Below are 144,179 nucleotides of genomic sequence, written 5' to 3'. Positions count from 1 at the left end.
GGGGAATTTTGTGAGATCGAAGAAGGTGATGAGTTTAAGACTAATTGTACTTTTTGATGCTATTGCTTTGTGAGTTTACTCTATTTCCTTCCATACCTTCACCTGATAAAACACAGCCATATCAGTATTCACAATATCCTCCAACCACCACCCTCTCCTCCCTCCCCCGTAGCGAGAATATTCCAGATTTCTATGATCCTTGACTGAAAAACTGCTTCCAGTTTTTCCAAGGAAACTTTGTGAAAGCAGGCTCTATCATTTAAGTTGCAAAACTCCACTATCGTTCTGATCAATCTGCATTGCATCCCCAACCCAGGTACATATATTCTCCCTGAATTCACTAACCGGGATTTGTCAAGTTTGCTGATGACATCACCAACGTGGGACTGATCTCAAACAATGATGAGACAGATTACAGGAATGAGGTAGAGAATCTGGTGAACTGGTGCAGTGACAATAATCTCTCCCTCAATGTCAACAAAATTAAGGAGATTGTCATCAACTTCAGGAAGTGTAGAGGAGAACATGCACCTTAAAATGATGCCCCTTTATGGTTTCAAGTTTTTAGGTGTCCAGATCACCGACAATCCGTCCTGGTCCCCCCATGCTGACACTACAGTTAAGCAAGCCCACCAACACCTCTACTTTCCTCAGAAGACTAAGGAAATTTGGCATGTCAGTTACGATTCTCAGCAACTTTTACAGATGTAATATAGAAAGCATTCTTTCTGAATGTATCACTACTTGGTATGGCTCCTGCTCTGTCCAAGATCGCATGGAACTAAAAAGGTTGTGAGTGCAGCCCAATGCATTGTGCAAAACAGCCACCCATCCATTGACATGGCCTCAAAATAAGGGGAAGCAGATTTAGGAATGAGCTGAGGAGGAACTTCTTCACACAAAGAGTTGTGAATCTGTGGAATTCCCTGCCCAGTGAAACAGTTGAGGCTACCTCATTGAATGTTTTTAAGGCAAGGATAGATAAATTTTTGCACAGTAAAGGAATTAAGGGTTATGGTGAGCAGGCGGGTAAGTGGAGCTGAGTCCACAAAACGATCAGCCACGATCTTATTGAATGGTGCAGCAGGCTTGAGGGCTAGATGGCTCCAAGTTCTTATGTTCTTTATTCTGAGACATGCCCTAGAATCTCCCAGGGGAAACGAGGGGAATCATCCTCTTAGCATTTACTCTGTCAAGCCCCTTTATTTTTGCATGAGATTACCAACTGTTTAACCTTTCCTCATAAGACAATCGCTCACACCAGTGGTCATCCAAGTGATCCTTCTCCGGACTGCCTCCAATTTTCCCAAAAAAATTCTAAGTATCAAATTTGCTTAAAAACTGGAGTAAATCCTGTTGTTTTTTTCCAGTGGGAGTTTCAAGATCAATCTCCTACACTCTGTGTGCTGCAGAGTAGACGAGTGTGATTCATGCTGAAAACCAGTGGGCAGGGCCTATTCCCACTGGAGAAACCGGCAGCATAGCGTGAGCAGGCCACTGTGCATGCGCTGATCTGTAAGCGCCAAAATCAGTGCAAGGACACTGCCGATCGCTGGCCAGATCAATTGCTGGTCACCCGAGACACATACATCGCTGACCCTCCCACCACCACAGCATGATCAGTGCCCCTCCAAACATTCCCAGGCCAACGCAGCCATGACCGTGCCCCAATACCCCGATCTCTTGTCCCCAACCCCCTCACCCGCAATGTCAAACCCACCCCCGCAGCCTCAATCTTCCAACTACTCTCCCAACAATGCAGGACATCCCCACTGCAGTCCTGAACCCGCCCTCCCCCGCATCCCACCCCCACCTTCAGCTCCGATCTGCTGGCAGACTGAACCCCTTCCCCCCCACCCCCACCCCCACCATGATGGCCAGCCTTGATTGCTGGTCTCCTCTCCCCTCCTCTCCCATCCCACCTCGCTGGCTATCATTGAATACGACCTCCATTTCTGTCCTGCCCGCCATTATCTATTTTATCTCCATTGTCTCATTTTGGCTCCATATTTCATTTTCTACTCCATTACCAAGCAAATCCTTCATTATTGATGGTGAAGTCCAATATCCCAATCTACCTCCAGTCCCCAGTTTAAACTCCATTATCCAGATCGATCTCCAATATCAATTTTATCCATCATTATTCAGTTTGTCCTCCATTAGCATGCCTGACTTCCAGAGACTGTTTTGCTCTCCAATATCCTTATCTGCCTCTATTATCTAGTTTGCCTTCAATAATTCAGTTTTACCTCCACAATTCATTTACTTCTTCATTATTTATCCTATCCTGCTTTCACTCTCTATTGTACACTACGTTCTCAATTGTACTGTTTGTCCTCCATTATTCAAGTTAACCTTGTTATCCATTTGACCTCCTGTCTTTTCCCATCCATTGTCCATCTTGCCCTTTATTATCCAGTTTATATCATTTTGACCTCTATTATCCAGTTTATATCATTTTGCCCTCTATTATCCAGTTTGTATTATTTTGCCCTCTATTATCCAATTTGACCTCTCCCATCTGATACCCTCCAGTGTCAAAATGCCAGTTGAAGCCACTGTCCAAATTCATTTGTGAAGATGGTTAGTTAGTAGAGTGTTACTAGAGAATGGAGCAAGACCCCAATACAAATACATTTCTACAGCAGAGGGAGACAGAAATCAGAAAATAAATAATATTGAACAGTGTTGTTACGTGAATCTTTGCAATAATCCATGTAAAATTTGAAATGTTATTATTATCTCTTGATAAAACAGGAAATCCATGTCAGAATGGAGGGAGCTGGGATGGAGACGAATGTCACTGCCCAGATAACTACGATGGGGACTTTTGCCAGTTTCTGGAAGATGACATTGAAGTTGGTAAGTTTAAGAGTAATTTTGCTTTTTGATGCTATTGCTTTGTGAGTTTATTTCCCATGATACCTTTACCTGATAAAACACAGCTGTATCAGTTTTCACAATATCCTCCAGCCCGCCCCAGCCCCCACCGCCACACCACTACCCTCTCACCTCCCCCCCACCCCCTCCATAGTGAGAATATTCCAGATTTCTATGATCCTTGACTGAAAAACTGCTTCCAGCTTTGCTTCTAAATTTTAAGCTGATGTACTGTCATATTCAGGGTTGTCCAACAGAGTAGATTATTTCTCTATACCTATCCTCTGATATCTTTCTGACATTAGAAACAGCTCAATTAGATCACCTCTCAATTTTCTTTACTCCATGGGCTGCAACGAAAGTTTGTGAAACCACACTCCATGGACTGTTTTGCTCTCCAATATCCTTATCTGTCTCTGTTATATAGTTTGCCTTCAATAATTCAGTTTTACCTCCACAATTCATTTTCTTCTTCATTCTTTATCCTATCCTGCTTTCACTCTCTATTCTTAATTGGTCGTTTGTCCTCCATTATTCAGGTTAACCTTGTTATCCATTTGACGTCCTGTCGTTTCCCATCCATCGTCCATCTTGACCTCCATTATCTCATTTATATCATTTTGACCTCTATTATCCAGCTTGTATCATCTTGACCTCTATTATCCAGTTTGACTGATACCATTTCATACCCTCCAGTGTCAAAATGCTAGTTGAAGCCACTGTCCAAGTTCATTTCTGAAGAATGGTTACTTAGTAGAGTGTTAGGAGACAATGATGAGAGTGGCCGCTGAGCAAGGCCCCGGCACAGGGAGTCAGAAATCGGAAAATAAAAAAAATTGAACATCGTTGTTTCATCAACCGTTTCAATAACCTGTGTATAATTTGAAATGTTATTATTATCACTTGATAAAACAGGAAATCCATGTCAGAATGGAGGGAGCTGGGATGGAAAGGAATGTCACTGCCCGGATAACTACGATGGGGAATTCTGTGAGAACGAAAAAGGTGATGAGTTTAAGACTAATTGTACTTTTTGATGCTATTGCTTTCTGAGTTTACTCTATTTCCCTCTATACCTTTACCTGATAAAACACAGTCATATCAGTTTTCACAATATCCTCCAACCACCACCACCCCCCACCAACACCCTCTCCGTAGCGAGAATATTCCAAATTTCTATGATCCTTGACTGAAAAACTGCTTCCAGGTTTGCCAAGGAAAGTTTGTGAAAGCAGTCTCTATCATTTATGTTGCAAAACTCCACTATCGTTCTGATCAATCTGCATTGCATCCCCAACCCAGGTAAATATAGTCTTCCTGAGTTCACTGACCAGGATTTGTCAAGTTGGCTCATGACATCACCATAGTGGGATTGATCTCAAACAATGACGAGATAGAGTACAGGAATGGGACAGAGAATCTGGTGAACTGGTGCAGTGACAATAATCTCTCCTTCAATGTCAACAAAATGAAGGAGGTTGTCATCAACTTCAGGAAGCGTAGAGGAGAACATGCGCCTGTCTACATCAATGGCAAATAAGTAGAAAGGGTCGAGAGCTTCAAGTTTTTAGGTGTCCAGATCTTCAACAATCTATCCTGGTCCCCCCCCCCCATTACTGACACTACAGTTAAGAAAGCCCACCAACACCTCTACTTTCTCAGAAGACTCAGGAAATTTGACATGTCAGCTACGACTCTCACCAACTTTTACAGATGTACCACAGAAAGCATTATTTCTGGGTGTATCACAGCTTGGTAAAGCTCTTGCTCTGTCCAAGACCGCAAGGAACCAAAAAAGGTCGTGAGTGTAACCCAATCCATTGTGCAAAACAGCCTCCCATCCATTGATTCTGTCTACACTTCCCGCTGCCTCAGCAAAGCAGCCAGCATAATTAAGCACCCCACATGCACCCTGGACATTCTCTCTTCCACCTTCTTCCGTCAGGAAAAAGGATACAAAAGTCTGAGGTTACGTACTAACTGACTGAAGAACAGCTTCTTCCCTGCTGCCATCAGACTTTTGAATGGACCTACCTCATATTAAGTTGATCTTTCTCTACACCCTAGCTATGACTGGAACATTACATTCTGCACTCTCTCGTCTCCTCCTCTATGAACAGTATACTTTGTCCATATAATGTGCAAGAAATAATACTTTGCACTATTTGCTAATACATGTGACAATATATCAAATCAAATCAAAAAGCAATCACAACAATCTTCAGCTACAGTCACTAGGTGAAAATCCTGGAATTCCCTCTCTAACAGCACTAAGCCATAAGACCATAAAAATGAGGAACAGGAGTAGGCCATTTGGTCCGTCAAGCTTGCTCCACTATTCAATAGCATCATGGCTGATCTAACATTCTTCATGTCCACTTTCCAATGCTTTCTCCATAACCCTTGATGTCTGTACTGATTAAGAAATAATCTATCTCAGCCTTAAATATGCACAAGAACTCTGGCCCCCATAGCCTTCTGTGACAATAAGTTCCAAAGACTAGCAACCCTCTGAGAGAAGAAATTCCTCTTTATCTGTCTTAAATTGATGCCCCTTTACGGAATTTTGTCCTTTATTGCTAGAGGGATGGAGTTTAAAATCAGCGAGGTTATGTTGCAGCTGTATAAGGTGCTGGAATACTGTGTACAGTTTTGGTCTCCTTACTTGAGAAAGGATATACTGGCACTGGAGGGGGTGCAGAAGACATTCACTCGGTTGATTCTGAAGTTGAGAGGATTGGCTTATGAAGAGGGACTGAGTAAACTGGGGCTACACTCATTGGAATTCAGAAGAATGCGGGGAGATGTTATAGAAACATATAAGATTATGAAGGGAATAGATAAGATAGAAGCAGGGAAGTTGTTTCCACTGGTGGGCGAAACTAGAAATAGGGGGCATGGCCTCAAAATAAGGGGAAGCAGATTTAGGACTGAGTTGAGGAGGAACTTCTTCACACAAAGGGTTGTGAATCTGTGGAATTCTCTGCCCAGTGAAGCAGTTGAGGCTACCTCATTGAATGTTTTTAAGGCAAGGATAGATAAATTTTTGAACAGCAAAGGAATTAAGGGTTATGGTGAGCAGGCGGGTAGGTGGAGCTGAGTCCACAAAAAAATCAGCCATAATCTTATTGATTGGCGGAGCAGGCTCGAGGGGCCAGATGGCTCCAAGTTCTTATGTTCTTTATTCTGAGACATGCCCTAGACTCTCCCATGAGGGGAATCATTCTCTGAGCATTTACCCTATCAAGCCCCTTTATTTTTTCATGAGATTACCAACCCGTTGAACCTTTCCTCATCAGATAATCCCTCACACAAGCGATCCTTCTCTGAACTGCCTCCAATTCTCCCAAAAAAAAATTCTAAGTATCAAATTTGCTTAAAAACTGGGGTAAATCCCGTTGTTTTTTTCAGCAGGAGTTTCAAGATGAATCTCCTACACTCCGTGTGCTGTAGAGTGGAATAGTATGATCAACGCTGAAAACCAGTGGCAGGGTCTATTCCCACTGGAGAGACCGGCAGCGTAGTGTTGAGCAGGCCACACCCCTGGCCCGCGTGATTTCCTGCCACCCGCCTCTCCTTCGCAATGTCAAACCCACCCCCGCAGCCTCAATCTTCCGACCACTCTCCCAACAATGCAGGGCACCCCCACTGCAGTCCAGAACACCCTTCCACTCCCCCCCCACCCCACCCAACTCACCTTCGGCTCCGATTTGCTGGCAGGCTGAACACCACCCCCCCCAACCCTGATTGCTCCCCCTCCTCTCCCGTCCCCTCCTCGCTGGCTCTTAGAGTCATAAAACCCTACAGTGCAGTAAGAGGCCCTTCGGCCCATCGAGTCTGCACCGACCACAATCCCACCCAGGCCCTATCCCCATATCTCTACATATTTTAATCCCTCTAGCCTAAGCATCTCAGGACACTAAAGGGCAATTTTAGCATGGCCAATCAACCTAACCCGCACATCTTTGGACTGTGGGAGGAAACCGGAGCACCCTGAGTCCACGCAGGCACAGGGAAAATGTGCAAACTCCAAACAGACAGTGACCCGAGCCAGGAATCGAACCCAGGTCCCTGGAGCTGTGAAGCAGCAGTGCTAACCACTGTGCTACCGTGCCGCGATCATCAAATTTGACCCCCATTTCTGTCCTGGCCACCATTATCTATTTTATCTCCATTATCTCGTTTTGCCTCCATATTTCATTTTCTACCAAGCAAGTCCTTCATTATCGATGGTGAACTCCAATATCCCAATTTACCTCCAGTCCCTAGTTTAAACTCCATTATCCAGATCGACCTCCATTATCAATTTTATCCATCATTATTCAGTTTGTCCTCCATTAGCATGCCTGACTTCCAGAGACTGTTTTGCTCTCTAATGTCCTTATATATAGTTATGTAAGTTATATAGTTTGCCTTCACTAATTCAGTTTTACCTCCACAATTCATTTTCTTCTTCATTATTTATCCAGTCCTGCTTTCACTCTTTATCATACACTACATTCTCAATTGTACTGTTTGTCCTCCATTATTCAAGTTAACCTTGATATCCATTTGACCTCCTGTCTTCTCCCATCCATTGTCCATCTTGCCCATTATCCAGTTTATACCATTTTGACCTCCATTATCCAGGTTGTATCAAGTTGACCTCTATTATCCAGTTTGTATTATTTTGCCCTGTATTATCCAATTTGACCTCTCACATTTGATTCTCTCCAGTTTCAAAATGCCAGTTGAAGCCGCTGTTCAAATTCAGTGTTTGGAGAGAATGGAGCAAGGCCCCAATACAAATACATTTCTACAGCAGAGGGAGACAGAAATCAGAAAATAAAAAATATTGAACATTGTTGTTTCATCAACCTTTTCAATAACCCATGTATAATTTGAAATGTTATTATTAGCTCTTCATACAACAGCAATTTCATGTCAGAATGGAGGGACCTGGGATGGAGAGGAATGTCACTGCCCGGATAACTACGATGGGGAATTTTGTGAGATCGAAGAAGGTGATGAGTTTAAGACTAATTGTACTTTTTGATGCTATTGCTTTGTGAGTTTACTCTATTTCCTTCCATACCTTCACCTGATAAAACACAGCCATATCAGTATTCACAATATCCTCCAACCACCACCCTCTCCTCCCTCCCCCTGTAGTGAGAATATTCCAGATTTCTATGATCCTTGACTGAAAAACTGCTTCCAGTTTTTCCAAGGAAACTTTGTGAAAGCAGGCTCTATCATTTAAGTTGCAAAACTCCACTATCGTTCTGATCAATCTGCATTGCATCCCCAACCCAGGTAAATATATTCTCCCTGAATTCACTAACCGGGATTTGTCAAGTTTGCTGATGACATCACCAACGTGGGACTGATCTCAAACAATGATGAGACAGAATACAGGAATGAGATAGAGAATCTGGTGAACTGGTGCAGTGACAATAATCTCTCCCTCAATGTCAACAAAATTAAGGAGATTGTCATCAACTTCAGGAAGTGTAGAGGAGAACATGCACCTTAAAATGATGCCCCTTTACGGTTTCCAGTTTTTAGGTGTCCAGATCACCAACAATCCGTCCTGGTCCCCCCATGCTGACACTACAGTTAAGCAAGCCCACCAACACCTCTACTTTCCTCAGAAGACTAAGGAAATTTGGCATGTCAGTTACGATTCTCACCAACTTTTACAGATGTAACATAGAAAGCATTCTTTCTGAATGTATCACAACTTGGTATGGCTCCTGCTCTGTCCAAGATCGCATGGAACTAAAAAGGTTGTGAGTGCAGCCCAATCCATTGTGCAAAACAGCCACCCATCCATTGACATGGCCTCAAAATAAGGGGAAGCAGATTTAGGAATGAGCTGAGGAGGAACTTCTTCACACAAAGAGTTGTGAATCTGTGGAATTCCCTGCCCAGTGAAACAGTTGAGGCTACCTCATTGAATGTTTTTAAGGCAAGGATAGATAAATTTTTGCACAGTAAAGGAATTAAGGGTTATGGTGAGCAGGCGGGTAAGTGGAGCTGAGTCCACAAAACGATCAGCCACGATCTTATTGAATGGCGCAGCAGGCTTGAGGGCTAGATGGCTCCAAGTTCTTATGTTCTTTATTCTGAGACATGCCCTAGAATCTCCCAGGGGAAACGAGGGGAATCATCCTCTTAGCATTTACTCTGTCAAGCCCCTTTATTTTTGCATGAGATTACCAACTGTTTAACCTTTCCTCATAAGACAATCGCTCACACCAGTGGTCATCCAAGTGATCCTTCTCCGGACTGCCTCCAATTTTCCCAAAAAAATTCTAAGTATCAAATTTGCTTAAAAACTGGAGTAAATCCTGTTGTTTTTTTCCAGTGGGAGTTTCAAGATTAATCTCCTACACTCTGTGTGCTGCAGAGTAGACGAGTGTGATTCATGCTGAAAACCAGTGGGCAGGGCCTATTCCCACTGGAGAAACCGGCAGCATAGCGTGAGCAGGCCACTGTGCATGCGCTGATCTGTAAGCGCCAAAATCAGTGCATGCACAGCAGCCCTTGTGGGCCGGCCTGCCAATCTCTGGCCAGATCAATCGCTGGTCACCCCTGAGACACATACATCGCTGACCCTCCCACCACCACGGCATGATCAGTGCCCCTCCAAACATTCCCAGGCCAACCCAGCCATGACCGTGCCCCCATACCCCGATCTCTTGTCCCCAATCCCCTCACCCGCAATGTCAAACCCACCCCTGCAGCCTCAATCATCCTACTACTCTCCCAACAATGCAGGACATCCCCACTGCAGTCCTGAACCCGCCCTCCCCCGCATCCCACCCCTACCTTCAGCTCCGATCTGCTGGCAGACTGAACCCCCTTCCCCCCCACACCCACCCCCACCATGATGGCCAGCCTTGATTGCTGGTCTCCTCTCCCCTCCTCTCCCATCCCACCTCACTGGCTATCATTGAATACAACCTCCATTTCTGTCCTGCCCGCCATTATCTATTTTATCTCCATGGTCTCGTTTTGGCTCCATATTTCATTTTCTACTCCATTACCAAGCAAGTCCTTCATTATTGATGGTGAAGTCCAATATCCCAATCTACCTCCAGTCCCCAGTTTAAACTCCATTATCCAGATCGATCTCCAATATCAATTTTATCCATCATTATTCAGTTTGTCCTCCATTAGCATGCCTGACTTCCAGAGACTGTTTTGCTCTCCAATATCCTTATCTGCCTCTATTATCTAGTTTGCCTTCAATAATTCAGTTTTACCTCCACAATTCATTTACTTCTTCATTATTTATCCTATCCTGCTTTCACTCTCTATTGTACACTACGTTCTCAATTGTACTGTTTGTCCTCCATTATTCAAGTTAACCTTGTTATCCATTTGACCTCCTGTCCTTTCCCATCCATTGTCCATCTTGCCCTTTATTATCCAGTTTATATCATTTTGACCTCTATTATCCAGTTTGTATAATTTTGACCTCTATTATCCAGTTTGTATTATTTTGCCCTCTATTATCCAATTTGACCTCTCCCATCTGATACCCTCCAGTGTCAAAATGCCAGTTGAAGCCACTGTCTAAATTCATTTGTGAAGATGGTTAGTTAGTAGCGTGTTACTAGAGAATGGAGAAAGACCCCAATACAAATACATTTCTACAGCAGAGGGGGACAGAAATCAGAAAATAAATAATATTGAACAGTGTTGTTATGTGAATCTTTGCAATAATCCATGTAAAATTTGAATATTATTATCTCTTGATAAAACAGGAAATCCATGTCAGAATGGAGGGACCTGGGATGGAGACGAATGTCACTGCCCAAATAACTACGATGGGGACTTTTGCCAGTTTCTGGAAGATGACATTGAAGTTGCTAAGTTTAAGAGTAATTTTGCTTTTTGATGCTATTGCTTTGTGAGTTTATTTCCCATGATACCTTTACCTGATAAAACACAGCTGTATCAGTTTTCACGATATCCTCCAGCATGAGATTACCAACTGTTTAACCTTTCCTCATAAGACAATCGCTCACACCAGTGGTCATCCAAGTGATCCTTCTCCGGACTGCCTCCAATTTTCCCAAAAAAATTCTAAGTATCAAATTTGCTTAAAAACTGGAGTAAATCCTGTTGTTTTTTTCCAGTGGGAGTTTCAAGATTAATCTCCTACACTCTGTGTGCTGCAGAGTAGACGAGTGTGATTCATGCTGAAAACCAGTGGGCAGGGCCTATTCCCACTGGAGAAACCGGCAGCATAGCGTGAGCAGGCCACTGTGCATGCGCTGATCTGTAAGCGCCAAAATCAGTGCATGCACAGCAGCCCTTGTGGGCCGGCCTGCCAATCTCTGGCCAGATCAATCGCTGGTCACCCCTGAGACACATACATCGCTGACCCTCCCACCACCACGGCATGATCAGTGCCCCTCCAAACATTCCCATTTGACTTATATCATCTGATACCCTCCAGTGTCAAAATGCCAGTTGAAGCCACTGTCCAAATTCATTAGTGAAGATGGTTAGTTAGTAGAGTGTTGCGAGAGAATGGAGCAACACCCCAATACAAATACATTTCTACAGCAGAGGGAGACAGGAATATTGAACGTTGTTGTTTCATCAACCTTTTCAATAACCCGTGTATAATTTGAAATGTTATTATTATCTCTTCATACAATAGCAAATCCATGTAAGAATGGAGGGACCTGGGATGGAGAGAAATGTCACTGCCCGGATAACTACGAAGGGAAATTTTGTGAGAACAAAGGTGATGAGTTGAAGACTAATTGTACTTTTTGATTCTATTGCTTTGTGAGTTTACTCTATTTCCCTCCATACCTTTACCTGAGAAAACACAGTCATATCAGTTTTCACAATATCCTCCAACCACCACCCGCTGCCACCCCCCCCACCCCCCCCCACCACCCCCCCGCCCCCCCACCCTCCCCCCCCGCCCCCCCCCACCCTCCCCCCCCCGCCACCCCCCCCCGCCCCCCCCCACCCCACCAACACCCCCTCTCCATAGCGAGAATATTCCAGAATTCTATGATCCTTGACTGAAAAACTGCTTCCAGGTTTGCCAAGGAAAGTTTGTGAAAGCATTTATGTTGCAAAACTCCACTATCGTTCTGATCAATCTGCATTGCATCCCCAACCCAGGTAAATATAGTCTTCCTGAGTTCACTGACCAGGATTTGTCAAGTTTGCTGATGACATCACCATGGTGGGATTGATCTCGCACAATGACAAGATAGAGTACAGGAATGGGACAGAGAATCTGGTGAACTGGTGCAGTGACAATAATCTCTCCTTCAATGTCAACAAAATGAAGGCGATTGTCATCAATTTCAGGAAGCGTAGAGGAAAACATGCACCTGTCCACATCAATGGCAATGAAGTAGAAAGGGTTGAGAGTTTCAAGGTTTTAGTTGTCCAGATCACCAATTGGATCTGCCTCCAATTTTCCTCAAAAAATTCCAAGTGTCAAATTTGTGTAAAAACTGGATTAAATCCCACTGATTTTTTCAGCTGGAGTTTCAAGATGAATCTCCTACACTCCATGTGCTGCAGAGTGGGATTAGTGTGATTCACACTGAAAACCAGTGGGCAGGGCCAATTCCCACTGGAGAGACTGGTAGTGTAGTGCTGAGCAGGCCACTTGCACGCACTGATCTGTAAGTGCCAAAGTCAGGGCATACACATAGCCCTTGTTTACCGGCCTCCTGATTGCTGGGCAGCTCGACCACTGGCTAACGCTGAGACACCTGTATCGCTCACCGTCTCACCCCGATCCCCCTGCCATGGCATGATTGCTGCCCCTCCAAACATGCCCAGACCGACCCAGCCATGACTGTGCCCTCACTCCTCCTGCCCTCCTGATCTCCCACTCCCCGCGGACCCCTACCCTTTCCTCCCTTGCCCCCCACTGTGAAACCCACCCCCACAGCCTCGATCTTCCGACCACTTTCCCAACAGTGCGGGACAACCCCACTGCAGTCTTGAACCTTCCCCCCAGTTCGGCTCTGATCTGCTGGCATGCTGAACCCCCTCCCTCACCCCAGTGGCCAGCCATAATTGCTGGCCTCTTCTCCCCATCCCCTCCCCTCCTCTCCCGTCCCCACCTCACTGGCTATCATTGAATTTGACCTCCATTTCTGTCCTGACACCATTACCTATTTTATCTCCATTATCTCGTTTTGCCTCCATATTTCATTTTCTACTCCATTACCAAGCAAGTCCTTCATTATCCATGGTGAACTCAAATATCCCAATTTACCTCCAGTTCCCAGTTTAAACTCCATTATCCACATCGACCTCCAATATCAATTTTATCCATCATTATTCAGTTTGTCCTCCATTAGCATGCCTGACTCCCAGAGACTGTTTTGCTCGCCAATATCCTAATCTGCCTCTATTATCTAGTTTGCCTTCAATAATTCAGTTTTACCTCCAGAATTCATTTTCTCCTTCATTCTTTATCCTATCCTGCTTTCACTCTCTATTGTACACTATATTCTCAATTGTACTGTTTGACCTCGACTATTCAAGTTAACCTTCTTATCCATTTGACCTCCTGTCATTTCCCATCCATTCTCTATCTTGCCCTCTATTATCCAGTTTAAGTCATTTTGATTTCTATTATCCAGTTTGTATCAACTTGCCCTCTATTATCCAATTTGACTTATATCATCTAATACCCTCCAGTGTCAAAATGCCAGTTGAAGCCACTGTCCAAATTCATTTGTGAAGAATGGTTAGTTAGTAGAGTGTTGCTAGAGAATGGAGCAAGACCCCAATACAAATACATTTCTACAGCAGAGGGAGACAGGAATATTGAACGTTGTTGTTTCATCAACCTTTTCAATAACCCGTGTATAATTTGAAATGTTATTATTATCTCTTCATACAATAGCAAATCCATGTCAGAATGGAGGGACCAAGGACGGAGAGGAATGTCACTGCCCGGATAACTACGAAGGGAAATTTTGTGAGAACAAAGGTGATGAGTTGAAGACTAATTGTACTTTTTGATGCTATTGCTTTGTGAGTTTACTCTATTTCCCTCCATACCTTTACCTGAGAAAACACAGTCATATCAGTTTTCACAATATCCTCCAATCACCACCCGCCCCCCCCACCAACACCCCCTCTCCATAGCGAGAATATTCCAGATTTCTATGATCCTTGACTGAAAAACTGCTTCCAGGTTTGCCAAGGAAAGTTTGTGAAAGCAGTCTCTATCATTTATGTTCCAAAACTCCACTATTGTTCTGATCAATCTGCATTGCATCCCCAACCCAGGTAAATATAGTCTTCCTGAGTTCACTGACCAGGATTTGTCAAGTTTGCTGATGACATCACCATAGTGGGATTGATCTCGCACAATGACAAGATACAGTACAGGAATGGGACAGAGAATCTGGTGAACTGGTGCAGTGACAATAATCTCTCCCTCAATGTCAACAAAATGAAGGAGATTGTCATAAATTTCAAGAAGCGTAGAGGAGAACATGCACCTGTCCACATCAATGACAATGAAGTAGAAAGGGTTGAGAGTTTCAAGGTTTTAGTTGTCCAGATCACCAATTGGATCTGCCTCCAATTTTCCTCAAAAAATTCCAAGTGTCAAATTTGTGTAAAAACTAGATTAAATCCCACTGTTTTTTTCAGCTGGAGTTTCAAGATGAATCTCCTACACTCCGTGTGCTGCAGAGTGGGATAGTCTGATTCACACTGAAAACCAGTGGGCAGGGCCAATTCCCACTGGAGAGACTGGTAGCGTAGTGCTGAGCAGCCCCTTGCACACACCGATCTGTAAGTGCCAAAGTCAGGGCATACACATAGCCCTTGTTTACCGGCCTCCTGATTGCTGGGCAGCTCGACCACTGGCTAACGCTGAGACACCTGTATCGCTGACCGTCTCACCCCGATCCCCCCCCGCCATGACATGATCACTGCCCCTCCAAACATGCCCAGACCGACCCAGCCATGACTGTGCCCTCACTCCTCCTGCCCTCTTGATCTCCCACTCCCCGCGGACCCCTACCTTTTCCTCCCTTGCCCCCCCACTGTGAAACCCACCCCCACAGCCTCGACCTTCCGACCACTTTCCCAACAGTGCGGGACAACCCCACTGCAGTCCTGAACCTTCCCCCCAGTTCGGCTCTGATCTGCTGGCATGCTGAACCCCCTCCCTCACCCCAGTGGCCAGCCATGATTGCTGGCCTCTTCTCCCCATCCCCTCCCCTCCTCTCCAGTCCCCACCTCACTGGCTATCATTGAATTTGACCTCCATTTCTGTCCTGCCACCTTTACCTATTTTATCTCCATTATCTCGTTTTGAACATAAGAACATAAGAAATAGGAGCAAGAGTAGGCCATCTAGCCCTTCGAGCCTGCCCCACCATTCAATAAGATCATGGCTGATCTGTCGCTGCTCAGTTCCACTTTCCCGCCCTCTCCCCATAACCCTTAATCCCCTCTCTTATCAAAAACCCATCAACCTGCTTCTTAAAAATATTTAGCGAGGCAGCCTCCACCACTTCAACGGGCAGAGAATTCCAGAGATTCACCACCCTTTGAGTGAAGAAGTTCCTCCTCAACTCCGTTCTAAACCACCCCCCTTTTATCTTGAGGCTGTGCCCCCTCGTCCTACTGTCTTTTTTGGGTGGGAAGAGTCTCTCCACCTCTATCCTATCCATCCCATTCATCATCTTATACGTCTCAATGAGATCTCCCCTCATTCTTCTAAACTCTAACGAGTACAAGCCTAGTTTATTCAGCCTTTCCTCATAGCTCAACCCCCTCAACTCCGGTATCAGCCTAGTAAACCTCCTCTGCACTCCCTCCAAGGCCAAAATATCTTTGCGCAGGTGCGGCGCCCAAAACTGCACACAGTACTCCAGCTGCGGCCTCACCAATGCCCTATACAGCTGCAGCAAGACCTCCCTACTTTTATATTCAATCCCCCTCGCTATGAAGGCCAGCATCCCATTCGCCTTCCTGACCACCTGCTGCACCTGCAAGCTGGGTTTTTGCGACTCATGCACAAGGACCCCGAGGTCCCTCTGCACCGTCGCCTGCTGCAGTTTTTCGCCCCGTAAGTAATAGTCCTTCCTACCATTCTTCCTACCAAAGTCGACCACCTCACACTTGCCAACATTAAATTCCATTTGCCATTTCCTGGCCCATTCGCCCAGCCTATCTAGATCCTTCTGCAGACTCTCCACACCCTCCGCACAATTTGCCGTTCCCCCAATCTTGGTGTCATCAGCAAATTTCGACACCCTACACTCGGTTCCCTCCTCCAGATCATCTATATAAATGGTAAAAAGCTGAGGCCCCAGCACCGACCCCTGGGGCACTCCACTAGTCACCATCCGCCAATCCGAATAGCACCCGTTGACCCCCACTCTCTGCCTCCTATTTGACAACCAATCCTCTATCCACGCTAACACCCTACCCCCAACTCCATGTCCCTCGACCTTCTGCAATAACCTCTTGTGAGGTACTTTGTCAAACGCCTTCTGAAAATCTAGAAAGACCACATCCACCGGCTCTCCTCTATCCACCGCCCTAGACACATCCTCATAGAACTCCAGTAAATTTGTCAGACATGACTTCATATTTCATTTTCTACTCCATTACCAAGCAAGTCCTTCATTATCGATGGTGAACTCAAATATCCCAATTTACCTCCAGTCCCCAGTTTAAACTCCATTATCCACATCGACCTCCAATATCAATTTTATCCATCATTATTCAGTTTGTCCTCCATTAGCATGCCTGACTCTCAGAGACTGTTTTGCTCTCCAATATCCTAATCTGCCTCTATTATCTAGTTTGCCTTCAATAATTCAGTTTTACCTCCAGAATTCATTTTCTTCTTCATTCTTTATCCTATCCTGCTTTCACTCTCTATTGTACACTATATTCTCAATTGTACTATTTGTCCTCCACTATTCAAGTTAACCATCTTATCCATTTGACCTCCTGCCGTTTCCCATCCATTCTCTATCTTGCCCTCTATTATCCAGTTTAAGTCATTTTGATTTCTATTATCCAGTTTGTATCAACTTGCCCTCTATTATCCAATTTGACTTATATCATCTGATACCCTCCAGTGTCAAAATGCCAGTTGAAGCCACTGTCCAAATTCATTTGTGAAGAATGGTTAGTTAGTAGAGTGTTGCTAGAGAATGGAGCAAGACCCCAATACAAATACATTTCTACAGCAGAGGGAGACAGGAATATTGATCGTTGTTGTTTCATGAACCTTTTCAATAACCCATGTATAATTTGAAATGTTATTATTATCTCCTCATACAATAGCAAATCCATGTCAGAATGGAGGGACCTGGGATGGAGAGGAATGTCACTGCCCGGATAACTACGAAGGGAAACTTTGTGAGAACAAAGGTGATGAGTTGAAGACTAATTGTACTTTTTGATGCTATTGCTTTGTGAGTTTACTCTATTTCCCTCCATACCTTTACCTGATAAAACACAGTCATATCAATATTCACAATATCCTCCAACCACCACCCGCCCCCCCACCAACACCCTCTCCATAGTGAGAATATTCCAGATTTCTATGATCCTTAACTGAAAAACTGCATTGCATCCCCAACCCAGGTAAATATATTCTTCCTGAGTTCACTGACCAGGATTTGTCAAGTTGGCTGATGACATCACCATAGAGGGACTGATCGCAAACAATGACGAGATAGAGTACAGGAATGGGACAGAGAATCTGGTGAACTGGTGCAGTGACAATAATCTCTCCTTCAATGTCAACAAAATGAAGGAGATTGTCATCAATTTCAGGAAGTGTAGAGGAGAACATGCACCTGTCCACATCAATGGCAATGAAGTCGAAAGGGTTGAGAGTTTCAAGATTTTATTGTCCAGATCACCAACTGGATCTGCCTCCAATTTTCCTCAAAAAATTCCAAGTGTCAAATTTGTGTAAAAACTGGATTAAATCCCACTGTTTTTTTCAGCTGGAGTTTCAAGATGAATCTCCTACACTCCGTGTGCTGCAGAGTGGGATAGTCTGATTCACACTGAAAACCAGTGGGCAGGGCCAATTCCCACTGGAGAGACTGGTAGCGTAGTGCTGAGCAGGCCCCTTGCACGCACTGATCTGTAAGTGCCAAAGTCAGGGCATCCACATAGCCCTTGTTTACCGGCCTCCTGATTGCTGGGCAGCTCGACCACTGGCTAACGCTGAGACACCTGTATCGCTGACCGTCTCACCCCGATCCCCCTGCCATGGCATGATCGCTGCCCCTCCAAACATGCCCAGACCGACCCAGCCATGACTGTGCCCTCACTCCTCCTGCCCTCCTGATCTCCCACTCCCCACGGACCCCTACCCTTTCCTCCCTTGCCCCCCACTGTGAAACCCACCCCCACAGCCTCGACCTTCCGACCACTTTCCCAACAGTGCGGGACAACCCCACTGCAGTCCTGAACCTTCCCCCGAGTTCGGCTCTGATCTGCTGGCATGCTGAACCCCCTCCCTCACCCCAGTGGCCAGCCATGATTGCTGGCCTCTTCTCCCCATCCCCTCCCCTCCTCTCCCGTCCCCACCTCACTGGCTATCATTGAATTTGACCTCCATTTCTGTCCTGCCACCATTACCTATTTTATCTCCATTATCTCGTTTTGCCTCCATATTTCATTTTCTACTCCATTACCAAGCAAGTCCTTCATTATCGATGGTGAACTCAAATATCCCAATTTACCTCCAGTCCCCAGTTTAAACTCCATTATCCACATCGACCTCCAATATCAATTTTATCCATCATTATTCAGTTTGTCCTCCATTAGCATGCCTGACTCCCAGAGACTGTTTTGCTCTCCAATATCCTTATCTGCCTCTATTATCTAGTTTGCCTTCAATAATTCAGTTTTACCTCCAGAATTCATTTTCTCCTTCATTCTTTATCCTATCCTGCTTTCACTCTCTATTGTACACTATATTTTCAATTGTACTATTTGTCCTCCACTATTCAAGTTAACCTTCTTATCCATTTGACCTCCTGCCGTTTCCCATCCATTCTCTATCTTGCCCTCTATTATCCAGTTTGTATCAGCTTGCCCTCTATTATCCAATCTGACTTATATCATCTGATATCCTCCAGTGTCAAAATGCCAGTTGAAGCCACTGTCCAAATTCATTAGTGAAGATGGTTAGTTAGTAGAGTGTTACTAGAGAACGGAGCAAGGCCCCAATACAAATACATTTCTACAGCAGAGGGAGACAGGAATATTGAACGTTGTTGTTTCGTGAACCTTTTCAATAACCCGTGTATAATTTGAAATGTTATTATTATCTCTTCATACAACAGCAATGCCATGTCAGAATGGCGGGACCTGGGATGGAGACGAATGTCATTGCCCGGATAACTATGATGGGGAATTTTGTGAGATCGAAGAAGGTGACGAGTTTAAGACTAATTGTACTTTTTGATGCTATTGCTTTGTGAGTTTACTCTATTTCCCTCCATACCTTTACCAGATAAAACACAGTCATATCAGTTTTCACAATATCCTCCAACCACCACCCGCCCCTCACCAACACCCCCTTCCATAGTGAGAATATTCCAGATTTCTGTGATCCTTGACTGAAAAACTGCTTCCAGGTTTGCCAAGGAAAGTTTGTGAAAGCAGTCTCTATCATTTATGTTCCAAAACTCCACTATCGTTCTGATCAATCTGCATTGCATCCCCAACCCGGGTAAATATAGTCTTCCTGAGTTCACGGACCAGGATTTGTCAAGTTTGCTGATGACATCACCATAGTGGGACTATCTCAAACAATGACGAGATAGAGTACAGGAATGGGACAGAGAATCTGGTGAACTGGTTCAGTGACAATAATCTCTCCCTCAATGTCAACAAAATGAAGGAGATTGTCATCAATTTCTGGAAGTGGGGAGGAGAACATGCGCCTGTCCTCATCAATGGCAATGAAGTAGAAAGGGTCGAGAGTTTCAAGTTTTTAGTTGTCCAGATCACCAACAATCTGTCCTGGTCCCCCCATGCTGACACTATAGTTAAGAAAGCCCACCAACACCTCTACTTTCTCAGTAAATTCACAAAATTTGGCAAGTCAGTTATGACTCTCACCACCTTTTACAGATGCACCATAGAAAGCATTCTTTCTGGATGTATCACAGCTTGGTACGGCTCCTGCTCTGTCCGAGATCGCAAGGAACTACAAAAGGTCGTGAGTGTAGCCCAATCCATCACACAAACCAGTCTCCCATCCATTGACTCTGTCTACACTTGCTGCTGCCTCAGCAAAGCAGCCAGCATAATTAAGGACCCCGTGCACCCCAGACATTCTCTCTTCCACCTTCTTCCGTCGGGAAAAAGGTACAAAAGTCTGACGTCACATACCAACCAAGTCAAAAACAGCTACTTCCCTGCTGCCATCCGACTTTTGAATGGACCTACATTATATTAAGCTGATCTTTCTCTACACCCTAGCTAAGACTGTAACATTACATTCTGCACTCTCTCATCTCCTTCTCTATGAACAGTATACTTTGTCTGTATAGTGCACAAGAAATAATACTTTTCACTGTATGCTAATACATGTGACAATAAATCAAATCAAATCAAATCAAAAAGCAATCACAACAATCTTCAGCTACTGTCACTTGGTGAAAATCCTGGAATTCCCTCTCTAACGGCACTAAACCATAAGACCATAAGAATGAGGAACAGGAGTAAGCCATTTGGCCCGTCAAGCTTGGTCCACTATTCAATATGGCTGATCTAACATTCTTCACGTCCACTTTCCAATGCTTTCTCCGTAACCCTTGATGTCCGTACTGATCAAGAATCAATCTATCTCAGCCTTAAATATGCACAAGAATTCTGCTCCCCACAGCCTTTTGTGGCAAGAAATTCCAAAGACTAGCAGCCCTCTGAGAGAAGAAATTACTCCTCATCTGTCTTAAAATGATGCCCCTTTATGGAATTTTATTGCTAGAGGGATGGAGTTTAAAAACAGCGAGGTTATGTTGCAGCTGTATAAGGTGCTGGTGAGGCCACACCTGGAGTACTATGGACAGTTCTGGTCTCCTGACTTGAGAAAGGATATACTGACATTGGAGGGGGTGCAGAAGACATTCACTCGGTCGATTCCGAAGTTGAGAGGATTGGCTTGAAGAGAGACTGGGTAAACTGGGGCTACACTCATTGGAATTCAGAAGAATGCGGGGAGATGTTATAGAAACATATAAGATTATGAAGGGAATAGATAAGATAGAAGCAGGGAAGTTGTTTCCACTGGCAGGTGAAACTAGAACTAAGGGGCATGGCCTCAAAACAAGGGGGAGCAGATTTAGGACTGTGTTGAGGAGGAACTTCTTCACACAAAGGGTTGTGAATCCGTGGAATTCCCTGCCCAGTGAAGCAGTTGAGGCTACCTCATTGAATGTTTTTAAGGCAAGGATACATAAATTTTTGCACAGTAAACTAATTAAGGGTTATGGTGAGCGGGCAGGTAAGTGGAGCTGAGTCCAGAAAAGGATCAGCCTTGATCTCATTCAATGGCGCAGCAGGCTTGAGGGCCAGTTGGCTCCAAGTTCTTATGTTCTTTATTCTGAGACATGCCCTAGCCTCTCCCACGAGAGGAATCATCCTCTGAGCATTTACCCTATCAAGCCCCTTTATTTTCTCATGAGACTACCAACCTGTTTAATCTTTCCTCAGAAGACAATCCCGTACACCAGTGGTCATCCAAGTGATCCTTGGCTGGACTGCCCAATTTTCCCAAAAAAATTCTAAGTTTCAAATTTGCTTAAAAACTGGTAAATCCTGTTGTTTTTTTCAGCGGGAGTTTCAAGATGAATCTCCTACACTCTGTGTGCTGCAGAGTGGGATAGTGTGATTCACGCTGAAAACCAGTGGGCAGGGCCTATTACCACTGGACAAACCGGCAGCATAGCGTGAGCAGGCCGCTGTGCATCGCTGATCTGTAAGCGCCAAAATCAGTGCATGCACAATACCTGCCGATCGCTGGCCAGATCAATCGCTGGCCAACCCTGAGATACGTACATCGCTGACCCTCCCACCAACCCACACCTCCCCCCGCAACCCTACCCCCCGCCACCACAATGGCATGATCAGTGCCCCTCCAAACATTCCCAGGCCAACCCAGCCATGACCGTGCCCCACACCCTGTGATCTCCTGCTCCCACCCCCTCACCCGCAATGTCAAACCCACCCCCGCAGCAAATCTTCCAACTACTCTCCCAACAATGCAGGACACCCCCACTGCAGTCCTGAACCCGCTTCCACCCACCCACACCCCCCACCTCCCAACCCCACCTTCAGCTCCGATCTGCTGGCAGGCTGAACACCTCCCCTTCCCCACACCGATGGCCAGCCCTGATTGCTCCCCCTGCTCTCCCCTCCTCTCCCATCCCCACCTCACTGGCTATCATCGAATTTGACCTCCATTTCTGTCCTGGCCACCATTATCTATTTTATCTCCATTATCTAGTTTTGTCTCCATATTTCATTTTCCACTCCATTACCAAGCAATTCCTTCATTATTGATGGTGAACTCCAATATCCCAATTTACCTCCAGTCCCCAGTTTAAACTCCTTTATCCAGATCGATCTCCATTATCAATTTTATCCATCATTATTCAGTTTGTCCTCCATTAGCATTACAGACTTCCAGAGACTGTTTTGCCCTCTAACATCCTTATTTGTCTCTATTTACAATAATTCAGTTTTACCTCCACAATTCATTTTCTTCTTCATTATTCATCCTATCCTGCTTTCACTCTTTATTGTACACTATATTCTCAACTGTACTGTTTGTCGTCCCATTTTTCAAGTTAACCTTGTTATCCATTTGACCTCCTGCCGTTTCCCATCCATTGTCCATCTTGCCCTCTATTATCCAGTTTGTATTATTTTGCCCTCTATTATCCAGTTTGACTTATATCATCTGATACCCTCTAGTGTCAAAATGCCAGCTGAAGCCACTGTCCAAATTCATTTGTGAAGAATGGTTAGTTAGTAGTGTTTGGAGAGAATGGAGCAAGACCCCAATATAAATACATTTCTACAGCAGAGGGAGACAGAAATCAGAAAATAAATAATATTGAACAGTGTTGTTACGTGAATCTTTGCAATAATCCATGTAAAATTTGAAATGTTATTATTATCTCTTGATAAAACAGGAAATCCATGTCAGAATGGAGGGACCTGGGATGGAGACGAATGTCACTGCCCAGATAACTACGATGGGGACTTTTGCCAGTTTCTGGAAGATGACATTGAAGTTGGTAAGTTTAAGAGTAATTTTGCTTTTTGATGCTATTGCTTTGTGAGTTTATTTCCCATGATACCTTTACCTGATAAAACACAGCTGTATCAGTTTTCACAATATCCTCCAGCCCGCCCCACCCCCCACCACCACACCACTACCCTCTCACCTCCCCCCCACCCCCTCCATAGTGAGAATATTCCAGATTTCTATGATCCTTGACTGAAAATCTGCTTCCAGTTTTGCTTCTAAATTTTAAGCTGATGTACTGTCATATTCAGGGTTGTCCAACAGAGTAGATTATTTCTCTATACCTATCCTCTGATATCTTTCTGACATTAGAAACACCTCAATTAGATCACCTCTCAACTTTCTTTACTCCATGGGCTACAAGGAAAGTTTGTGAAACCACACTCCATCATTTAAGCTGCAAAACTCCAGAATCATTCTGATCAATCAACATTGCACCCCCAACCAGTTAAATATATTCTTCCTGAGTTCACTGACCGGGATTTTTCACAGACTCTAGAATCAGGATTTAAATCGTTGAGGCATAACTTTCCCTTGTTTGCAGTCCAGCTGCACACATCTTTAAGCTTCTTCATCTTCAGGCACTCCACAAGGTCCACTGCAGCAATTCATTAAAGTTCCTTGGACAGCATCTTCGAAACCCATGACCCCTACCACCCAGAAAGATAAGTGCAGTATGTGCCTGTGAGCACCACCTGGAAGTTTCCCTCCGAGCCACACATCATTCTGACTTGGCACGATGTCATTGTGCCTTCACTGTCACTGGGTCATGATCCTAAATCCCCCTCCAACAGTACTGTGAGTGCGCCTACATCATATGGACAGCAACGGTTCAAGAAGATAGTTCATCATTACCTTCTCATGGGCAATTAGGGATGTACAATGAATGCTGTCCCAGGCAGAAGTACCCATATCCCATGAAAGAATACAATTTAAAAAGATACCTGTCCAGTCACAGAAATCCTCCATATATATATATACCCTTAGTACACCCTTAAAATTACAGGAAAAATTTACACCCATTTCATAATCAGTAACAGCTTTCCAAGAAACTCCTTTAATTGGCCGGCAGTTTGATTGCTCTGTTGAAGAAGTTACAGTTTACCCTGTGGTGCTCTGACTCCCCCTCGAGGGTATGTCTTTGGTAAGTTGTCTCCATTTTCATGTTACATTATACCACCAATTCTTCTAATTTATCATGTATCAGAAAACACAGAAGGAGGCCATTTGGCCCGTTTTGCATGTGCTGGCTCTTTGAGAGAGCTAACCAATTAATCTCAGTCTCCCGTGCCCATGTCCCTGAACTTTTCTCTTTTTCAACAAAAAAGCCAATTTTATTTTTAAAAGTTATGATTAAAACTGCTTCCTTTTCACTTTCAGACGGTGCAATCCAGATTATAATAACGCTCCAAATTAAAAAAAAACTCTTCTTTCCCTTGGTTCTTCTCTTAAGTCTCTCTCCACTGGTTATTGACCCTTTCCCATCTTTACTAGCAAAACTTAAAAATTTTGTTCACCTCTATTAAATCTTTCTATAACCTTCTCTGGTCTAAAAAGATTAATCCTGGTTTTTCTGGTCTATTCACTTAATTAAAGCCCCTAATCTCTGGTATCATTCTGACCTCTACCAGTTAATTAACAGTGATACTTTTTGTCTGTTTGTGCACTTCCAACTTTCTCCAACATTTTTACAAAGATCCCTTTACATTCCATCTCTTGTTGCTCCCCTCTTGCCAACTTGGGACGGAGCATCTCTGAGTTTAGTTAAGTGAGGGTTAAATGTGTACTTTGAAGAAGACAGTGTACAGTCAAGACTACATTTCCAGAAACTAAAGTTGGGTTGATATTACTCAGCAGCTTATATTGCTGAATAAAATATAGAGTTGGGTCCTTGCACATGAGGAACCCAAAATATTCCCCTTCAGGTTTAACAATAACATAAAAGACAGGAAAACTTGGAATCCATCAGCAATGCCTTTGCAAGCTCAGACATACCAATGTGTTTTACAAGTGCTTTGAAGGTGTAATTATTCAGGAACAGGAGTAGGACCAGGGCATGCTTTCACAAACAGTAATAGGATGAATGGTCAAATCACCTGTTACACCTGTTGACTGAAGGGTAAATTTTACTAGAACACTGGAAGAACTCATTGTTCTTCTCCAGATACTCCCTTGGTATGGTTTGCACCAGTGGTGAGCAAACTGTGGACCATTACAGTTCTGAGTGCGGCCCACCAGACATTTTACTGTTCATGCGCAGTGTTCCACTGATTTCCGTCCATGCCACTTTATTCCTACCAGTACGTTTGAAGTAATGTGCATGTAAAGTAAAGGCACCTGAAGCAAGGCGAATGCTGATTTCTCATAATATTCACTGTGAGAGTGCCTGCTCTCTCTGTGTAAATGTTTATTTAGCTTCTAACCATTACACGGAAATGTTTATTTAGCTTCTAACCATTTGAAGTTGATGACAGTTCTATAAATGTATAAATGATTAAGCATTTTCGAGAACTTGTGAAATATTCAATGTGAATTTAATGTATTCAATCTTATACAAGGATCACAGATAGTGAACAAGCCCAATTTCAATTCTGCGGCTCATTGAGATGAAGGGAGGCCCACTCACTAGACAAGATTGCCCAGCACTGATTTACATCCATTAGGAAGGCAAATGGGGCCAAAGTTTAGTACATCATCTTAAAGAAGGCACCTCTGACAATGCAACATTCCCTCAGACCTGGAATGAGTGTTAGCCATAATTATGAGCACTTGTCTTTGGAGTGGGACTTGAAACTACAACTTCAGACTCAGAGGTGAGGGTATAATTACTGAACCATGGTTGATGCTGTCAATAGCATACAGAGATCCAGCTGAGTTTTGTCCATTTAATTACATTTCATCGAACTTCCAGAACACAAGGCAGTGTGCTGCACCTCTGCAGTCCTATCAATCTGATCAGAAAAACATCCAGAGGAAAACAAACTGAGCTTTTGGTAAATTCAAACATCCATAAAAAAATCTTCCTAATCGAGTGCTGTAGCATGGAGAGACAGGGGAACTAAGTATGTATCAAAATTACTTCATCCCTCCAACCAACAAGTTACAAAAACATGTTCAAGTTACATTACTGTGTGGACTTCCAGAATAAGTCATGGATTAAGTCTCCGTTCTGTCTGTTTTAAAGTCAGAACTTGTTTAAAAACATCGAAGCTGACAGAGGCCATTGGGCCCATCATGGTTATGCTCACTCTTCGTAGGATATAACCATTCCCCTACTCTTTACCTGATAGCCCAGCATTTAAAAAAAATCAACCACATTACAAATTACTATATTATCAGGTTCTATAAGTCTGTCTGCCATTGCATTCCAAGTCAATGTCTAAATAATTCTCCGGATCACCCGCCTCAGGTAAGGTTTTGGATAAAAGCAAATTACTGTGAATGCTGGAATCTGAAACCAAAAGAGGAAATGCTGGAAAATCTCAGCAGGACTGGCAGCATCTCTCAGGAGAAAAAAGCTGATGTTTCGAGTCCAGATCACCTTTGACAGAGCTTTGAGATTTTCCAGCATTTTCTCTTCTGGTTTCAAGTAAGGTTTTGCCTGATTAACGATGAATAAAAATGTATTGTGATGCTTTACAGAAACAGTTGAAGCTACTGTCGATGTTTCTGTTCGAATAATGAGTAAAACGTATACTGACGAGCTGAACAACACCGCATCTGACGAATACAAAAATTTTTCACGTGAATTTAAACAACAGGTTGGTCCCCAGAACTGCACATGATATTCCAACTGTGATCTTGCATCAATTCCACATTACTTCCTGTTTTCACATGCATTGCCCGTATGTATATAAAGAACAAAGAACAACGCAGCACGGGAAACAGGCCCTTTGGCCCAACAAGCCCGCGCCGCCATCTTAACAATGTGTTTTTCCTCCTCCACCCTTGACCCGTGTCCATGCTTATGGTACCCCCATTGGAAACCAGATTAAGGGGAGAATAATTTAGGGACAATTTGTTACATAAAACCCATACACTTCCTCCCTTGTAATGGATATTTCTTTCAACTGGCCTGCAGCTTCCTCCAAGACAGTACAAGACACCAAGCCCCTCTCCTTCGTGAATACCGATGCAAAGTATTTGTTCAGGATCTCCCCCATTCCCTCAGACTCTAAGCGCAGTTCCCCTCCTCTGTCCTTAAGAGGGCTGATTTTCCCTCTAACCACCCTTTTGTTCCAAATATAAGAGTAAAATGCCTTTGGATTTTCCTTTATCCGATCTGCCAAAGCCATTTCATGTCCCCTTTTCGCCCTTCTAACTCCCCTTTTGAGCTCCATCCTACTCTCTCTATATTCCTCCAGTGCTCTCTCCGTTCCCAGTTGCTTAGACCTAACATGTGCCTCTCTCTTCTTCCTGACTCAATATCCCCTGTAATCCACGGCTCTCTAATCCTATCTTTCCCATCCTTCCTCTTATCGGCACATGATTTTCCTGCAACCTTTTCAGTTTTCCCTTGAAAGCCTCCCACTTGCCGACCGTGGAGTTACCCGCAAACAATCTCTCCCAATCAGTATCCATCAGCTCCTGCCTAATCTGGCTACAGCTCGCCTTCCCCCAGTTTAGCACCCTACCCTTTGGACAGCACTCATCTTTTTCCATTATTATCCTAAAGTAGACAGATTTGTGGTCACTGTCAGCCACATGTTCACCCACTGCAACCTCAATCACCTGACCCGGCTCATTACCCAAAACTAAATCCAGTATAGCCCCCTCCCTCGTCGGGCTAGTTACGTACTACTCCAAGGACCCTTCCTTGGCACCTTCCAATCCACTCCAGGAAGATTAAAATCTCCCACTACAACAACCCTATTCTTTCTGCACCTATCTAAAATGTCTTTACATATGCTTTCTTCCACTGCCCTTGGGCTGTTGGGTGGCCAAGGGTACACCCCTAGCACAGTAATCACTCCCTTCCTATTCCTCAATTCGACCCACAGCGACTCAATCCCTAACTCCTCCATATTGTCCTCCCTCTGCACCGCTGTGATGTGCTCCTTAACTAACAACGCCACCCCACCACCTCTCTTCAACCCTCCTCTGTCACACCTAAAACACTTATATCCAGGAATATTCAGCTGCCAGTCCTGACCTTCCTTCAACTACATCTCCGTCACTGCCACCACATCTAAATTCCTCACGAACATCAAGGCTCTAAGCTCATCCGTTTTACCCGTTACACTCCTTGCATTAAAATAGACACAATCCAAACCTCCAGGCCCACTCAGATCCTCCTTCCCCCGATAATTTTCCTCTCAACCAAACCTACCCTGTCACCCAACTCGCTCCCAATCCCAGTGCCTATAAGCTATGAGTCTCATCCCCACCCCCCCTCCCTATTAGTTTAAACCCTGCCGAAACACTCCAGCTAACCTCCCAGCTAAGATATTTGTCCCCCTCCCATTCAAATGTTCCCCATCCCTCCTGTACAGGTGCCCTTCTCTCACAAATACTTCCCAGTGATCGACAAAAGTAAAGCCCTCTGCCTTGCACCAATCCCTCAGCCACGCATTCAGCTGCATGATCTCATTATTCCTAGCCATGCTGTTACTAGGCAGCAGCCCAGAGAATGCCACCCTGGAGGCCCTGCTCTTCAGCTTGGCCCCCAACTCCCTGAATTGCCTACGTACATCCCCCCCCTGCTCTGCCTTCCTACGTCCTTCTCTCCTATGTGTATAATTACTTCAGCCTGGGTCCCTTCACGCTTCAAAATTCCCTCTATCCTCTCTGATATGTCCTGTACCCCTGCCACAGGGAGGCAGACTTCCATCCTGGAGTCACGCTTTTGTCCACAGAACCGCCTATCTATTCCTTTGAACTTCCCATCCCCCACCACTATCTCACTGCCAGCCCCTTTCCTCCCCTCTGAGGCATTCTGGTCCTCCTGTCTTACCTTTTGTACCCCTGTTGATGCCTTTTGGGGGAACCACTGGGGTAGTCTTTGGACCAGGACTATTCTTGTTCTTCCCCTTCCTAACGGTTACCTACCCGTACCGTCCCCCAGGCCCTGGGACCTCCACTTGACCGTGGTTCATATCCATTATTGCCTCGTTCTCCCTGACCAGAAATACAACCACACTTAACCTTTTAAAAGCTTTTTCTGTCTAATTTCCATTGAAGATCTTATAATTTAGCATTGAATGAATTTTCCACCCTCCCCAGCAGTGGAGGCAGCTCACCATTGGCTGCCAGTGAAGTCTTCCAGACCTGCCAATGTCTACAGTGCTTAGCATTGTAGCTCACCTATCCCACTGCGGGGTGTTGCCTTTGGCCAGACTAGAGGATCCCACCAGCGCGAAGGATCTGAAATATCGTCCATTGAACTTTCTCCTTCAACAAGATGTTCATGCTTCACTACATTAAAATGTTAGTTGCCACCAATCCATCTATCCAATAACCTATCTAAGCATATCATTCATTATTATGTTTGAAACTAATTTGCTCCTCTTATATTCTAACATTATTCTTTTTGTGTCTTGCTTCAAATATTTTTCACGAAAAGAAATAGACTTATATTCAAAAAAAAGGTTACTTTTCCCCGACTTGTCTCAAGCCATCTCTCCACCAATGCAACTCCATTTTCGTCAATCTCATTGACTTTAACCAGCACTGAACTCTCTCAGGTTGCCTTCTGAATATCTACAGATACAATATTCAGCCCATTCCCATACACAGTAGTTTTGTGGGGAGGAGGTGAGAAATGTAGTTGTTAACAGTTAAGTGAATCAGGGGCCATGTTCTTCTCGATTTACTCATTCCTCTTAAATGGTCAAATGTGTTGTGGCCTTAAAAATTACTCACAACCAAGATAATGACTTGCACCTTTCTTGAACTTATGCCACCCTCCTGTTCTTTGCCATAATTCCTGTTCCCAAACTGCACCTGCCGTCAGTGTCACTGAGTAAAAATGGGGACAGATGGGATCTTCCCCCCAGAGTTCCCCTAGAAACTCCAGCACACTGTTGTTATGAAAAGAATGGTGTTTCCCTCCAGTCCACAATAAGGATGTTTGTATGTCAGGCATCTGTTTTTCCTTACTCTCACTCCGATTTTCCCAAATTTAAAATAAATTCCAGCAGCAGGCTTTTTGATTTTTGAAAATAAAGAAATCTTTTATTATCACAAACCTGGATGCTTAACATGCAACACTGCAATTATTCACCTCACTCACACTACCACGTATTCAAAAGATATTAAAGCCATAATTATAAAAATGCAATTTATAACTCAATCTCCATGCCAGTACAGACCTGATGTCTTCTCAGTTAAGCTGATAATTTAGTTGGAAGGAGGTCTTTTCGAATCTTGGAGAAGAACCGCCTGCATGTTGGTTCTCAGAGCACTTGTTAGTTGCATTAAGTACATTGGCTCACCTGATGAAGGAGCAGTGCTCCGAAAGCTCGTGATACCAAATAAAACTGTTGGACTTTAACCTGGTGTTGTGACTTCTTATTGACTGTATTGGAAGTCATTCAGTTATGATGGTTCAGCTGTTTCAGATGTTTCTGGTGTTTTCGACCAGAAATCTGTTTGATTTGCTTTGTTCGGGTTGTATTATACTGCAGGCCCTGAAAGTCTGTTTCAGTCTCATGACTGTAAGGAACATGACACAATGAGGGAGGCAGGACGTGGTGGGATTGAGAGCATTGATCAGAATCTCGACATAGATGTAGTTTTCTTTAAGCTTGGAAGGAAATATTAATTCCTCTGATCAATTCTGAGCAGCCATAACATTGTCCTGACTCCTTTTAATAAAATGAAATGTACATTTAAATGCAGCAACATTCACAATGCTCTGTCTTTACTTCTCTTTCAAGATGGACATCATGTACGAAGGCATAGAAGGATATAATGAAGTGGTGATAAGAAGCATAAGGTAACATCCTTTTACTTTGTACCTTATTGAGCTGCTTAAAAATACCTTGAGTGTGATTCTCCCAATTAAAAACTGCTGTCGGCAGGAAAAGCAAAGGGGATGATCTTACCAACTTGTCATGCTGGTCGATTGGCATGGTGAGCCAGTAAGATCGTGCGAGAGACATAAAACCCGGTTCACGTCCCATTTCTCACCTCTCGCATCTTACCAGCCCTGATCTGCCAGCGTAAGCAGCCTCTCACCTTGAAAGTGTGTGGGGCTGATTTAAATATTCATAACCTCATTTTAATGTTCAGTGAGCCCGGGACGCATTCAATTGGGCTCATTTAACTTAACAGGCTCGCCGATGGAGGGCCTCACCAGCAAGGATCACTAACAGACCCCACAACAGGGACCTGACATGATGGCCTCACTGGTGGAAGTGGAGGCCATTGAGGCTACCTAGGTGGTCGGGGGCATGAGTGCCAGTGCCAATTGAGAAATACCAGCCTTCGACTATCAGTCAGTCTGAGATCCTGGCACTGCCCACCAGTTACTAGACAGTGCCAAGGGGTGCAACCCAAGTGCAGGGCAATGCCAAAGTGGAGGGAACAGGGTCTCAAGAGGGCAGGACCCAAAAGGAAGGGAGCATGTGGGGGCTGTGCACACTACATTGAGGATCGCAGGGGAGGGGAGGGGCTTGAACATGGCAGTCGGCCAGAGGGAGAAATGATGTAGGTGATTGGGGGTCCACAATCGGAGGGGCAGAGATAAAGGGATGGGGTGCCATGTTCAGGGGGAAGGGCTTGGAGACATTGAACGGGTTTGATGCCTGGAGGGAATCCTGATTTAGCCCCCTCACCCTCTTCAACGGACCATTGGGAATCCTGGCTGAGGCTGGCAGCCCCAGAAAATAAGCCCCCCCCACTCCACCACCCCCCCCCCGATCACATGATCATAACTGGTATCAGGAAAGAATAAGAAAGAGTTGATAATATCTTGCACCTTTCACTTGATTCCCACGCATAGCATTTATCTTTACATCATCCATACCAGCTCACACAGTATCCACCATGTGAAGACCTCAGAAGCCATGGTGAGATGAAACAAAATAAAGTTCTAAGTATCTGTTCTAGGCTTCACTAGATTTAAAAAAGACTCTCATTGGTAACATTAAATTTCAACAAGTACATAATCCCTTGTTTGAAGACAAGCATTTGTCTTCATAGCTTCATGTCAAAGACAATGACACCAGAATTTTATAAGCTCGCCCACCACAGAATCAGAGCAGGTGAGGGGCGGACAACGAAATGCCCATTGATCTTGGGCGGGAATTTCCAGTCTCACTCAAATAAGGCAGTAAAATCCCACCCCTAATGCCTTTATAACCACTTGGAGCTGTTGATCAAAGTGTGAACTTATAGACACCCCCGTGTGATAATGTTCAATTGTGAAAGCAATCAGACAAACTGATCCCTCCATCAACAATTAGTAAATTGCAAGCACCCCTTTTTTCTCTGCAGGCTGGATAGTTTCTTTCAAAAATTTAAAGGGCTTGGGAATTTAGTTGTCTTGACAGCTCCACAAACCTTATCCATTGTTTACACATATACATGTCAACTCTTAATAGATCCAAAGGCCCTCACAAAGGCCTGCCTTATCTCTCTTATAGGGACCTAACCTCTGCCAAAGGGATACCTGACCTTTCCAAAGAAATCCACCAGGTTCAAAAATTTTCCTCAAATGTTTAAATTCCACAAGACATGTTTTAGAAATCACAGAAATTGCTCCTATTAAAAGGCAGCTCCACTTTTAGGTGTGCTGTGTCCTGAATAAACCATAGATGGTCAAAATACATCCAACCCTGGCAAACATGGTGGATGAGGAGTTCAGGAGTTGGTCTCCCACAATCAGACCTCTGGTGCCAATCTGATGAAAGCGTGGAACTCCTTCTCTCCTTATCAAATTCAAACCCTGAAATTCAAAGTTCAGGATTACATGAGATTTGAAGTTGAGCTAATGTGGGAGATATTATGCTGGGATTGCAGTTCCCCTGATATCAAGAGACTTACGTGCCATTGAAGAAGAACCAGAGCCTCATCCTAGCCAACACTCCACTCGTTACACAATAAAAGCAATACTTTTCGACAGTTACCCTTCATTGTTTGTAAGGCAGGCAGCTAAAATTTCAGTGGTTTTAAAGTGCCTTCCTTTTCCTTCCATAGAAATGGCAGCATCATTGTTGATCATGATGTCATCATCATTCTAACTAAATCAGGAGAATTTTCTGAGAATTATCTTGATGAGACTTCTAAAAAAATTGAAACAAGTCTGAAAAATACAAATGGCACCAACTCAACAGGAGGTAAGAGTTAAACCTGAAACTCCCAAGTGTAGGGGCTAATGATCTTTAAAATACCTGTATAAGGATTTTTTCTATCTAAACTTGTGCTATACATGTTGTGGCTATGTTTCATGGTATAGTGCAGAGGATGCTTTACTGTCTCTAATCTGTGTTGAACTTGTCCAGAGAAAGCATAGTCCAGTGAGTCCTGCATCCTCTCAGTTCACTGTCATTATCTGCAGCAAATGCAGCAGAGGCTGCCATGCCAGGGTGCGACTCCTCAGCTACATTAGGTGATAAGACCAAGCCACAAACCATTGTGTCATCAGACAAATGGCTGCCATTGGTCATCAGACCTGCTCTAGAACTGTTGATAGGATAATACAGAGGGAGTTGTGCTCTGTGTATAATTTGTGTAGTACCATCCCTGTGAGGGTCTGGTGGAAGTGTTGAAGGAGCTCTACTCTGTATCTAACCCCGTGCTGTACCTGTCCTGGGAGTGTTTGATGGGGGACAGTGTAGAGGGAGCTTTACTCTGTGTCTAACCCCATGCTGTACCTGTCCTGGGAATGTTTAATGGGGGACAGTGCAAAGGGAGCTTTATTCTGTCTCTAAACCTGTGCTGTTCTTGTCCTGGGAGTGTCTGATGAAGACAGTGTAGAGGGAGCTTTACTCTGTATCTAACCCCGTGCTGTACCTGTCCTGGGAGTGTTTGATGGGGGACAGTGTAGAGGGAGCTTGACTCTGTATCTAACCCCATGCTGTACCTGTCCTGGGAGTGTTTGATGGGGACAGTGTAGAGGGAGCTTTACTCTGAATCTAACCCCATGCTGTACCTGTCCTGGGAGTGTATGATAGGGACAGTGTTAATTCTATATTTAATCCTGCACTATATTATTTTGTATTTAACCCTGTAGTATATTATTTTGTATTTAATTCTGTACTATATGTGGTTTAGGAGTGTTTTCTGGAGCATTGTAGAATAAACTTCACTCTATTTTGAAAAGCCTATACCTGTCATACATGCCCTAGGAGTGTTTAATGGCACAATGTGAAACAGCATTTCCCAAATACTTTTCAACATGACCACATGAAAATTAACTGGAAACACCAATAGAACCAAACCAGCAATAGGACAACAGAATGACATCTATGTTATTAAAGTTCAGGTATTATAGTAAAAAGAGTACCTGTCTGAAAATCTCTGGTCAAATTCCAGGGCCCGCAGAGACCAAGCTGTCGGTCACTAAATCAGCATCCACCTCAAATCACTGCCACTCCGTGAAACATTTGACATATTTACATGGGCACATAGTTTTGTTACAGAACACCTGATTAGAACACTGCAGCCAATCAAATGTCCAAAACTGGAGTCCACCTTGTGACTGGTTACTGCACACTGTTTGGTCAATATAAAGGGGAGAGAGAGCAACATGGTTTCATTTTCTGCAATTCCATTCACTGTTTCTGTCTCACAGTTAGGGTTATGACCCATAGTTTGGGAACTGCTGGTGTAAAAAGGAGCTTTGCTTGATATCCTGTGCAGTTCCTAAACTGGAAACATTTACTGAGCTTCACATTACTCTCATCCATGAGGGTGGATAGTCAGAGTGTTTTTCCTGAGGTGGAAGTGTCAATAAGGGGACACAGATTCAAGGTGAGAGGGGGAAATTTGAAAGGAGATGTGTGGAGGAAGTTTTTCACACAGAGTGCTGGGTGTCCAGAACAAGCTGCCAGACAAGGTGATGGAAGCAAGCAGATTAGCAGCATTTAAGAGGCATCTGGATGAGTACATGAACAGGGAGGGAATAGAGGGACCGAATAAGGACAAAAGGTTTTTTTGACTTTAGTTAGGGCATCAAGATTGAGGACCTGTTCCTGTCCTGTACTTTTCTTTGTTCTTTTCTTGTCCTTTATGAATGCCCTGGGACTGTGTGATCACATGCTGCAGAGAGAACTTCCCTGTGTTCCATTCCCCAATGCTAATATTTCTTACTTTGATAAGCACCAAAATCAGAAAAGAAAGTGCCAATCCAGCACCATGAATCATCTTCTAATATTTGTCATAAGCAGTGATTGATATCATCTTTTATTTTAAGCGCCAGGTAACTGCACCGGATTCCAAATTGACAGTTCTGACGCAACAATTCAAAAACCAGTTCTAATTGGTAAGAGGTGGACGTTTTGATATTTATTGCTACAGTATTCATGTTGGTAGAATAAATTGTTTGGAATATAAATATATTTATGCATACATATTTGTTAATATATTTGGCACTTCATTGGGGAAGAAGCAATAAGGAAAAGATACGAAATTAAGATTAATGGTAAACAGATCTGAGGAGAGAGAAAAATTTATTATTTGGCATTTGAACTAGTTACAATCTGAAATGCACAACCTGAAGCAGATTAAATAATAACTTTATAAATTAATTGTATAACTACCTGAACTGGAAAACTTTGGACTGTTATGGGGAAAGTGCTGATCAATGGGACTGATTGGATACCTGTTTCCAAGACATATTGGGCCAAAGAACTCCTTCAGTAATATAAGATTCCATGATACTAAATGTACAGACAGGAGATGAGTAGTCCACTAAATATTTAAAATCTTAGGTTGAATCTTCCCCAACGTCAAGATCAAATGAAGCCACAGTGGCACAATGGTTAGCACTGCTGTCTCACAGTGCCAGGGACTCAGGTTTGATTCCCGGCTTGGATCACCGTCTGTGCTGAGTCTGCACATTTTCCCCATGTCTGCGCGGGTTTCCTCCGGGTGTTCCAGTTTTCTCTCACAGTCTGAAAGACATGCTGGGTAGGTGCATTCACCATGCTAAATTCTCCCTCAATGTTACTCGAAAACGTGCCGGACTGTGGTGACTAGAGGATTTTCACAGTAACTTCATTGCAGTGTTAATGTAAGCCTACGTGTGACACTAATAAATAAACTTTATCCTGCTTGTGGGACACCAGGGAGTGATTTTCCAACAAAAAGCCTGTCAGCTTGAAGGAAATAGTAGCCTGCTTTACAGCAGAGGATACATTTCGAGATGGAAGTCCCCTCGCTCTGACTTTTCACACTCAAATAAAATATATACCCAGCACATGGCCAACATTGTAGATGGGAAAACTGGGAGAGGGCTTTAGTCCCAGTCTGGGCCCCGTATGCTGGGGTCAGAGGAGCAACTCCAGACCGTTGGCCCAGGTCCTGATGCATCAGGAGGCCTGCAGCCAAATGGAAAATTCCACTTGGCTTCTGACTATAACCCTCAATTAGTTTATAATTCCCATTATATGGTTATCGTGCTGTCACCCAATTCACCAACAGGAAAATGGACCAGAGCGGAATGCTGCCAGCAAACTGGCTAGATGTCCGCCCACCTCCAGGCTCACCCTATCAGAAGCTAAAAATTCTGACCCTTTTCTCTGCATACACATGCTATTTACAAAGCTATACTTTCTGTTGTCAGATTTTTGCTTCACTTTGTACAAACGTTGATGAGTTTGATCTTGGAAACTGCTGGCAGGAACTAAGTTCAGGGATAAGATTTTTCATCTGTTAATGATCAATTACAACTTGTACTTTTTTACTACCAACAGATGAGTGTGCTAAACTGGTTCCTGAGCACTTAAAGAAATATTACCAACTGATATTGACCAATGGCATGGCTATCTGTGCTTCAATCTGTCATGAAGCAAGAAATGATTCTCTGAAATGTGGGAATGGAAAATGTGGAATGACAAACGATGGACCCAAATGCTAGTAAGGCTGAACAATCGTTTAAATCTTCACCATATCTTATAACCACATTGTCGTGCACTTCAATGCAGTACTGAAGGAATGAGCACCCCTAAAACTTCCAGCTTTATGAATGTAGATTTAAAAGCTGTTGCACTATTTCTAACAAAAATAGGAGAGTTCTTCCCCAGTGTCAGAGTCCATATTTAATCCACAACCAACATCAGTAAATCAAATTTCCTGCTCACTATCTAATTGCTGTTTGTGGGATGTTACTGTGCACAAATTACCAACTGTGTTTCCTGAGTCACAACAATGATTACACTTCAAAAGGTTTTCTTTGGCTGTAAAGCACTTTAGGATGTCCTTAGGCAGTGAGAGTTGTTATAGAATCAAAGGGCCTTTCATGATGTTTGCAAGATTCTGTTAACCATTAAAAATAGCAGGTGGGACCTGGATGGGGAAGGTCTGCCCCTATAACTAACAGATCACAATTTGGCTGGTAGGGAAAAGACAACAGGAGAGTAGTTCAAAAAAAAATCAGGAAACAAAAACTCTGAACATAAGAGCATAAGAAATAGGAGCAGGAGTAGGCCATCTTGCCCTTCAAGCCTGCCCTGCCATTCAATGAGATCATGGCTGATCTGAAGTGGATCAGTTCCACCTTCCTGCTTTCTCCCCATAACCTTTAATTCCCCTGTCTATCAGAAACCTATCTATCCGTGACTTAAATATATTTAGCAAGGTAGCCTCCACCACTTCAACGGGCAGAGAATTCCAGAGATTCACCACCCTTTGAGTGAAGAAGTTCCTCCTCAACTCCAATCTAAACTGCTCCTCCCCTTATCTTGAGGCTGTGCCTCTAGTCCTGCTATCATTTCTAAGTGGGAAGAATCTCTCTACCTCGACCCTATCTATTCCCTTCATTACCTTATATGTCTCTATAAGATCAGCCTTCTAAACTCCAATAAGTACAGACCCAGTCTATTCAGTCTGTCTTCATAGGCTAGCCCCCTCATCTCCGGTATCAGCCTAATGAACCTTCTCTGCACTCCCTCCAAGGCCAATATATCCTTCCACAAGTGCGGCGACAAAAACTGCACACAGTACTCCAGCTGCGGCCTCACTAGTACCCTGTACAGTTGCAGCAAGACCTCCCTGCTTTTATATTCTATCCCCCTCGCTATAAAGGCCAACATTCCATTCGCCTTCTTGATCACCTGCTGCACCTGCAGACCGGGTTTTTGCGATTTGTGCACAAGGACCCCCAGGTCCCTCTGCACCGTAACATGCTGCAGCTTTTCGCCTTTTAAGTAATAATCCCTCCTACTATTATTTCTACCAAAGTGGATAACCTCACATTTGCTAACATTATACTCCATCTGCCAGGTCCTCGCCCACTAGCTCAGCCTATCTAGATCTCTCTGCAGACTTTCCACACCCTCCACGCAATTTGCTTTTCCACTCATCTTCGTGTCATCAGCAAATTTTGTTACCCTACACTCAGCCCCCTCCTCCAGATCATCTATGTAAATGGTAAACAGTTGAGGCCTCAGCACTGATCCCTGCAACACTCCACTAGTCACCAGCTGCCAACCAGAATAGCACCCATTGATTCTAACTCTCTGCTTCCTATTAGACAACCAATCCTTTATCCACACTAACACCTTACCCCCAACTCCGTGCACCCTAACCTTTTGCAGCAACCTTTTGTGAGGCACCTTATCAAACGCCTTTTGGAAATCTAAAAACACCACATCCACCGGTTCCCCTCTGTTTAACTCTGTTTGTTAACAGGCCCTTTGATCTAAGTGCTGCGTCAAACAGATGCCATTTTGGCTGTTGTAAGTGCATTAAAATACAGTGTGAGAGTCACAAATTAATGGAGTAGATGTTGAAGGGCAGCTGAGGTCTCTTTCAACTGTCATGATGTGAAGTGTTTGAAATGCTCTGCTCTTTAGACTGGCTGCAGCTGTCTGTGATTGTTAACAACAACCTCTACTTTGATTGACAGGCCAGTTTGTAAATCATTTGTCTGTGCAACTACAATCGTTATTTCTTGCCCAAGGGCTATTCATTGTGAAAGTTTGGCTGAGTTTCAAAAGCTACAATTATCTGATCAGGGAACTCTAAGCTCACAATTTGACAAGGATAAGGAACATTAACAGAAATGTGCATATTTTTTGAAAGGATTACTTGAGGGACGTTACAAACTCTGATGCTTTTGTGAATGTTTTTTATACATTATCGAGTTTGTATACTGAGAGCTGTAATAGATTTTGACAAGTTCATTTATTTTCACATGCCTTCTGAGGTTTGTCCATGATGAATACTGGGTGAGATGGCATTGAGTTGTCATGGGACTATGAAAGGGCATGGAAATGGGCAGGGGGCATGAGTTGCATGAATTTAGCACTGGAGAAAAAAGGGGATTGAGAGGTGGGGGCTAGAGGGCCTGAAATATTCTAAAACAAGTGGGATGAAGACCCAGAGGACTGAAGCAGTCTTTTTAACCAGCTTGCATCAGCACCTCCGTACCTGGTTCCGAGGTTTATGGGCCTGACTCCACCCTGCATCAGGCGCCCCTTCAGTGAAAATCTTGTAATTCAGTGTACTTTTCTTCTAGGCAATTCCGCTGAGTTGGGATATTTCTGCACTCAAACTACCCACCTCAGTAGTCAAAGAAGTGTTTCGTTCCATCTATTATTAGATTAGTGTCTAAAAGACCATTAGCCAAACAATTAGCCTCTAACTGAACTAATTCAACAACAACTTTTTAAAATATATTTTTATTGAAGATTCTTCCCATTTTTACAAACAGCACAACAAACCTCTAAGGATTGGTACAATCCAGCATAATAATTTTTCCACATGTACATTCAGAAAAGACAAACAAACAGTTGGGTTCAAATGCAATTGGTTCAAATTATTCAGTATCCAGTGTCACTTTGCCTGCATGGATATAAACAATGAAAGGGCATTTCAGAGATAGATAAATGACAAGATAACAGGATAAAGCCATGACTACATGGCATAAAGGTGCACATTCTCACTTATGGGGAATTAGAGACAGAGCCGCATAACTTACGCAAACCCTTGTAGGAATGAGTCAAACAATGTGAAGCCCAATTTCTTGCAGGAAACCATTTGCTTTGGCTGCGGAGACAACAGGTCTTTTTTCCCCACCAGGGAAACCTTAGCATCAATAGGAAGCGAGCCATCTTATTAAGAATAAGGTTAAACGAGTTTCTCAGAAAACTGCTAACACAGACACTCAAAAGGCAACAGGGAGACACATAAAACATTGCCCCCGTCAGTTTGAGGCACCCCTCACCCTGAAACAAAGCCAACCTTCTCCCACTTAAGAAAACTCACACTCCTCCCACCTTTGAGGATAACTGCCTTACTACCAACACAATGCACTCCCCAACAAAATTAAAGAGACACACCACCAATCATAATCAAAGGATATTGTCCTATACTGCCAATGTCAGGATAACTTCTCAAGCTTTTGAAGGAAACTAAACCATCAGGATTTACTTTTGACACATGGCCAAAAGCAATATCGGTAGACCCTCACGTCCATCTTATATTCTTGGCAGTGTAAAGAGAAAAGAGGGTCTCAAGCTTGAGATAATAGACCGTGTGATATTTCAGGCTAAGTCTCCCCCATTCCATCAAAGGAATTTGCTGAGAGATGCATTCCATCTAAAACAAATGTATTCCCCACATATAACAGGATTTTCAAAGTAGCTACAGCCATTGTGCATTCAGCCAAGCAGATACACAGGTATAGGGAAGGCTGGTTAGCCAGAGGTTCTCTTGCCACACTTAGGCACACACCAAAGCTCACTTCCCCATCTTCAATCACACTGGAAGCGCCACTGATATAAAACAATGTCTCTTTGACTGGACCTTTAACCAGCATCTGTCAGAGATTCATAGACTCCAAAACAGCAAAACTACAGAAAAGAAATACACAACACTGATAGTTTTAAAGGGATTTCCCCATCAACTGTGAGGATTTTTAGGGCTATGCTCTTACCTCTACACCAAGCAATCCACCCACCTCCCCACAGTGATGCTAATTGTAATAGCTATGGTAAGAGTAAAGGATACCATATGATGTATACCTTCGTTATAATTGCAAGGATTATAAAAAGAAAAAAAATTGCATATCCCTAGTGCCATACAACCTACCCAGCTAGCCTTGGGAAGGGGATGATGGATTGGAGTATTTATTTACTATCTTTAATGTAACAAGATGTCACAAAAATTCATAAGGGGTATTATTAAAACAAACTACAACATTGAGCCAAATGAAGAGTTAACTGGGAACCGATGAATGATGGGTGGATGATAATTGATGCAAATTAGGATATGGGTAGTAGAGTTCAGAATGACTTCAAATTTCTGAAGGGTGCAGGGTGGGAGGAAGGCCAAGAGTGCATTAGGTGAATCAAGATTGGAGCAATATAGGCAGACATGAGGGCTACAGCAGATGAGCTGAGGCAGGGGCTGTTTAAGGCAATGTTATCAATGTGGAAATAGGCATCTTATTGATGGTGCAGATATGTGGTCTGAAGCTGTTCTTTGACACTGTTCAAGAGAGGTGATGCAGTGGAGTTGGGTATCATCAGCTTCCATGTGGAGACTGACAATGTGAATTTGTACGATGTCACCAAGGACAGCATAAAGATGAGAAATCGGAGGTAGCCAAGACTGGAACCATAGCTTTAATACACCTTTACCTCAATATTTAGCTTCTAAGTAACCCAGAAAAACTATGATTATTTGACTATGGAATGTTAAAGGGATCTACCAGGTTAAGCACACAATAATACACTGCAGACTGAAGTTTATAGTAGGGCATTTTGTTTGCATCCCTGGTAGAAAAGTCAATCAACTGTAAAAGCAGTGCCCAAAGTGATAATACACTGGGTTGGCCTTAATGGGGCATTTGTGGGATTGTGCCCCTTGGGGAATCTGATTGGCTAGCAGTTGAGTAGTCCCAGCAGTGCTAGATCTCAGCAGTGGCCACTGATGGGACTACAAGCAATCCCGAGGAAAGGATCCACAGCCACCAGACTTTAAGGTAACTCCAGGGCGCTTGGTCAGGAAGGAATCCCTAGGTAGGGGTGTGGCAGTGGGTGTTAGGTTCTGGAGTTTAGGTGTGAGTCACATATACAGCAGGCGTGGGGGGGGTGGTTAACATCCTGGACGGGATGCCCAACTGGGTCCTCTGCCAAAGCAGAACCTTTGCTTCCCATCTTTTCACCTGAGATGGTGATGTGGCAGGCTACTCTTCGTTGCTCCTTCCCCGATGCACATATTATTGCTGTAGTTATGCAAATTGTCCCTTAACTTGCCATTGATTGGCTACTTGAAGACCTTAATAGGCCGAAGGGTGAGCAGGCTGGCCAATGTCTTGCCTATCTAGGGTATTATAGGGGACAACCTCAGGGATGGACAGGTAAGGAACCAACCAACTATTTTACATATCCTCTTGAAAGCCACACTCCACCTGCAAATACACTGTATGGGACTTTAAAATTGTCTCCTTAGTGTGAGATATGGAAATAATCACCTGTCCTCAGCACCCTGATTTTGCAAAAGCAAGGATATGAGTGATCTGCTGGTAATGGTGAATTTTCTCTTTTTCCCAGCTGTGGCTCGTCTGAAGGCTATTGGTACTTTGGCGATTCCTGTACTATTGCAATTCATAAGAATGGACTGATCAGTGGTTTATCAGCAACATTGATTGTGCTTGTTCTGGGCTTTTTGGCCCTAATAGCCTATATGACATGGTTTCAAAAGGTCACAAAATAAGACCTCGGAAAAAGGTACAGTAAAATATAACCATCCAAAATGCCAAACCATTGGCTGTGCAGTTTTGCAGTTTTCTTGTAAATTTAAGATGAATAGATCTTGAAAAACAAACTTAAAACAAAAAGCAGGGAGTTCACAAAAGACATTAAGAAAGAAATGTTCCCAGCCAAATGCAGGAAGGTTGCATGCAAAATCCCCTGAAATTGATGTTGTGGAAGGATCCCATCATTATTCCTCCCTCCTGGCTCTCCCCAGGGTGCATTTCCAGGGCCAGACTTGGCCCTCTTGCAGCCAAAGTATTTCTTTTTCCAGAGAATGTTATCACTGCATGACAGCTGATTGTCAAACTCTTGGAAGGCGCTTCACCGGCCTAGTAATTCACCCACCTACAGGTGCACTTCTCTGTGCCAGCTCTCACTGCAGCACGAGAGTGGCTCATGTGCCTCCACTTCACACCATCTGAGGGTGGGCATGAGGAGAAACAATACAATCATCAAGAACACCACCAGCAGCAGAGCAGAACCCAACATCTACTCCTTAGCCACACATCCACAGAGAGGGACGTGACACTGGACAAAGAGATGTAGCTGAAAGGAGGCAAGACTCCAAACATAGGAACCACAGGGAGAGGGTCACCTCTCCCAACATGTCTGAGCACCAATGCCTCAAGAAGTTCAGGCTTTCACCAAAGGTTTGCTGCCGACATCTGCAGTCTCCTGGAAAATGATCTCCTTTGCAGAGAGCGCACTGTTGTTGGCCAAGAAGGTGCTTATTGCTGACAGCCACAAGCAAAATTCTCCACTGACCTCCCCAAACCATAACCCTCCCCCACCACCTTCCCAGTCTCTACCTTTCTTCAAGGTGTCTGATCTCTTCTACTGCAAGGAAAGCAGATATGTGTGTGTTCATAATACTTGTGTGTTGAAGATGTATGAACGACGTTTTTGGAGGGTGACTGTTAGATGTGAGTGAACAACATTTATTTTATAATGAATATTTTTTTTTATTAGTCATAAGGTTTCCATTAACACTGCAGTGAAGTTACAGTGAAATTCCCCTAGTCGCCACACCCCAGTGTCTGTCTTGGTCAATGCACCTAACGACATGTCTTTCAGACGGGGAGGAAACCAGAGCACCCAGAGGAAACCCGCTCAGACACAGACAGAACATGTGAACTCCACACAGACAGTAACCAAAGCTGGGAGTCAAATCCAGGTCCCTGGCACTGTGAGGCAGCAGTGCTAACCGCTGTGCCACTACAGCAAATAAGCGGAGGGTCAACTGCTCAGATGGAAATGAGGGAGGCCTTCAGAGAGAGGAATGAAGCTGAGAAGTATATTTTCTGAGGAGTGCTGTGCAAGAAAACACTGAGAAATCAGATTGTGGGGCTTGTCATCTGAAAGTATTATGGCACTCACCTGTCATCCCACTGAGGTCCTCGATCCCCTTGGTGCACTGATTTCAGAATAGCAGAACAAATACTTCTGCTGTTGACTTCCTCAGCCAACACATTCATGCCTGTTTATAAGATTGTCCTCTTCCTGCTGTTCTTAGCAGATCTCACTTCTCTCTGCAGCCCATCATGTCCCACAGCAGGGCTTCCAGATAAGAGTGAGAAACCTGGGGAACAGCCTTCCTAGAAATCCTCTCTATTCCTGTGATTGTCTCAACCACTAATGTCAAAAGTGCTTTTCATTTGATTAGGTTTGATTAACTATTGTCACATGTATTGGTATACACTGAGAAATATTGCTTTTTGCACACTAAACAGACAAAGCATATTGTTCAATCTACTGAACTGGGGCAAAAACAATCTCTCCCTCAATGTCAAGAAAACGAAAGAGATTGACATTGACTTCAGGAAGAGTAAAGGAGAACATGCCCCTGTCTACATCAACGGGAACGAAGTAGAAAGAATCAAGAGCTTCTAGTTTTTAGGTGTCCAGATCACCCTGTCCTAGTCCCCCCATGCTGACATTATAGTTAAGAAAGCCCACCAATGCCTCTACTTTCTCAGAAGACTAAGGAAATTTGGCATGTCCGCTACAAGTCTCACTAACTTTTACAGAAGCGCCATTCTTTCTGGTTCGATCACAGCTTGCTATGGCTCCTGCTCTGCCCAAGACTACAAGGAATGACAAAAGGTCAAGAATGTAGCCAAATCCATCAAGCAAACCATCTATTGACTGTGTCTACACTTCCCACTGCCTCGGCAAAGCAGATCCCATGAACACTGGACATTCTCTCTTCCATCTTCTTCCATCAAGAAAAAGATACAAAAGTCTGAGGTCACGTATCAACCGACTCCAGATCAGCTTCTTCCCTGCTGCTGTCAGACTTTTGAATGGACTTACCTTGCATTAAGTTGATCTTTCTCTACACCCTATGACTGTAAGACTACATTCTGCATTTCTTGTTTCCTTTCTATGAATGGTATGCTTTGTCTGTATAACTTGCAAGAAACAATACTTTTCACTGCATGCTAATACATATGACAATAAATCAAATCAAATCATAGAGTATATGGGGGAGAAGGAAAGGACAGGTTGCAGAATGTAGTGTTACAGTCATAGCTACGATGTAGAGAAAGATCAACTCAGTATAAGGTAGGTCCATTCAAAAGTCTGATAGCAGCAGGGAAGAAGCTGTTCTTGAGCCTCAGACTTTTGCATTTTTTTCTAATGGAAGAAGGTAGAAGACGATGTCCGGGGTGATTATGCTGGCTGCTTTTCCAAGGCAGCAGGCAGTGTTGACAGAGTCAATGGATGGAAGGCTAGTTTGCATGATAGACTGGGCTACGTTCACAACCCTTTGTAGTTTCTTGCAGCCTGGGACAGAACAGAGAGCCACACAAAGCTGTGAAACAGCCAGAAAGAATGCTTTCTGTGTTGCACCTGTGAAGGTTCATGAGAGTTGTAGAACACATGCTAATGGGGCAGCACGTTGGCACAATGTTGTCTCACAGGGCCAAGGACCTGGGTTCAAATTCCGGCATGGATCACCGTCTGTGCGGAGTCTGCAGATTACAAAGAACAAAGAACAACCCAGCACGGGAAACAGGCCCTTCGGCCCAACGAGCCCGCACCGCCGCATCCTCCTACACCTACCCTGCCCTGCGTGTCTGCAAGTGGAAACCCTAACTTAGCCAGATTCAGTGGAGAATAGTGTCAATTTGGTAAACCAATCAGCCTAAGAGCACATCTTTGGGGTGGGGGAGGAAACCGGAGCGCCCGGAGGAAACCCACGCAACCACAGGGAGAATGCGCAAACTCCCACAGACACAGGCCCAAATCCATGTATCCGCACAGCACAAGATTCTCCATGTGTCTGCATGGGTTTCCTCTGGGTGCTCTAATTTCCTCCCACAATCTAAATATATGCTGGTTAGGTGGTTTGGCCATGCTGAATTCTCCCTCAGTGTACCCAAACAGGCACCAGAGTGGGGCGACGAGGGGATTTCCACAGTAATTTCATTGCGCTGTTAATGTAAGCCTACTTGTGACTAATAATTAAACTTTAACATAACTTTTAAAGTTCCTTAGCCTCCTGAGAAAGTAGAAGCATTTGTGGGCTTTCTCAACATAGCAATGCGTGGAGAGACCATGACAGGTTGTTGGTGATCTGAGCGTAAAAACTTGAAGCTCTCAACCATTTCATTTTATTCCCTTCATGTAGACAGGAGCATGTCCTCCACTACACTTTCTGATGTCAATGACTACCTCCTTCATTTTGCTGACATTGAGGGGGGGATTACTGTCCTCACACCAGTTCACCTAGATAATCCTGTACTCCATCTCATTATTGTTTAAGATCTGACCCACTGCTCTGGTGTCATCAGCAAAGTTGAAAATCGAGTTGGAAGGGAATTTAGCCACACAGTCATAGATGTATAACGAGTATAATAAGGGTCTGATGACTTAAAATTGTCCCATTGTTACAGTGGGGATTTAAGTGCAGAAGATTCAGCCCCAAGTGTCTGACAACTGCGCTGTTGAAATAGAACCATCCAGACCAGGAGAGATTCAGGTTACATGAACCGAGATATGTTTCATCAGGACAATGTCACAATTTCATTAGAATACTATGTGCCATTCTAGTTACCACAGTACAGAATGGATATTTCAGTTATGAAGATACAGAAAGGATATGCAAGAATGATGGAGCGATTGGATCACGAGGAAAAATTACATAAACTGAACAAACAAAAGAGAGACGGTCTAACTGCCATTTCTCAAATTCTAAAGGCAATAGATAATTTAGACAAATTCTTTCACCTTGGTGTGTACAGTAGAAACAGATATGGGCAATGTTTGAAAAGAAGGAAAATTGAAAATTCATCAGCAGAAACTTCAGTTCACCAGTCAGTCAATCCATGGAACAGGCGCCCTGCGATGACAGTAGAAAGTTTTATTTATTCATTCAAATGTCTTTCAGAAAATAGTACTTTAGGATAGAGTGCAAGAGTAATTTGAGACATAACAAGCTGGGGGAAATAAATGATTTTGTACACAGGGTTTCCAGAGTTCTCCATCACTGGAACTTTCCTTGCTGTTGAATAGAGAATTCCAGGATATTATTCCCGTGACAGTAAAGGAATGGTGATCCACATTCCAATTAGGATGGTATGAGACTTGGCCGGAAACACAGAGGCCATAATGTTTCCCTATCATTGCTATTCACGCCCTTCCCAGTCAGATTTTCAGCTCCCACACCAGACATTGCTGTGGTCTCTTGAACCAAATTGCTAAGGTGCTGCAAGGAGTAGAACAAGAGTGTCAACCCATCCAGTCAACTAATCCCCTACAAAATAGTTTAATTACCCTTTTATTCAAAGTACAATTGTCTGATACTTGTGTCTTTTAACAGAGAGGACGAGCAAAGCAAAATTATATCAGAGAAGTGGACAGAAGATGATTTCGAATGGCACAATCCTGAGGCAATCACTGTGGCTAACTCAGACGCCACAAGCTTTGACAGTAATGTTGATATTATCACATCTTTTAATTTTATTGGGATTTTACACAAATATACTGACAATAGAATGCTCAAGAACACACTAGTATGGAAAAGCTGGCAATGTTGAGGGAACGGTTTCAGAACAAAACTCACCAAGATAAACAGCAGCTTGGAGATTATTATTATAGTGAATGGGTCAGTGATGCAAAATCAGATTATGAACCAATCACTCTAACAGAGGTCAGATTTCTGTAAAGAATTAAGTATTGTGGATTTTTATCAGAATAATGGCAAGATCATCAGTTTGCACCATTCTGAAAAAGAAATGTGGACAGTGAATCCAACACCTGCACATGTGCAATTGCAAATTAGGACGTTGCTATCTGAGTTGCCCAACTCTTGCATAAGTTTTGTTCCAGCAATATCGCGTGGAGCGGTTGGTTATTCAAGAACACACAGACAGCTTATATGTTAGACCCTCTAAAACAGAAAAAAAATGTAGGTCTTGTCCATTCAGCTGTAAGCACATTTTTAACAGCATGCTGAGTCTTAATTCCACCCTCTCTGACATTGAAAATTAACTTAAACAAGTATGGACTCTCATTTCTTCAGATTTTAATTATTGTTGGATATTTGAAAATAATAAAAAGCTAAAATAAATTTTTGTTTTACTTTTTCTTCCTGCCACTTTTATCAATCTCTCTTAATCCCATCTTTCTTTCCCTCCCTTTATTTCACTTTCTGTACGTCACTTCCCATTGAATAAAATATTTCTAACTCAAATTAAACTTTGTGAACAAAACATTCCCAGGAAAGGGAAAGTAGATTTGGGTGCAGGGGGTGTGTTAAATTTCATTGGAATTGAGGTTCAGTCAGGATATTCCTCTTCCAGACGTCAGCTGAACGGGATTGTAGGCAAGCAGGTGCCCCTTTGTTGGCAAAATCAATTAATTTGGAAAAATTTAATTAGAAAACCAGATTAGATGCATTTTAAGCCTCAATGCTGGATTTAACAGCCTATTTTCCAACCTGCCAGAATAGAAACAAGAATAAAACCAAAGCAGCAAACACAATCAAAGCAAAAAAGAGCAAGAGGTATGATCTGGATTGGTTTCTCATTTCTTTCTTTAGTTCTCCAATTTGCAATTGGATCGCTGCTATTCAGACATTCACACCTCATCTGGAAAATCGTTGGGCGGGACTTCACGGCCTCGCTTGTCCCGAAACCGTAAATCCCACCCCAGGTCCACGGTCTGCACTTCACTTGCTCCGATTTCCACGGCAGACGGGACAGTAAAGTTCCTGCCGTTGTTTCTTTATTATACCCAATACCATTTCCTTTTGCTTTTGTTCCAATAAACCTTTTAGCATCAACTCTCCTGCCCTGCAACATATCAGACATCTTCCTTTTTGTTCTTCCACCCTTCACCAATGCTTTCTTCATTTCTGATGAAGGATCATCAATCTGAAATTCTGAGTCGCATTTTTGCATTTTCACAACTCGACAGATCCACCTCAGTATAAAGTACCACAAAGGCAATGTTTTTGATATGGGGAATGGTGGGATGGAGTCAGTTTTACCACACAAGGAAGTAAATCAGAGGTGGCTACAGGAACTACCTAATACTCAGCAGGTTGGTTAAAATGCCAACTTAGGTAATTTGGGACATGGTTCCAGTTAGATGATTATATTTCAGGCCTTCTTGCCCTCACCCTTCACATCCCATCACCGTAATCATAGTCCATATGCACCCTCCATGCCAACTCATGTAACCAAACATCAACTCAATACCAATTTATTCCTCTCACCCACTTCAAAGGTGCGTCAGATCCTCCATGACTACTTGAGGCCTTTTCATGTACATTCATCCAATAAACACGATGTACAGAATTAATGAACACTCTAGTAACACAATATGTGTAAACTGCTTGAAAAACACCCATTTAAAAACTGATGTCGCTACAACCCTACAGATGTGTCAGTCAAAGGTTATTAAAGTATTAGTAACAAAAGCTAGACACACATGACACCTTATAATCTTGTATATAAATGCACTGAGACATTGACAAAAGAGATCACAGAAAATGCATGTTAAAAACTTTATTCTTAGCTGCAATATTAAAGTGTGGGATGAAATGTGAGGACTGAAATAAAATTTAAAATGGTATCTATGTCTGAGGTTTGTGTTTGATTGTGCTGCCAGTGCTTTCCATCACATTTTATATTTTGTTGGTCAGCAGCTCCCTGCTACAGCTCCAGAGCAACTGTCCCCTCGAGAGAGCCCATTCAAAGCACCAATCTGCTTTTGCAGCCTCTCTCTTCTCGATGCCAGCCCCCTGCCTGCCCTTTCCCAGCATGTGTTTCACACTGGTTTTCCGTTAATTGGCCAGCCATGTTGAAATTGTGTTCCGTGAGCGACTGCGACCGGAAGTGCATTTTGTGCTGCTTCTGGGTCAGCCACATATCCACATCTGATGGATGGAAAATTTAGGCCAGTCAGAGATGCTGATTCCACATCAATGTGAGACAGATAAATGCTGATCAAAACTCTGCAATGTATAAAGCACAGACAAATGTACAAACAAACTGAAAAATGTACAGCTCAAGCAGGGCAAAGTAGGGCATCTCAGAACTTAAAAAGGGATTGAGGAAGATAGAGGAGAAACAGCAGAGGATACGATGGAACACATGGAGATCAGGGAAAACTCAAGCAAACAGGATGATAAAACCAGAAAGGAATGAGAAAAACAAGAACAAAATGATGGGACAAGGCAACAGTGACTTAACGTAAGGAATATCTCAGAAGATAACTGTGCAGGAGAATGGGGGCTTCTCTTAGTACACCAAGCCAGGTCCTGTCTGTACACAATGTCTACAGGGCCTGGTGGTGGAGCTCTGTCTCTCCTGGTAGCAGCCCTTCAAACTGCAACACAGAGGAAGGTTTCATAAAAGAAGGAACAATTTGGACACTGCAGAATGTTAATACTTCTCTATTAGTATGTTTCTATGGAGCTGTTCATTCTTAAATATACACAGAATTCCCCTTGACCTGTAACAATTCCCAAAACGTTCACAGTAATTCTGTCACACCAGGATCGGTCCCACTAGGAGCAGGCAAACCAGAATTAATCAGTCACGGATCTGTCACTTCAGAATCAGTTCCCACAGGATCCTGTCAGCTCAGGATCATTACATTGATCCTGTAGGCCTCTTGTATGGTGCTCCCTCTGCTCATACAGATTACACTACAACTTGAATTTTAAAACTGTAAATTCCTGAATTCATAAGTATCTGCATTTCTTTAAATTGTCTGTATAGTTTGAATTCAATATTTATGGATCTTTAAAAATATTATCTTCCTGGCTTTCAAGTACCTCTGGGGGTCTTAGCCCTGGTCCTGGTCCTAAGCAGCTCTTCCTCCTGGCCAGGACTGACTTTTCGTCCTGTTCCTCTCGCTTGGCATCCTCACTCCTCAATCAGTGATTTTAGAGGGTTTTATTCTGCTGTCAAACCCATCTGTCCAAAATTAGCTTCCCTGAAACCTACTTCTCTTTCACTTTCTCACCTCAGCCTCCTGACCTTCAGATACCCGTAGGGCTCTCCCAGTTTCTATTCCCTTGATGTCTGGCCCAATCCTGACCAGACAATAAAGTTGCTTTGTCCACTTCTACCACAATCCTATGTTCCCCGCACACCCAGTGTAATTTCATACTGACATTTTCCATTCATTCAGCTCCTCCCTGCATTCTGTTATTCTCGTACTATTGTCCATTTCTTTCAACTTTGCTGGGAATTCCATTAGCCACGCTTTGGTTCCAGATTCTTTCACCCTTTAGCTCTGTTTCTTTGCCATTCCCACAATTTAATCAATTCTAATTCTTCCCCCTCAGGCACTGGCCAGGAGCTTGATGTTCCTCTTAGGTCTCCAATCACAGCAGAAATTTCTCTACATGCGCTATGCACCAGTCCAGTGCTCAGCTTGGCCCCATGTGACTGTTACAACATCAGGGTGAAATTTAGTTAGCAAGAACGGGGCCCATCAGCCAGTTGTTTGAGAAGCTGAAAGTCACAGGACAGGAGATAGTTAAGGACCATAGGAGCTTCCCACAGAAGGTGATCAATCTTTGTGTCTGTGTGCCAGCCCTTTACTAGAGCAATCCCAAACTGAGCTCACTGCAAAGCCTCTTTACAGACTCAGGTCAGCAGATCTATGTAATAGTTTAAACTATTTAAAAAATAATTCAGGCAATGGGCACTGCTTAGAGTCCATCCCTCGATAAGGTAGGGTTTACGTCACTGAATGAGGAAATTTCAGAATATGGGTAAGAGTGAACGATGCTGATCTAAGTCCAGGATCAATTATAGGCTATATAGATAAGAATGGCACGCACATCTTCCAAGAGGACATTAATGAGTCATTTAGGTTCTTAGGAGAACATGTACATGCATCCATACATATAAACAATTATTGATAAAATGAATTAGCAAACACTGATGAAAAGACAGACAGCAAATTCATTTGGTTGAGTGATTGCAATTGAGATTAGGGTTAAGTTGAGAGGTCAGAAATGGAGGTAGGACTAGGTTGGGTGGTTGGGATGGGGGTTAGGATTGGGCTGAGTGGTTGTGGTGGGGGCTAAGATTGGGTTGAGTGGTTAGAATTAGGCTGAGTGCTTGGAGTGGGGGTTAGTGTTGGATTGAGTGCTTGGGGTGGGGGTTAGTGTTGGATTGAGTGCTTGGGGTGGGGGTTAGGATTGGATTGAGTGGTTGGGGTGGGGGGTTAGGATTGAATTGAGTGGTTGGGGTGGGGGTTAGGATTGGATTGAGTGGTTGGGGCGGGGGTTAGGATTGGGTTCAGTGGTTGGGGTGGGGGTTAGGATTGAGTTCAGTGGTTGGGGTGGGGGTTAGGATTGGGTTGAGTGTATGGGGTGGGGGTTAGGATTGGGCTGAGTGATCGGGGTGGGTGTTACGACTGGATTGAGTGGTTAGGGTGGGTGTCAGGATTGGGTTGAGTGGTTGGGTTAGGGGTTTGGATTGGGCTGAGTGGTTGGGGTGGGAGTTCTGGTTGGATTGAGTGATTGGGTGGGAGTAGGATTGGGTCGAATGCTCGGGGTGTGGGTTCAATTTGGGTTGAGTGATTGGGGTGGGGGTTAGGATTGGGCTGAGTGGTTGGGGTGGGTCTTAGGATTGTGTTGAACACTTGGGGTGTGGGTTAGGATTGGATTGAGTGGTTGGGTTGGGGGTTAGGATTGGATTCAGTGGTTAGGGCCGGGGGTTAGGATTGGGTTGAATGCTTGGGGTGGGGGTTCAATTTGGGTTGAGTGCTTGGGGTGGGGGTTTGGATTGGATTGAGTGGTAGGGATGGGGGGTAGGATTGGGTTGAATGGTTAAGTTTTGGGTTATAGTTGGGTTGAGGTTTAAGACTGCATCAAATGGTTACTATTGTGTTTAGGATTTCGTTGAGTAGTTGGGGCGAGAGCTATGGGTAAGGTTGAGAGGTGGAGTGTTAGCAGTGAGGATATGATTGAGTGGTTGAGGTAAGGGTATGGTTTACTAGGCTGATACCGGAGTTGAGGGGGTTAAGCTATGAGGAGAGGCTGAATAAACTAGGCTTGTACTCGTTAGAGTTCAGAAGAATGAGGGGAGATCTCATTGAGACGTATAAGATGATGAATGGGATGGATAGGATAGAGGTGGAGAGATTCTTCCCGCTCAGAAAGGATAGTAGGACTAGGGGGCACAGCCTCAAGATAAAGGGGGGGCGGTTTAGAACGGAGTCGAGGAGGAACTTCTTCACTCAAAGGGTGGTGAATCTCTGGAATTCTCTGCCCGTTGAAGTGGTGGAGGCTACCTCGCTAAATATTTTTAAGACGCGGGTTGATGGGTTTTTGATAAGAGAGGGGATTAAGGGTTATGGGGAGAGGGCGGGAATGTGGAACTGAGACACGACAGATCAGCCATGATCTTATTGAATGGCGGGGCAGGCTCGAAGGGCTAGTTGGCCTACTCCTGCTCCTATTTCTTATGTTCTTATGTTTCATGATTGGGATTAGGATTGAGTTGAATGGTTGGGATTGTGTTTTTATGATTGGGTTGGGTGTTAGGATTGAGTTGAGCGGTTGGGGTTAGCAATAAGACTGGGCTGAATGGTTAGTGGTTACAATGATATGTTGGGGGATGGGTTGTATTGAGGAAGCAGGGGGGCTGAAGAAGGACATGGACAGGCTAGGAGAATGGGCAAAGAAATGACAGATGGAATACAATGTGGATGAGTGGCTGAGTGTTAGTGGTGAGGATTTGACTGAGTGGTTGGGGGTAAGGGTATGGTTTCTTCATTGGGATTAGGGTTGAGTTGAATGGTTGGGATTGTGTTTAAGATTGGGTTGGGTGTTTTGGATTTGTGTTAGGATTGGGGCTAGCATTAAGACTGGGTTGAGTGGTCAGGGTCAGTGATTAAGGACTGGTGTTGGAATGTCACTTTAAGGATTTGGATTTGGTGTAGGAGCTGGGTTTCTGGCTGTGACGAGTGATCATGGTAAGGATCTGGGGATGGTAGTTAGACAGCACTTCCACAGGCTACACCCTTGCACATTTCATGAGGGCTTCTTACCTGTGTTGAGTCACAAGACAATTTCACAAGTGTCCAGTCAAAGATCGCTCCTTTCGGGTCAATTCTGAACCATTTTTCCCTCTCTGCATTTCTCTCAGAAAAAAAACACATTACGGGTGTTGGACGTTTGGAGATTTTGATGCAAGTTCAGGCAAATTCGGACTGTTTGAATCCAAATAATCGGGTCATTCCTCAGAATCTTCTAAAAAAAACCTGCCAAGAACAATCACTTCTTCATCCCTTATCCAACTTTCACTTTCACTGGAGCTGTGTTTTTTGAAATATATCCAGATGTGGGATATGGGTTTCGTCGGCTGGTCCAGCGTTCATTACCCATCCCTAACTGTCCCTTGAGAAGGTGGTGGGTGAGCCGCCTTCTTGAACCCACTGCAGTCCACGTTGGGGGTAGGTACACCAACAGCGCTGTTAGGGAAGGACTTTCAGGATTTTGACCCAGCGATGGTGAAGGAACTTGTCGGTGAGGACAGGGCATTCCTGTGTGTGCGTCACCCTTGTCCTTCTACGTGATTGAACTTGTCGGGTTGACCACCAGTGACCATCGCCCCGTACTGAGGCACTGCACTTCTTGGGTTCTAGTCACAGGTGGTCTGAGGAGCAAGAATTGGGTTTCTTCAGTGCAAGTTGTGCCGAGATTTGGTCTCCTGATTGGAGATCCCACAACTTTTCCTCAACCTTTTCTTTAACTCGCTGTATTTTGCTTCCTTTCACTTGACGGGGGCTCTAGTGGGGGGAATTTCCTGCCTCCCATCCCTCCCCACAACTGGCACGTGCACCTCTCTCATTTCTCTGAGTGGGGAAGATGTTTGAGGGCAGACTCCCATGGTGCAGGCTGGGGAAAGCGGCCAGCTCGAGCTCAGTTTCGAACACAAACCGTTAACGGCCAAAACACCCGCAGCCCGGCTCGGGGCGGAAAGGAATGCTGCGCCCGGATTGGTGGAGGAGTCACCGCGTGCGCCGTGTCGGGGGGGAGGGTGGCGGGAGAGGGCGCTGCCTACGTGACGTTCAGCATCGCTTTGAAAGCTCAACCCCCTCCCTTCCTCCACCAATCAGAGCTGCCCGGGTGCCGCTCGCGCTTTGTTTCAAGACCGCCGGGAGAGGGCGGGCTGTTTGGAGGCTCCGCACCCGCACTCTCGCACTGCCTTCCCCTCCAATCAGAGCCTCTCAGTATTCCCACAGGCCAATGCTCCACCCCCTGGCTCGGGCTGCCTCCTCCTCCAATCAGAGCTGCCCGGTTCGCTGGCGCGCGCTTGAAACCGTTGGGAGGGGGCGGGGCAGTTTAAAGGCTCCGCCCCCTCACCGCGCTCTGCCTGCTCCTCCAATCAGAGCCCCGCCTCTATCCGGGGCACTGCCTCTTTGGGCGATGTTGTCGATGGGCTTTGCCCTTGTGGAGATTCTCCCAATGCCTGTCTGGCAGCGGGAGACTGCGGGAAAACACATGCAATCATTCCCTCACAAAGTGCTTTTCCAAATGAATCCAAATGAATTTTCAACCCTGGATCTACACTTAGGGAATCATTGAGTGCGATTCTCCCGCAAGTGCTGAATTTGTGGGAAAACTGTTCTAAATCATGACTGTTTTCTCAGTGCAACTTCAGACCTGAATCTCCCCACTCTGTGCACTGTAAGAAGTCTCACAACACCAGGTTTAAGTCCAACCAGTTTATTTGATAGTAATCCCACAAGCTTTCGGAAACGGTGTTCCTTTGTTAGGTGTGTGGAAGGTTCTGATCAGAGAAGGGCATGTAAAGACACAGTTTACAGAATACTGATTAGAATGCATGTCTTTGCAGCTAACCTGCTATTCAAGTCTTAAAGATACAGTCCAGTCATGAATCTCATTAAAAAGCCAGGGTGGCAGAGCCCATTCGCACTGGAGTCCGCAGCTCTGGAACTCTGCGCATGTAAAAAGTCTGACAACACCAGGTTTTAGTCCAACCAATTTGTTTGATAGTAAACTCACTAGCTTTCGAGGGGATTCCCTCTTCTTCAGGTGAATGGAGAGTTCTGGCCTCAGACAGAGTATATAAAGCACAGACAGTTTACAGATTACTGATTAGAATGCGAATCTTTACACCTAACCTGCTGTTCAAGTCCTAAAGTGGCCGACAATGTGAGTGGAAGGAGCACTGATCACAGGTTAAAGAGATGTGTATTGTCTCCAGACAGCACAGTAAGTGAGGTTTTGCAAACCCAGGCAAGTCACGGGGGTTACAGATAGTGCGACATGAACCCGAGATCCCTGTTGAGACCGTCCTCATGTGTGCAGAACTTGGCTATCAGTCTCTGCTCAGTGACTCTGCGCTGTCGTGTGTCGTGAAGGCCGCCTTGGAGAGGCATACGACAGCGCAGAGTCACTGAGCAGAGACTGATAGCCAACTGTGTTTACCCCAGTCCAACGCCGGCATATCCACATCATGACTCTGCACATGCGCAGTGGTTCCGATCTGTCAGTCTCCCCGTTTGCTAGCCAGCTCGATCGTTGGCCAGCCCAGGACTCCCACAGTGCTGCCCCTCCAACCCCCACCTTCCTCACCACGGCAACAATTCCCAGACCAGCCCCGATCCTCCCACTGCCCTGGAGTGCCCCAATGCCTAGCACCCACCACCACCACCCCCCCCAACTCAGCAGTGGCAATCCCCCAACCCCTTCATCCCGGCAGACACCCTGCTCCCGCTGATTTCCCCTCCCAACCCCCGACAGACCACTCCCCCTCCAGCCCACCCCGATCACTGGCCTCCCTCCAGCTACAGAGTGGCAGCAAGACCCTCAACTCCACCGATCACCTGTAGGCCCTGCCCACAATAGGCCCCACCCTCCCTTGGCACTGCCCAATGCCTGATAAGCAGTGCCAAGGTGCCCCCTGTGCATGGGCACTTTGCTCCTTGGGCAGTGCAGGTGCAGCACCTGCTCAGCAATAACCTGCTCAGCAAAGCCTAGTTTGGGTTTGCCAGGGTCACTCAGCTCCTTACCTCATTACAACATTGATTCAAACATGGACAAAAGATTGAATTCCAGAGGTGAGGTGAGAGTAACAGCCCTTAGCATCAAGGCCTCATTCAACCAAGTGTGGCATTAAGGAGCACGAGCAAAACTGGAATCAATGGGTATCAGGGCAAACTCTCCACTGGTCGGAGTCATAGCTGGTACATAGGAAGATGGTTGTGGTGTGGAGGGTCAGTCATCTCAGCTCCAGGATATCTCTGCAGGAGTCCCTCAGGGTAGTGTCTTAGGCCCAACAATCTTCAGCTGCTTCATCAATGAACTTCTCTCTCCGTCATAAAGCACCCAGCTTGGTTGGCAACAAATCTACATTCAGTCCCTCCACAACCAATGCTCAGTAGCAGCAGTGTGTACTATCTACAAAATGCAGTGCAGCAATTCAACAAAGATCCTTAGACAGCATCTTCCAAACCCACAACCACTTCCATCTAGAAGGCCAAGGACAGCAGATACGTGGGAACATCATCACCTGCAAGTTTCCCTCCAAACCACTCACCATCCTGACTTGGAAATACATTGTCAATCCCTTTGCAGTCGCTGGGTCAAAGTCCTGGAATTCTCTCCCTAACGCCATTGTGTGTCAATCTACAAAACATGGACTGCGGAGATTCAAGAAGGCAGCTTACCCCACATTCTCAATGGCAATTAAGGATGGGCAATAAATGCTGGGCAACCAGCGATACCGATGTCCCACAAATGAATAAAATTAGAAGAGGGTTATGTGTATTGTCCATTTTTTAATCCGTTTAAGGCTGAGATAGATATTTGCTTTCTCAGGGAATCAAGGGATATGAAGAGCAGCTGAGAAAGTATTGTAGAGGAAGCACTCTGTACCTGTCCTGCAGTGTTTGATGGGACAAGGCATATATGACAATTCACTTGACATAACATCCCTCATCTTGTTGAAAAAACTATTCCCAATTAAACAATTGTAATAAAATTGTGCACAATAGATGCAAGTTTTTAATACTGCATGGCACGGTGGCACAGTGGTTAGCACTGTTACCTCACAGCGTTAGAACATAAGAACATAAGAAATAGGAGCAGGAGTAGGCCATCCAGCCCTTCGAGCCTGCCCCGCCATTCAATAAGGTCATGGCTGATCTGTCGTGGCTCAGTTCCACTTTCCCGCCCTCTCCCCATAACCCTTAATCCCCTCTCTTATCAAGAACCCATCAAACCACTTCTTAAAAATATTTAGCAAGGCAGCCTCCACCACTTCAACGGGCAGAGAATTCCAGAGATTCACCACCCTTTGAGTGAAGAAGTTCCTCCTCAACTCCGTTCTAAACCGCCTCCCCTTTATCTTGAGGCTGTGCCCCCTAGTCCTACTGTCTTTTTTGAGCGGGAAGAGTCTCTCCACCTCTATCCTATCCATCCCATTCATCATCTTATACGTCTCAATGAGATCTCCCCTCATTCATCTAAACTCTAACGAGTACAAGCCCAGTTTATTCAGCCTCTCCTCATAGCTCAACCCCCTCAACTCTGGTATCAGCCTAGTAAACCTCCCCTGCACTCCCTCCAAGGCCAAAATATCCTTGCGCAGGTGCGGCGCCCAAAACTGCACACAGTACTCCAGCTGCGGCCTCACCAATGCCCTATACAGCTGCAGCAAGACCTCCCTACTTTTATATTCAATCCCCCTCGCTATGAAGGCCAGCATCCCATTCGCCTTCCTGACCACCTGCTGCACCTGCAAGCTGGGTTTTTGCGACTCATGCACAAGGACCCCGAGGTCCCTCTGCACCGTCACCTGCTGCAGTTTTTCGCCCCGTAAGTAATAGCCCTTCCTACCATTCTTCCTACCAAAGTGGACCACCTCACACTTGCCAACATTAAATTCCATTTGCCATTTCCTGGCCCATTCGCCCAGCCTATCTAGATCCTTCTGCAGACTCTCCACACCCTCTGCACAATTTGCCTTTCCCCCAATCTTGGTGTCATCAGCAAATTTCGACACCCTGCACTCGGTTCCCTCCTCCAGATCATCTATATAAATGGTAAATAGCTGAGGCCCCAGCACCGACCCCTGGGGCACCCCACTAGTCACCAACCGCCAATCCGAATAGCACCCGTTGACCCCCACTCTCTGCCTCCTATTTGACAACCAATCCTCTATCCACGCTAACACCCTACCCCCAACTCCATGTCCCCTGACCTTCTGCAATAACCTCTTGTGAGGTACCTTGTCAAACGCCTTCTGAAAATCCAGAAAGACCACATCCACCGGCTCTCCTCTATCCACTGCCCTAGACACATCCTCATAGAACTCCAGTAAATTTGTCAGACACGACTTCCCTTTAGTGAAACCGTGTTGCGTCTGCCCTATCAAGCAATTCTCTTCAAGATGCCTCGCAATTTCCTCCTTAATGACGGATTCTAACATTTTACCTACCACAGACGTTAAACTAACCGGCCTATAATTCCCCGCCTTTTGCCTGGCACCCTTCTTAAACAACGGCGTAACATTAGCCGTTTTCCAATCTTCCGGCACTTCCCCGGAATCCAGCGACGTCTGGAAAATAACCACCAAGGCATCCACTATCACCTCCGCCATTTCTTTCAGAACCCTCGGATGCATTCCATCCGGTCCTGGGGACTTGTCCACAATCAGCCCCTCCAGTCTGTCGAGCACCACCTCTCTAGTAACAGTAATGTCATTAAGACCCTCCAGTCCTACCACCTTTCCATCGCTAACACCCGGCAAATTATTCACGTCCTCCTCCGTGAAGGCAGAAACAAAAAAGTTATTCAAGACCTTAGCCATATCCCCATCCCCTACCACTAGGTCCCCTTTCTCATCCTCTAAAGGACCAACGTTCACCCTAGCCAGCCTCTTCCTTTTTATATATTTATAAAAACTCTTGCTATCCTTTTTTATATTAAGTGCTAGCCCAGCTTCATAGCTTCTCCTACCCTCCTTTATCAACTTCTTTGTCAATCTTTGTTGACATTTAAACCTCTCCCAACCCTCTTCTCGCCCACTGCTCTTAGCTACTCTAAATTCCTCCGCTTTTAATTTAACACTTTCCTTCACCTCCTTCGTTATCCACGGCTTATTACCTCTCCTCCTACGGTCCTTTTTGACCATCGGAATAAATTTCTGCTGAGCACCAAGAAAGATCTCCTTAAAGATCCTCCACTGCTCCTCAGCAGACCTACCTTCCAACGCACTCCCCCAGTCCACATTCGCCAATTCTTCTCTCATCCTACCATACTCCCCTCTATTCAAACAAAGGACGCGTGTCCGGGAACCCACTTTCTCCTCCTCCATCTGCAACAGAAACTCCACCATACAATGATCACTCTCTCCAAGAGGATCCTTCACCGCAAGGTTCCTAATTCGGCACCCAGGTTCAATTCCTGTCTTTGTGGAGTCTGAATGTTCACCCCATGTCTGCATGGGTTTCCTCTGGGTGCTTCCCACAGTCCAAAAGACATGCTGGTTAGGTGGATTGGCCACACTAAATTTTCCCTCAGTGTACCCGATCACGCATAGGAGTGTGGCGACTAGGGGATTTTCACAGTAACTTCATTGCAGTGTTAATGTAAGCCTACTTGTGACTAACAAATGAACATTAAACCCTTACTTACTCATTTACCTGCAATAAACTTGCTCAAGGTTTGTTTCCAACACAACATGAGCTATGTCACTCCTTTGTGTTCAAGTGGACCTTAGACGCAAGAGAAGAAATGAGGCCTGGATAATACTCCAACTATATTGCAAAACAAAACGACATTGAAATTCAATGTAACTATAAGAACATAAGAACAAGGAGCAGGAGTAGGACATCTGGCCCCTCGAACCTGCTCTGCCATTCAATAAGATCATGGCTGATCTTTTTCTGGACTCAGATCTACTTACCCGCCCGCTCACCATAATCCTTAATTCCTTTACTGTTCAAAAATTTATCTATCCTTGCCTTAAAAACATTCAATAAGGTAGCCTCAACTGCTTCACCGGGCAGGGAATTCCACAGATTCACAAACGTTTGTGTGAAGAAGTTCCTCCTCAACTCAGTCCTAAATCTGCTTCCCTTTATTTTTGAGGCCATGCCCCCTAGTTCTCGTTTCACGTATCGATGGAAACAACTTCCCTTCTTCTATCTGATCCATTCATTTCATAACCTTACATGTTTGTATATGATTTCCCCTCATTCTGCTGAATTCTAATGAGTATAGCCCCAGTTTACTCAGTTTCTCCTCATAAGCCGATCCTCTCAATTCTGGAATCAACCTAGTGAATCGCCCCTGCACCCCCTCCAGTGCCAGTACATCCTTTCTCAAGTAAGGAGACCAAAACTGTATTCCAAGTGTGGCAAGACGAGCACGTTATACAACATTTACTTGCTGTTTTTAAACTCCGTCCCTCTAACAATGAAGGACAAAATTCCATTTGCCTTCTTAATTACCTGCTACACCTGCAAACCAACTCCTTGAGATTCCTGCACAAGGACACACAGTCCCTCTGCACAGCAGCAGGCTGCAATTTTTTACCATTTAAATACTATTTCATTTTGCTCTTATTCCTACCAAAATGGATAACCTCACATTTACCAACATTGTACTCCATCTGCCAGACCCTCGCCCACTTACTTAGACTGTCTATATTCTTTGCAGACTTTCAGCATCCTCTGCACACTTTGCTCTACCACCCATCTTAGTGTCATCTGTGAATTTTGACACACTACATTTGATCCCCAATTCCAAATCGTCCATGTATATCATAAACAATTGTGGTCCCAACACTAATCCCTGAGGCACACCACTAGTTACTGGTCACCAATCAGAAAAACACCCATTTACCCTTACTCTTTGCTCTCTGTTAGTTAACCAATCCTCTATCCATGCTAATACATTAACCGTAACACCGTGCACCTTTATCTTATATAGCAGTCTTTGGTGCGGCACCTTGTCAAATGCCTTCTGGAAATCCAGATACACCACATCCACAGGTTCCCCATTGTCCACTGCACATGCAATGTTCTCAAAGAATTCCACCAAATTAATCAAACATGACCTGCCCTTCATGAACCCATGCTTCATCTTACCAGTGGGACAATTTATATCCAGATGTCTCGCTATTTCTTTCTTGGTGATAGATTCAAGCATTTTCCCTACTACAGAAGTTAAGCTAACTGGCCTATAGTTACCTGCCTTTTGTCTACCTCCTTTCTTTAAACCATGGCATCACATTTACTGTGTTAATCTATGGGAACTGCCCCAGACTCCAGCGAATTTTGGTAAATTACCATGAGTGCATTTGCTGTTTCTCCCGCCATCTCTTTTAGTACCCTGGGATGCATTCCATCAGGACCAGGAGACTTGTCTACCTTTAGCCTCATTAACTTGCCCAACCCTACCTCTTTCGTGATAATGAGAGTTTCTAGGTTCTCACCTGCTATTGTCTTCCTGTCATCAATTTTTAGCATGTTATTTGCATCTTCCACTGTGAAAACCGACACAAACTACCTGTTCAATGCCTCAGCCATTTTCTCATTTCCAGTTATTACATCCCCTTTTCGTCCTCTAAAGAACCAATATTTACTTTAGCCACTCTTTATCGTTTCGTATATTTGTTGAAACTTTTGCTATCTGTTTTTATATTCTGAGCTAGTTTACTCTCATAGCCATCTTATTTTGCTTTATAGCTTTTTTTGTGGCTTTCTGCTGACTTTTAAAGATTTTCCAATCCTCTAGGTTCCCACTAATCTTTGTCACTTTGTATGCATTTTCTTTCACTTTGATACCCTCCTTTATTTCCTTACATGTCCATGGCTGATTATCTCTTTTTCTACAGTCTTTCCTTATCACTGGAATATTCTTTGCTGAGCACTTTGAAAGTCCTCCACTGTTCTCAATTGTCCCACCATAAAGTTTTTGTTCCTAGTCTACCTTAGCTAACTCCTCCCTCATTCCTTTATAATCTCCTTTGTTTAAGGACAAGACACTGGGATTGGGTTTTACCGTCTCACACTCCAACTGTATTTTAAATTCAACCATTCTGTGATCGCTTCTTCCAAGAGGATCCCTAACTGTAAGATCATTAATCATTCCTGTCTCATTACGCAGGACCAGATCTAGGAAAGCTTGCTCCCTTGTCAGTTCCATTACATACTGTTCAAGGAAGCTATCGCGGATACATTCTGTGAACTCCTTCTCAAGGTTGCCTTGACCAATCTGGTTTGACCAATTGATATGTAGGTTAAAATCCCCTGTGATAATTGCTGGACCATTTTTACATGCATCAGTTATTTCTTTGTTTATTTCTCACCCCACTGCAATGTCATTATTTGGTGGTCTATAGATTATGCCTATAGATTTCTCCTTACTATTTCTAATTTCCACCCAAATGGATTCAACCTTTTTTTCCATAGAACCTATGTCATCCTTAAATATCAGAGCTACACCACCTCCCTTACCTTCCTGTTGGTCCCTCCGAACAGTTTGATACCCCTGAATATTCAACTCCCAGTCGTGACCATCCTGCAATCACGTCTCTGTAATGGCCACCAAATCATACTCGTTTGCAATGATTTGTGCTTCAAATCTTGTTTCAAATACTATGGGCATTAAGATAAAGTGCCCTTATGCTAGTTTTTGTACCTTTTTTTGAATTCTAACACTTCTATTAATAACATCTCCTGAGTTCTCCTCTCTTTTAACTTTTTCCTGATTTTTGATGTAGTTGGAACCTTCTCCCCACATTTTGTCCTTGCTCCCTCCTTCTCGGACTCCTTACATGGGTAGTGATATTGAACTGAGGACTGTGTCCACTCACGGGTCACCAGTGGCATATAAAAACACAGCAAAGTGATCAAAGGAGAGAAGGAAGGTGCCAATGGATGAGGTTAAATGTTAATTGCCAGAGTAACATCCCAAGCTAGGTTACATGAATATATTATCAAGTGATCCTCCTCTTTTGGAGTTGGCTCGGGGATGAATGCTGGTCAAGAAACTAGGGGCAGTTTCACAATCTTTGGACGGTACCTTCAGATCTTTAACTTTCACCTCAATAAACAGAATGGGCATCTTGTATGAGGATGCGGTCAAAAATAATTGCTGTACTGTGGCAGACAAGCCCAGGGAGCAAAAGCTGATGAGGTGAGGCAAAAGATGTTGCTCTGGACTGTTTTGTTAAAAGAGAGCCAAGGATCTGGCAGTGTATTGACATTGTTGGTACTGGAGGAAAAACTACTGGAAGAGGAGAATTACAAAAAACATTTCAATGGAAAATGCAAATGACAAAATAAAAAACTCACTCTCATAAACCATTCTTACTGTCTTTCGGAGATATATCATTATAAGGAGAGGATCTATACTCGGAAAAGCAGCCAGCATAATTAAGGACCCTACACACACCGGACATTCTCTCTTCCACCTTCTTTTGTTGGGAAAAAGATAGAAAAGTCTGAAGTCAAAACCAATGACTCAAGAACAGCTTCTTCCCTGCTGCCGTCAGACTTTTGAATGGACCTACCTAATAATAAGCTGATCTTTCTCTACACCCTAGCTATGTAACACTACATTCTGCGCCCTCTCCTTTCCTTTTCTATGAACAGAACGTTTTTGTCTGTATAGCATGCAAGAAACAATACTTTTCACTGTGTACTAATACATGTGACAATAATAAATTAAATCAAAATATTCTCTTGCAATTAGAAGAATGAGAGGTGATCTCTTCAAAACATATAATATTCTGAGAAGCTCCTGACACTGGTTGGAGAGTCAAAAACTAAAGTGGTATCGTTACAGGATAATGGGACAGCCGTTTACGACTGAGATGAGGTGAAGTTTCTTCACTCACAGGGTCAAGAATCCTTTACATTGGCTCAGCCATTGAATATATTCAAGGCTAAGATCATTTTTTTTAGCTCTAGTGGAAATCGGGATGTGAGGGATTGGGCAAGATAATGGAGTTGAAGTTGAACATCAATCATAATCTTACCTCGTAACAGAGCAAGCTCACTGGGCCATATGGCCCAACCCTACTTCATATGTTTAGTTTATATGGATCTCATATTCTGGAATGTGACAAGAATTCAGTGTTCCACTGGTTTATCTCCTATAAAGAAATCATTGAGGCAGAATCAATGCATCTTTATGACTAATAAAAATGACTTGGAAAAGCACCTAATTCGTTACCATGACTAAGCCTATGAGAAACATAAGCAAAAGGGACTTTGACTGAAATAAAGTTATATGGATTGCAAAATTTACTTACAGGTTTCCATGATAAGGTAATGCACATTTCACATTTTCACTTAAAAGCAAATTATTGCCGATATTGGAAATCGGAACTAAAAACTGAAAATGCTGGAGAAACCTAGTTGATTTGGCAGCAGTGATCAAGAGAAAAACAAAGTTAACATTTTGAGTCCAATATGAGTGTTATTCAGAACTGAAGGAAAGCAGAAAATGATGTTGTTCTTGATATTTAAAAAGGGGAAGGAGCAGGTGAGAAAAAGAGAAGCTGAGGGATAGGCAAAAGACTGTGGGAGATCAAACAACAAATATTATGGATCACATACAAAACGGTGGTAATACAAAGAACAAAGAACAGTACAGCACAGGAACTGGCCCTTCAGGCTTAAGCCTTCCCCGATCACATTGTCCTATCCAGACCAATCGCCTGTATCCCTCTATCTCTCTGTTTATGCATCCATCCAGATAAGTCTTAAATGATGCCAATGTACCTGCCTCAACCACGTCACTTGGCAGTGCATTCCAGGCACCCACCACCCTCTGTAAAAAACATTCCCTGCACATCTCCACTGAACTTGTGCCCTCTTGTCATTGTCATTTCTGCCCTGGGAAAAAAGCTTTCAACTGTTCACCATATCTACACACTTCATAATTTTATAACTTCCATCAGGTCACCCCTCAGCTTCCATCTTTCCAGGAAAAACAATCCCAATTTATTTAATCTCTCCTCACAGCAATCTCTCCTCCATACCTGGCAAATTCCTGGTAAACCTTTTCTGTACTCTCTCCAAAGCCTCCGCGTCCCTCTGGTAGTGTGGTGACCAGAATTGGACAAAGTATTCCAACTGTAGCCTAACCAACATTTTATATAACTCTGACATAATTTGCCAACTTTTAAACTCGATGCCCCATCCATTCAAGACAAGCATGCCATATGCTTTCTTCACCATCCTTTCTACCTGTGCTGCCACTTTTAAGGATCTATGGACCTGCATGTCCAGATCTCTCTGTGTGTCTCTGCTCCTGATGGTTTTACCGTTTATTTTAATTGGATCTTGAATTGGATCTGCCAAATTCGTCACTTCACATTTGTCCGGATTAAATTTCTCTGCCCAATTTTCCAGCCTCGCTAGATACAGCTATATTCTATGACAACCTTCATCACTCTCCGCAACTCCTGCAAACTTACTAATCAGACCAGTTACGTTTCCTTCCAAGTCATTTATATTGCAAACAGCAGAGGTCCCAGCAATGATCCCTGCAGAACACTACTTGTCACAGACCTCCATTCAGAAAAACACTGCTACCCTCTGTTTTCTATGTTGAAGCCAGTTCTGAATCCATCTAGCTAGTTCACCCTTGGTCCCATGTGATTTAATCTTTTGCACCAGCCTGCCATGAGGGACCTTGTCAAATGCTTTATTAAAGTCCATGCAGACAACTTACACAGCTGTTCCCTTGTCAATCATTTTTGTTACCCCCTAAAAAAGACTCAATCAAATTAGTGGGACATGACCTCCCTCATACAAAACCATGCTGTCTGTCGCTAACAAGACCATTCAGTTCTAAATGTGTATCGATCCTATCTCTAAGGGTCTTCTCCAACAATTTCACCATCACTGACATCAAGCTCACTGGCCTATAATTACCCAGGTTGTCCTTGCTACCCTTCTTAAATAACAGAACAACATTGGCTATCGTTCAATCCTTTGCAACTTCACCAGTAGCCAGCGAGGAAATAAAGATTTCTGTTCAAGGCCCAGTAATTTCATCTCCCTCAGTGGTTGGGGATTGATGCCATCTGGCCCTGAGGATTTATCTACATTAATGCTTTTTAATTCACCTAACATTTCCTCCCTTGTAATGATGACTTGTTCTAAAAAGTTTACACACCCCTCTGAGATACCACCAATCAACGTGCCCTTCCCCTTTGTAATATTGCTGCAAAGTACTCATTAAGGATCTCACCCACTTCCTTTGCTTCTCTGCATAATTTCACTCCTTTGTCCCCAAGTGGATCAATTCTTTCTCTGACTACCCTCTTGTTCCTAATATATGTATAAAATGCCTTGGGATTCTCCTTAATCCTGTCTGCCAAGGACATTTCGTGACCCCCTTTTGCCCTCCTAACTTCCTATTTGAGCTTTCTACTAATCTGTTTTTAGTTGCCTAGGCCTCATGCATCCTTTTTCTTATTGACTGGACTCACAATTTCCGTGGTCATTTATGGTTTGCGAATCCTGCCTTTCCATTCCTTCCTTTTCACAGGTATATGCCTGTCTTGCACTCTGATCAACTGCTCCTGAAAAACTTCCCACATGCCAGATGTGGATTTACCCTCAAACAGCACCCCCACCAAACAACAGCCTACAAATCCTGCCTAATCCGGTTGTAGTTAGCCTTATCCCAATTTAGCGCCCGAACACGAGGACGACACTCATCCTTTTCCATGAGTATCCGAATGCTTACAGAATCATGTTCACTGTTCACCACGTTTCCCCCACTGTAACTTTGATGACCTGGCCGGGCCCATTCCCTAGTATAGGACCATCTTTAGTTGGACTATCCTCATATTGTTCTAAAAATTCTTCCTGGATACACTTAACCTGACGAAGGAGCAGCGAGTGCTCCGAAAGCTAGTGCTTTGCTACCAAATAAATCTGTTGGACTTTAACCTGGTGTTGTGAGACATCTTACTACATTAGTTTAAACCTAGATGAACCAAACTAGCAAAGCTCCTAGCCAGGATATTGATGCCCTTCCAGTTCAGGTGTGATGCATCTTTCTTGTAAAGGCCCCACCTTCCCTGGAATCAAAAAAACTGAAGCCGTCCCTCCTGCACTAGTTTGTTAGCCACATGTTCAGTTGCACTATCTCCCTATTCCCAGCCTCACCTATCCTGAGATTACTACCCTCGAGGTCCTGTGTTTTAATCTTTGACCCAACTCCCAGAATTGCCATTGCAGAACTTTACTACTTTTTCTATCTATGGTCATTCATGCCAATGTGGATAACGACATCTGTCTAATTTCCCTCCTGTTTTAGGATTCTTTGTATCTGCTCAGAGACATCCAGGACCCTGGCACCAGGGAGGCAAATGACCTCCTGGAGTCCCTCTCGTGGCCACAGAAGTGTCTATCTGTGCCCCTGACTATTGAATTTTCTATGACTATTGCTTTGCTAAGCTGTGTACCCCCTCTCTGTACAACAGGACGAGCCATGGTGCCTTCTCTCTGGCCACTGCTGTTGCTGTCCCCTGCTATAGTGGACCTCTGTACTGACGGCCTAACCCATCTGGTGGTCACCCATCTATCTTCTTGAACCTTGGGTGTGACCACATCTCTGTAATTATTGTCTATGACAATTTCAGCAAATTGTGTGCTACCCATTGCCTCCAGCTGCTGCTCTAACTGATCCATGCATTCAGTGAGCATCTGCAACTGGATGCATTTCCCACAGGAGTAGTCCTCAGAGACACTTAGTGTCCATGATACCATGTTGTGCATGATAGCATTAAAGATACAAAGCCTTGATCAAAGTAGGTGTCAAAAGCAGAATAAAGTTGAACACTATCTGAAAGCTAAACGGCACAATGCGTTGCACTCAATGTTGAGTCCAGAAGGCTGTGCAATGCCTAACCAGAGGCTAAGGTGCTGCTCTTCCAGTTTGCATGGGGCTTCACTGGAACATTTTGGCAGGTCAAGGACAGAAACGTCAGCATGAAAGCAAGCCATTTGATCTCCTTCACTCTCTAAGCTATCTCTGACCTTCGATATTGCTCCACCTGCCCTCACCCCTCTTTCATATTTTCAGACTGTTGGTTCTGATGAAAATGATACTCCACTTACTAACAGTTTTCTTCCTAACTGATGGAACAGCCATTGCTACTTTTGCAAAGAAGGATGTTATATGGCTCCAAATATAATCTAGGAGACTCACCAGTCCAGAATATGGCTCAATGGTAATAAGATAAGGTTGGGTAGTCAAAACCCAATCCAGAGGTACTAGACCAAGGCCCCACATTATCTTTCAGGTGGGTGTGAAAGATAGAATGGCACTATTTCAAAGAACAGCAGGGAATTCTCACTAATACACTGTTTGACGCTTATCCTTCAGCAGAAATCAATATGGCAGTTTGCACAGTGCGCAAATTTACTGCATTTCATGTTTTACAAGAGTTACCTGTCATTAATGTCCTAAAACAGCTCTGATTTAGAAATATGGTCTATTTTGGGCATTTGAAAGAGCCTCCTAATCTTCCAATATGAGCAGATGGAAGTGCACCTTCCAGTTATATTCCAGTGACTGCACTGCCATCAGGAACATTTGAAGGGGAAATGATTTGTTCAAATCAGTGTCCGGCAGAACATATTTTTGAAAACCCGTGTTCCACCTGCTAAAATCTGATCTCACCCAGTGTGACATAGTGCTAACTGCCAGCAATGGCCCTAAAGCTCCTCTTGCCAGGCTAGCTTTACATTGCTGAGACCTAAGGCACAATAATGAAGCCTCATTGGACCTCACCATTCTGGCACATAGATCGTACTTTGCACTCTAATTTGCACCCAAAGCATAGAAGTAAATTAAATTCTAGGTATTAGCACCCCCCATCCCTTTATGACGAGTGCATTGTGATGGTCTGCACAATGGCAACAGCCATGTTTAATTTTTTTAATTCATTTGTGGGACATGGGCATCGCTGGCTGGCCAGCATTTATTGATGTGGAGATGCTGACATTGGACTGGGGTAAACACAGTAAGAAGTCTTGCAACACCAGGTTAAAGTCCAACAGGTTTATTTGGTCGCAAAATCCACTAGATTTCAGAGCGCCGCTCCTTCGTCAGGGAAGGTACTTGACGAAGGAGCAGCACTCTGAAAGCTAGTGGATTCTGCTCCCAAATAAACCTGTTGGACTTTAACCTGGTGTTGTGAGACTTCTTACAGCATTTATTGTCCATCCCTAATTGCCCTGATAAGTTGGTGGTGGGCTGCCTTCCTGAATCGCTGCAGTCCATGTACTGTGGGTTGACATACAATGCCATTACGAAGGGAAAACCAGGATTTTGACCAGTGACCGTGAAGGAATGGTGATAGATTTCTGAGTCAGGATGGTGAATGGCTTGGAGGGGAACTTGCAAGTGGTGGTGTTCCCAGATATCTGTTGCCCCTGTCCTTCTAGATTGAAGTGGTCATGGGTTTGGAAGATGCTATCGAAGGTCTTTGGTGAGTCGCTGCAGTGCATCTTGTAGATAATACATACTGCTCATACTGAGCATTGGTAGTGGAGGGAGTGGATGTTTGTAGGTGTGCTGCCAATCACGTGTGTTGCTTTGTTCTGGATGGTGTGTAGCTCCTTGAGTGTTGGAGCTGCACCCATCCAGGCAAATAAGGGGTATTCCATCACACTCCAGACTTGTGCCTTGTAAATGTGGATAGGAGTCAGAAGGTGAGTTACTCGCCACAGTATTCCTAGCTTCTGACCTGCTCTTGTAGCCTCTGTGTTTATGTTGTGAGTCCAGTTGAGTTTCTGGTCAATGGTAACCTGAAGGATGTTGACAGTAGGTGATTCAGTGATGGTAACACCATTCAACATCACCTCCCAGCTCCAGGATCTCCATCACCCACATGCACAAAAGCACAATGTTTCTCCATGTTCTATCCACCAAAATTCTTTCTTATAAGCTTGCTGGTATCCACGGTGATTTATGTAGCATCTTTAACATAGTGCCACATCCCAAGATACTTCACAGGAGCAGAGTATTCTCAGAGCCACATAAGGAGACATTAAGACTGCAGACTAGAACTCAGAGACACAGTTTAAAAATGAAGGGTCTCCAATTTAAGACAGATGAAAATGTCGTTTCCTCATAGTCTCATAAATCTTTGGACCTCTACTCCCCAGGGAGCAGTGGAGGCAATGTCAATGAATATTTTTAAGGCAGAGGTAGGTAGATTCTTGAATAACAAGCAAATCAAAAGCTAAGGTAGGTGGACTGTGGAGTTGAGGCCTCAGTCAGATCAGCCATGTTCCTATTGGATGGTGGAGCAGGTTCAAGGGGCTGAATGGCCTATTCCTGCTCCTAATTTGTACGTTTGTCGAACGCTGACCAAATACAAATTTCAAGGAGTATTTACAAAGAGGAGCAAGAGACAGAGAAGTTTGAAGAATTATAGCATCCCTACAGTAGAGAAAGGAGGCCATTCAGCCCATCGAGACCGCATCAACAGTCCCACCCAGGCCCTATCCCCGTAACCCCCTGTTTCTAACCTGCTAATCCTCCTGACACTGAGGGTCAATTTAGCATGACCAATCCTAACCTGCACACCTTTGGACTGCGGGACGAAACCTGCGCACCCAAAGGAAACGGACATGGAACATCACCTAAGGTCGGAATTGAACCCAGGTTCCTGGTGCTGTGAGTCAGCAGTGTTAGCCGCAAGGTTTAATTTCAGAATTCCAGACCTTAGGGTCCAGACAGCTGAAGGATTCCAACGGCAAGATGAAGGAAGGACAAGAGGCCAGAATTGAGGAAGGCAGAATTCTCAAAGGATTAGGTGGATTGACATGGGGACAGATGAGGCCATGGAGGAATTTTCACTCAAAACTCCAAACTTATATGAAGATCTACAGAAACTCCAAGGAAGTGGATTATACAATGCTTCAGCCATTTCTCCAGGACACATCAGATTTCTCCTAGAGTTTGGTGGCTGTTTGGGAGCCACCTACCAACCTTCACCCCAGTGGAAATTCAATCCCATGTTCTTTGTTGCTGAGTCATTTTGAATCAAGCATTTGTGGCTCACAATTACATAAACCAATCCAAGTCATGGATCGAAGATTGTGGTGATTGCGGAAAACAGGAATTTACTTCATTCTTACTTAGCAACTGGAAGGTCTCTGAAATTAAAATTATGAATTAGCAAAGGAGACAATTAAACATCTTTCTGGGGAGCTAGAGATTAAAGCTCATCATGTTGTGATATTGTTTTTATTCTGGGATCATTTTATATACTGTCATAAGCTATATATATATATATTGCTTGGTTAAAGCACATGGCAATAAATCATAAAACAATTGTACAGAGAATGCAAGATCTCAAAAGGTAGCTATTGGTTTTATTGCTTGTCAAGATGAGATAATGAATCACACTCACGCATTATGAAACTGAGAATTTTATCTCACAGGCAATCATTCTCTCTGCAGGAATCCAAAACTAATCAAATATTTTATTCTCGTAATGTCTATTTTATATAATACAATTCCCATTGTACAAAAACCCCCATGAGTGGAATCCCAGATCCATAAGTTAGGGCAGCACAGTGGCTAGCACTGCCTCACAGCGCCAGGGACCCAGGTTCAGTTCCAGCCTTGAGTCACTGTCTGTGTGCCCAACCTGCCTTTACTGTCAATGAAATACTTCTGAACTGTTGCAATACCAGGAAACACAGCAACAAATTTGCATACAGCAAATCTGCTCAAAGAGCAATAAGATGCTGACCAGTTAATGTTTCATTCACAACAGGGACGAAGAAAGGGAGCCCTCCTTTGCTCTTCATGGGTTTATTATGGTGACCTGAGAGCAGACACAGACATAAGAATATAAGAACATAAGAAATAGGAGCAGGAGTAGGCCATCTAGCCCTTCAAGCCTGCCCCGCCATTCAATAAGATCATGGCTGATCTGTCGTGGCTCAGTTCCACATTCCTGCCCTCTCCCCATAACCCTTAATCCCCTTGCCTATCAAAAACCTATCAACCCGCGTCTTAAATATATTGAGCGAGGCAGCCTCCACCACTTCAACGGGCAGAGAGTTCCAGAGATTCACCACCCTTTGAGTGAAGAAGTTCCTCCTCAACTCCGTTCTAAACCGCCCCCCCTTTATCTTGAGGCTGTGCCCCCTAGTCCTACTGTCCTTTCTGAGCGGGAAGAGTCTCTCCACCTCTATCCTATCCATCCCATTCAACATCTTATATGTCTCAATGAGATCTCCCCTCATTCTTCTAAACTCTAACGAGTACAAGCCTAGTTTATTCAGCCTTTCCTCATAGCTTAACCCCCTCAACTCTGGAATCAGCATAGTAAACCTCCTCTGCACTCCCTCCAAGGCCAAAATATCCTTGCGTTAAGTGTGGCAACCAAAACTGCACACAGTACTCCAGCTGCGGCCTCACCAGCCACAGCAAGACCTCCCTACTTTTATATTCAATCCCCCTCGCTATGAAGGCCAGCATCCCATTTTTCCTGACCACCTGCTGCATCCGCAGGCTGGGTTTTTGCGACTCATGCACAAGGACCCCGAGGTCCCTCCGCACCGTCGCATGCTGCAGTTTTTCGCCACGTAAGTAATAATCCTTCCTACCATTATTCCTACCAAAGTGGACAACCTCACATTTGCCAACATTAAATTCCATTTGCCATTTCCTGGCCCATTCGCCCAGCCTATCTAGATCCTTCTGCAGACTCTCCACACCCTCCACACAATTTGCCGTTCCACCAATCTTGGTGTCATCAGCAAATTTCGATACCCTACACTCGGTTCCCTCCTCCAGATCATCTATATAAATGGTAAATAGCTGAGGCCCCAGCACCGACCCCTGGGGCACTCCACTAGTCACCAACCGCCAATCCGAATAGCACCCATTGACCCCCACACTCTGCCTCCTATTTGACAACCAGTCCTCTATCCACGCTAACACCCTACCCCCAATTCCATGCCCCCTTACCTTCTGCAATAACCTCTTGTGAGGTACCTTGTCAAACGCCTTCTGAAAATCCAGAAAGACCACATCCACCGGCTCTCCTCTATCCACTACCCTAGACATATCCTCATAGAACTCCAATAAGTTATTCAGACACGACTTCCCCTTAACGAAACCATGCTGCGTCTGCTCTACCAAACAATTCTTCTCAAGATGCCTCGCTATTTTCTCCTTGATCACGGATTCTAACATTTTACCTACAACAGACGTTAAACTAACCGGCCTATAATTCCCTGCCTTTTGCCTGCCACCCTTCTTAAACAACGGCGTAACATTAACCGTTTTCCAATCTTCCGGCACTTCCCCGGAATCCAGCGACGTTTGGAAAATAACCAAGGCATCCACTATCACCTCCGCCATTTCCTTCAGAACCCTTGGATGCATTCCATCCGGTCCTGGGGACTTGTCCACAATCAGTCCCTCCAGTCTGTCGAGCACCGCCTCTCTAGTAACAATAACAGACCTAGTAACAGACCCTCTCTAGTAACAGACCCCACTCATGTTTAAAATCGCACCTGAAAGACTTTACTCCCTCGCTGCTATCCTGGAGTGTCAGCCTAGATTTTAGTGGAATTTTCTGGCTGCACTCACCCCAGGACCGGAAAATCCTGCCCGAGGTCAATAGACATTTGCATGGTCCTGTCCCACCTACTATGATTCCCGTGGTGGGCAGGATGGGATGTGTTCAAGTCTCATGGAGTTGGGCTTGAACTCATAGCCTTCTAACTCAGACCGCTATCACTAGGTCATGGCTAACATCTGAACCAGTATCATGTTTCACCAATAGATTGACCTTTTCTGTTTGCTGCCAACTTTTCCAGAATATTCTGACTCGATCAGTCCTACAGGAAGCAGCTGTCCCTGCTACCTCATTCAATCTGGGAATTGTGAGCTAGCTAGAGCTCAATGATTGATTCAGAGGGAATCAATCATTAGTTGAATAGGTATGTTAGTCAGGTGGTTCTAGAATAGTATTAAGAAGTTATGAGCTCAAATCACGCCATGGCCAATGGAGAAATTGAATAACATCAGGTAATTTGTGGGATAGTACCAGAAAATGACTCTGAATGCTGCCAAATTACCAAAAAAAGTCCAATTGGTTCACTAATGTTCTTCATGAATGTGTGATAACTCCCCTGGACTTGCATGGGGAATCATTGATTAAACTTCCTGTAGAACACATTGAATACGAGGTCCCGGGGATTGACAATTAACACACCAGGTGGAGCTCATATACCGAGGCGTGTATAAAGCAGGCCCCTGAGTGGGTTCATTATTGCATTGTCCCAGTTGGGACAATGTTTGTGTTCACTGTTTTGCTTTACTTTATTTTGAGTTAATATAGAATCAAACCTGCCTCTGTATCAGTCTGGCCTAATTGTAACTCCTGTATTATGTGGTGACTCTTGATGTTTTGTGACATTTAAAGATGAGCAATAAATATGGCCTTACTGATGTCATCTGCGCCCTAAAAACAATAAAAAATATAAATTCCAAGGTTATCTTCAACCCACTTCCACAAGCGTGCACTTTGCAGAAGAAATGACTTCTGGACATTAACCCAGGTACGAGATCTTTGGATGACCTTCCCTCTATAGCATCAGATCTAATAAGAAACCCCTCTACCACAAACTGAGTGCAATTAAATCAGCAAAACACAAAATTGATATGAGATTTTTTGTTTTAATCACTCAGTACCAAAGGAGTAAGTGTAACATGACCTGGGGTGTCCAAAAATGCAGCACAATCACTGTACCTATTCAGCTCATGAAACCGTGGAAACACCATTGCATCCGTCTTTCCTACTGGAATATCCATTTGCAAATCTTTGCTATTCTTTCTTCTGATGTTGGAAAAGCCATTATTTATTGACCATCCTTACTTACCTTTCAGAGGTGGTGGTCTCCCTTCTTCTTGAAGCGTTTAGAGTTTTTCCAGGTGCTCAGGTCTTGATGCCACCCGGAATGATGGAATAGTAAACTGTATCCAAGTCAGGATGGTGTTTGTCTTGGAGATTATGGAATTTCCACCGTCCTTCTCCTTTTAGGTTGTGCAGCTCACAGGATTGGGAACTGCTGCCAATGAAGCCTTGGTAAGCTAGGAGTCCATCCTTCAGATAGTATGCACTGCAACCACATTGTGCTGGTGGCAGTAGAAATAGATGTTTAAGCTGGTGGATGAGTTTGAAATCAAGCAGCCTGATTGTTATCAGTATTTCAGTATGACTGCCAGACAATATGGTGCCCTAAATCCCTGGCTGGAGCTTGAACCCACTGAGTTCCAGTTCACAGGCCTGGGGACTACCAATTTTGGATTGGAACTTTATCTGGGGCAACATTAGGGGCAGAATTTGACTGCTGGGTCCATGTATTAGGAATTTGGGTCCATCCATTTGGAACTGAAACTCCTCATTATGTTTCAGATGGTCGAAACTCAAGCTTTGGTCAAGGGCAAATTCCTACAATTATCCTTTGAATGTAACCAAGTGGTTTGTGAATGTAAAGTACTAGGTATTCCTGTGTGAGAGTGGAAGGAGTTGGAACGTATTATATAACAGAGTTAGATAAACACTGATCATAAGTTAACATTGAAACACTCAAAGATTTGAGATATTGTTAGAAAGACAATGTGCATTGAAAGCCATTCTCAGTCTAACTCCTTCCTTAACACACTGAACAGCACTGAAGGAACTAGAGTCTGCTCCAAAAAAGCAGAAATTTCCACTGTGTTTATTGGACACCGAAATCTCCGTGACTATATGGGCTCGTTCTGATAATTTATTTATCTGGAGTTTCAAAGGTCAATGTTGGAAGGTATTATCACTGTTCAGTTTAACTTCCTCTAACATTTGTTCGACTGTACTGCAGTGGATGACGAGTCAGCCTTTTGAGTGGTGTTTAACTTTTCCTGAAGATACCTGTGAAAAACAGCTGACTTTCCAACTGCAACTATTTTAACTCATTTTTTTTGCCTCTTCCAAGTCCAGTTTTGGAAAGGAAATGTATGATGTACAAAATGAGGACTATTATATATTTATGCTACCTGCTCTTCACTACAGCTCCAGGTGAGTTGCAATGTAATATATTCCTCAGTAATACATTTGAAAAATTTGAGTTGCTATTTCCCTTAAACCTGCTATAAATTTTTGTCTTCATTGTGCCTGGGACACACTAAGTTCCTGGACACAGGGACAGCTTTGGATTGTGTCAAATCTCCTCTCATTGGGCAGATACCTCAAAATGTGTCTGGTACCAGGATTGCCCTGGAAATGCTTGCAGCGAGAATGACAGAAGGTTCCTCTCAACCTGATGACCGAGCCTCAGGCTCTTCCAGCTACTGATAAAATAAACAAGACAAAGTAGATTCATCAAACTGGTTCGTGATTTCACACTGGAAAATATTAGGCTCACGCAGCATCATAATCAGTTTTACCTTATCAGCAAGTTAAAAGAATCTTAATGATTCTATTATTCACCTCCATGCTCACTCCAAAAAAAGAGCATCAGCAATTATGATGTGTGATTAACTTATGCTCAATGCTTCTAATACAGGCAGCATGCAAATCCAGCTTTGACAAAGGCCGTCTGGACTCGAAACATCAGCTCTTTTCTCTCCTTACAGATGCTGCCAGACTGCTGAGATTTTCCAGCATTTTCTCTTTAGGTTTCAGCATGCAAAACACATTTGAGGCAAATTTCCCCCACAGCATCAAAAACGACTGTTACAAAGTTGAATATTGCAATCAGAAGTTTTGGGACAATTTGTGCACAAAGGATATCTGTGCTGTTAAATCCTAAAATAGAAGTGTCACAAAGTTTCAACATTCAAATCTGATGAGGTGAAAAAGACTTTGAAACAGCATGGAATTTAGTACTGTAAAAGGGTCATTTAAATCCAAAATGTTGTGTACTATTTTACCATTTTGATTCTAAGTGCTGGTTGGACTTGAAACTGGGAGTGTTTCAGATCTGACTTTTACAGCCATTCTCAGGTGTCCCCATACCCACTTTGCCTGAAGAAATATCAGCAATTCCGAATTGCGCTGCTCAAGCCTATGGGTGGGGCTTAACACGCCTGAAATCTTGCAGCTCCGATCTATGCCTTCAACTGCGCATGCGCAGAAAGAAAAAGATGGAATGCGGCTTCCCTGCTACATCGATCCTGGGCTGGATAATGCCTCTCTCTAGCCTCCACAGATATTGCCCCAGTCTGCAACATGACCTACCCCCTTATCCTCCACCCCCTCCACCATTCAAACCGATTGTAGGCCCCTCCCCATTGGCTCATTATTATTCTTGATCACTTTCTTTCTCTTCTCTAGCCCTGGAGTGGGATGATCAGTGCCACAATAAAATCCACATTTTTTTTAGATTCCAGCTTCCTCTGCTGTACCATTAGTGGTACAGCAAGTATCACAGGGGATTTTAATCTACATATCAATTGGTCAAACTAGGTCGGTCAAAGCAGCCTTGAGGAGTTGTTCACAGAATGTATCCGCGATAGCTTCCTTGAACGGTATATAATGGAACTGACAAGGGAGCAAGCTTTCCTAGATCTGGTCCTGTGTAATGAGACGGAAATGATTAATGATCTTGCAGTTAAGGATCCTCTTGGAAGAAGTGATCATAGTTTGGTTAAATTTAAAACACAGATGGAGCATGAGACGGCAAAATCCAATACCAGTGCCTTGTGTTTAAACAAAGGTGACTACAAAGGGAGGAGTTGGCTAAGGTAGACTGGGAGCAAAAACTTTATGGTGAGACAATTGAGGAACAGTGGAGAACTTTCAAAGTGATCTTTTACAGTGCTCAGCAAAAATATATACCAGTGATAAGGAAGGACTGTAGATGAAGAGATATCTAAGGGAACAAAGGAAGGCATCAAATTGAAAGAAAATGCGTACAAAATGGCAAAGATTAGTGGGGACCTAGAGGATTGGGAAATCTTTAAAGGTCAGCAGAAGGCCATGAATAAAGCTATAAAGAAATGCAAGATGGATTATGAGAGTAAACTAGCTCAGAATATAAAAGCAAATAGCAAAAATTTCTCCAAATATATAAAACGAAAAAGAGTGGCGAAAGTAAACGTTGGTCTTTTAGAGGCCGAGAAGGGGATGTAATAACTGGAAATAAGAAAATGGCTGAGGCATTGAACAGGTATTTTGTGTCGGTCTTCATACTGGAAGATACAAATAACATGCCAAAAATTGATGACAGGAAGACAATGGCAGGTAGGAACTTAGAAACTATTATTATCACGAAAGAGGTAGTGTTGGGAAGTTAATGAGGCTAAAGGTAGACAAGTCTCCTGGTCCTGATGGAATGCATCCCAGGGTACTAAAAGAGATGGCGGGAGAAATAGCAAATGCACTCGTGGTAATTTACCTAAATACTGGGGTGGTTCCTGCAGATTGGAAAACAGCAAATGATTCAGCACTAATTAAAAAAGGAGGTAGACAAAAGGCAGGTAACTATTGGCCGGTTAACTTCTGTAGTAGGGAAAATGCTTGAATCTATCATCAAGGAAGAAATAGCGAGACAACTGCCTATAAATTAAGCCCATTGGTAAGTCGTAGCATGGGTTCATGAAGGGCAGGTCATGTTTGATTAATTTGGTGGAATTCTTTGAGAACATTACATGTACAGTTGACAATGGGGAACCTGTGGATATGGTGTATCTGGATTTCCAGAAGGCATTTGACAAGGTGCTGCACCAAAAAATGCTACATAAGATGAAGGTGCACAGTGTTACGGTTAATGTATTAGCATGGATGAAAATTGGTTAACTAACAGAAAGCAAAGAGTGTAAGTAAATGAGTGTTTTTCTGATTGGCGACCAGTGACTAGTGGAGTGCCTCAGGGATCAATGTTGAGACCGCAATTGTTTACGATTTACATAGATGATTTGGAGTTGGGGACAAGTGTAGTGAGTCAAAATTTGCAGATGACACTAAGATGGGTGGAAGAGCAAAGTTTGCAGAGGACGCTGAAAGTCTGCAAAGGGATATAGATAGTTTAAGGGAGTGGGCGAGGGTCTGGCCAATACAGTACAATGTTGCTAAATGTGAGGTCATCCATGTTGGTAGGAATAACAGCAAAATGGACTATTATTTAAATGGTGAAAAATTATGGCATTTTGCTGTGCAGAAGGACCTGAGCATCCTTGTGCAAGAATCTTATCATTCTCTCACAGCTATAGCCTCTTAAAGTAACAGAGCATTACAAGCTCAAAAACCGTTGATTAAAATTAGAAACATGATCCTACATTCTTTCATACAACAACCTTTTTCTGTTGTCCTATTTAAACCAATTTACAATGCCTGATTTTAAGGCAACACTTATTCTTTGTCTGTATTCCTGTCTCCTGAGGCAGCCTGAACAAATCCTATCCTCCTTCCCAAATTGGTGGCAGAACAAAATTAGCTATCCAAGTACTTTCAGACTTTGTCCCCATTAAGTGACCAGATGAAGAATTTTGGAGTTTTAAAATCAACCTATATTTTTACGAGCTATAACAAGGGTTCTGGTGGTGCAGCAGAGAATTCTGAGTTCAGCATCTCACAGACAAATATACCTTCAGGTTTGATTAACATATACCAATCCAAAATTTTAATTTGTTCAGAGGTTATCTATATCCACTCACAACAATCGATTAAGTTTTTTTCTATGGATAGGGTACAAGTACAACAAACCAATCATATGTTTACTTTATTATAATATCCAATCAGTGGGTCTTACATGCTATCTAGTCTCATTTATTAGGGACTACAATTTGTTCATAACACAACAACTTGCGTCTGACTTGTGGACATCAATCACCCTCCCTGTTCAATGCCATAGGTGTTTAATTAATTTTCAAGTGTTGCCTCCCTAAGTTCTCTCTAGATGATTTAGCTGTCAGGGTAGATAGTAGAACAATCCCACATTGATTTTACAATCTCTGATACTTATCACCTGCAATTATACTGCCTGCATTTTGTGTCCTTGTGTGTTTGCACTCAGTTAGTTGTTTGTATAAATTCTGAAGGTTTTTTAAACCTTTCAGTAAGTATGATTATTAGTATAACCATTAGCCCCCTTCATAAGAAACTATTGGAAAGAAAGTGGTCAGGAATTGCAAATCCAATGAGGTTCTCCTGCTCACCAAATGTACGAAACACCAACTTGTCATCACAACAGGATGCTCCACCGAAAAGACAAGTTCAAGACTTCCTGGAGGCATCCACAATCAGAGCACTGGCACATGATTGATTCTGTCATCATCTGATCCTGAGACCAAAAAGATGCCCTGATTGTCAAAATGATAACTAGTGCAACAAGGATGATCACATCATTGAAGACCTCATCAACAAGAAGGAAGAAGCTCTCAGTGCCTGGTAAAATAACATCACCACCAGTGCAAAAGGAGAACTCAAACTGCAAAAGTGATGTACAAATCAGAACTAGGGAAATCAAGAACCAATGGTGCACTAAGAAAGCTAAGGAGCTGCATCTCCTCACCGACAATAACGACATCCAGGGCTTCTTTAGTGCTGCCAAGGAAACACTCTAGGCCTCAAACTATATGGAGTAAGGACAGAACCCTTTTGAGATACAGAAAAAACAATGGCCTTCAATGGAGGAAACACTTCAAAGAACTCCTAAACCATGATAGAATCATAGAAAAAGTGTTCGAAGAATATTCCAACTACCCATCAAAGATGACCTTTGGACGCCCACCAAGTGGAAGTCAAAGCTGCCATAAACACATGAAGATGGAATGGATGGGATTCCAGCAGAGGTTTTCAAACTTGGAGGAGAAATGATCAGCTGCCATCTCCATCAGCTGTTCCTGAAAATCTGAGACAGAGAAGACATCTCTGCTGACCTCAGGAGTGCCACTATCGACACCATCTCCAAGAAAGGAGACAGAGAGACTGTAGGAACTACCAAGGAATCTCCCTCCTCTCCATCACCAAGACAATCCTTGCCCGAATCCTCACCTCCGCCCAGTCTCTGAAGAAATCCTTCCAAAAAAGTCATTGTAGTTTCCGACAAAACTGTGGAACAGTGGACATGATTTTCACTGCTTGACAACTTCAAGAGAAATGCCGAGCAACATCAACCACTCCACGTGGCCTTCATTGATTTAACAAAGGCTTATGACTCTGTATTGTTAAATGCCATGGAAGACCCTGTCAAAGGCATGTTGCCCAGAGAAATTAATCAACATCATCTGACTCCTCTACAACAAAATGTCAGTGACAGTCCTCACTGATGGAAATATGACAGACACTGGAGTCAAGCAAGGAGATGTCATCACCCTCACCCATTTCTATATCTTCATCAGTACTATCCTCACCTTGTCAAGAACAAGCTTCCCAGTGGAGTGGACATTGTCTACAGGATGGATGGAAACTTTTCAACCTCAACTGGTTGAAATCCAACAAGAAAACTACACTGACATTGCTTGTGGAACTTTAATGTGTAGAAGAGAATCTTCTAGCCTTACTTGATACCTTCACAGAAGCATACCGAAGAATTGATCTCAGCCTCAATCCCAATTACACTTAAATCATTTACCAACCTGTCCCAGGGCAAGATCAGTCTCTCCCCCCATCAAAATCAATGGAGAAACTCTCCCAAATTTCAAATATTTCCCTAACCTGTGGAGCCAACTCCCATCTGGTGCTGAAATTAAGATCTTTGTGTGCAATGCATTCATTCTCTCAACTCTTCTTTATGGCTCAGAAACTTGGACTACATACGGATACCACCTCAAGGCCCTGGAAAGGTACCATCAACACTGTCTGAGATGCATTCTACACTTCAGCTGGGAGGACAAGCATACCAACATCAGCATACTTGGAAGAGCCAAGAGTACCAGCATTGAGGCCATGGTCATCCAAACCCAATGTCATGCACTTAGGAATCCAGAGTCCCCACTGCCAAAGCAAATCTTCTTTGCCCAGCTCAAGGAAGGCTCCCAAACGAGAAGAGGACAAAGGAAGCACTTTAAAGACACCCTGAAGGCTCACTTCAAGAAATGCAACATAGATGTCAATGCCTGGGAGAACTTTGCTCAGAAGAAACCTGCTTAGAGGAATTTCCTGTTTGAAGGGATGTAATTCTTCAAGAGTGCCCGACTGTGGGAAGAGGTCCAGGAAAGAAGTGAGAAAGAAATGCCAGCGATCTTAGGTTCAAAGACCATTTCACTTCCCAGAATCCTCTGCACTTATTCTGGGATCACCTGGCTTTTATCCCAGCGAACCTGCCCTCCCCCACATCTGGAATGAAAATCAGCCATTTTTTTCCATGTCATGTTTGTGCAACCAGGAGATATACCAAACACACTCCTGACCCAAGAGTAAAAATCCATTTGGAAGTGTTCAAATGAAAAAACTAGATGAATTTAACAATGTTGCAGATTGTAGGTCAATGGGCCATGAGAATTCTGGGAATTTAAAAGTTGATGCTTTTCGATGCCGACGACATCTTGAAGGGACAACATATCTCCTAAAGATGACAAGAAGAAGAAAGATGGGGCTAAAGGAGGCAAAAAGGATAAAGATCCAGTGAACAAAACTGGAGGCAAGGCCAAGGAGAAGAAGCGGTCAAAAGGAAAAGTGAGAGACAAGCTGAACAACTTGATTCTGTTTGACAAAGCCATGTATGATAAACTGTTGAAAGAGGTCTCAGATTACAAACTCATCGCGCCTGCAGTCATCTCTGAAAGACTAAAGGTCAGAGGTTCTCTGGCTAGGGCTGCCCTGCAGGAGCTGCTTGCAAAAGGTATGAACAAGCTGGTGTGCAAACACAGAGCACAGATTATCTACACGTGAAACACCAAGGGAAGAAATGCATCTGCCGCTACAGATGATGCTTAAACAGATTCTACAATGGATTCCAACTGAAGACATTTAGATACAAGTGTAAAATAAAACTGTTGCACTATAAAAAAAAGAGTTGATGAGGTTATGAGTAATGAAGTTGTTACTTTGATACCATTGACAAACTGTCATATACTTTATAACTCTTACCACGTCATTGACCTTTTTCCTGCACAGAATTTAGTTACTAGAAGCTGTGACCTTCACCTAGGGATTTAGAATATCCTTCACAATGACTATCCCATGCATTGCGTCAGTGTTTTTTAACATGGGGTGTGGGAACCATTGTCGAGGGTCAAATACGTTGCTATGGATCTGTAGCCAGTGGGTAAGGACAGCAGATCTCCTTGCCTATCGGCCATTAGTGAACCAGATGGATTCTTATAGACTTTTAATTCCAGTTTTTTATTGGGTTCAAATGTTATCATCTGCTGTGATGGAATTTGAACCTGGGTCCCCAGAGCATTGTCCTTTGTCACTGAATTTATTGCTACTTTACTGATAATCTAGAGACCCAGGGAAATGCTCTGTGGACCCGAGTTTACCATTTTTAGCACCACGGAAAGCATTCTTTCTTGGTATGGCTCCTGCTCCGAACAAGGCCACAAAAAACAGCAAAGGGTTGTAAACATAGCCCAGACCACCATGCAGACCAGCCTCCTATCCATTGACTGTCTACACTTCTCGCTGTCTCAGAAAAGCAGCCAGCATAATCAAGGACCCCACACACCCTGGACATTCTCTCTTCCACCTTCTTCCATCGGGAAAAAGATACAAACATCTGAGGTCACGTACCGACCGACTCAAGAACAGCTTCTTCCCTGCTGCCATCAGACTTTTGATTGGACCTACTGGCTCTGGGAATCTATGAGGTGCTGTGGGCCATCAGTAGCAGCAGAATTGCACTCAAACATAATCTGTAACCTCATGGCCCGGCATATATCCCACACTACCATTATCACCAAGCCAGGGAATTAACCCTGGTTGAATGAAGAGAGTAGGACGGCATGCCAGGAGCAACACCAAGCATACTTAAAAATGAGATATTAACCTGGTGAAGTGACCAGAATGACTTGGGTGACAAACAGCATAAGCAGCAAGTAATCAACAGAGCTAAGTGATCCCCAACCAACAGATCAGACCCAAGCTCTGCAGTCCTACCACATCGAGCCAGGAATGGTGGTGGACAACTAAACAACTCACTGGAGAAGGAGGCTCCACAAATATCCCCGTCCTCAATGATGGAGGAGCCCAGCGCATCAATACAAAAGATAAGGCTGAAGCATTCGCAGCAATCTTCAGCCAGAAGTACTGAGTGGATGATCCATCCTGGCATCCTCAAGATGTCCACAGCATCACAGATGCCAGGCTCCAACCAACTGAATTTACTTCACCTGATATTAAGAATTGTCCGAAGGCACTGGATACTGCAAAAGTTCTGGGCCCTGTCAATATTCCAGCAATTGTACTGAAGACTTGCGCTCCAGCACTTGTCGCCCACTAGCTAAGATGTTCCAGTACAGCTACAACCCTGGTATCTACCCGGCAATGTGGAAAATTACTCAGGAATGTCCTGTACAGAAGAAACAGGGGAAACACAACCCAGCCAATTACTGGCCCATCAGTCAACTCTCGATCATCAATAAAGTGATGCAAAGGTCACCAACAGTGCTATCAAGCAGCACTTACTCAGCCATATAGTGCTCATGACACTCAGTTTAGGTTCTGTTGGGTCACTCGGCTCCTGACCTCATTAGGGCCTTGGTTCAAACATGGACAAAGCAGCTGAACTCAGAGTGAGGTGAGAGTGACTGCCCTTGACATCAAGGTATCATTTGACAGAGTGTGGCATCAAGGAGCCCTGGCAAAACTGAAGTCAATGGGAACCAGGGGGCAAACCTTCTGCTGGTTAGAGTCATATCTGGCACAAAGGTTGTGCTGGTTGGAGATCAACCATTTCAGCTCCAGGGCATCATAACAAGAGTTCCTCAGGGTAGTGTCCTAGGCCCAACCATCTTTAGTTGCTTAATCAATGACCTTCCTAACATCATACAGTCAGAAACGAGGATGTTCGCTGATGACTGCACAATGTTCAGCACCATTCGCGACTCCTCAGATACTGAAGCAGTCTAAATGCAGCAAGACCTGGACAGTATCTGGGTCTGGGCTGACAAATGGCAAGTAAGAAGTGCTAAGCAATGACCATCTCCAACGAGAGAGGATTAGAATACAAAAGCAGGGATGTACTGCTGAGGCTTTATAAGGCTCTGGTCAGATCACATTTGGAGAATTATGAGCAATTTTGGGCCCCATATCTAAGGAACAACAGGCTGGCCTTGGAGAGGGTCCAGAAGTGGTTCACAGACTCTGGGTCTGTACTCGATGGAGTTTAGAAGGATGAAGGAGGGGATCTCATTGAAACTTAAAGAATATTGAAAGGCCTGGATAGAGTGGATGTTTCCATTAGTAGGAGAGACCAGAATCCAAGGGCACAGATCTGAGTAAACAGACAAACTTTTAGAACCGAGATGAGGAGGAATTTCTGCAGCCAGAGGGTGGTGAATCTATGGAATTCATTGCCACAGAAGACTGTGGAGGCCAGGTCATTGAGTGTATTTAAGATAGATAGCTTCTTGAACGGTAAGGGGATCAAATGTTATGGGAAAAGGCAGGATAATGGGGTTGAGAAACATATCAGCCAAGATTGAATGGCAAAGCAGACTCGAGGGGCTGAATGGCCTAATTCTGCTCTAATGTCTTTTGGTCTTGTGGTCTAACCATCTCTGTTCAATGTTCAATAGCAGTTCCATCACTGACTCCCCCACTGTCAATATCCTGGTGGTTACTATTGACCAAAAACTAAACTGGACTCAGCCATATAAATACTGTGGCTACAAGAGCAGGTCAAAGGCTGGGAATCTTGCAGCAAATAAATCACCTCCTAACTCTCCAAAGCCTGTCCACCACCTACAAGGCACAACTCAGGAGTATGATGGAATACTCTCCACTTGCTTAGACGAGTGTGGCTTCAACAACATTCCAGAAGCTCAACACCATCCTGGACAAAGCAGCCCCACCTGATTGGCATCCCAACCCCGAACATTCACTCTCTCTACCACCGACACAGTGTTTACCACGTGTACCATCTACAAGATGCACTGCTGCAACTCACCAAGATTCCTGAGGCAATACCTTTCAAACTCATCACCTCTACCATCAAGAAGGGCCAGAGCAGCAGATAACTGGGAACACCACCACATGCAAGTTGAACACCTATCTGTTCCCCTAACTATCAAATGTCCTGCCACTATTGTCCTCCCACTCTTCTTCCTCACCCATCTGTGCAGCCAATCCACAGGCTTTGCTCTTGCTACACTCCTCTGAAGAACCAATCCCCCACCAGTATCCAAATAGAAAACCAGTTAATGAGAGAAATTGACTCCAGGAGCTCCTGCACTTCCTATCTGATATTCCTAGACTGTCTGCCAGCCATCCATTTCCCATCTGCCTGCTCTTGGTTAACCTCTATAAAATGTGTTAACTGCATTCTCCCCATCCTCACAAATGCACCACCACACAGTGAATCCAGCCATTTATCAAATCTGAAATCAGAACTCAAATTTCTGCAGCTGGCAGCACTTCGTACACGTGGTCATCAGGAAGCATCCATGACTTTCCACATGTTACACGATGGGTATTCTACATGGCTTGTTGTAAGAGTTGTTAGTAGATCTTGCAAGGCATTCAGAGACTTGTATGATTGAAAATTAAGGATGGAACTTTCCTGTTCCACCTGCCACGGGAATTCCCATGGGCAGGGAGACAGACCACACAAAGGTCCATTGATCTTGAATGGGAGTTTCTGGTTTCGGGGCGAGCACAGCAGGAAAATCCTGCCCTAAGTGTTTATTACACAAAATATACATAGCTTTAAAGTATGGATAACTAGGTGCTATATTCTTGCTGACTTCTATCAAACTTTCTTTACACACAGTTTATTATCATGTGATTCCTTATGAAGCTTATTAATGTTTTTCTTCCCCACAGTAACTACACTGCTGTTTCAGTTGCCTTTGTTATAGAGTTAACTGTGGCACTTTTATACAAGCTTAACAACTTCTCCTGGGCATTTAGTTCCTTTTGTAACATTTCTTCCATGGTCACTAACTGCTCCTTAGCCTCTTTCAATTCACTCATTAGATCATCAATCTGTTTCTTAGAATTTTCCCTATTTGCTTTCAAAGTCTGGATGTCCTCTTCCATACTGCACATCTCATCCTTCACGTTCTTTGGATTGGACCTAAATTCAAGAATTTCATCAGTTTTGATTGTTATCTCTGTATTCAACAAGCTGTCCTGATGCATTAACAATTCCACCTCCTGTTCCAAGCATTCTTCATGAAACTAAATAGAGGCTTTAGGAAGATCAAATTCCAATTGAAAATCTCTTTTGTTGAAATTGCTTCTATAAATTTATCATTTAGGTGTTTCAAGTCTTGCTTCAAGCCTTCTACTTCTTTTGAGTGACACTCCAGTGTTCGTTCCTCATTTTTCATTAGCAAACTCATCTTTTGTCTGTAAATATGATTCATATGTTCCCTTAGCAGAGCCTAATTTCTCTGTGCAATTCCTCAAGCTCACTTTCTGTAATTATACTCCTGGTAGTTGTTTCTCAGACTCTTCATGGTCTTTTATGAGGATTTCTACTTGGTCTGGTACTCTAAGTTTTATTATTTTCATTCATCCATTTAATTTTTCAACAATTCAATGACTCACAGCAACTTTGAGGCATCCAGTACTTTTCCTTCTAGTCCCTTGATCTTCAGCTTCACATTTACATTTTCTGATCTTACTTATGCGTTTCTTTTTCTGTATGCAGCAGAGCTTTGTCTCTGCACATCATTTGGGTTTCACTGTAAGCCAGGTCTGAGTCCAGTGAGGTATGAACCTGTTTTAGTTATAGAGTTATAGAGGTTTACAGCACGGAAACAGCCCTTAGGCCCAACTTGTCCATGCCCTGTTTTTTTAACCCCGAAGCTAGTGCCAACTGCCCGAGTTTGACCCGTATCCCTCTATACCCATCGTACCCATGTAACTGTCTAAATGCTTTTAAAAAGACAGAATTGTACCCGCTTCTACTACTATCTCTGGCAGCTCGTTCCAGACACTCACCACCCTGTGTGAAAGAATTGCCCCTCTGGACCCTTTTGTATCTCTCCCCTCTCACCTTAAATCTATGCCCTCTAGTTTTAGATTCCCCTACATTTGGGAAAAGATATTGACTGTCTAACTGATCGATGCCCCTCATTATTTTATCGACCTCTATAAGTTCACCCCTCAGCGTCCTACGCTCCAGAGAAAAAAGTCCCAGTCTATCCAGCCTCTCCTTATAACTCAAACCATCAAGACCCGGTAGCACCCTAGTAAATCTTTTCTGCATCCTTTCTAGTTTAATAATATCCTTTCTAAAATAGGGTGACCAGAATTGCGCACAGTATTCCAAGTGTGGCCTTATCAATGTCTTGTACAACTTCAACAAGACGTCCCAACTCCTGTATTCAATGTTCTGACCAATGAAACCAAGCATGCCAAATGCCTTCTTGACCACTCTGTCCACCTGAGACTCCACTTTCAAGGGGCTATGAACATGTATCCTGAGATCTCTTGGTTCTGTAACTCTCCCCAACACCCTACCATTAACTGAGTAAGTCCTGCCGTTGTTCAATCTACCAAAATGCGTCACCTCACATTTATCTAAATTAAACTCCATCTGCCATTCGTCAGCCCACTGGCCCAATTGATCAAGATCCCATTGCAATCCTAGGTAACCTTCTTCACTGTCCACTATGCTACCAATCTTGGTGTCATCTGCTAACTATGCCGAGTAAATTCTCATCCAAATCATTAATATAAATGACAAATAACAGTGGGCCCAGCACTGATCCCTGAGGCACACCGCTGATCACAGGCTTCCAGTTTGAAAAACAACCCTCTACAACCACCCTCTGTCTTCTGTCATCAAGCCAATTTTTTATCCATTTGGTTACCTTACCCTGGATCCTGTGAGATTTAACCTTATGCAACATCCTTCTATGTGATACCTTGTCAAAGGCCTCACTAAAGTCCATGTTGACAACATCAACTGCACTGCTCTCATCTATCTTCTTGGTTACCCCTTCAAAAAACTCAGTTACATTTGTGAGACATGACATGAAAGTGGAACTGAGCCACTTCAGATCAGCCATAATCTTATTGAATGGCGGGGCAGGCTCGAATGGCTAGATGGCCTACTCCTGCTCCTATTTCTTATTTTCCACTTGCAAAGCCATGCTGACTGTCCCTAATCAGTCCTTGCATCTCTAAATGCCTGTAGATCCTGTCTCTCAAAATACCTTCCAATGACTTACCCACTACAGATGTGAGGCTCACTGGCCTGTAGTTCCCAGACTTTTCCCTGCAGCCCTTTTTAAACAAAGGCCCAACATTTGCCACCCTCCAAACTTCAGGCACCTCACCTGTGACTATCGATGATTCAATATCTTTGCTAGGGGACCTACAATTTCATCCCTAGCCTCGCATAGTGTCCTGGGATACACTTCAGCAGGTCCCAAGGACTTACCTACGTTGATGTGCTTTAAGACTTCCAGCCCCTCCTTCTCTGTAATATGTACACTCCTCAAGACATCACTATTTATTTCCCCGAGTTCCCTAACATCCATACTGTTCTCAACAGCGAATACTGATGAGAAATATTCATTTAGGATCTCACCCATCTCTTGTGGATCTGCACATAGATGACCTTGTGGATCCTTAAGCGGTCCGACCCTCTTCCTAATTACTCCTTTGCCCTTTGTGCATTTGTAGAAGCTCTTTGGATTCTCCTTTGCCTTATCTGCCAAAACAATCTCATGTCCGTTTTTTTGCCCTCCTGATTTCTCTCTTCATTCCTGTCCTGCACCCTCTATACTCTTCAACAGATCCACTTGATCCCAGCTGCCTTTGTATGTCACGCGCCTCCTTCTTCTTGACCAGAGCCTCTATATCCCAAGTCATCCAGGTTTCCTTACTTCTACTAGTAAGGTAATCAAGCTCTTTGTGGCTTCATTATCCGCTCACAGCTTGGAAAGCTCTAGAGATTTTCCTTTCAATCCTTCCTCTTTTTCATTCAGCTGGTTCAGTCTCTTTCTTGTACCTCTTGACTTCTTCCTAGAATATAGAAAATTGCTGAGTCTTCTCAGACTGCTATCAAATTAATCATGTTTCTCTTCATAATTTTCCAGATAACAATCTGATGACTCTTGGAGCATATGAAGCTCAATCAACAGGTTTCCCTTTACTTAGTGAAACTTGAGTTTTCTTGTAATTGTCAATTTGGTTCTGCTGCTCCTCCATTTTGTTTGTGATAACTTGGCCACAAAAAGGTAGTCAAATGCATTGTGGTATTCAATCTTCTTTACTTCTAAAAATATTGAAATATAGTACAGCATGGACTCAGAACTGGAGGTAGCTATTACATAGGTCCCTCTTGGTAACACTAAACTCATGAAAGTCTGCCCTACCAATCACATCATTCATATATGCTCATACCCACTAAAGATATCAATATATATATGCAAATAGGAAGGTGCTGACTAAAACACTTTTGTTCACCTGCCATCTGCAATTTACCAAACAAGTAGAAATGGGTCAGTATTTTCAGAAAGTTATATTTTTAAACCTTCCAGCTGCTTCTCAGTTTCCTCCTCCCTCAGCACTAAACTCTGGCTTATGCTCTTCATTGTGCTGAAATGGTCTGAGACTGACTTGTGTTTTGCTTGGGTATCGTCTCCCTCACAATGGGCTCTCTGTGTCCTTCTGCTGTTTTATCAGGGTGTTCTATACCTTTTCTTGATGTTTGCATTCTCAGCAAACCAGAAATTTAAAATATTTGTCAAAAGTTTTCAATATTGCATCAATATCGCTGAGGATTCATCAATGCTTTTAGCAGGATTCCTTCATCAGCTCACCCACTCTCTGTCCATTTCCTTTTTATACTAATAACAGAAATATTCCATCATAAGATCTGCTGCTGCATTAACAAGAATTGAGTTCATTGTGTATCAAGACCTCCCATTGCTCTGAAAGCACTGTTGACATGAATAAATCACAGTAATCAGCAGTCATTAAGCATTATATTTGATGTAATGCCTGCATTGTGATCAACAAGTGTTGTTAAGTCACTGACCAAGATTCTGTAGCTCAAATCTTGAAGTGATCAATTCTGGCGCAAGTCCTTTGAACAGCAATGTGAATGAGCTTACTATTGTTAAAACTCTGCATTCTGTTCGATAAATACAGATTATTTATGTCATCTCTTTTTACGTCCACAGCAATTAAAACATCCACCAGCGACATCTCCCCCACCTCCCTCTCGAGCACCACCTTCTCATCCTATTCCAACAACACCCCATCCCCCAACGACTCCTCCTCCTCTTCCAACATCAACACCCCATCCCCCAACGACTCCTCCTCCTATTCCAACAACACCCCATCCCCCAACGACTCCTCCTCCTCTTCCAACATCAACACCCCATCCCCCAACGACTCCTCCTCCTATTCCAACAACACCCCATCCCCCAATGACTCCTCCTCCCATTCCAACAACACCCCATCCCCCAACGACTCCTCCTCCTCTTCCACCAACACCCCATCACCCAACGAATCCTCCTCCTCTTCCACCAACACCCCATCCCCCAACAAATCCTCCCCCTCTTCCACCAATACCCCATCCCCCAACGACTCCTCCTCCCATTCCAACAACACCCCATCCCCCAACGACTCCTCCTCCTCTTCCACCAACACCCCATCACCCAACGAATCCTCCTCCTCTTCCACCAACACCCCATCCCCCAACGACTCCTCCTCCTCTTCCACCAACACCCCATCCCCCAACGACTCTTCCTCCTCTTCCAACATGAGCACCCCATCCCCCAACGACTCCTCCTCCTCTTCCACCAACACCCTATCCCCCAACGACTCCTCCTCCTCTTCCACCAACACCCCATCCCCCAATGACTCCTCCTCCTCTTCCACCAACACCCCATCCCCCAACGACTCCTCCTTCTCTTCCACCAACACCCCATCCCCCAATGACTCCTCCTTCTCTTCCACCAACACCCCATCCCCCAACGACTCCTCCTCCTCTTCCACCAACACCCCATCCCCCAATGACTCCTCCTCCTCTTCCACCAACACCCTATCCCCCAACGACTCCTCCTCCTCTTCCACCAACACCCCATCCCCCAATGACTCCTCCTCCTCTTCCACCAACACCCCATCCCCCAACGACTCCTCCTCCTCTTCCACCAACACCCCATCCCCCAACGACTCCTCCTCCTCTTCCACCAACACCCCATCCCCCAATGACTCCTCCTCCTCTTCCACCAACACCCCATCCCCCAACGACTCCTCCTCCTCTTCCACCAACACCCCATCCCCCAATGACTCCTCCTCCTCTTCCACCAACACCCCATCCCCCAACGACTCCTCCTCCTCTTCCACCAACACCCCATCCCCCAACGAATCCTCCTCCTCTTCCACCAACACCCCATCCCCCAACGAATCCTCCTCCTCTTCCACCAACACCCCATCCCCCAATGAATCCTCCTCCTCTTCCAACACCAACACCCCATCCCCCAACGACTCCTCCTCCTCTTCCACCAACACCCCATCCCCCAACGACTCCTCCTCCTCTTCCACCAACACCCCATCCCCCAACGAATCCTCCTCCTCTTCCAACACCAACACCCCATCCCCCAACAACTCCTCCTCCTCTTCCACCAACACCCCATCCCCCAACGAATCCTCCTCCTCTTCCAACAACACCCCATCCCCCAACGACTCCTCCTCCTCTTCCACCAACACCCCATCCCCCAACGACTCCTCCTCCTCTTCCACGAACAACCCATCCCCCAACGACTCCTCCTCCTCTTCCACCAACACCCCATCCCCCAACGAATCCTCCTCCTCTTCCAACAACACCCCATCCCCCAACGACTCCTCCTCCTCTTCCACCAACACCCCATCCCCCAATGACTCCTCCTCCTCTTCCACCAACAACCCATCCCCCAACGACTCCTCCTCCTCTTCCACCAACACCCCATCCCCCAACGACTCCTCCTCCTCTTCCACCAACAACCCATCCCCCAACGACTCCTCCTCCTCGTCCACCAACACCCCATCCCCCAATGACTCCTCCTTCTCTTCCACCAACACCCCATCCCCCAACGACGACTCCTCCTCTTCCACCAACACCCCATCCCCCAACAACTCCTCCTCCTCTTCCACCAACACCCCATCCCCCAACGACTCCTCCTCCTCTTCCAACACCAACACCCCATCCCCCAATGACTCCTCCTCCTCTTCCAACACCAACACCCCATCCCCCAACGACTCCTCCTCCTCTTCCACCAACACCCCATCCCCCAATGACTCCTCCTCCTCTTCCACCAACACCCCATCCCCCAACGACTCCTCCTCCTCTTCCAACACCCCATCCCCCAACGACTCCTCCTCCTCTTCCACCAACACCCCATCCCCCAATGACTCCTCCTCCTCTTCCACCAACACCCCATCCCCCAATGACTCCTCCTCCTCTTCCAACACCCCATCCCCCAACGACTCCTCCTCCTCTTCCACCAACACCCCATCCCCCAACGACTCCTCCTCCTCTTCCAACACCAACAACCCATCCCCCAACGACTCCTCCTCCTCTTCCACCAACACCCCATCCCCCAACGACTCCTCCTCCTCTTCCACCAACACCCCATCCCCCAACGACTCCTCCTCCTCTTCCACCAACACCCCATCCCCCAACAACTCCTCCTCCCCTTCCACCAACACCCCATCCCCCAACGACTCCTCCTCCTCTTCCACCAACACCCCATCCCCCAATGAATCCTCCTCCTCTTCCACCAACACCCCATCCCCCAACGACTCCTCCTCCTCTTCCACCAACACCGCATCCCCCAACGACTCCTCCTCCTCTTCCACCAACACCCCATCCCCCAACAACTCCTCCTCCTCTTCCACCAACACCCCATCCCCCAACGACTCCTCCTCCTCTTCCAACACCAACACCCCATCCCCCAACAACTCCTCCTCCCCTTCCACCAACACCCCATCCCCCAACGACTCCCCCTTCTCTTCCAACACCAACACCCCATCCCCCAACGACTCCTCCTCCTCTTCCACCAACACCCCATCCCCCAACGACTCCTCAACCTCTTCCACCAACACCCCATCCCCCAATGACTCCTCCTCCTCTTCCACCAACACCCCATCCCCCAACGACTCCTCCTCCTCTTCCAACACCAACACCCCATCCCCCAACGACTCCTCCTCCCCTTCCACCAACACCCCATCCCCCAACGACTCCTCCTCCCCTTCCACCAACACCCCATCCCCCAACGAATCCTCCTCCTCTTCCACCAACACCCCATCCCCCAACGACTCCTCCTCCTCTTCCACCAACACCCCATCCCCCAACAACTCCTCCTCCTCTTCCACCAACACCCCATCCCCCAACGAATCCTCCTCCTCTTCCACCAACACCCCATCCCCCAACGACTCCTCCTCCTCTTCCACCAACACCCCATCCCCCAACGACTCCTCCTCCTCTTCCACCAACACCCCATCCCCCAACGAATCCTCCTCCTCTTCCACCAACACCCCATCCCCCAACGACTCCTCCTCCTCTTCCACCAACACCCCATCCCCCAACGACTCCTCCTCCTCTTCCAACACCAACACCCCATCCCCCAACGACTCCTCCTCCTCTTCCACCAACACCCCATCCCCCAACGACTCCTCCTCCTCTTCCACCAACACCCCATCCCCCAACGACTCCTCCTCCTCTTCCACCAACACCCCATCCCCCAACGACTCCTCCTCCTCTTCCACCAACACCCCATCCCCCAATGACTCCTCCTCCCCTTCCACCAACACCCCATCCCCCAACGACGACTCCTCCTCTTCCACCAACACCCCATCCCCCAACAACTCCTCCTCCTCTTCCACCACCAACACCCCATCCCCCAACGACTCCTCCTCCTCTTCCACCAACACCCCATCCCCCAACGAATCCTCCTCCTCTTCCACCAACACCCCATCCCCCAACGACTCCTCCTCCCCTTCCACCAACACCCCATCCCCCAACGACTCCTCCTCCTCTTCCACCAACACCCCATCCCCCAACGACTCCTCCTCCTCTTCCTCCCACACCCCATCCCCCAACGACTCCTCAACCTCTTCCACCAACACCCCATCCCCCAATGACTCCTCCTCCTCTTCCACCAACACCCCATCCCCCAACGACTCCTCCTCCTCTTCCAACACCAACACCCCATCCCCCAACGACTCCTCCTCCCCTTCCACCAACACCCCATCCCCCAACGACTCCTCCTCCTCTTCCACCAACACCCCATCCCCCAACGACTCCTCCTCCTCTTCCACCAACACCCCATCACCCAACGACTCCTCCTCCCCTTCCACCAACACCCCATCCCCCAACGAATCCTCCTCCTCTTCCACCAACACCCCATCCCCCAACGACTCCTCCTCCTCTTCCACCAACACCCCATCCCCCAACAAGTCCTCCTTCTCTTCCACCAACACCCCATCCCCCAACGAATCCTCCTCTTCTTCCACCAACACCCCATCCCCCAACGACTCCTCCTCCTCTTCCACCAACACCCCATCCCCCAACGAATCCTCCTCCTCTTCCACCAACACCCCATCCCCCAACGACTCCTCCTCCTCTTCCACCAACACCCCATCCCCCAACGACTCCTCCTCCCCTTCCACCAACACCCCATCCCCCAACGACTCCTCCTCCTCTTCCACCAACACCCCATCCCCCAACAACTCCTCCTCCTCTTCCACCACCAACACCCCATCCTCCAACGACTCCTCCTCCTCTTCCACCAACACCCCATCCCCCAACGAATCCTCCTCCTCTTCCACCAACACCCCATCCCCCAATGAATCCTCCTCCTCTTCCACCAACACCCCATCCCCCAACGACTCCTCCTCCTCTTCCACCAACACCCCATCCCCCAACGAATCCTCCTCCTCTTCCACCAACACCCCATCCCCCAACGACTCCTCCTCCTCTTCCACCAACACCCCATCCCCCAATGACTCCTCCTCCTCTTCCACCACCAACCCCCCATCCTCCACCACCCCCTCCTCTTCCAACACCAACACTCCATCCTCCTCCACCTCCCCCTCCTCTTCTTCTTCCACCACCAACCCCACATCCTCCACCACCTCCTCCTCTTCCACCACCAACCTCCCCTCCTCCACCACCTCCTCCTCCTCTTCCACCACCAACCCCCCATCCTCCACCACCAGCCCCCCATCCTCCACAACCTCCTCCTCCTCTTCCACCACCAACCCACCACCCTCCACCTCCACCTCCTCTTCCACCACCAACCCCCCATCCTCCACAACCTCCACCTCCTCTTCCACCACCAACCCGCCATCCTCCACCACCTCCTCCTCCTCTTCCACCACCAACCCCCCATCCTCCACCACCTCCTCCTCCTCTTCCACCACCAACCCACCACCCTCCACCTCCTCCTCCACTTCCACCACCAACACCCCATCCTCCACAACCTCCACCTCCTCTTCCACCACCAACATCCCATCCTCCACAACCTCCACCTCCTCTTCCACCACCAACCTCCCATCCTCCACAACCTCCACCTCCTCTTCCACCACCAACATCCCATCCTCCACAACCTCCACCTCCTCTTCCACCACCAACACCCCATCCTCCACAACCTCGACCTCCTCTTCCACCACCAACCCACCACCCTCCACCTCCTCCTCCTCTTCCACCACCAACCCCACATCATCCACCACCACCACCTCCTCTTCCACCACCAACCCGCCATCCTCCACAACCTCCACCTCCTCTTCCACCACCAACACCCCATCCTCCACAACCTCCACCTCCTCTTCCACCACCAACCCACCATCATCCACAACCGCCACCTCCTCTTCCACCACCAACACCCCATCCTCCACAACCTCCACCTCCTCTTCCACCAGAAACCCTCCATCCTCCACCACCTCATCCTCCTCTCCCACCACCAACCCCCCATCCTCCACCATCTCCTCCTCCTCTTCCACCACCAACCCCCCATCCTCCACCTCCTCCTCCTCTTCCAACACCAACACTCCATCCTCCTCCACCTCCCCCTCCTCCTCCTCTTCCACCACCAACACCACATCCTCCACCACCTCCTCCTCCTCTTCCACCACCAACCCCCCATCCTCCACCACCTCCTCCTCCTCTTCCACCACCAACCCACCACCCTCCACCTCCTCCTCCTCTTCCACCACCAACCCCACATCATCCACCACCACCACCTCCTCTTCCACCACCAACCCACCATCCTCCACAACCTCCGCCTCCTCTTCCACCACCAACACCCCATCCTCCACAACCTCCACCTCCTCTTCCACCACCAACCCCCCATCCTCCACAACCTCCACTTCCTCTTCCACCACCAACACCCCATCCTCCACAACCTCCACTTCCTCTTCCACCACCAACACCCCATCCTCCACAACCTCCACCTCCTCTTCCACCACCAACACCCCATCCTCCACAACCTCCACCTCCTCTTCCACTACCAACACCCCATCCTCCACAACCTCCACCTCCTCTTCCACCAGAAACCCTCCATCCTCCACCACCTCATCCTCCTCTCCCACCACCAACCCCCCATCCTCCACCATCTCCTCCTCCTCTTCCACCACCAACACCCCATCCTCCACCTCCTCCTCCTCTTCCACCACCAACCCCCCATCCTCCACCACCCCCTCCTCTTCCAACACCAACACTCCATCCTCCTCCACCTCCCCCTCCTCTTCTTCTTCCACCACCAACCTCCCCTCCTCCACCACCTCCTCCTCCTCTTCCACCACCAACCCCCCATCCTCCACCACCAGCCCCCCATCCTCCACAACCTCCACCTCCTCTTCCACCACCAACCCTCCATCCTCCACAACCTCCACTTCCTCGTCCACCACCAACATCCCATCCTCCACAACCTCCATCTCCTCTTCCACCACCAACACCCCACCCTCCACAACCTCCACCTCCTCTTCCACCACCAACCCACCACCCTCCACAACCTCCACCTCCTCTTCCACCACCAACACCCCATCCTCCACAACCTCCACCTCCTCTTCCACCACCAACCCACCACCCTGCACAACCTCCACCTCCTCTTCCACTACCAACACCCCATCCTCCACAACCTCCACCTCCTCTTCCACCACCAACCCCCCATCCTCCACCACCTCATCCTCCTCTCCCACCACCAACCCCCCATCCTCCACAACCTCCTCTTCCACCAGAAACCCTCCATCCTCCACCACCTCATCCTCCTCTCCCACCACCAACCCCCCATCCTCCACCATCTCCTCCTCCTCTTCCACCACCAACACCCCATCCTCCACCTCCTCCTCCTCTTCCACCACCAACCCCCCATCCTCCACCACCCCCTCCTCTTCCAACACCAACACTCCATCCTCCTCCACCTCCCCCTCCTCTTCTTCTTCCACCACCAACCTCCCCTCCTCCACCACCTCCTCCTCCTCTTCCACCACCAACCCCCCATCCTCCACCACCAGCCCCCCATCCTCCACAACCTCCACCTCCTCTTCCACCACCAACCCTCCATCCTCCACAACCTCCACTTCCTCGTCCACCACCAACATCCCATCCTCCACAACCTCCACCTCCTCTTCCACCACCAACACCCCATCCTCCACAACCTCCACCTCCTCTTCCACCACCAACACCCCATCCTCCACAACCTCTACCTCCTCTTCCACCACCAACACCCCATCCTCCACAACCTCCACCTCCTCTTCCACCACCAACACCCCATCCTCCACAACCTCCACCTCCTCTTCCACCACCAACCCACCACCCTCCACCTCCTCCTCCTCTTCCACCACCAACCCCACATCATCCACAACCTCCACCTCCTCTTCCACCACCAACCCCCCATCCTCCACAACCTCCACCTCCTCTTCCACCACCAACCCCCCATCCTCCACCACCTCCTCCTCCTCTTCCACCACCAACACCCCATCCTCCACAACCTCCACCTCCTCTTCCACCACCAACACCCCATCCTCCACAACCTCCACCTCCTCTTCCACCACCAACACCCCATCCTCCACAACCTCCACCTCCTCTTCCACCACCAACACCCCATCCTCCACAACCTCCACCTCCTCTTCCACCACCAACACCCCATCCTCCACAACCTCTACCTCCTCTTCCACCACCAACACCCCATCCTCCACAACCTCCACCTCCTCTTCCACCACCAACCCACCACCCTCCACCTCCTCCTCCTCTTCCACCACCAACCCCACATCATCCACCACCACCACCTCCTCTTCCACCACCAACCCCCCATCCTCCACAACCTCCACCTCCTCTTCCACCACCAACCCCCCATCCTCCACCACCTCCTCCTCCTCTTCCACTATCAACCCCCCATCCTCCACAACCACCACCTCCTCTTCCACCACCAACTCCCCATCCTCCACCACCTCCTCCTCCTCTTCCACCACCAACACCCCATCCTCCACAACCTCCACCTCCTCTTCCACCACCAACCCCCCATCCTCCACCACCTCCTCCTCCTCTTCCACCACCAACACCCCATCCTCCACAACCTCCACCTCCTCTTCCACCACCAACACCCCATCCTCCACAACCTCTACCTCCTCTTCCACCACCAACACCCTATCCTCCACAACCTCCACCTCCTCTTCCACCACCAACACCCCATCCTCCACAACCTCCACCTCCTCTTCCACCACCAACCCCCCATCCTCCACAACCTCCACCTCCTCTTCCACCACCAACACCCCATCCTCCACAACCTCCACCTCCTCTTCCACCACCAACCCACCACCCTCCACCTCCTCCTCCTCTTCCACCACCAACACCCCATCCTCCACCACTACCAGCTCCTCTTCCACCACCAACCCCCCATCCTCCACAACCTCCACCTCCTCTTCCACCACCAACACCCCATCCTCCACAACCTCCACCTCCTCTTCCACCACCAACCCACCACCCTCCACCTCCTCCTCCTCTTCCACCACCAACACCCCATCCTCCACCACTACCACCTCCTCTTCCACCACCAACCCCCCATCCTCCACAACCTCCACCTCCTCTTCCACCACCAACACCCCATCCTCCACAACCTCCACGTCCTCTTCCACCACCAACCCACCACCCTCCACCACCAACCCGTCCTCTTCCACCACCATAGCCACATCCTCCACCACCTCTTCCTCTTCCACCACCACCTCCTCCTCTTCCACCACCAATCCCCCATCCTCTTCCACCACCACACCAACCACCACCACGCTGACCACCACCAAACCGACCACCACCAAACCGACCACCACCACGCCGACCAGCACCACGCCGACCACCACCAAACCGACCACCGCCACGCCAACCAGCACCACGCCGACCACCACCACGCCGACCACCACCAAACCGACCACCACCACGCCGACCACCACCAAACCGACCACCACCACGCCCACCACCACCAAACCGACCACCAAACCGATCAAGACAACCACTACAAGTCGACCGACAACAGGTATTTCCTTAACATTATTTATGAAATGTTTGACTTAATATGGACAAGCTAAAATATTTTTATGCAAGTTCTACTCTCATGAGTTTTAGAATTTTCTAATAAAGTTGAGTCTATTTATACAGTTGGAAGTGATTAGCCTGAGACAATGATACCTGATAATTACCGCAATGAGGATGAGCAATAGCACTGATCATATCCACCTGACAAAAGAGGCAATCTACCAAGAACTAATCAACACCAGCTCTCTAAAGAGGTGGGGTATGAAGTCCAAATGTGGTATTCACAGAAGCATTAGTCTGCTTTGCAATAAAATAGATTAGCCAATAGGTTGGATTTATTCTTTGCTTTTACAAAAATAATTGTGGAAGTTTTTTTTAAGCATGTTTTTATCAAAAGTTCTTCATTTTCAAAAAGGCAAAAATTCCACAAAACCTCGTACAGCGCACAGAAATATTTAGTCCACATAAATATACGGAAAAGACCTGCGAATATTCACACAAATGGTTCAAATTATTAATCACTGCAATCTTTGTAGTCAACGTCTCCTCTCAAATGGAACAAGAAAGGATATCAGGAAGAGGGGAGAATCTCACGAGCATATGGTCCTATGGTGCATGCTCTCCTCTGCAGTGTACAGAATCACTTACAGAGTAATATACATCCAACTGGGATAAAACTCAACATTTCCGGACCTTCAAACAATGAAAGGATAATCTTGAAAAAGGGGAATACTAGGATACTGCCATCAGTACATTCTTGTATACAGGAACCAGTAAGCAAAGGTTTCGTACACCTGACCTAGACTCGCAACACTACAAGCCTCCCTCCTTTCCAGCAATATCAAGGCCACTGATTCGAGTCCCCATCACCCGAAAACCATTTTCCCCCAATGAAACTATAATGACAAGAAGAAGAAGAATCATCAAGACCCCTATCCACAGGGTATCTCTGGGAGACATATGACTCTCTTCCTCCCAACAAGATAAGGGAAACCCTCAAGGATTCACTATATCAAATTAGAACCTATATCAGCACCCCACCTACCGGATAAAGAAAGGAAGCCCCAAAGAGAGAGGAGCACCAGGTTTATTCAATAGATGTGGTCTTCCAGCATACACTTTCTCAGGAAAGATACCAAGAAGAAAACAGCATAACCTCACAAGAAACAGGACATTCCCCCCGCCCCCCCCCCCTCCCCCACCACCCCTCCAGCCCACTCCCCAAGGGGAGCAAAAACCTTGAGAAGTCTGGGAAGACTGTCCTTGCAGTCAACTATTGCTATGAATCAATTTCCCAATGGGAGCTGCTGATTGGTAAGTCCTGGTGGGTATTTCCAAACTAGATCAAATTCTAAGTCAATGTTTAAGAAAGGGGAGAGAATTATTTTATTTAGTTTTAAAAGCCTTCTGAAGTTTTTAAACTTAAAAGGGTTTAGTCACGGCAGGAGAGCTCCAGGCTGTGGTTTGCTCCTCTTGCTCCAGCTTGGGACACTGTGGAGAATTCGCAAATCTGAGAACATTGTGGATAGTGTGTGTAGAGAGGTGTTCACACCACAGTGATGGAACCTGAGGAAGGAGGGAAATGGGTGACCGCCAAACAGTCCAAGAGAAACAGGCAGGGTCTCGCTTGCAAACTGGTATTCCATTTTGGAGGCTGATGAAGGCACTGATTCCCCCATGGAGTGCAGATTCTGGCCAAGCTTCTGGCATCACAATCAGCCTGTCTGTACAGAAGGGGAAGAAGAAATGAAGGACAACAGTAATAGGGGATTCTATGGTCAGGGTTAGAGATAGGCACTACTGTGGCCGTCAATATGATTCCAGGATGCTGTGTTGCCTCCCTGGTGCTAGCGTCTGGGATGTCACGGGGTATTCTGAAGGGGAAGGGTGATAAGACAGCGACCATGGTACATGTTGGCACCGATGACATAGATAGAAGTGGGCTAAGATCTTGCATCAAGCATTCAGGGAGCTAGGCAGTCGACTAAAAAGCAGGACTCAATGAGTGTAATCTCTGGCTTACTCCAGCTGCCATATACCACAGAATTAGGAGAATACTGAGAAGGTGGGACTTGTACGAGCGGAATAGTCTATATCTGAACCAGAGCAGGACTAACATCCTTGCTAGTTTTGCTAGTGCTGTCGGGAGGAGTTTAAAGTTTATGTATTAGTGTCACAAATAGCAAACGTTAACACCTCAGTGAAGTTACTGTGAAAATCCCCTACTCACATCCCCGTCACCTGTTAAATACACTGAGGGAGAATTTAGCACGGCCAATGCACCCTAACCAGCACGTTTTTCAGACTGTGGGAAGAAACCGGGGCACCTGGAGGAAACCCATTCAGACACAGGGAGAATGTGCAGTGTCCACACAGACAGTCACCCAAGCTGGGAATCGAACCTGGGTCCCTGGCGCTGTGAGACGGTAGTATTAATCACTGTGCCACCATGCTACCCAAAAAAACTAAGTTGGCATGGGGAGAGGACACAGACTGTTAGCACAATAAGGGCACAGCATCATAAATTAAATAATCAAGTCAGTGGGATTGCAGCTGTATTCAGTTTCAAGAGACTAAGGCCAGTCTGGAGTATTACTGGTAAAATAGGTGAGTTAAGGGCAATGATTGACACGTGGAATTGTGATATAATAGCCTTCACAGAGATATGGTTGAGGGAGGATTGGCAGCTTAACATTCCAGGATATAGAATCTTTAGGTGAGACAGAGGAGAGGGCTGAAAGAGGAGGCATTGCATTATTAATTATGGAGTGTATTACTGCAGTAGGGAAAGATTACATCTAGGAGGGAGCATTGAAGGAAGCTTTGTGGGTACAGCTTAGAAATAAAAAAGGGGCAGTCATATTGCGAGATGTTTATTACAGACCCACAGATAGTCAGTGGGAAATTGAGGAGCAAATATGTGCACAATTCGCTGAGGTGTGTAAATATAATAATAATGGGGTAATCAATAGTAGATGATTTCAATTTTCCCAACACTAACTGGGATAATGTTAAGGGCTTGGTTGGAGTGGATTTCCTGAAACGTGTATGGGGAATCTTTTCAGATCAATATGTAGAGCATCCAACAAAGGAAGAAGTGGTACTGGACCTAACTCTGGGAAATGAAGCCAGACGGGTGGTTGAGGTGATGGTGGGCGAGCATTTTAGTGATAGCGATCATAGCATGTACAATTTAAGCCTGTTACAGACAAAGGTGATGAACAGTGAAGCTGAGTGTCCTGGGCTACAAGAAGACATAGACAGAAAGGTCAAAACAGCAGATAGAATTTATTCCTGATCAAGGCATAGATTATAAAAGCAAGAAAGCCATTTTGGAATTGTGTAGAACTTTGGTGAGGCCACTGCTGGAGTACTGTGTGCAGTTCTGGTCACCGCATTATAGGAAGGATGTAATTACACTGGAGGAGTTGCAGAGGAGATTCACCAGGATGCTACCTGGGATGGAACATTTAAGTTATAAAGAGAAGTTGGGTTGGCTTGGGTTATTCTCATTGAAGCGGAGAAGACTGAGGAGCAATCTGATTGAGGTGTGCAAGATTATGAGGGACATGGACAGAGTGGATAAGGAGCAGCAGTTCCCCTTCATTGAAGGGTTAGTCACGAAGGGACTTAGATTCAAAGTGAGGAGCAGGAGGTTTGGGGGGTACATGAGGAAAAACATTATTACTCAGAGAGTAGTGACGGTCTGGAATGCACTGCCTGGGAATGTGGTAGAGGCAGGATGTCTCACATCCTTTCAAAAGTACCTGGATGAGCAGGTACTTGAATGTCATAGCATTCAAGGATAGAAATGGATTTAGGTGGGAGGCCAGGTGTTTCTCACACGTCGGTGCAGATTCAATGGGCCAAAAGGCCCCTTCTGCACTGTATGATTCCATGATTCAATTCTATGGGCGAGACAGACTGGAAGGTAGGATTTACAGCTTCACTCATCCCAAAACCATAAAATCCAATCCATGGTCAATGGACCTTTCTACGGTCCGCCCTTTGCCTGCTCCGATTCCCATGGTGAGCGGGCCAGTAAAATTCCGAAGTGTCCATATAAGTCCACTTGAAGGAGGTGACCTACTTCTCCAACTCGTCTAATTTCCAACCAATGAAAGTGTCTAACAATGCTGAACCAAAGCAGTGAGACTCACACCCAGGCCCCACTACCAATAAAATATTACATCCCTAGGGGAACCAAGTCAAAAAGGAGAGCAATCCAGAAGCCCCCAAAAGGGGACATCTTGGTGTTGGGGGGGGGTGGGGGGGGGTCTTTTCTAGAATACAAGATTTGTCTGTACCTTCAAAGGAAACAAGCAAGGATTCCCTAATCCCAAAACAAAAGTATAAAAGAAAAATTTGATCCCAAAAGTTTTAACATGAGATTTTCCTCATCCACTAAGAGGACTTATCAGGCCATACCAACCATCTCTATACTGAACTACTGCTATACTGAAATAATGCTATGGCATTATTCATCTTATCTAAAGGGTAAAGTGAAGGGTATTGAAAATTGTTTCCCTTGGTGGAAATGCAACGATTACAGTACATAGCAAAATAAACAGGTAAATACTGCATAACCCTCATGTCATACAACCAACTCAGCATACTCCGCAATGGAATGAAGGAGACCCACAAACAATCGCCAGACAAGGAAATACCTCCGCATTGTAAACATTGAAATCCAAGATTTAGCATATCCTCCCAACCGCCCCGCTCTCCAGTACCACTCATCAAAACCAAGATTGAATGCACTAATTAGACTATGGCCTCCCTCATTCCAGGCAGGCCAATGGACAAATACCATCAAAGAGGAATAATAGACAGTCCTGATTTTTGCAGCATAACTAGCGACAAACACTTCTACACCCTTGTCAAGATAAAAAAAATCACAAAATCAGGAATATAATCATAAGGTAACAAAGCTAAGGATCAATGATGAATTGGATTATAATATGACCATCCACAGATATTGAAAAGGGCATGGCCAGTACAGGATCGTCGGGTAGCATCCAGGACCCAATCAAGAATTCAGGGAGCTAGGCAGTAGGCTAAAAAGCAGGACTCAATGAGTGTAATCTCTGGCTTACTCCAGGTTGTCATCCCGAGGCCCCAGTAGGTGACAAAGACCCAACGTGTCCTACCCTTCTTGATGAACATGATGGACAAGACAACGTGAGACCAATGGTTGGAGCCTTCGACTGGCCCCAGGTCTCGAAGACCAGATACAATTTGTTCTATTGAACGTGAGATACCCAGCCCTCAAATTGAGATTTTGAAAGCATGGCAGTCAGTTCTCAAACTCAGCTGAGAATTCACCCATGCTCCCCTCGGGAGACCAGATGCACGGATGCTCTTTCTCTAGCCCCATATCTCCAAAGCAACCAAGATGCTTAACATAGCATGCAGCAGGATTTCTGAGGAAACTGTCCTCTCAACGACAAAATTCTCTTCTCCACTTCATCCATTCTCTTTAGGTTTGCTCACAATTCATCAAAATGAGCTGTGCTGGGGAGCTGAAACCATCATCCTCAACTTTACTCAAAATGGTGGCCAAAATCTCAAAGCATACGGCATCACCGAAGTATAAGCCGGTTCACTAGTGAAACCACCATTGCAAACTGAGGCCCACACCACCAACTCTGACCACCTCAATCAAGCAAGGATTTCCTTGACTTAACTTGACTCTGCTGTGCCAAATTTTAGCCAGGATCTCCTTGGAACATAACACAGCTAATGTACATCATGAGAGGATGATTATGGGTTGTGCATCAGGGTAAAAGACGATGAGTACTAGAGCTTGCGAAAACCTTTCCAATCCTGTATTTATAATCACGTGATCTCCCACCCCTTCCCAACCAGAAGCTGTTTTTAAATAAAGTTCAAGCAGCTTCCAGAGGCTCAAAAAAGAGTGACTTTTTTGATCTGTCATACCTTTCAAGAGGAGTCCACAGAGCAAGTCCATCTTTTCCAGTTCCTCCATTTGCAGTTTGCCTCCATTATCCATTTCATATTATGTTGTCCTCCATTTTTGAGTTCCTTTAGCCATTCAGCCTCTCAATATCAGATTTTGCTTTCATTATCAATTTTATCTTAGTTTTACTTCTACTGTCCAGATTTACCTCTATTATTCACGTTATCCACATTATCCAGTTTCGCTTCCATTATAAGAACATAAGAACATAAGAACATAAGAAATAGGAGCAGGAGTAGGCCATCTAGCCCTTTGAGCCTGCCCCGCCATTCAATAAGATCATGGCTGATCTGTCGTGGCTCAGTTCCACTTTCCCGCCCTCTCCCCATAACCCTTAATCCCCTTGCCTATCAAAAACCTATCTACCCGCGTCTTAAATATATTTAGTGAGGCAGCCCCCACCACTTCAACGGGCAGAGAATTTCAGAGATTCACCACCCTTTGAGTGAAGAAGTTCCTCTCAACTCCATTCTAAACTGCCCCCCTCTTATATTGAGGCTGTGCCCTCTAGTCCTGCTGTCCTTTCTGAGCGGGAAGAGTCTCTCCACCCCTATCCTATCCATCCCATTCATCATCTTATATGTCTCAATGAGATCTCCCCTCATTCTTCTAAACTCTAACGAGTACAAGCCTAGTTTATTCAGCCTCTCCTCATAGTTCAACTCCCTCAACTCCGGTATCAGCCTAGTAAACCTCCTCTGCACTCCCTCCAAGGCCAAAATATCCTTGCGTAAGTGCGGCGACCAAAACTGCACACAGTACTCCAGCTGCGGCCTCACCAGTGCCCTGTACAGTTGCAGCAAGACCTCCCTACTTTTATATTCTATCCCCCTTGCTATGAAGGCCAGCATCCCATTCGCCTTCCTGACCACCTGCTGCACCTGCAGGCTGGGTTTTTGCGACTCATGCACAAGGACCCCGAGGTTCCTCTGCACCATTGCATGCTGCAGTTTTTTGCCATGTAAGTAATAGTCCTTCCTACCATTATTCCTACCAAAGTGGACAACTTCACACTTGCCAATATTAAATTCCATTTGCCAGTTCCTGGCCCATTCGCCCAGCCTATCTAGATCCTTCTGCAGACTTTCCACACCCTCCGCACAATTTGCCGTTCCACCAATCTTGATGTCATCAGCAAATTTCGACACCATACACTCGGTCCCCTCCTCCAGATCATCTATATAAATGGTAAATAGCTGAGGCCCCAGCACCGATCCCTGGGGCACTCCACTAGTCACCAACCGCCAATCCGAATAGCAGCCACTGACCCCCACTCTCTGCCTCCTATTTGACAGCCAATCCCCTATCCATGCTAACACCCTACCCCCAACTCCATGCCCCCTTACCTTCTGTAATAACCTCTTGTGCGGCACCTTATCAAACCCCTTCTGAAAATCAAGAAACACCACATCTACCGGCTCTCCTCTATCCACCGCCCAAGACACGTCCTCATAGAACTCCAATAAATTCGTCAGACATGACTTCCCCTTAACAAAACCGTGCTGCGTCTGCTCTATCAAACAATTCTCCTCAAGATGCCTCGCTATTTTCTCCTTGATCACGGATTCTAGCATTTTACCTACAACAGACGTTAAACTAACCGGCCTATAATTCCCTGCCTTTTGCCCGCCACCCTTCTTAAACAATGGCGTAACATTAGCCGTTTTCCAATCTTCCGGCACTTCCCAGGAATCCAGCGACGTTTGGAAAATAATCATCAAGGCATCCACTATCACCTCCGCCATTTCTTTCAGAACCCTTGAATGCATTCCATCCGGACCTGAGGACTTGTCCACAATCGGTCCCTCCAGTCTGTCGAGCACCGCCTCTCTAGTAACAATAATGTCATTGAGACCCTCCTGTCCTACCATCTTTCCATCGCTAACATCCGGCAAACTATTCACGTCCTCCTCTGTGAAGACCGAAACAAAAAAGTTATTCAAGGCCTCAGCCATTTCCCCATTCCCTACCACTAAGTCCCCCCTCTCATCCTCTAAGGGTCCAACATTCACTCTAGTCAGCCTCTTCCTTTTTATATATTTATAAAAACTCTTACTATCCTTTTTTATATTTAGCTTCATGGTTTATCCTACCCTTCTTTATCAACTTTATCAATTATCCATTCTTTCTTGCATTAACCAATTTTACCTCCCTTGTCCAGTTTTTCTGTTATTCATGTTTGTTTCCTTTATCCATTCTACACTCATTATCTATTTTGCCTCCATATTTTGTTTATGCTCCATTACCAAGCATGTCCTTCATTATCCAGTGTGTCCTCCATTGCATGCCTGCCCTCTATGAACAGTTTTGAACTTCAATTCTATTTTCTGCCTCCATTATCCAGTTTGATTTCAACAATTCAGATTCACCTCCATTGTCGACTGCGTTCTCCATCAACTATCCTGGCCTCCTTTCATCCTCTATTCTGGTAGCACAATGGCACAGTGGTTAGCACTGCTGCCTCACAGCACGAGAGACCTGGGTACAATTCCTAGCTTGGGTCACTGTCAGAGTGAAGTTTGCAGAGTCTTTCGGACCGGAAGCTGAAGCACCTGGGAGGAAACCCATGCAGATACAGGGAGAACGTGCAAATTCCACTCTGACAGTGCATTGGCTGTGCTAAATTCTCCCTCAGTCGACATGAACAGGTGCCAGACTGTGACGCCAGGAGATTTTCACAATAACTTCATTGCAGTGTTAATGTAAGCCTACTTGTGGCACTAATAAATAAACTTATGCACCATGTCTTCAGATTTACTATTTGTCCTCCATTATCCAATTAACCTGAATTATCCAGTTTGACCTCCCTTAGTTTCCCTTCATCTTGCCCGCTATTATCCAGTTTGTATAATTTTGACCTCTATTATCCAATTTGACCTATACCCTCCAGTGTCAAAATGCCAGCTGAAGCCACTGTCCAAATTCATTAGTAAAGATGGTTAGTTAGCAGAGTGTTGCTAGAGAATGGGGCAAGGCCCCAATATAAATACATTTCTACAGCAGAGGGAGACAGGAATATTGAACGTTGTTGTTTCATGAACCTTTTCAATAACCCGTGTATAATTTGAAATGTTATTATTATCTCTTCATACAATAGCAATGCCATGTCAGAATGGTGGGACCTGGGATGGAGACAAATGTCATTGCCCGGATAACTATGATGGGGAATTTTGTGAGATCGAAGAAGGTGACGAGTTTAAGACTAATTGTACTTTTTGATGTTATTGCTTTGTGAGTTTACTCTATTTCCCTCCATACCTTTACCTGATAAAACACAGTCATATCAGTTTTCACAATATCCTCCAACCACCACCCGCCCCTCACCAACACCCCCTTCCATAGTGAGAATATTCCAGATTTCTGTGATCCTTGACTGAAAAACTGCTTCCAGGTTTGCCAAGGAAAGTTTGTGAAAGCAGTCTCTATCATTTATGTTCCAAAACTCCACTATCGTTCTGATCAATCTGCATTGCATCCCCAACCCGGGTAAATATAGTCTTCCTGAGTTCACGGACCAGGATTTGTCAAGTTTGCTGATGACATCACCATAGTGGGACTATCTCAAACAATGACGAGATAGAGTACAGGAATGGGACAGAGAATCTGGTGAACTGGTTCAGTGACAATAATCTCTCCCTCAATGTCAACAAAATGAAGGAGATTGTCATCAATTTCTGGAAGTGGAGAGGAGAACATGCGCCTGTCCTCATCAATGGCAATGAAGTAGAAAGGGTCGAGAGTTTCAAGTTTTTAGTTGTCCAGATCACCAACAATCTGTCCTGGTCCCCCCATGCTGACACTATAGTTAAGAAAGCCCACCAACACCTCTACTTTCTCAGTAAACTCACGAAATTTGGCAAGTCAGTTATGACTCTCACCAACTTTTACAGATGCACCATAGAAAGCATTCTTTCTGGATGTATCACAGCTTGGTATGGCTCCTGCTCTGTCCGAGATCGCAAGGAACTACAAAAGGTCGTGAGTGTAGCCCAATCCATCACACAAACCAGTCTCCCATCCATTGACTCTGTCTACACTTCCTGCTGCCTCAGCAAAGCAGCCAGCATAATTAAGGACCCCATGCACCCCAGACATTCTCTCTTCCACCTTCTTCCATCGGGAAAAAGGTACAAAAGTCTGACGTCACATACCAACCAAGTCAAAAACAGCTACTTCCCTGCTGCCATCCGACTTTTGAATGGACCTACATTATATTAAGCTGATCTTTCTCTACACCCTAGCTAAGACTGTAACATTACATTCTGCACTCTCTCATCTCCTTCTCTATGAACAGTATACTTTGTCTGTATAGTGCACAAGAAATAATACTTTTCACTGTATGCTAATACATGTGACAATAAATCAAATCAAATCAAATCAAAAAGCAATCACAACAATCTTCAGCTACTGTCACTTGGTGAAAATCCTGGAATTCCCTCTCTAACGGCACTAAACCATAAGACCATAAGAATGAGGAACAGGAGTAGGCCATTTGGCCCGTCAAGCTTGGTCCACTATTCAATATGGCTGATCTAACATTCTTCACGTCCACTTTCCAATGCTTTCTCCGTAACCCTTGATGTCCGTACTGATCAAGAATCAATCTATCTCAGCCTTAAATATGCACAAGAATTCTGCTCCCCACAGCCTTTTGTGGCAAGAAATTCCAAAGACTAGCAGCCCTCTGAGAGAAGAAATTACTCCTCATCTGTCTTAAAATGATGCCCCTTTATGGAATTTTATTGCTAGAGGGATGGAGTTTAAAACCAGCGAGGTTATGTTGCAGCTGTATAAGGTGCTGGTGAGGCCACACCTGGAGTACTATGGACAGTTCTGGTCTCCTGACTTGAGAAAGGATATACTGGCATTGGAGGGGGTGCAGAAGACATTCACTCGGTCGATTCCGAAGTTGAGAGGATTGGCTTGAAGAGAGACTGGGTAAACTGGGGCTACACTCATTGGAATTCAGAAGAATGCGGGGAGATGTTATAGAAACATATAAGATTATGAAGGGAATAGATAAGATAGAAGCAGGGAAGTTGTTTCCACTGGCAGGTGAAACTAGAACTAAGGGGCATGGCCTCAAAACAAGGGGGAGCAGATTTAGGACTGTGTTGAGGAGGAACTTCTTCACACAAAGGGTTGTGAATCTGTGGAATTCCCTGCCCAGTGAAGCAGTTGAGGCTACCTCATTGAATGTTTTTAAGGCAAGGATACATAAATTTTTGCACAGTAAACTAATTAAGGGTTATGGTGAGCGGGCGGGTAAGTGGAGCTGAGTCCAGAAAAGGATCAGCCATGATCTCATTCAATGGCGCAGCAGGCTTGAGGGCCAGTTGGCTCCAAGTTCTTATGTTCTTTATTCTGAGACATGCCCTAGCCTCTCCCACGAGAGGAATCATCCTCTTAGCATTTACCCTATCAAGCCCCTTTATTTTCTCATGAGATTACCAACCTGTTTAATCTTTCCTCAGAAGACAATCCCGTACACCAGTGGTCATCCAAGTGATCCTTCGCTGGACTGCCTCCAATTTTCCCAAAAAAATTCTAGGTATCAAATTTGCTTAAAAACTAGAGTAAATCCTGTTGTTTTTTTCAGCGGGAGTTTCAAGATGAATCTCCTACACTCTGTGTGCTGCAGAGTGGGATAGTGTGATTCACGCTGAAAACCAGTGGGCAGGGCCTATTACCACTGGACAAACCGGCAGCATAGCGTGAGCAGGCCGCTGTGCATCGCTGATCTGTAAGCACCAAAATCAGTGCATGCACAATACCTGCCGATCGCTGGCCAGATCAATCGCTGGCCAACCCTGAGATACATACATCACTGACCCTCCCACCAACCCACACCTCCCCCCGCAACCCTACCCCCCGCCACCACAATGGCATGATCAGTGCCCCTCCAAACATTCCCAGGCCAACCCAGCCATGACCGTGCCCCACACCCCGTGATCTCCTGCTCCCACCCCCTCACCCGCAATGTCAAACCCACCCCCGCAGCAAATCTTCCAACTACTCTCCCAACAATGCAGGACACCCCCACTGCAGTCCTGAACCCGCTTCCACCCACCCCCCCCCACCTCCCAACCCCACCTTCAGCTCCGATCTGCTGGCAGGCTGAACACCTCCCCACACCGATGGCCAGCCCTGATTGCTCCCCCTGCTCTCCCCTCCTCTCCCATCCCCACCTCACTGGCTATCATCGAATTTGACCTCCATTTCTGTCCTGGCCACCATTATCTATTTTATCTCCATTATCTAGTTTTGTCTCCATATTTCATTTTCCACTCCATTACCAAGCAATTCCTTCATTATTGATGGTGAACTCCAATATCCCAATTTACCTCCAGTCCCCAGTTTAAACTCCTTTATCCAGATCGATCTCCATTATCAATTTTATCCATCATTATTCAGTTTGTCCTCCATTAGCATTACAGACTTCCAGAGACTGTTTTGCTCTCTAACATCCTTATTTGTCTCTATTTACAATAATTCAGTTTTACCTCCACAATTCATTTTCTTCTTCATTATTCATCCTATCCTGCTTTCACTCTTTATTGTACACTATATTCTCAACTGTACTGTTTGTCGTCCATTATTCAAGTTAACCTTGTTATCCATTTGACCTCCTGCCGTTTCCCATCCATTGTCCATCTTGCCCTCTATTATCCAGTTTGTATTATTTTGCCCTCTATTATCCAGTTTGACTTATATCATCTGATACCCTCCAGTGTCAAAATGCCAGCTGAAGCCACTGTCCAAATTCATTTGTGAAGAATGGTTAGTTAGTAGAGTGTTTGGAAAGAATGGAGCAAGACCCCAATATAAATACATTTCTACAGCAGAGGGAGACAGAAATCAGAAAATAAATAATATTGAACAGTGTTGTTTTGTGAATCTTTGCAATAATCCATGTAAAATTTGAAATGTTATTATTATCTCTTGATAAAACAGGAAATCCATGTCAGAATGGAGGGACCTGGGATGAAGACGAATGTCACTGCCCAGATAACTACGATGGGGACTTTTGCCAGTTTCTGGAAGATGACATTGAAGTTGGTAAGTTTAAGAGTAATTTTGCTTTTTGATGCTATTGCTTTGTGAGTTTATTTCCCATGATACCTTTACCTGATAAAACACAGCTGTATCAGTTTTCACAATATCCTCCAGCCCGCCCCACCCCCCACCACCACACCACTACCCTCTCACCTCCCCCCCCACCCCCTCCATAGTGAGAATATTCCAGATTTCTATGATCCTTGACTGAAAAACTGCTTCCAGCTTTGCTTCTAAATTTTAAGCTGATGTACTGTCATATTCAGGGTTGTCCAACAGAGTAGATTATTTCTCTATACCTATCCTCTGATATCTTTCTGACATTAGAAACACCTCAATTAGATCACCTCTCAATTTTCTTTACTCCATGGGCTACAAGGAAAGTTTGTGAAACCACACTCCATCATTTAAGCTGCAAAACTCCAGAATCATTCTGATCAATCAACATTGCACCCCCAACCAGTTAAATATATTCTTCCTGAGTTCACTGACCAGGATTTGTCACAGACTCTAGAATCAGGATTTAAATCGTTGAGGCATAACTTTCCCTTGTTTGCAGTCCAGCTGCACACATCTTAAAGCTTCTTCATCTTCAGGCACTCTACAACGTCCACTGCAGCAATTCATTAAAGTTCCTTTGACAGCATCTTCGAAACCCATGACCCCTACCACCCAGAAAGATAAGTGCAGTATGTGCCTGTGAGCACCACCTGGAAGTTTCCCTCTGAGCCACACATCATTCTGACTTGGACGATGTCATTGTGCCTTCACTGTCACTGGGTCATAATCCTAAATCCCCCTCCAACAGTACTGTGAGTGTGCCTACATCATACGGACAGCAACAGTTCAAGAAGATAGTTCATCATTACCTTCTCATGGGCAATTAGGGATGTACAATGAATGCTGTCCCAGCCAGAAATACCCATATCCCATGAAAGAATACAATTTAAAAAGATACCAGTCCAGTCACAGAAATCCTCCATATATACCCTTAGTACACCCTTAAAATTACAGGAAAAATTTACACCCGTGCTTTGTGATCCATTGTGAATCCTAATTTAATAATCAGTAACAGCTTTCCAAGAAACTCCTTTAATTGGCCGGCAGTTTGATTGCTCTGTTGAAGAAGTTACAGTTTACCCTGTGGTGCTCTGACTCCCCCTCGAGGGTATGTCTTTGGTAAGTTGTCTCCATTTTCATGTTACATTATACCACCAATTCTTCTAATTTATCATGTATCAGAAAACACAGAAGGAGGCCATTTGGCCCGTTTTGCATGTGCTGGCTCTTTGAGAGAGCTAACCAATTAATCTCAGTCTCCTGTGCCCATGTCCCTGAACTTTTCTCTTTTTCAACAAAAAAGCCAATTTTATTTTTAAAAGTTATGATTAAAACTGCTTCCTTTTCACTTTCAGACGGTGCAATCCAGATTATAATAACGCTCCAAATTAAAAAAAAACTCTTCTTTCCCTTGGTTCTTCTCTTAAGTCTCTCTCCACTGGTTATTGACCCTTTCCCATCTTTACTAGCAAAACTTAAAAATTTTGTTCACCTCTATTAAATCTTTCTATAACCTTCTCTGGTCTAAAAAGATTAATCCTGGTTTTTCTGGTCTATTCACTTAATTAAAGCCCCTAATCTCTGGTATCATTCTGACCTCTACCAGTTAATTAACAGTGATACTTTTTGTCTGTTTGTGCACTTCCAACTTTCTCCAACATTTTTACAAAGATCCCTTTACATTCCATCTCTTGTTGCTCCCCTCTTGCCAACTTGGGACGGAGGATCTCTGAGTTTAGTTAAGTGAGGGTTAAATGTGTACTTTGAAGAAGACAGTGTACAGTCAAGACTACATTTCCAGAAACTAAAGTTGGGTTGATATTACTCAGCAGCTTATATTGCTGAATAAAATATAGAGTTGGGTCCTTGCACATGAGGAACCCAAAATATTCCCCTTCAGGTTTAATAATAACATAAAAGACAGGAAAACTTGGAATCCATCAGCAATGCCTTTGCAAGCTCAGACATACCAATGTGTTTTACAAGTGCTTTGAAGGTGTAATTATTCAGGAACAGGAGTAGGACCAGGGCATGCTTTCACAAACAGTAATAGGATGAATGGTCAAATCACCTGTTATACCTGTTGACTGAAGGGTAAATTTTACTAGAACACTGGAAGAACTCATTGTTCTTCTCCAGATACTCCCTTGGTATGGTTTACACCAGTGGTGAGCAAACTGTGGACCATTAAAGTTCTGAGTGCGGCCCACCAGACATTTTACTGCTCATGCGCAGTGTTCCACTGATTTCCGTCCATGCCACTTTATTCCTACCAGTACGTTTGAAGTAATGTGCATGTAAAGTAAAGGCACGTGAAGCAAGGTGAATGCTGATTTCTCACAATATTCACTGTGAGAGTGCCTGCTCTCTCTGTGTAAATGTTTATTTAGCTTCTAACCATTACACGGAAATGTTTATTTAGCTTCTAACCATTTGAAGTTGATGACAGTTCTATAAATGTATAAATGATTAAGCATTTTCGATAACTTGTGAAATATTCATTGTGAATTTAATGTATTCAATCTTATACAAGGATCACAGATAGTGAACAAGCCCAATTTCAATTCTGTGGCTCATTGAGATGAAGGGAGGCCCACTCACTAGACAAGATTGCCCAGCACTGATTTACATCCATTAGGAAGGCAAATGGGGCCAAAGTTTAGTACATCATCTTAAAGAAGGCACCTCTGACAATGCAACATTCCCTCAGACCTGGAATGAGTGTTAGCCATAATTATGAGCACGTGTCTTTGGAGTGGGACTTGAAACTACAACTTCAGACTCAGAGGTGAGGGTATAATTACTGAACCATGGTTGATGCTGTCAATAGCATACAGAGATCCAGCTGAGTTTTGTCCATTTAATTACATTTTATCGAACTTCCAGAACACAAGGCAGTGTGCTGCACCTCTGCAGTCCTATCAATCTGATCAGAAAAACATCCAGAGGAAAACAAACTGAGCTTTTGGTAAATTCAAACATCCATAAAAAAATCTTCCTAATCGAGTGCTGTAGCATGGAGAGACAGGGGAACTAAGTATGTATCAAAATTATTTCATCCCTCCAACCAACAAGTTACAAAAACATGTTCAAGTTACATTACTGTGTGGACTTCCAGAATAAGTCATGGATTAAGTCTCCGTTCTGTCTGTTTTCAAGTCAGAACTTGTTTAAAAACATAGAAGCTGACAGAGGCCATTGGGCCCATCATGGTTATGCTCACTCTTCGTAGGATATAACCATTCCCCTATTCTTTACCTGATAGCCCAGCATTTAAAAAAAATCAACCACATTACAAATTACTATATTATCAGGTTCTATAAGTCTGTCTGCCATTGCATTCCAAGTCAATGTCTAAATAATTCTCCTGATCACCCACCTCAGGTAAGGTTTTGGATAAAAGCAAATTACTGTGAATGCTGGAATCTGAAACCAAAAGAGGAAATGCTGGAAAATCTCAGCAGGTCGGGCAGCATCTCTCAGGAGAAAAAAGCTGATGTTTCGAGTCCAGATCACCTTTGACAGAGCTTTGAGATTTCCCAGCATTTTCTCTTTTGGTTTCAGGTAAGGTTTTGCCTGATTAATGATGAATAAAAATGTATTGTGATGCTTTACAGAAACAGTTGAAGCCACTGTCGATGTTTCTGTTCGAATAATGAGTAAAACGTATACTGACGAGCTGAACAACACCGCATCTGACGAATACAAAAATTTTTCACGTGAATTTAAACAACAGGTTGGTCCCCAGAACTGCACATGATATTCCAACTGTGATCTTGCATCAATTCCACATTACTTCCTGTTTTCACATGCATTGCCCGTATGTATATAAAGAACAAAGAACAACACAGCACGGGAAACAGGCCCTTTGGCCCAACAAGCCCGCGCCGCCATCTTAACAATGTGTTTTTCCTCCTCCACCCTTGACCCGTGTCCATGCTTATGGTACCCCCATTGGAAACCAGATTAAGGGGAGAATAATTTAGGGACAATTTGTTACATAAAACCCATACACTTCCTCCCTTGTAATGGATATTTCTTTCAACTGGCCTGCAGCTTCCTCCAAGACAGTACAAGACACCAAGCCCCTCTCCTTCGTGAATACCGACGCAAAGTATTTATTCAGGATCTCCCCCATTCCCTCAGACTCTAAGCGCAGTTCCCCTCCTCTGTCCCTAAGAGGGCTGATTTTCCCTCTAACCACCCTTTTGTTCCGAATATAAGAGTAAAATGCCTTTGGATTTTCCTTTATCCGATCTGCCAAAGCCATTTCATGTCCCCTTTTCGCCCTTCTAACTCCCCTTTTGAGCTCCATCCTACTCTCTCTATATTCCTCCAGTGCTCTCTCCGTTCCCAGTTGCTTAGACCTAACATATGCCTCTCTCTTCTTCCTGACTCAATATCCCCTGTAATCCACGACTCTCTAATCCTACCTTTCCCATCCTTCCTCTTATCGGCACATGATTTTCCTGCAACCTTTTCAGTTTTCCCTTGAAAGCCTCCCACTTGCCGACCATGGAGTTACCCGCAAACAATCTCTCCCAATCAGTATCCATCAGCTCCTGCCTAATCTGGCTACAGCTCGCCTTCCCCCAGTTTAGCACCCTACCCTTTGGACAGCACTCATCTTTTTCCATTATTATCCTAAAGTAGACAGATTTGTGGTCACTGTCAGCCACATGTTCACCCACTGCAACCTCAATCACCTGACCCAGCTCATTACCCAAAACTAAATCCAGTATAGCCCCCTCCCTCGTCGGGCTAGTTACGTACTGCTCCAAGGACCCTTCCTTGGCACCTTCCAATCCACTCCAGGAAGATTAAAATCTCCCACTACAACAACCCTATTCTTTCTGCACCTATCTAAAATGTCTTTACATATGCTTTCTTCCACTGCCCTTGGGCTGTTGGGTAGCCAAGGGTACACCCCTAGCATAGTAATCACTCCCTTCCTATTCCTCAATTCGACCCACAGCGACTCAATCCCTAACTCCTCCATATTGTCCTCCCTCTGCACCGCTGTGATGTGCTCCTTAACTAACAACGCCACTCCACCACCTCTCTTCAACCCTCCTCTGTCACACCTAAAACACTTATACCCAGGAATATTCAGCTGCCAGTCCTGACTTTCCTTCAACCACATCTCCGTCACTGCCACCACATCTAAATTCCTCACGAACATCAAGGCTCTGAGCTCATCCGTTTTACCCGTTACACTCCTTGCATTAAAACAGACACAATCCAAACCTCCAGGCCCACTCAGATCCTCCTTCCCCCTGATAATTTTCCTCTCAACCAAACCTACCCTGTCACCCAACTCGCTCCCAATCCCAGTGCCTATAAGCTATGAGTCTCATCCCCACCCCCCCCCATTAGTTTAAACCCTGCCGAAACACTCCAGCTAACCTCCCAGCTAAGATATTTGTCCCCCTCCCATTCAAATGTTCCCCATCCCTCCTGTACAGGTGCCCTTCTCTCACAAATACTTCCCAGTGATCGACAAAAGTAAAGCCCTCTGCCTTGCACCAATCCCTCAGCCACGCATTCAGCTGCATGATCTCATTATTCCTAGCCATACTGTTACTAGACAGCAGCCCAGAGAATGCCACCCTGGTGGCCCTGCTCTTCAGCTTGGCCCCCAACTCCCTGAATTGCCTACGTACATCCCCCCCTGCTCTGCCTTCCTACGTCCTTCTCTCCTATGTGTATAATTACTTCAGCCTGGGTCCCTTCACGCTTCAAAATTCCCTCTATCCTCTCTGATATGTCCTGTACCCCTGCCACAGGGAGGCAGACTTCCATCCTGGAGTCACGCTTTTGTCCACAGAACCGCCTATCTATTCCTTTGACCTTCCCATCCCCCACCACTATCTCACTGCCAGCCCCTTTCCTCCCCTCTGAGGCATTCTGGTCCTCCTGTCTTACCTTTTGTACCCCTGTTGATGCCTTTTGGGGGAACCACTGGGGTAGTCTTTGGACCAGGACTATTCTTGTTCTTCCCCTTCCTAACGGTTACCTACCCGTACCGTCCCCCAGGCCCTGGGACCTCCACTTGACCGTGGTTCATATCCATTATTGCCTCGTTCTCCCTGACCAGAAATACAACCACACTTAACCTTTTAAAAGCTTTTTCTGTCTAATTTCCATTGAAGATCTTATAATTTAGCATTGAATGAATTTTCCACCCTCCCCAGCGGTGGAGGCAGCTCACCATTGGCTGCCAGTGAAGTCTTCCAGACCTGCCAATGTCTACAGTGCTTAGCATTGTAGCTCACCTATCCCACTGCGGGGTGTTGCCTTTGGCCAGACTAGAGGATCCCACCAGCGCGAAGGATCTGAAATATCCTCCATTGAACTTTCTCCTTCAACAAGATGTTCATGCTTCACTACATTAAAATGTTAGTTGCCACCAATCCATCTATCCAATAACCTATCTAAGCACATCATTCATTATTATGTTTGAAACTAATTTGCTCGTCTTATATTCTAACATTATTCTTTTTGTGTCTTGCTTCAAATACTTTTCATGAAAAGAAATAGACTTATATTCAAAAAAAAGGTTACTTTTCCCCGACTTGTCTCAAGCCATCTCTCCACCAACGCAACTCCATTTTCGTCAATCTCATTGACTTTAACCAGCACTGAACTCTCTCAGGTTGCCTTCTGAATATCTACAGATACAATATTCAGCCCATTCCCATACACAGTAGTTTTGTGGGGAGGAGGTGAGAAATGTAGTTGTTAACAGTTAAGTGAATCAGGGGCCATGTTCTTCTCGATTTACTCATTCCTCTTAAACGGTCAAATGTGTTGTGGCCTTAAAAATTACTCACAACCAAGATAATGACTTGCACCTTTCTTGAACTTATGCCACCCTCCTGTTCTTTGCCATAATTCCTGTTCCCAAACTGCACCTGCCATCAGTGTCACTGAGTAAAAATGGGGACAGATGGGATCTTCCCCCCAGAGTTCCCCTAGAAACTCCAGCACACTGTTGTTATGAAAAGAATGGTGTTTCCCTCCAGTCCATAATAAGGATGTTTGTATGTCAGGCATCTGTTTTTCCTTACTCTCACTCTGATTTTCCCAAATTTAAAATAAATTCCAGCAGCAGGCTTTTTGATTTTTGAAAATAAAGGAAGCTCTTATTATCACAAACCTGCCCTGGATGCTTAACATGCAACACTGCAATTATTCACCTCACTCACACTACCACGTATTCAAAAGATATTAAAGCCATAATTATAAAAATGCAATTTATAACTCAATCTCCATGCCAGTACAGACCTGATGTCTTCTCAGTTAAGCTGATAATTTAGTTGGAAGGAGGTCTTTTCGAATCTTGGAGAAGAACCGCCTGCATGTTGGTTCTCAGAGCACTTGTTAGTTGCATTAAGTACATTGGCTCACCTGATGAAGGAGCAGTGCTCCGAAAGCTCGTGATACCAAATAAAACTGTTGGACTTTAACCAGGTGTTGTGACTTCTTATTGACTGTATTGGAAGACATTCAGTTATGATGGTTCAGCTGTTTCAGATGTTTCTGGTGTTTTCGACCAGAAATCTGTTTGATTTGCTTTGTTCGGGTTGTATTACACTGCAGGCCCTGAAAGTCTGTTTCAGTCTCATGAGTGTGAGGAACATGACACAATGAGGGAGTCAGGACGTGGTGGGATTGAGAGCATTGATCAGAATCTCGACATAGATGTAGTTTTCTTTAAGCTTGGAAGGAAATATTAATTCCTCTGATCAATTCTGAGCAGCCATAACATTGTCCTGACTCCTTTTAATAAAATGAAATGTACATTTAAATGCAGCAACATTCACAATGCTCTGTCTTTACTTCTCTTTCAAGATGGACATCATGTACGAAGGCATAGAAGGATATAATGAAGTGGTGATAAGAAGCATAAGGTAACATCCTTTTACTTTGTACCTTATTGAGCTGCTTAAAAATACCTTGAGTGTGATTCTCCCAATTAAAAACTGCTGTCAGCAGGAAAAGCAAAGGGGATGATCTTACCAACTTGTCATGCTGGTCGATTAGCATGGTGAGCCAGTAAGATCGTGCGAGAGACATAAAACCCAGTTCACGTCCCATTTCTCACCTCTTGCATCTTACCAGCCCTGATCTGCCAGCGTAAGCAGCCTCTCACCTTGAAAGTGTGTGGGGCTGATTTAAATATTCATAACCTCATTTTAATGTTCAGTGAGCCCGGGACGGATTCAATTGGGCTCATTTAACTTAACAGGCTCGCCGATGGAGGGCCTCACCAGCAAGGATCACTAACAGACCCCACAACAGGGACCTGACATGATGGCCTCACTGGTGGAAGCGGAGGCCATTGAGGCCACCTAGGTGGTCGGGGGCATGAGTGCCAGTGCCAGTTGAGAAATACCAGCCTTCGACTATCAGTCAGTCTGAGATCCTGGCACTGCCCACCAGTTACTAGACAGTGCCAAGGGGTGCAACCCAAGTGCAGGGCAATGCCAAAGTGGAGGGAACAGGGTCTCAAGAGGGCAGGACCCAAAAGGAAGGGAGCATGTGGGGGCTGTGCACACCACATTGAGGATCGCAGGGGAGGGGAGGGGCTTGAACATGGCAGTCGGCCAGAGGGAGAAATGATGTAGGTGATTGGGGGTCCACAATCGGAGGGGCAGAGATAAAGGGATGGGGTGCCATGTTCAGGGGGAAGGGCTTGGAGACATTGAACGGGTTTGATGCCTGGAGGGAATCCTGATTTAGCCCCCTCACCCTCTTCAACGGACCATTGGGAATCCTGGCTGAGGCTGGCAGCCCCAGAAAATAAGCCCCCCCCCACTCCACCAGCCCCCCCGATCACATGATCATAACTGGTATCAGGAAAGAATAAGAAAGAGTTGATAATATCTTGCACCTTTCACTTGATTCCCACGCATAGCATTTATCTTTACATCATCCATACCAGCTCACACAGTATCCACCATGTGAAAACCTCAGAAGCCATGGTGAGATGAAACAAAATAAAGTTCTAAGTATCTGCTCTAGGCTTCACTAGATTTAAAAAAGACTCTCATTGGTAACATTAAATTTCAACAAGTACATAATCCCTTGTTTAAAGACAAGCAGTTGTCTTCATATCTTCATGTCAAAGACAATGACACCAGAATTTTATAAGCTCGCCCACCACAGAATCAGAGCAGGTGAGGGGCGGACAACGAAATGCCCATTGATCTTGGGCGGGAATTTCCAGTCTCACTCAAATAAGGCCGTAAAATCCCACCCCTAATGCCTTTATAACCACTTGGAGCTGTTGATCAAAGTGTGAACTTACAGACACCCCCGTGTGATAATGGTCAATTGTGAAAGCAATCAGATAAACTGATCCCTCCATCAACAATTAGTAAATTGCAAGCACCCCTTTTTTCACTGCAGGCTGGATAGTTTCTTTCAAAAATTTAAAGGGCTTGGGAATTTAGTTGTCTTGACAGCTTGACAGTTCCACAAACCTTATCCATTGTTTACACATATACATGTCAACTCTTAATAGATCCAAAGGCCCTCACAAAGGCCTGCCTTATCTCTCTTATAGGGACCTAACCTCTCCCAAAGGGATACCTGACCTTTCCAAAGAAATCCACCAGGTTCAAAACTTTTCCTCAAATGTTTAAATTCCACAAGACATGTTTTAGAAATCACAGAAATTGCTCCTATTAAAAGGCAGCTGCACTTTTAGGTGTGCTGTGCCCTGAATAAACCATAGATGGTCAAAATACATCCAACCCTGGCAAACATGGTGGATGAGGAGTTCAGGAGTTGGTCTCCCACAATCAGACCTCTGGTGCCAATCTGATGAAAGCGTGGAACTCCTTCTCTCCTTATCAAATTCAAACCCTGAAATTCAAAGTTGAGGATGACATGAGATTTGAAGTTGAGCTAATGTGGGAGATATTATGCTGGGATTGCAGTTCCCCTGATATCAAGAGACTTACGTGCCATTGAAGAAGAACCAGAGCCTCATCCTAGCCAACACTCCACTCGTTACACAATAAAAGCAATACTTTTCGACAGTTACCCAGCAGTTACCCTTCATTGTTTGTAAGGCAGGCGGCTAAAATTTCAGTGGTTTTAAAGTGCCTTCCTTTTCCTTCCATAGAAATGGCAGCATCATTGTTGATCATGATGTCATCATCATTCTAACAAAATCAGAAGAATTTTCTGAGAATTATCTTGATGAGACTTCTAAAAAAATTGAAACAAGTCTGAAAAATACAAATGGCACCAACTCAACAGGAGGTAAGAGTTAAACCTGAAACTCCCAAGTGTAGGGGCTAATGATCTTTAAAATACCTGTATAAGGATTTTTTCTATCTAAACTTGTGCTATACATGTTGTGGCTATGTTTCATGGTATAGTGCAGAGGATGCTTTACTGTCTCTAATCTGTGTTGAACTTGTCCAGAGAAAGCAGAGTCCAGTGAGTCCTGCATCCTCTCAGTTCACTGTCATTATCTGCAGCAAATGCAGCAGAGGCTGCCATGCCAGGGTGCGACTCCTCAGCTACATTAGGTGATAAGTCCAAGCCACAAACCATTGTGTCATCAGACAAATGGCTGCCATTGGTCATCAGACCTGCTCTAGAACTGTTGATAGGATAATACAGAGGGAGTTGTGCTCTGTGTATAATTTGTGTAGTACCATCCCTGTGAGGGTCTGGTGGAAGTGTTGAGGGAGCTCTACTCTGTATCTAACCCCGTGCTGTACCTGTCCTGGGAGTGTTTGATGGGGGGACAGTGTAGAGGGAGCTTTACTCTGTGTCAAACCCCATGCTGTACCTGTCCTGGGAGTGTTTGATGGGGGACAGTGTAGAGGGAGCTTTACTCTGTGTCTAACCCCGTGCTGTACCTGTCCTGGGAATGTTTAATGGGGGACAGTGCAAAGGGAGCTTTATTCTGTCTCTAAACCTGTGCTGTTCTTGTCCTGGGAGTGTCTGATGAAGACAGTGTAGAGGGAGCTTTACTCTGTATCTAACCCCGTGCTGTACCTGTCCTGGGAGTGTTTGATGGGGGACAGTGTAGAGGGAGCTTGACTCTGTATCTAACCCCATGCTGTATCTGTCCTGGGAGTGTTTGATGGGGACAGTGTAGAGGGAGCTTTACTCTGAATCTAACCCCATGCTGTACCTGTCCTGGGAGTATATGATAGGGACAGTGTTAATTCTATATTTAATCCTGCACTATATTATTTTGTATTTAACCCTGTAGTATATTATTTTGTATTTAATTCTGTACTATATGTGGTTTAGGAGTGTTTTCTGGAGCATTGTAGAATAAACTTCACTCTATTTTAGAAAGCCTATACCTGTCATACATGCCCTAGGAGTGTTTAATGGCACAATGTGAAACAACATTTCCCAAATACTTTTCAACATGACCACATGAAAATTAACTGGAAACACCAATAGAACCAAACCAGCAATAGGACAACAGAATGACATCTATGTTATTAAAGTTCAGGTATTATAGTAAAAAGAGTACCTGTCTGAAAATCTCTGGTCAAATTCCAGGGCCCGCAGAGACCAAGCTGCCGGTCACTAAATCAGCATCCACCTCAAATCACTGCCACTCCGTGAAACATTTGACATATTTACATGGACACATAGTTTTGTTACAGAACACCTGATTAGAACACTGCAGCCAATCAAATGTCCAAAACTGGAGTCCACCTTGTGACTGGTTACTGCACACTGTTTGGTCAATATAAAGGGGAGAGAGAGAGCAACATGGTTTCATTTTCTGCAATTCCATTCACTGTTTCTGTCTCACAGTTAGGGTTATGACCCATAGTTTGGGAACTGCTGGTGTAAAAAGGAGCTTTGCTTGATATCCTGTGCAGTTCCTAAACTGGAAACATTTACTGAGCTTCACATTACTCTCATCCATGAGGGTGGATAGTCAGAGCGTTTTTCCTGGGGTGGAAGTGTCAATAAGGGGACACAGATTCAAGGTGAGAGGGGGAAATTTGAAAGGAGATGTGTGGAGGAAGTTTTTCACACAGAGTGCTGGGTGTCCAGAACAAGCTGCCAGACAAGGTGATGGAAGCAAGCAGATTAGCAGCATTTAAGAGGCATCTGGATGAGTACATGAATAGGGAGGGAATAGAGGGACCGAATAAGGACAAAAGGTTTTTTTGACTTTAGTTAGGGCATCAAGATTGAGGACCTGTTCCTGTCCTGTACTTTTCTTTGTTCTTTTCTTGTCCTTTATGAATGCCCTGGGACTGTGTGATCACATGCTGCAGAGAGAACTTCCCTGTGTTCCATTCCCCAATGCTAATATTTCTTACTTTGATAAGCACCAAAATCAGAAAAGAAAGTGCCAATCCAGCACCATGAATCATCTTCTAATATTTGTGATAAGCAGTGATTGATATCATCTTTTATTTTAAACAACAGGATTCCAATTTGACAGATTCTTCACAACAGTTAAAAAGCCAGTTTTAAGTGGTAAGCGGTGGATGTTTTGTTATTTATTGCTACAGTATTAATGCTGGTAGAATAACTTGTTCGGAATATAAATGTACTTATGCACACATATTTGTTTATACTATTGGCACTTAGGAGGAAGAATCAATAAGAAGATGCAGAATTAAGATTAATGATAAACAGACCTGAGCAGAGAGCAGAATTTACAATTTTGCATTTGAGTTACAATCTGAAATGCACGACCTGAAGCACATTGAATAATAACTTTATAAATTAATTGTATAACTACCTGAACTGGAAAACTTTGCATTGTTATGAGGAAAGCGCTGGTCAATGGGACTGATTGGATACCTGTTTCCAAGACATATTGGGCCAAAGAGACCTTCAGTAATATAAGATTCCATGATTCTAAATGTACAGACAGGAGATGAGTAGTCCACTAAATATTTAACATCTTCGGCTGAATCTTCCCCAACAGCTTCAGCACCTACGATCAAGGTCAAATGAAGCCACAGTGGCACAGCGGATAGTGCTGCTGCCTCACAGTGCCAGGGACTTGGGTTCAATCCCCGGCTTGGGTCACTGTCTGTGCTGAGACTGCACATTCTCCCCGTGTCTGCGCAGGTTTCCTCTGGGTGCTCCAGATTCCTCCCACAGTCTGAAAGACGTGCTGGTTATGGTGCATTGGCCATGCTAAATTCTCCGTCAGTGTACGTGAACAGGTACCAAAGTGTGGTGACTAGGGGATTTTCACAGCAACTTCATTGCACTGTTAATGTAAGCCTACTTGTGACACTAATAAATAAACTTTATCCTGCTTGTGGGACACCAGGGAGTGATTTTCCAACAAAAAGCCAGTCAGCTCAAAGAAAATAGTAGCCTACCTTTCAGCAGCGAGAACATTTCAAGATGAACATTCCCTCTCTCTGTTTACACTTTTAAATAAAATACATATCAAGCATATGGCCAACATTGCAGAGGGGAAACCTGAGAGAGGGCCTTAGTACCAGCCCTTCTCCCATATGCTGCTGGGGCCGGAGGACCAACTCCAGACCGTTGGCCTAGTCCCTGATGCATTGGGAGGCCTGCAGCCAAATGGAAAATTCCACTTGGATTCTGACTATAACCCTCAACTAGTTTATAATTCCCATTATATGGTTATCATGCTGTCACCCAATTCACCAACAGGAAAATGGACCAGAGCGGAATGCTGCCAGCAAACTGGCTAGATGTCCGCCCACCTCCAGGCTCACCCTATCAGAAGCTAAACATTCTGACCCTTTTCTCCACATACACATGCTATTTACAAAGCTATACTTTCTGTTGTCAGATTTTTGCTTCACTTTGTACAAACGTTGATGAGTTTGATCTTGGAAACTGCTGGCAGGAACTAAGTTCAGGGATAAGATTTTTCATCTGTTAATGATCAATTACAACTTGTACTTTTTTACTACCAACAGATGTGTGCGCTGAACTGGTTCCTGAGAACTTAAAGAAATATTACCAACTGCTCTTGACCAAAGGCAAGGCTATCTGTGCTTCAACCTGTAATGAAGCAAGAAATGATTCTCTGAAATGTGGGAATGGAAAATGTGGAATGACAAACAATGGACCCAAATGCTAGTAAGGCTAAACAATCATTTAAATCTTCACCATATCTTATAACCACATTGTAGTGCACTTCAATGCAGTACAAGGGAGTGTTGCACTCACAAAACTTCCACCCTTATGATGCAATGTTAAACTGAGGGTCCATCTGCTCTCTCAGGTAGATTTAAAAGAAGTTGTTGCACTATTTCTAACAAAAATAGGACACTTCTTCCCCAGTGGCAAAGTCCATATTTAATCCACAACCAACATCAGTAAAACAAATTTCCTGCTCACTATCTAATTGCTGTTTGTGGGATGTTACTGTGCACAAATTACCAACTGTGTTTCCTGAGTCACAACAATGATTACACTTCAAAAGATTTTCTTTGGCTGTAAAGCACTTCAGGATGTCCTTAGGCAGTGAGAGTTGTTTATAGAATCAAAGGGCCTTTCATGGTGTTTGCAAGATTCTGTTAACCATTAAAAATAGCAGGTGGGACCTGGATGGGGAAGGTCTGCCCCTATAACTAACAGATCACAATTTGACTGGTAGGGAAAAGACAACAAGAAAGTAGCTTGAAAAAAAATCAGTAACAAAAACTCAGCGGGCCCTTTGATCTTCGGTTCCTGAGAACGTAAAGAAATATTACCAACTGATGAGTTTGAACTGCTGAATTCAATGTCATTTGGCTGTTCTAAGAGCATTAAACTATAGTGTGAAAGTCATAAATTGATGGAGTAGATGTTGAAGGGCAGCTAAGGTCTCTTTAACTGTAATGATGTTAAATGTTTGAAATGCTCTGCTCTTTAGACTGTAAAAAACTGGCTATAGCTGTCACTGATTGCTAACAACAACCTCGACTTTGAGTGACAGGCCAGTTTGTAAATCATTTGTCTGTGCAGTTTCAATAGTTATTTGATGCCCAAGGGCTATTCATTGTAAATGTTTGGCTACAATTGTCAAAAGCTACAATTACCTGGTCAGGGAACTCTAAGTTCACAATAAGGAACATAAACAGAAATGTGCATATTTTTTGAAAGGGATTAATCACTTGAGAAATGGTACAAACTTTGATGCTTTCATGAATGGGATTTTTTTTACATTATCGAGTTTGTGTATTGAGAACTGTATTCGAATTTTACAAGTTTATTTTATCTTCACATGCCTCCTGAGGTTTGTCTATAATGAATACTGGGTGAGTTGGCATTGAGTTGACATGGGGGTATGAAAATGCATGAAGATGGGTAGAGGGCATGAATTGAATGAGATTGCAAAAGGAGAAAAAAGGGGATGTGAGAGATGGGGGCTAGAGGGCTTAAAATATTCTAAAACAAGAGGGATGAAGACCTAGAGGACTGGAGCAGTCTTTCCAACCAGCTTGCATCAGCACCCCGACAACTGGTTCCAAGGTTTGCTGACCTGACTCCATCCTGCACTGGAATCTTGTAATTCAGTGTACTTTTTCTCTGGGCAGATCCGACAAGTTGGGATATTTCTGCACTCAAGTTACCCACCTCACTAGCCAAAGAAGTGTTTCTTTCTCTCTATTATTAGATTAGCCTCTAACAGAACATTAGCCAAATAGTTTGCCTCTAACAGAACAACTAGCTTCTAACTGAACCAATTCAACAACCACTTCTTAAAAGATATTTTTATTGACAATTCTTCCCATTTTTACAAACAACACAACAAACCTTTAAGGATTGCTGTACAGCATAATACCTTCAGAAATGACAGAGAAATACCAACGCAGTTCGTTGAAATTATTCATTATTCATTGCCACCAGTGACTCCATACATACAAACAATGAAAGGGCATTTCAGAGATAGATAAATGACAAGATAACAGGATAAAACCATGGGTACATGGCATAAGGTGCACATTCTCACTTACAGGGTAATAGAGACAAAGCCGCTTAACTTCTGGAGATCCTTGTAGGAATGAGTCCAATGTGAAGTCCAACTTCTTGCGGGATCCAGAACAAACTACTTGCTTAGGCTGCAGAGACAACAGGATTTTTTTCCCCCACCAGAGAAACCTTAGCATCAATAGGAAGCGAGCCATCTTATTAAGAATAAGGTTAAACAAGTATCTCAGAAAAACTGCTGACACAGATGCTCAAAGGCAACAGGGAGACTCATAAAACACTGCCCCCATCAGTTTGAGGCACCCCTCACCCTGAAACAAAGCCATTCCAACCTTCTCCCACGTAAGAAAACTCACACTCCTCCTGCCTTTGAAGATAAACGTCATCAAATGCGTTTCCCAACAAAGTTAGAGACCTACCACCAATCATAATTAAAAGATATTGTTCCATACTGCCAATATCAGGATAACTTCTCAAGCTTTTTAAGGAAACTAAACCATCAGGATTTAATTTTGACACATGGCCAAAAGCAATATCGGTAGACCCTCACACCCATCTTATATTCTTGGCACTGTAAAGATAATAAGAGGGTCAAATCTATGTCTGAAGCTTGAGATAATACAGACTGTGTGATATTTCAGGCTAAGTCCATGAAAGGAGTTTGCTGAGAGATGCATTCCATCGAAAACAAATGTATTCCCCACATATAACAGGATTTTCAAAGTAGCTACAGCCATTGTGTATTCAGCCAAGCAGATACACAGGTATAGGGAAGGTTGGTCAGCCAGAGATTCTCTTGCCACACTTAGGCACACACCAAAGCACACTTCCCCATCTTCAGTCACGCTGGAAGTCTCTCTGACTGGACCTTTAACCAGCATCTGTCAGAGATTCATAGACTCCAAAATAGCAAAGCTACAGAAAGAAATACACAACACTGATAGTTTTAAAGGGATTTCCCCATCAACTGTGAGGATTTTTCGGGCTATGCTCCTACGTCTACACCAAGCAATCCACCCACCACCCCACAGTGGTGCTACTTGTATTACCTATGGTAAGAGTGAAGGATACCATATGATATATACCTTTGTTATAATTGCAAGGATTAGAAAAAGAAAAAAAACTGCATATCCCTAGTGTTATACAACCTCCCCAGCTAGCCCTGGGAAGGGGATGATGGATTGGAGTATTTATTTACTGTCTTTAATGTAACAATATGTCTCAAAAATTCATAAGGGGTATTATTAAAACAAACTACAACATTGAGCCAAATGAAGAGTTAACTGGGAACCGATGAATGATGGGTGGATGATAATTGATGCAAATTAGGATATGGGCAGTAGAGTTCAGAATGACTTCAAATTTCTGAAGGGTGCAGGGTGGGAATAAGGCCAAGAGTGCATTAGATGAATCAAGATTTGAGCAAAAAGGCAGGCATGAGGGCTACAGCAGATGAGCTGAGGCAGGGGCTGTTTGAGGCAATGTTATCAATGTGGAAATAGGCATCTTGTTGATGGTGCAGATATGTGGTCTGAAGCTGTCCTTTGACACTGTTCAAGAGAGGTGATGCAGTGGAGTTGGGTATCATCAGCTTCCATGTGGAGACTGACAATGTGAATTTGTACAATGTCACCAAGGGCAGCATAAAGATGAGAAATTGGAGGTACCCAAGACTGGAACCATAGCTTTCATACACCTTTACCTCAATATTTAGCTTCGATGTAACCCAGAAAAACTATGATTATTTGGCTATGGACTCTTTAAGGGATATATCAAGTTAAGCACGTATTGTGAAGTGAAGTTTTAATAGGGCATTTGATTTGCATTCCTAGCAGAAAAGTCATTTGCCAGCCAATCAACTTTAAAAGGGGTGCCCAAAGTGATAATACACTGGGGTGGCCTTAATGGGGTATTTGTGGGACTTGTGCCCCTTGGGCAATCTGATTGGTCAGCAGTTGAGTCGTCCCAGCAGTGCTAGATCTCAGCAGTGGCCACAGATGGGACTACAAGCAATCCCGAGAGGATCCATAGCCACCAGACTTTAAGGTAACTCCAGGGCGCTTGGACAGGAAGGAATTGAAGACCCCAGGTAGGGGTGTGGCAGTGGGTGTTAGTTGGTGGGGGTTAGATTCTGGAGTTTAGGTGTGAGTCAGCAGGGGGGGACGGGATGTGCAACTGGGTCCTCTGCTAAAGCAGGTACCACCTTTGCTTCCCATCTTTTCACGGGTGGGCAGGCTGGCCAATGTCTTTCCCATCTAGAGTATTATGGGGGACAACCTCAGGGGTGGACAGGTAAGGAATCAGCCAACTATGTTACATATCCTCCTGAAAGCCACACTCCACCTGCAAATACACTGTATGGGACATTAAAATTGTCTCCTTAGTGTGAGATATGGAAATAATCGCCTGTCCTCAGCACCATGATTTGGCAAAAGCAAGGATGCGAGTGATCTGCTGGTAATGGTGAATTTTCTCTTCATTTTTTTCCCAGCTGTGACTCGTCTGAAGGCTACTGGTACTTTGGCGATTCCTGTACTATTGCAATTCATAAGAATGGACTGATTGGTGGTTTATCAGCAACACTGATTCTGCTTGTTCTGGGCCTTCTGGCCCTAATAGCCTATATGACATGGTTTAGAAAGGAAGACCTCAGGAAAAGGTACAGTAAAATATAACCATTCGAAATACTAAACCATTGGCTCTGCATTTTTGCATTTCTTGCTAACTTAAGATGAGTAGGTCTTGAAAAACAAACTGAAAATGAAAAGCTGGGAGTTCTCAAAAGACATCAAGAAAGAAATGTTCCCAGCCAAATGCAGGAAGGTTGCATGCAAAATCCCCTTAAATTGATGTTGTGGAAGGATCCCATCATTATTCCTCCCTCCTGGCTCTCCCCAGGGTGCATTTCCAAGGGCAGACTTGGCCCTCTTGCAGCCAAAGTATTTCTTTTTTCCAGAAAATGTTATCACTGCATGACAGCTGATTGTCAAACTCTTGGAAGGCACTTCAGCGGCCTAGTAATTCACCCACCTACAGCTGCACTTCTCTGTGCCAGCCCTCACTGCAGCGTGAGAGTAGCTCATGTGCCTCCACTTCACACTGTCTGAGGGTGGGCATGAGGAGAAACAATACAATCGTCAAGAGCACCACCAGCAGCAGAGCAGAACCCAATGTCTGTTCCTCAGCCGCATGTCCAGAGGGACGTGACACTGGACAAAGAGATCTGGCTGGGAGAAGGCAAGGCTCCCAACATAGGATCTATAGGGAAAGGATCAACTCTCCCAACATGTCTGAGCACCAATGCCTCAAGAGGTTCAGGTTTTCTCCGCAAGTTTGCCACCGACATCTGCAACCTCCTGAAAAAAGACCTCCTTTGCAGAGGTCGCATTGTTGGTGGCCAAGAAGGCGCTTATTGCTGACAGTCACAATGAAAATTCTCCACTGTCCCCTAAACCATAACCCTCCCTGACCACCTTCCCAGTCTCTACTTTTCATCAAGTTGTCTGATCTCTTCTACTGCAAGGAAAGCAGATATGTGTGTGTTCATAATACTTGTGTGCTGAAGATGTAAGACCGACATTTTTGGAGGGTGACTGTTTGATGTAATTAACAATAAGCTGAGGGTCAACTGCTCAGATGGATATGAGAGAGGCCCTCAGAGAGAAGAATGAGTGGAACTGAAAAGTGTATTTTCTGACGAGTGCTGTGCAAGAGAATGCTGAGAAATCAGAATGTGGGGCTTGTCATCTGAAAGTATTATGGCACTCACCTGTCATCCCACTGAGGTCCTAGATCCTCTTGGTGCACTGATTTCAGAATAGAAGAACAAATACTTCTACTGTTGACTTCCTCAGCCAACCCATTCATGCCTGTTTGTTTTTAGAGATTGTCCTCTTCCTGCTGTTCTTAGCAGGTCTCACTTCTCTCTGCAGCCCTTCATGTCCCACAGCAGGACTTTCAGATAAGAGTGAGAAACATGGGGAACAGCCTTCCTAGAAATTCTCTCTATTCCTGTGATTGTCTCAACCTCAAAAGTCAAAAGTGCTTTTCATTTGATTAGATATGAATTACTATTGTCACATGCGTCAGTATACAGTGAAAAGTATTGTTTTTTAACCCTCTAAACAGACAAGGCATTCTGTTCATAGAATACATGGGGGAGAAGGAAAGGAGAGGGTGCAGAATGTAGTGTTATAATCATAGCTAGGGTATAGAGAAAGATCAACTTAATATTAATTAAAATTAATTAAAATTAAGGCCTACTCCTGCTCCTATTTCTTATGTTCTTATGTTATGTTCTTATATAAGGTAGTTCTATTCAAAAGTCTGATGGTGGCAGGGAAGAAGCTGTTCTTGAATCGGTTGGTACGTGATCTCAGATTTTTGAATCTGTTTCCTGACGGAAGAAGGTGGAAGAGAGAATGTTTGAGGTGCATGGGGTCCTTGACTATGCTGGCTGCTTTTCTGACACAGCGGGAAGTGTTGAGTCAGTGGATGGGAGGCTAATTTGCATGATGGACTGGGCTACATTCACAACCCTTTGTAGTTTCCTACGGTCTTGAACAGAGCAGCAGCCATACCAAGCTGTGGTACAACCAGAAAGAATGCTTTCAATGGTGTATCTGTCAAGGTTGGTGACAGTGTTAGCTGACATGCCAAATTTCCTTAGCCTTCTGAGAAAGTAGAGGTTTTGTGGGCTTTCTTAACTATAGCATTGGTGTGGAGGGACCAGGACAGGTTGCTGGTGATCTGGACACCTAAAAATTTGAAGCTCTCCACCTTTTCCACTTTATCCCTGTGGATGTAGACAGGGGCATGTCCTCCACTATGCTTCCTGAAGTCAATGACTATCTCCTTCATTTTGCTGACATTGAAGCAGAGATTATTGTCGTCACACCATCTCATCAGATTCTCTATCTCTTTCCATCTCATCATTGTTTGAGATCCAACCTATTCCAGTGGTGTCATCAGCAAATTTGAAAATCGAGTTGGAGGGGAATTTGGCCACACAGTCACAGGTGCATGAGGAGTATAAAAAGGGGCTAAGGACACAGCTTTTGGGGCACCGGTGTTAAGGATGATTGTGGAGGAGGTGACGTTGTCTATCCTTACTGATTGTAGACTGTGGGTTAGGAAGTCGGGAGCTGAGCCCCAGCCCATGGAGATTGAAGCTGTGTTTTGTCGGAATAATGGTGTTGAAGGCTGAACTGTAGTCAATAAATAGGAGTCTGACATTGGTGTCTTTGTTATTCAGATGTTCCAGGGTTGAGTGTGGGGCCAGGGAGATGGCATCTGCTGTGGACCTGTTGCAGTGATAGGTGAACAGTAGTGGTGGATTCAGCAATCTGGGAGGCCGGAATTGATTCGTGCCGTGACTAACCTTTTGAAGCACTTCATAATGATGGATGCCAGAGCTACCAGCCAATAGTCATTAAGGCATGTTGCCTGGCTTTTCTTTGGTACAAGGGTGATGGTTGTCTTCTTGAAGGAGATAGAGATCTCAGATTGGTGTAAAGAGACGTTAGGGTGTCTGTGAATACCCCTGTCGGCTGGTTCGCACAGGACCTGAATGCTCGCCTGGGGACCCCATCCGGACCAGTCACTTTCTGTGGTTGACTTTCGAGAAGGCTGTTCTGACGTCTGTGATGGTGACTTTGGATACTGGGTCGGCCCTGGCTTCTGGGTTGGAAAGCGTGCTCTCGTTGGCCTCCTGATCAAAAAGAGCATAGAATGTGCTGAGCTCATCAGGGAGGAGTGCATTGATGCCGTCAATGCTACATGCCTCCATTTTGTAGTCTGTTTTGTTTTGCAGACCTTGTCATTGTTGAAGGGAGTCTGTGTGGTTAGCCTGGGATTCTAGCTTGGTCCGTTACTGGTGAGCCTTGTAACACTTTAACTAAGCAGTTATCTATCAGCAGGATAGATAGGTCATCCTGCCTGCCTTTCCTGATTGGTTGGGTTGTTGATGCCATGGCTCAGGGAAACAGCCTTGGCAAAGTGCACCAGTTAGTGAAATAAGTTCCAGACTTAAAATTGTCCCACTGTTACATTGGGGATTTAAGTGTAGAAAATTCAGCCCCAAGTTTCTGACAACTGCCTCCAGCCCTGTTGAAATTTAGAACCATCCAGACCAGGGGAGACTCAGGATACATGTACCCAGATATGTTTAGCCATTACAACAATGTCACAACTTCATTGGAATACTATGTGCCATTCTGGTTGCCACAGTACAGAATGGATATTTCAGTTGTTAAAATAAGAGAGTACAGAAGAGGTTTAACAGGATGTTGTGTGGTCTGGAGGGCATTAGCCCTAAGGATGGAGATTGGATAAACTCAGTTTGTTCATCAGAGGTTGAGGGGTGACCTGATAGAGTTTACAAGATTATGAGTGCCATTGAGAGAGTGGATAGTCTGATGCTGTTTCCTAGGGTAGAAAAGTCAAGTACGAGGGGACATAGGTTAGAGGTGCAAGGGGAATAGTTTTGAGGAAATGTGTGACACAAGTTATTACACAGAGGGTGATGAATATCTGGAACGCACTGCCCAGGGAAGTGGTGGGAGCACCATTAACAGCATTTAAGGGCAACTAGACAAATATATGAATAGGATGGTACTGGAAGGATATGGACTCCGTAAGTGCATTTGGTTTTAGTTTAGGCAGGCATCATGATTGGTGCACGTTTGGAGGGCCGAAGGGCCTGTTCCTGTGCTACACTTTTCTTTGCTCTTTGTTCTGTATACAGAAAGGATATACCAGAATGATACCGTGCTTGGATCATGAGGAGAAATTGCACAAACTGAACAAACTGGTTTAATCGCCGTTTTTCAAATTCTGAAGGCAATAATAATTTAGACAGTGACAAGTTCTTTCACCTTGGTGTGTACTGTAGAAGATAAGATATGGTCTATATTTGAAAAGAAGGAAAATTGAAAATTAATCAGTCGAAACTTCAGTTCGACAGTTGGTCAATCCATGGAACAGGCTCCCTAGGATGATGGTAGAAAGTGTTTTATTTATTCATTCAAATGTCTTTCACAAAATAGTACTTTCGGATAAGGTACAAGAGTAACTTGAGACATAACAAGTTGGGGGAAATAAATGACTTTGTACCTCAGGTTTCCAGAGCTCTCCATTACTGGAACTTTCCTTGCTGTTGAATAGAGAATTCCAGGATATTCGTCCACTGACAGTAAAGGAATGGTGATCCACATTCCAGTCAGGATGGTATGAGACTTGGCCAGAAACACAGAGGCCATAATGTTTCCATGTCAGTGCTATTCACGCCCTTCCCAGTGGGATTGAAAGAAAAAGCATTTTCAGCTCCCACCCCAGACATTGCTGTGGTCTCTTGAACCAAATTGCTAAGGTGCTGCGAGGAGTAGAACAAGTGTGTCAACCCATCTGGTCAACTAATCCCCTACAAAATAGTTTAATTGCCCTTTTATTCAAAGTACAATTGTCTGATACTTGTGTCTTTTAACAGAGAGGACGAGCAAAGCAAAATTATATCAGAGAAGTGGGCAGAAGATGATTTCGAATGGCACAATCCTGAGGCAATCACTGTGGCTAACTCAGACGCCACAAGCTTTGACAGTAATGTTGATATTTATCACATCTTTTAATTTTATTGGGATTTTACACAAATATGCTGACAATAGAATGCTCAAGAACACACTGGTATGGAAAAGCTGGCAATGTTGAGGGAACGGTTTCAGAACAAAACTCACCGAGACAAACAGCAGCTTGGAGATTATTATTATAGTGAATGGGTCAGTGATGCAAAATCAGATTATGAACCAATCACTCTAACAGAGGTCAGATTTCTATAAAGGATTAAGTATTGTGGATTTTTATCAGAATAATGGCAAGATCATCAGTTTGCACCATTCTGAAAAAGAAATGTGGACAGCGAGTCCAACACCTGCACATGTGCAATTGCAAATTAGGATGTTGCTATCTGAGTTGCCCAACTCTTGCACAAATTTTGTTCTAGCTATATCGCATGGAGCAGTTGGTTATTCAAGCACACACAGACAGCTTATATGCTAGACCGTCACTGAAAACAGAAAAAAAATATAGGTCTTGTCCATTCAACTGCAAGCACATTTTTAATGGCATGCTGAGTCTTAATTCCACCCTCTCTGACACTGAAAATTAACTTGAACAAGTATGGACTCTCATTTCTTCAGATTTTAATTATTGTTGGATATTTGAAAACAATAAAAGCTAAAATAAACTTTTTTTATATTTTCTTCCTGCTACTTTTATCAATCTCTCTTAATCCCATTTTTCTTTCCCTCCCTTTATTTCACTTTCTGTTTGCAACTTTCCATTGAATAAAATATTTCTAACTCAAATTAAACTTTGTGAACAAAACATTCCCAGGAAAGGGAAAGTAGATTTGGGTGCAGGGGGTGTGTTAAATTTCATTGAAATTGAGGTTCAGTCAGGATATTCCTCTTCCAGACGTCAGCTGAACGGGATTGTAGGCAAGCAGGTGCCCCTTTGTTGGCAAAATCAATTAATTTGGAAAAATTTAATTAGAAAACCAGATTAGATGCATTCTAAGCCTCAATGCTGGATTTAACAGCCTATTTTCCAACCTGCCAGAATAGAAACAAGAATAAAACCAAAGCAGCAAACACAATCAAAGCAAAAAAGAGCAAGAGGTATGAAGTGGGTTGGTTTCTCATTTCTTTAGTTCTCCAATTTGCAATTGGATAGCTGCTATTCAGACATTCACACCTCATCTGGAAAAATGTTGGACTGGATTTTGTGGCCTTGCTCATCCCAAAACCATAAAATCCCACCCAAGGTCAATGAACCTTTCCATGGTCTGCCCCTCGCCTGGTCCGATTCCCATGGTGGGCAGGATGGTAAAATTCCTGCCGTTTTGTTTCTGTATTATACACATTACCACTTCCTTTTGTTTTTGTTTCATTAAATCCCTGCCCTGCAACCTATCAGACATCATCCTTTATATTCTTCCACCTCTTCACCAATGCTCTTTCTCAGAACCTATCATATTTCTGTCTTACTTCCTTTTTGATGAAGGATCATCAATCTGAAGTTTTAGGTTGTATTTTCGCAACTCATTTTAGCTCAATTCAGGCAATTTCACAACTCAACAGATCCACCTCAGTATAAAGTACCACAAAGGCAGAGTATTTGATATGGAGAATGGTGGGATGGAGTCAGGTCTACCACACAAGGAAGTAAATCAGAGGTGGCTACAGGAGCAACCTAGTACTCAGCAGGTTGATTAAAATGCCAACCTGGATAATCTGGGACTTGGTTCCAGTTATTTGATTATACTTAGGCCTTCTTGCCCTCACCTCTCACATCCCATCATCCCAATCATTGTCCACATGCACCCTCCACGTCAAGTCATGTAACCAACCATCAGCTCCACGCCAATTTATTCCTCTCACCCACATCCAATAGCCCCTCATATCCTCTATGACTAGAGGAGGTCTTTTTATGCCTATTTATCCAATAAACATGATGTGCAGAATTAATGAACATTCTGGTAACATGGAAATATGTAAAGCTGCTTGAAAAACATCCATTGATAATTTATTTTCAATTCTAAAAACTGATGTTGCTACAACCCTATAAATGTGTCAATCAAAGGCCATTAAAGTATTAATAACAAAAGCTAGATGCATGTGACACTTTATAACCAACCTTATGTATAAATACACTGAGACTTGACAAAAGAGATCACAGAAAAATGCATGTTATAACCTCATATAGCTCACAGTTAAACAAAGTCAACACTTCTCTCCAGTTTCATAGACAAAGTTAATCTTTCTCTAAATCTGGGTTCCAGGCCAAACATGAATAATAAGTGAACTAGAAATTGGTCTGACTTTATGAAATTTGTAGAATTCGTGAGATGCCTATCCCACAATGAAGACAGGTCAGGAGTGAAGGATGCAAGCTCACTACCTGCAACCTTAGCTTGCATCAGTGAAAACTGGGGGACCATAAATGGTGTGGCAGTCCAGGAATCTGGGTACGCTCATCATTTTTAAATGGTTCCATATTCCTCCAACTGTGAAAGGAGAGAGTACTGTGCCTGTTTACTCATTCTCTTACCACCTACCATTCCTTTCTTTGCAGCGTGGAGGACTGTGCACAATTGGTAGAATAACTTGCATTTGCCAGCTGCTTTTCACTCCAGAACCTCTTGTGAAATCAGTACCCAGAGTGTGTCCCCTTAGGAATTTAATTTAATGCCAGATTCACTTCCAGTTTCTTCAATTTTATATGAAACAAAAGGTGACTGATTCTGTTTCCATAAATTTCAGTGACCAGGCTGGTTACATCAGTGCACCAGTTTTGTTCACCCTGGATGTGATGGCAATAGTTAAATCAAAATAGCTGAAAAGCTAAAGAATTATTCAATTGCTAACCTAATAGTTGCTTTGACAAAGACCTTGCAGCTGATGCTTGCCTGTACAATGCTAGAAATGAAACACAGCAGCATATTTGTAGAAGATCCCAAATCCACTATTTTAACAAGAGAAGTGAATGCATTTCATTGCCAACCTTACATCACACAGTTATGAATCAATGTTCTTGAAATATTGAGATTGATTCTCCCAAAAGTGCTGAATTGTCAAAATAACTGTTCTAAATCCCAACTGTTTTGTCAGTTTAGCATCTCATCTGAACCTCTGCACTCTGTGCAATGCAGAGATCCCAGTTGTGAATCTCATTAAAAGTCCAGGGGGGTGCCGGGCCTTTTTTGCGCCAGAGATTGACAATGGCTGCAAACTATACCCCCCGTTTGCTGCCCAGCTCGATCATTGGCTAGCTCGGAGCCCCTGCAGTGCTGCCTCTCCAGCTCCCCCACTGCTTGATCATGGTCCCCACAACAACTCCTCCCAGGCCAGCCCTGACTGCCTCCCACCATCCTAGAGTGCCCCGAAGTCCAGCCTATCTCCCCACCAGCAGTGGCAATCTCGCCATCCCCCTCACCCCAGGAGACACCCCCCACACCCCCCCCCCCCCCCGATCCCTCATCCTAGGGTCAGAACCCCCCCAGCCGCCGGCCCGGAGGCAGCCTCCCCCCAGCAGACCGCACCCCCCAGCCCACCCCCAGTCACTGCCCTTTTTCCATCCCAGGCTGATCCTGGTCTGCAGAGTGGCCACAGGACCCTCCACCCTAACCGATTGCCTCTAGGCCTCACCCACAAAAGGCCCCACCCCATTGGCACTGCCCAATGACTGATGAGCAATACCAAAGTGCCCCCTAAGCATGGGCACTTTGCCACTTGGGCAGTGCCAGGGGCACACGCTGGCACTTCCAGGGTGCCCATGCCCAAGGGACACCACCCCACCACTGCCCAACCCCCTGGGGAGCCCCGAATGCCACCCCCCCCTTCATTCCGGCAGGGTCTCTTGCTAATTCCCCAAACATGGGGAACTGGTCTGAACCCCACTGGAATGAAGTATTCCTGATGGGGTGGGAGGTTCAATTGGGACTTGAAAGTTCCCGATGTTGAACCAATAAACATATTTAAAATACATTTTTGAAAGATTTAAATTACTTACCTGTCTTCCCGTTGGTTTCCAGCGTGGTCTGACCAGCAACTGTTCATGGTGCATGAGAAAATCCCTGTTCAAAGCCGGGGGTATGCATCTCCCACCGCAACCTACCAGAAAAGTTGTGGATCACAATGGGTGAATCGCGGGCATTGTTACATTGTTTGTCATAATGTACCAAACAGTTCATGGCATCAAGGATCCCACGGCAATATTCAAGGAGTTGTCTGTTCTCCCTGCTGTCCTGGCCAATGTTTCTTCCTGAATCAGCATTTTTCAGATTATTTGGTCATTTATCACATGATGTTTGTGGGATCTAACATGTGCACATTGACTTGTGTTTCCTACTTGGCAACAGATTAAAACTAGCCCATTTGCTGTGATGCACTTTAAAACACTCTGGATGTGAATTGTATCATATTTTATTCTTTGAATGACTTAATAGCTCGCTTATGTTTATAATGCAGATATAACAAATGAAGAAGAATCGTGTGACAATTCCATCATGAATATGAGACCAGCACTAGAATCTGTCTTCTTGACTGACGAGGTTTGTGGCTAAATCATTATTTGTTTAGGATAAAATAATAGGCTAGTTAAGTACCATGGCACACCGCTGCAAGTGGTCTCAAATTGGCCGCTGAGAACAGGACAGTTTACAAAAAGTCAGAAAGGCCAGTACAAAATATTGGCATTCTTTTCTTTCAAAAAGTCAGCAACAAAATCTTGCATATATGGTAGTGCAACCCAAAACAGTTCTATAGGCTATCAGACATCCCATGGCATGTCCTTAGCTATGTTCGAGTGCCAAAGTACAGGCTATTCTAGACCTGGTATTGTGAAATCAATTAATCAATAACCTCTAAAGTAGCTCTTTGTGACAGCAGTCATAGCATGATAGGCTTTTTTATTCAATTTGAAGGTGAGAAGTGTGGCTCTAAGACTCATGTTTAAAACCTGAATAAAGATGATTATAAGAGTAAGGAGGTAGAGTTAGTTAAAGTGAACTGGAAAGCCAGGTTGAAATGTTAAATAGTGGGGATGAATGGCAGACATTTAAGAAGATATTTAATAACTCTCAAAAAATATTATCCTATTGAGAAAGAAAGACTATTTGTGAAGAATGCATCATCCATGACTAAATAAGAGAGTTAAGGATAGTACTAAGCTGAAAGAAACAACAATTCTGCAAAGGTTAGTGGCAGGTCAGAAGATTGGACAGATTTTAAAAATTGGCGAAGAATGCCTTTAAAATAACAAATAGGGAGAAATTAGAGTATGAAAGAAAGATGGTGAGAAATATAAGGACAGATGGTAACGGTTCTACACCTGTTTGTAAAGGAAAAATGGGACTAGTGTTTCTACTCTAGAAAATAAATCCAGAAAATTAATAAAAATAAGGAAAGGATGGACCCATTAAATGGGTATGTTGTGTTTGTCTTCACTGTAGAAGACTTAAAAA

At 44.6% G+C, this 144,179-nt stretch overlaps 1 protein-coding gene and 1 pseudogene across 1 annotated transcript; both read left to right on the top strand.

Annotated features, from left to right (window-relative positions):
• The first annotated feature begins 55,425 nt into the window (after positions 1–55,425).
• On the top strand, positions 55,426–84,443 carry LOC145337078 (small ribosomal subunit protein eS25-like; annotated as a pseudogene).
• Positions 84,444–89,129: 4,686 nt separating this feature from the next.
• Positions 89,130–99,948, top strand: LOC145337077 (uncharacterized; the record flags this gene model as incomplete). The annotated part of the gene is made up of 4 exons (XM_080181825.1): positions 89,130–89,161; positions 97,839–98,478; positions 98,569–98,622; positions 99,895–99,948. Coding segments are annotated over exons 1-4 (780 nt in total), but the record flags the coding sequence as incomplete, so codon positions are not given.
• Between the last annotated feature and the right edge of the window lie 44,231 nt (positions 99,949–144,179).

The sequence above is a fragment of the Carcharhinus amblyrhynchos genome, unplaced genomic scaffold (genome assembly GCF_965287045.1).
Source record: "Carcharhinus amblyrhynchos unplaced genomic scaffold, sCarAmb.v2.hapA scaffold_43, whole genome shotgun sequence".
Classification (NCBI taxonomy): Eukaryota; Metazoa; Chordata; class Chondrichthyes; order Carcharhiniformes; family Carcharhinidae; genus Carcharhinus; species Carcharhinus amblyrhynchos.
Note: the sequence above shows the minus strand (reverse complement) of the source record. Positions and strands in the feature narration are given on the sequence as shown.